Source organism: Cornus florida, unplaced genomic scaffold (assembly GCF_030987335.1).
Source record: "Cornus florida cultivar Cherokee Brave unplaced genomic scaffold, ASM3098733v1 CherokeeBrave_3.0.0_Hap2_Chr10, whole genome shotgun sequence".
Lineage (NCBI taxonomy): Eukaryota > Viridiplantae > Streptophyta > Magnoliopsida > Cornales > Cornaceae > Cornus > Cornus florida.
In genome coordinates this window covers 52,812,733-52,956,911 of record NW_026775580.1, presented here as the reverse complement: position 1 = coordinate 52,956,911, position 144,179 = coordinate 52,812,733, and the positions used below count along the sequence as shown (strand labels likewise).

General features: G+C 35.6%; 1 protein-coding gene, 1 long non-coding RNA gene and 2 pseudogenes across 4 annotated transcripts; 1 reads left to right on the top strand and 3 right to left on the bottom strand.

Moving 5' to 3' along the window:
- Positions 1-42,427: 42,427 nt before the first annotated feature.
- LOC132278898 (uncharacterized) lies at positions 42,428-45,557 on the bottom strand. 3 transcript variants are annotated; one of them, XR_009471166.1, is made up of 6 exons: positions 45,238-45,554; positions 45,021-45,073; positions 44,850-44,901; positions 42,932-43,223; positions 42,772-42,846; positions 42,428-42,687 (listed from the first exon to the last, which is right to left on the bottom strand). It is a non-coding gene; the product is annotated as an uncharacterized LOC132278898 (long non-coding RNA). The 3 variants fall into 3 exon arrangements; XR_009471165.1 differs by having other exon boundaries at positions 42,778-42,846; positions 44,850-45,073; positions 45,238-45,557; XR_009471164.1 differs by having other exon boundaries at positions 44,850-45,073; positions 45,238-45,556.
- Positions 45,558-46,503: 946 nt separating this feature from the next.
- LOC132278957 (agamous-like MADS-box protein AGL104) lies at positions 46,504-50,713 on the top strand. The gene is made up of 11 exons (XM_059780867.1): positions 46,504-46,688; positions 46,795-46,848; positions 46,979-46,994; positions 47,087-47,148; positions 47,351-47,378; positions 47,496-47,557; positions 48,198-48,297; positions 48,388-48,438; positions 48,674-48,792; positions 48,948-49,135; positions 50,029-50,713. Exons 1-11 carry the CDS (start codon positions 46,504-46,506, stop codon positions 50,103-50,105), a joined length of 942 nt encoding a protein of 313 aa, XP_059636850.1. The 3' UTR covers positions 50,106-50,713.
- Positions 50,714-51,698: 985 nt separating this feature from the next.
- LOC132279018 (cytochrome P450 81Q32-like) lies at positions 51,699-60,583 on the bottom strand (annotated as a pseudogene).
- A 28,913-nt stretch (positions 60,584-89,496) lies between these two features.
- Positions 89,497-92,651, bottom strand: LOC132279017 (cytochrome P450 81Q32-like; annotated as a pseudogene).
- Between the last annotated feature and the right edge of the window lie 51,528 nt (positions 92,652-144,179).

Below are 144,179 nucleotides of genomic sequence, written 5' to 3'. Positions count from 1 at the left end.
GAGGGAGATAGAAGAAAATGAAAATGAACTATTTGCAAATGGCAGCCCAAGGGGGTATTTATAGAAATAGAAATGTCTTTCCGGATTGGATGCGTCTCTTTATCATTAGACACAACCATTTATATGTGTCTCTTCATCATTGGGCACAACCATTTCATCATTAGACACAACCGTTGCAATAGGTTGCAATGGTTCACATTAAATATGTTATGTCTGTTGGTTATAAGTTACATCTTTTCATCCCACAACTAACCAGTGATCACACATATTCAGTCAAAGGCATCTATTGATTACTAATGAAACAATTTTCATTCAAAAATTCTAATAATCCCCCACATAAATGGAAATTGGCTGCTTAAATAGAAAAGATCATCATGCAGACACTAGAAAGAGTATAGTCGGAAAGTTACTGCATTGGGATAGGTAACTTTTGGCTTTCAACCTTCCTTAGTGTATTGCTATAGGATTTACTGGCTAACTAGTGAACGTGATGTCTTAAACTATTCAACCGTTTGTGTAAACTAAGACAATAACAAACACACAGTACACTTCCTCACAGAGTTGGTTCTCATTGTTGTGTTCATTTTGGCCTAAATAATTCCTGGTATTCATGAGTGCTCTAGAAAATTTAGCCTATATAGTTCTCATAGAAGCGGCCCCACTTCACACTCATATAGGTGACTTCTTATTAAGAGTATCCTACCATATCCCACTTGAAATTTCAAGGTATAAGAGTCATTAAAAGCATAGCCTATCCTAATCCTCGCTGTAGGTAGCACTATCTCATCATAAAAATGGGCAGAACATTTATATCTTCCCAGTGCTTCTGGTGAGTCACTCATAATTTATGTTGTCCTTTTGAACCTAGATCTTGGGATCTCCATTCAGCTAGGTTGGGTTTCTATTAAGATGACTCGTTAGCTTTCGGCTTTAAAACCCATTCCCTTGATAATCTGTGCAATTGCTCTCTAATACAACCCTCAATTTTATATGTGGCCACAAGGTTGTGTTTAAAAATATTACTCTTTGCAAAGATTTCTTCCGGTGAGAGCAACTGTATACTTTATGCCCTAAAATTGCTTATTGTTAGCAATATCATTTTCTTTAGTGGCACAAGTGTAGACTTACTGTGAAATGTCCTCTAGGTGAAGTCTATTGACTTTCCTATTCAAAGTTTGTAACTTTAAGTTATATTAAGAACATATAACTACACGTTTAATATAAAAGACATATCCACTCTTGGATTTGAAGTCTTTAATATCACACATTCAGATTGTATTACTGTTACACCTCCAATTTAGTTAGATACCTCGATCTATGCAATATTGGACTTAGGGTGCATCTCAACTACCCAATTTATTATTTTTCAGTGATCTAATCCTGGATTGGAAATGTGTAATTAAACACAATTATTAAGATGCCTTGCAATCCCAACTAATGATATTCTTTAACTAATATTTATATTTAAGATTTTCATTTACAAAAGTTAGCTAGGCTTTTGTTATCATAACTAGTATTATCTCAATCTCACTATATTGAAAATATACTATGTTATCAGATGTTAAATCTTTCATATCAAATATATGAATTAGTATATTGATCGGTTGGTCAATTAAACATCAACCTTCGCAATAGCACGAATCATTGTAAAATAGGGCTATTGGTCGGGTAAGTCGAACCACTGGGACTGCGCTAGTTTAAGGCAACCTAAGCGTCTAGAATCGTTTTAGAATGATAAGGGGGAATAGGGTGTTTGCTTGGTTTGTCACTAAAGCTATGAAATTAAGATGCATAAAACAATAAATTGCAAGGAAATTAAAGGAGTGAGATACAAGTAGAAAAGACTAGGGAGATGAATCCACACTACACCCTAAGTACATGCTAGATTAAGGCTAAATTGGGGAAGTACAATGTATAAAATGGCCACGGAATATATAGCAACACTAGATTACCATATACCCTTAGAGAAGTTCATTAAATCATTAAACAAGAATAATCCCTCAAAAATTAATACATTTGAGCTACCTAAACTAAAGTGTAGCCTTCAACATACTCACTCAAGCAAGAACTATCAAGTTTGTAATCAAATGATAAAGCACATGAGGTAGGAAACTAGCATAACCCATCAAAGGAAGTTCCTAAGCAATGGACTATCCATTTTCTCTATCAACAAGCCTTGAAAATTATTCATAATCCTATCTCCATTGTCACCATGAAGAAGCAAGCATTATGATTACTACAAGAAACCATCTAAGACAAGATAAATCACTTACAACAATCATTTATAAACATTAGAATTCATTACAAGAAGTAATATGCTCTAGATTATGAAAAGACCAAAAATGATACATCTTAATCCCCAAAATAGATCCTAATCTAGAACATAAGCAAAAGGGGAGGCTTCATCACCTCCCTAGATGAGGTTTAGTTACCCATGAGTGAGCCTAGATGAAGGAAGAAGCAAGGCTTTCCCCTCCATTTTCGAGCTTCCTCCTTGAAGCTTCAAGAACTCCTTCCTTTGCTCTCTTCTCTCTCTTCTAATCTTGTAGAATATGCGATAATGATATGTGTGGCCTTCCTTGCCTTATCTCCTTCAACAAAGCTCTCTCTCTCCTCCAAAAAACATTCCCAACCACCTCATAAAGAAGTAAGTAGAAAATGAGGAAACCAATGCACAAGTGGCTGCCAAAATGAGAATTCCCGAAGGCAATTTTGCCCCAAATTCGAGCACTCTAAGCAAGGCCTCGAGCGCTCGAATTTAGTGTAAAAATGCCCATGCTTCACTTGCTCTGCCCAGACCTACTTTGGTTAAATAGCCATAACTTTGCGCTCCGAACTCCGAATGATGAACCGTTTAAAGATTTGGAGAGCTCATTCAGAGATTTAAAAACTTCATGTTTTGATGAAGACCCAAATCTCAAGTCTGGTTGGTCGAAAATGGGGAGAAAGGCAGTACTTCAGTGCTGCCAGGCAGTTCTGCGCACCTCTGGTAACAAGGCCATAACTCTCTGCTCCGAGCTCCGAATGATGAACCGTTTGAAGATTTAGAAAGCTAATTCAGAGCTCTAAATCTTTCATGTTATGATGGAAGTCCAGTTCTCGAGATTTCTAGGTCAAAATGGCGAGCAAAGTCCTAACTCCACTGCTGATCTCGTGAAGCAATCTGCCCTAATTTCGAGCACTCGAAATTAGGCCTCGAGCACTCGAAAATTGGCCAGAATGCCCTATGCTTGGTTTGCTCATCCCGGACCTACTTTGGTAAAATGGCCATAACTTTGTGCTCTAAACTCCAAATGATGAACCGTTTGAAGATTTGGAAAGCTAATTCAGAGCTCTAAAAACTTCATGTTTTGGTGGAGATCCAATTCTCAAGGATGATTGGTCGAAAATGAAGATCAAGGCAGAATTTCATTGCTGCCAGGCAGTTCTGCGCACCTCTGGTAACAAGGCCATAACTCTCTGGTCCGAGCTCCGAATGATGAACTGATTGAAGATTTGGAAAGCTGATTCAGAGCTCTAAATATGCCATTCTATAATGGAAGTCCAGTTCTCGAGTTTGCAAGGTCAAAATGGTGAGCAAAGTCCTGACTCCACTGCTGCCAGAAATTCAGAATTGTGCCTTTTGATGGCCAAAACTCCACAAAGCCTTGATTTTGCTCCTTTTTTGGCAAATGGACCTGAAAATGCATAAAAACATAGAAATGAAGATAATCTACATAAATTAACATACAACGGACTTTACTAATGCAATTTAGGGCGCTTGAATATAAAATATTCGGCGCTTATCACACCCCCAAACTTACATTTTGCTAGTCCCTTAGCAAAACTACAATGAAAAATTTAATGAAAAGACAACCATGGGCTTGCTACTGCAAAAATATCATCCATGGTAAAATAAGATATATACATTGCTCAAAAAATAACTTGAAATAGAAAAAGAGCTGGAGATGGGGTCATTGGGAAGACTACCTTGCATATATGAAGCGTTGATACAAAAATTGGCTAAATACATTTCCACATACATGCATCAACATCAAAGTCTATATAAATAACTCAATTATCATCTCTTGAATGGAAATTAACTCTAGCTTCAGTGAAAGTGAATTGGATTCTCAACATGCGGCTTTTACTTTCTTTTCCAATTCCAAAGCACAAGTTTTCAAATCATTGAATTCCCCTTTAAATGAGGTCCCTAAGGCATGATTTTATTTACAAGACAACTTTTATTGCTTGTTGACAATTTATTGGAACTCATAAGCGAAACATAGAATGGTTGTGCAATGCTGAAGTCCCTTAAGCTTTCTAACCAACCTATGTAGCAAGCGTTAGGCCAACAACTCCCAAACCAGATGGCTTTAGGGTGTTAAGTGTAGAGACACTCCATAGGGCTTAATAGCTCAAGTTGGAAAGGCTACGAACTCCAACGAACCATGTTTATTACCAGTTTATTTTTTTTTTGAATGACCGTGCAATGTTTAAGTCCTTTAAGCTTTCTAACCAACCCTTATAGCAAGCGTTAGGCCAACAACTCCCAAACCAGATGGCTTTAGGGTGTTAAGTGTAGAGACACTCCTAGGGCTTAATAGCTCGAGTTGGAAAGGCTACGAACGTCAACTGGTCATTATTTTCTTTCCTTTTCAGTTTTTTTTTTTTTTTTTTTTTTTTTTTTTAGATTCATGCCAAAAGTATTCATCCATTAGGTTCATCAAATCAGATTAACTAGGGCAAGGTCAAGGTCAATCAAGTTGCATGCCTCACAGTTAAGTTTCCAATGTGCATCTGTGCATTGTGAAGCTTAAAAGAGTGTCAAATCCAGCGAGAATTTAATTGAGACATTTATACAGACTAATTTGAATCTACATGATCATTTCAACTCAAATTTTCTTTATTTTCAAAAATATCAGCTGCTTCTATACACAAAGTTTTAAACATATGCTTTCATCTCCAACAGGTTTCAAATTCCATTATCATTGCTTAGCAAAAATGTAAAACCAAAAATACATAAATGCACCCCCAAACTTGAATGTCACATTGTCCTCAATGTGAGAAGACAAGTAAATCAAAATAAGCGCAAAGAGGGTAAAAGAACAATAATACCAAGTGGAGTGACGACGACGTAGATGTTCAGCCATGTGAGTGCGCAACGGCGTCCCCCAAACTTGGACATGAAGACCTATCAAAACAGAACTAATGTACACAGGTGAAAGCATAGGTCTCTTAAGAAAAATCAAAACAGAAAGAAAAATACTAACCTGAATGTGATTGCAAGGTAAAAATCCATACAAAATACAAATTGGCACACATGAGTCATAAGTGTAAAATGGAAAACAAAATAATGCCAAAAGCCGTGCATTTAGAGAGATAAAGTTGGCTTAGGCAATTCGTCAAACACGTGGTGTGCAAGACAAAAAGGAAGAGGGCCAAAGGTTGATTAGAGATGAGAAAATCCAAAAATTTGGCCCTGCAAATGCAATACACAACTCCCAAACAATCACAACTCCTAGCCTCCATGGATCAAAAATTAAAAGAAAAAGAGGGTAGACACTTACCCAACAATGGAGAACACAAGGCCCATTAGTTGTGGTTAATGGAAGATGTGGATGAGAGATTGATAGATGGGTGGGTAAGCATGCATGGGGAGTGGAAGGAAATGGATAAGCATGTATGGAGAGGTGCATGCATGAGGTGATGGGTTTGGATAGTTGGGTTGGATTTTAAGGGTGCCGAGAGGTTGAGTTTGGAGGATGGTGTGCATGGTTGCCGAGAGAGGTGTAGTGGATTTGGGAGAGGGTTGTGAGGTGATGTTGATGAGGGGAAGTTGGCCGGAGCTGGGAATGGGTTGCATGGTTGGAAGAGATAGAAGTGAGAATGGGTTTGGTGGTAGCCGAGAGTTAAAGAGTGGATAAGGAAGAGAGATGAAGAATGATGGATAGAGGAAGGGGGTTGCTGCTGGGGTTGTTTTTCGAGCACTCTAAGCATTGAAGTAGAGTGCTCGAAGATAGGACAGTAGGCTCGGGGTTGAGTGAGGAGAGAGTGGGGTGTAATTCGAGCACTCAACATGGGGTCTTCGAGTGCTCGAATTAGAAGCAGTAGCCGCGGAACTGAGGTAGGCAACTGCAAGCACTCGAAGCTTGGTCTTCGAGTGCTCGAAATTAGGACAGTGGTGCAAGCAAGATTGGAGGCAGCAGCGAGCACTCGACAGGGAAGGTAGATTGCTCGAAATCACAGCAGTAGCCTCAGGATGTTTGGTTTCGAGCACTCAACTGGACATCTTCATTGTGGGTTGACAATGGGCACTAGTGCATGCATTGGATGCATTTTCATGCATAGTGTGCTAGCAGTATTCTTATGCATTGCATGAATGCATGCTATGGAATCATTAAACTGGACTGCAACATTGAGATGGAAATTGTAAACCTCGCATGGCATTAGAAAGTGGCAACTTCATTCCCATTAAGGTATGCATTTTGAAAATGTGGCAACATTTTTCCATGAATGCAACCTTCCCATGCATGGAAAAAATTTTGAAATTTTTTGCATGTCATTCCATGTAATGCATGGGGAAAGTTTTAAACTTTGCATGCGGCAACCTAAATTCAAGCTATGCATAGAAAAATTTTGAAGCTTTGCATGGCATTCCCATGCATAGAAGAAATTTTTGAACTTTTGCATCGCAACATCATTCCAATTTTAATGTAGGGAAAATTTTTGAAGCCTTGCAAGAGAATTCCAATCCAATGCATGGATGGAAAATTTTTGAAACTTAGCACTTTATCTCTAAAGCATGGAAAAAAATTTAAAATTTGCAAATTCAGTCCATTCCACTGCATGGATGGAAAATTTTTGGAAAAATTGTCAAATTGCTCAACATTTCTAATGCCTAGATGAAAAATTGTCAAACTTTGCATTTCATCTCCAATGCATGGAAAATTTTGGGGAACCATGATCCAATAATGCATTGAAGATGAGAGGATATGCATGTGAGTGCCATGTCGAAAGTCCGAGAAAATTGTCTGATAGAGCCGGAAACTTGCGGGAATGAAAACAGGAGTTGAGAAGGTCTAATAAGCCGGTCTAAAATTGTGAAACACAATTGAAGAGCATGCCAGAAAAATCACATTTTTGGCTCTTCGAAACCATTTCCCGGAAAATTTCAAGGCTCATGCAATTAAAAGAAGGGAAGCTTGGAAATTGAAAGAATTGCTTCCCATGAGTGCTAAATTTAACGTCGATAGCTAGACGCACCGAGATCAGGTTAGTCCTCATCACCCTATACCATGTCTCTCAAGAGATTCAAGCTTCCCGAAGTAAGATAATTCTTTTAAAAGCGAAGGAGGAAGAGCTTGAAGACAAAAGTGGAAAAGAGGTAGCGGAAAGACCTCAACCCACTCTTCATCCTCAATGAAGAACTTTGGATTATGGGGCTTATTTGGATTATGGGAAGATGGATTAGGTGAAGGTGCACCAAGCAACGACTTATGAAGGGTCATATTGAGCACGGGAATGCTCAACAAGTTATCCTTCAGACTTTCAGCATCCTCCTCACACTTATCCGGGGGTTCGGGCTCAATAGCTTGAGATAACTCAGGAGAAGGAATGAGAGGAAGTGCAAGCTCCCAAGAGAGGGATACATTTGATGTTGACAAAGGAAGAGAATGAATAGGAGGAATATCAAGCAAAGAATTGACCTCGCAAACAGAATTGGCAACATCAAAATCCTCATAATTAAAATGAGCTAAGCAAGCTTTTAGAGGATCCTCCATTAAAGGAGGTGCATCAAGCAAAGGATTATGTAGGGGCTGTTTTGGAGTAGGGTAGACAATCTCTACATCATTATTTTTCCCATTTTGAGCCACAATTGCTTCATTTTGATGTGGGGCAACAATTTGATCTTCAACCACCATTTCATCATTTTCACATGTAAAAACCACTTGATCATTCTCATGATGAAAGTTACTAGGAGTAATCTCATCATTCATAGAATTTTCTTTTGGATTGGCCATAAATTCAAATGAAAATGTTTCCTCCTCTTCATGATTTTTAGTATTAATCCTTTGTTGAATTTGAGATATTTGGTCATCTATCATTGCACTAACTTGGGACTGGTGATATGGTACCACTTGATTGATAGACTCTACTGTGGATTGCATGCTAGCAAGGGAGGCCAATAGTTGATTGTTGGAGTCCATCATTTGCGTGTGCATAGACTCCATCATTTGTTTGTTAGCAACAATTAGCTCATCCAATGGAGACGGTGGAGAAGGAGAAGAGGGCGGGAAATAATGATCATTGGGTTGAAAAGGTTGTATATGAGATTGTGGGGTTGAATTTCCTATGTCATGCCACAAGAAGTTTTGTTGGTCTCCCCAACCCGAGTTGTAACCATTGAAGTATGGATCACTACCCGGTTCAAAGAAATTTTCATTTGGTTGCTCTAGATAAAAATCCGAGAATTGTCTCGTTGGAAGACAATCTCTTGTATGATGTGAATTACTAGAGCAAAAAGCACAAAACGCATGTGGTGCGTAGAATTGAGTTGGGAGATAATTATTCTCCATCTAGGAGTTAAACATCAACAATACACAACATAATCAACACAACAATTCTTTATCATCAACTCCACATACAATGATCCCTTTCTCCTCAATTATCAACAAGATAGGAAATAAATGGCCACGACAAGGACCGATGCTTTGCAATATAGTAAAACAAAAATAGCCTCGACAAGGGCTTCACAAATAAATTAACTACTTCTAAGCTTAACACATGCACAATATCCACAATTCGAAACTAGAAGTCACGAGACTTACCTGGGGTCCTCTAGACTCACAATTTGCTAGCATTCCCACGGCGAGCTTCGAGTCCCTAGGATCTCACTTACAACACAAAGATGGTTAAAACACACAAGAAATATTCACAAAACACAATATGCACAATCAAGCTACATTAACCCTAGAACTTTGGTCGCTAAACCGTTTGCAGTCCCCGGCAACGGCGCCAAAAATTGATCGGTTGGTCAATTAAACATCAACCTTCGCAATAGCACGAATCATTGTAAAATAGGGCTATTGGTCGGGTAAGTCGAACCACTGGGACTGCGCTAGTTTAAGGCAACCTAAGCGTCTAGAATCGTTTTAGAATGATAAGGGGGAATAGGGTGTTTGCTTGGTTTGTCACTAAAGCTATGAAATTAAGATGCATAAAACAATAAATTGCAAGGAAATTAAAGGAGTGAGATACAAGTAGAAAAGACTAGGGAGATGAATCCACACTACACCCTAAGTACATGCTAGATTAAGGCTAAATTGGGGAAGTACAATGTATAAAATGGCCACGGAATATATAGCAACACTAGATTACCATATACCCTTAGAGAAGTTCATTAAATCATTAAACAAGAATAATCCCTCAAAAATTAATACATTTGAGCTACCTAAACTAAAGTGTAGCCTTCAACATACTCACTCAAGCAAGAACTATCAAGTTTGTAATCAAATGATAAAGCACATGAGGTAGGAAACTAGCATAACCCATCAAAGGAAGTTCCTAAGCAATGGACTATCCATTTTCTCTATCAACATGCCTTGAAAATTATTCATAATCCTATCTCCATTGTCACCATGAAGAAGCAAGCATTATGATTACTACAAGAAACCATCTAAGACAAGATAAATCACTTACAACAATCATTTATAAACATTAGAATTCATTACAAGAAGTAATATGCTCTAGATTATGAAAAGACCAAAAATGATACATCTTAATCCCCAAAATAGATCCTAATCTAGAACATAAGCAAAAGGGGAGGCTTCATCACCTCCCTAGATGAGGTTTAGTTACCCATGAGTGAGCCTAGATGAAGGAAGAAGCAAGGCTTTCCCCTCCATTTTCGAGCTTCCTCCTTGAAGCTTCAAGAACTCCTTCCTTTGCTCTCTTCTCTCTCTTCTAATCTTGTAGAATATGCGATAATGATATGTGTGGCCTTCCTTGCTTTATCTCCTTCAACAAAGCTCTCTCTCTCCTCCAAAAAACATCCCCAACCACCTCATAAAGAAGTAAGTAGAAAATGAGGAAACCAATGCACAAGTGGCTGCCAAAATGAGAATTCCCGAAGGCAATTTTGCCCCAAATTCGAGCACTCTAAGCAAGGCCTCGAGCGCTCGAATTTAGTGTAAAAATGCCCATGCTTCACTTGCTCCGCCCAGACCTACTTTGGTTAAATAGCCATAACTTTGCGCTCCGAACTCCGAATGATGAACCGTTTAAAGATTTAGAGAGCTCATTCAGAGATTTAAAAACTTCATGTTTTGATGAAGACCCAAATCTCAAGTCTGGTTGGTCGAAAATGGGGAGAAAGGCAGTACTTCAGTGCTGCCAGGCAGTTCTGCGCACCTCTGGTAACAAGGTCATAACTCTCTGCTCCGAGCTCCGAATGATGAACCGTTTGAAGATTTAGAAAGCTAATTCAGAGCTCTAAATCTTTCATGTTATGATGGAAGTCCAGTTCTCGAGCTTTCTGGGTCAAAATGGTGAGCAAAGTCCTAACTCCACTGCTGATCTCGTGAAGCAATCTGCCCTAATTTCGAGCACTCGAAATTAGGCCTCGAGCACTCGAAAATTGGCCAGAATGCCCTATGCTTGGTTTGCTCATCCCGGACCTACTTTGGTAAAACGGCCATAACTTTGTGCTCTAAACTCCAAATGATGAACCGTTTAAAGATTTGGAAAGCTAATTCAGAGCTCTAAAAACTTCATGTTTTGGTGGAGATCCAATTCTCAAGTAGGATTGGTCGAAAATGAAGATCAAGGCAGAATTTCATTGCTGCCAGGCAGTTCTGCGCACCTCTGGTAACAAGGCCATAACTCTCTGGTCCGAGCTCCGAATGACGAACTGATTGAAGATTTGGAAAGCTGATTCAGAGCTCTAAATATGCTATTTTATAATGGAAGTCCAGTTCTCGAGTTTGCAAGGTCAAAATGGTGAGCAAAGTCCTGACTCCACTGCTGCCAGAAATTCAGAATTGTGCCTTTTGATGGCCAAAACTCCACAAAGCCTTGATTTTGCTCCTTTTTTGGCAAATGGACCTGAAAATGCATAAAAACATAGAAATGAAGATAATCTACATAAATTAACATACAACGGACTTTACTAATGCAATTTAGGGCACTTGAATATATAATATTCGGCGCTTATCATATATCATCCATTTTTTAAGGCATATAATGACTTATGCATCACATTTATGTCATTGTCTCTGTAGTAGCTTTAATCCATTCCAGGACTTATAAGCTTGCACAATTGACTTTTCAACTGGAACAAATAACTTAGCACTTCAACTAGAAAAAGAACTATTCTAGTTGTTCCATATTATTTTCCTTGTAGGAAATAACATGCACTATTGTTATAATACTATAAATGATTTTTGGTTCTACCCTAAAATTCTTAGGACTTGGATCCCCCCACATTTATAAGAATTTCTCTTAAGATGAGCTGACTCGTAGCAAATTTCATTTATGGATAATATCTCCCCATAACTTTGGGATAATATTGAAATTTTATCTCTGATGTATTTATTATGATTTTCCAACTCTTGAAATACCATATATTAAATACTTTACCTCATCTACCTTTTCAAGGTTCCATATTCGATTCTTAACAAGCATGTATAACAGTCTCTAGTGCATATGTACTCACTTTATCACTTTATCTCTGATGAGCGCTGAAAAGTGCACAAATTAAACCCCTTAAGCTTAGGTATTCTAGGACCTTTATCTATCTTACTTTCCCGTTTTAGACTAATTTAATGTTATTGCCCTTTTAAGGTACTTATCCCAAAAATAAGATAATTCAGCCAAATAAGAGCATTAAAGAAGTTATCTCAAACTAAATGAAAAAAAGGAGCAAAATGAAGCAAAGTGTGGAAAATCAGCAAGTTCGATCGATCTCAACATTCCTTCAATCGATCAGAGCAGCAATGATCTGGACACTTCAAGATGGATCCAAGCCTTTGTCCTTATCCAAAAGATTCCACCATGTTCGATCGATCGAAATTATTCGATCTTATCCACACCTACCACCCCACCTACCATTTTTGCCTCTTTCTCAAAATATCCCAAATAGCTCAGAGATTTGCCTTTATTGAAAATGGCACCGCCAAGGATGATCGATCTCTGCAGCACTCGATGGATCTCACCAATGTTCGATCGATCTCAACATAGTTCGATCGATCGAACCTCCTCAAGTCCGAATTAAAACAAAGTCTAGGTTATTAAAAGTTAGCTCATGGTGCAATTATTGCAAAGACCCTAGTGCACGAATCTAGACCATTGGGTGTGACACTTGAGCCTCCTATATAAGGATTTTGAGCCATTTATATCAAAGGATTGAAAGGTGATTGAACATATCTTCAATACACATAGTATATCTAAAATCTTAGAGAGGAGGCTAGAGACTAGAGAGCTTTTTACACATCTTTGGGAGTTCTTCCATTCTTCTAGGCTTTCCATCAAGAAGGAGGTCATGTCTACCATGGAGATAGCCCTTGAGGGTTGGATGACTACTTCAATGAGTGGCTAGACATCTACTTGGGGCTAGAGTAGCCCTTAAGTTTGCTTTAGTGCTCTGTATATTTTTGGGGATTTGCTTGTAATAAATGTTTTCATCTTGAATTTATATATATATATCTTGTGGTTTATACTTGATGTGTATAGATTTTAGTGCTTTCAATTAATTCTCTATCTCTAACCATATGTCTATGTATGCTAGAATGGATGATTCATCTGTTTTTCTCTAGATTTAGTGGAGTTTATGCATGTCTATGTGTATGGATGAAGTTAATCTAGAGATGGTTAAAACATAGTGCTTAATTGAATACTCTTGTAATTTATTTGATGGTTCACAATTGTTTCTTGATGGATTGTGCCACCACTTTAGCTTACTTAGTTTAATTTCCATGTCTTTAGTGTAGTTATATTGTAGTTGCCCTAGATTCATAGATAGGTGGACAATCTATTCTTGTTCCTTGGTGTTCCATACTTATGAATACAAATGGTGTATGCTTCTAGATAATTGTGTGTGCATAAATTGTGGTTTCATTGATTGGATTTTGGTCTCATTTTATAGGTTGTGCTTTCCATTTGAATTGGCTAGACAATCTATACTTATTTGTCATCCATGCCTAATTTCAATTAATGACACACACACACACACAAGTTACAATTCAATTTTCCCATTGATATACAATTGCTAGTGTCTAGTGAAGTCAAGCTTAGTGGTGAGCTTTAGTACCCCAAGTCCTCTCCTCTATATCCTTTTCCCTACATTCTAAATTGTTACATTTTATTTGCTTTAATTTCAATTGCGTTGTAGCTTAATCAAACAAACAAATCATATTTTGATCACTTGACCTACTAACCCTATACATTGTTTCCATTGCAAGTATGCCTACAATCCCTTGGGACGCTCCCTACTCACCCTAGCTATATTTTTAGTTAGAGGTAGTAGTGGCTTTTATAAATTTAAAACTTGGCCACATTGTGTACTCACACTCTTAGTGCATCTTTAAACGTTAGTACCCGCGATAACCACCAAGTTTTTAACTCCTTTGCCGGGGATTGAATTAGCAACGCCATGTTTAGGAAACAAATAGGAATTAGTACTCTTTTGATCGTGTCTTTACTTTATTTTCTCTTTTGTTACTCATTGTGTTTTTTCTTAATTGGTTAGGTGCATTAAGCTAAGAAAGTCAAGTAAATGGAATTAAATAGCAGAGGAACAAGGAAGCCAAGTGAAGCTAAGTAAAAGCATGAAGAGCTAAAATCTAAAAAATTGCAAAGCCTAGCAAGACTTAAAACTTGAAAGTTAAATTGATGTTGCTTAAGGACCCTTTGTCAGATCTTTCTAACTCAATCTCTAGTTAAATCGTCGGCCCGCGTGGTGGCAAGTTTTTCATTTCATAAATAGATCGTGAGCCCACGTGGAGGCAATTTAATTTTCTTTGCATATTGTTCAAGTATGGGAGTATGGGATCAATGTATGTGAAGGATGTTTGTTGATTGTTTGTTGCAGGGGTGAAATGTTTACTTAGTTAATTTCATTATTGTGTTACTTGATCTTTGTGCGGTCATAATCAACCCTTCATCATTCTAATGGAAAATCTAGAGGGTCATCTTGGTTGTTTAGACCCGAATTTCATGGAACACCCACCTTTCAACCAATTTCCTCCCGGAGCTCAAGCTCCAATTCCTCCAATGATCCTTCATGATCATTACAATCTTTATGAATATCATTCACCATCTTACATCTTGCTTCCTAATTTTGGGGCAAATCATTATGAAATTAAGCCCGAGACAATTCAAATGTGTCCACTTTTTTATGGCTTAAATGATGAGGAACCTTACAAACATCTTGATGAATTTCTTAAGATATGTTCCACCGTGAAATACATGAATGTCCTAGAGGAAGTTCTTAGGTTACTTCTCTTCCCTTTCACTCTAAAAAATAAGGCTAAACATTGGTTCAACAACTTAGGGGCAAATTCAATAACTTCTTAGGTACAAATGCAAAATGAATTTTTAAAGAAATTTTACCCCGTAAGTTTGACCAATGTTATGCGGACTTCTATTCATGAATTTTCTCAAGGGGAATGAGAACTTTTACATGAGGCTTGGGAAAGATTGAATGACATGCTACGGAAATGTCTACACCATGGCATTCCTAAATGGCAAGTTGTTCAATATTTCTATGAAAGTCTATCTGACATCCATAAGGACATTGTTGATACCTCATGTGGAGGATCATATTTCAGAAAACATAAAGATGATGTTTGACACCTTTTTGAGAAAATGGTTGAAAATTCATTGCATAAGTCTCACACTTTTCAGTTGAGTCATGATTCTAATAACAAAAAGAGAATTGTGAAAGTATGTCAAATTGAGAGTCCAATGGAGATTGTTGCCGAGGTCAAAACTCTCACTCAAAAACTTGATCAATTTCTATTGAGTCAAAAACCGGTAACTCAATCATCTCCTCTTCTTAATTATATTCATCATTCTTGTAAGCCACGCATGACTTGTTCAAGTGTGTTGCATACTACTTCCAATTGTCCCCATGGATATGTACTTGATGAGCACTATGAACAAGTTAATCCTGCATTTGCTCATCCTCTTCAAAATACTTACGTACCGATATGGAATGAACATTCAAATCATTTTCAAGTTAAAAATTTTCAAAACCGATATATTCCTCCTCATCAAAGAAATAGAGGTTCAAAAGGGTTTGTTTCATCTTCTTCCTCTTATCATCAAAGAATGAATCATTTCTCTTATCCTCAAGCTTATAATTCTCAAAATAGCTTTAATCATTATCATGAACTTTCTAGTAGCTCCACCTTTGAAGATAAGGTCTCAGTGGCTTTGGGTAGTTTGAAAATGAACACAAATTTGTTGCATTCTCATTCTCAATTAATATCAAAGCTTGAATCCCAAATCGGGATGATAGCTAATGCATTGAATACGAGAGAAATGGGTAAATTGCCTAGTCATCTCGAAAGGAACCCAAAAGCCCAACATTTTATGGAAGCGAACTCTACATTGAGGTGTTCTTCCCAAGAGCAAATGCAAGCAACTACCACTGAGAAGTGGTAGGCAAGTTAACAATAGGGTTGAACAACCAAGTGAAGTTAGTGAACCGGTTCAACCCAAAGTTGACACTCGTCCCGTGCCCAATTCTATTCCTACTTCCTTGGATGAAAATGCTCCAACTAGGAATTTTCAACCCTCTTCATCATCTCCTCAAGTTGCTAGGTCTCATGAGCCAAAAGCTCCATTTCCATATGCATTGAGAGAAACTTCGCCTTTTGGGAGGCAAGAAGGAAAAATCCATGATATGATGAAAGTCTTCAAGCAAGTTAATATAAATATTCCTCTCTTGGATACAATTAGGCAAATTTCGTCTTATGCAAAATTTTTGAAAGATCTTTGCACACAAAAGAAGAAAAGCAAGGGAGAAGACCCTAAAAAAGTGTTTCTCACGGAGCAAGTGAGCTCCATCATTCAACATAACACTCCACCTAAGTTCAAAGATCTCGATGTTCCGACCATCTCATGTGTAATTGGAACCAATGAAGTTCGTAGAGCCCTTCTTGACTTAGGGGCGAGTGTCAATTTGATTCCTTACTCCGTGTATGTCTAACTAGGTTTGAATGAGTTAATGCCAACCTCGGTGGTGCTTTAATTGGCTGATAGATCCCTACAAACCCCTAGGGGCATGGTTGAGGACATTCTCATCAAGGTTGACAAGTTTTACTTCCCGGTTGATTTTGTGTTCCTGGATACCGAACCAGTTGCTAATCCTACTAATCACATTCCAATCATCTTGGGAAGGCCATTTCTTGCTACCATAAATGCAACTATCAATTATAGATCCGGGGTTATGGACCTTTCTTTTGGTAACATGATGGTTAAGTTTAATGTATTCAATACAAGTCGACATCCCATTAATTAAGACGAGTGTTGCCTCATAGATGTCTTAGATGAGATTGTAGAAGAGTCTATTCCTTCCATGATTATAAAAAAACCAACCGAGGACAATCTTTCATCTCTTTTAGCCGAGAATCCTCTTGCATCTTGTCTTCTTCAAATGTATGAAAGTTATGGGTTTGATGACGAATGATCAATGAGCGAGGTTAATGATCTACTGGAATTCGTTGCAAGTTTGGATTTTTCACCTTGGAAAGCTCCAAAAGAACCTCTTCCTCCACTCTCTAGCACTCCACCGATCCCATCTTTGGTATCTCCACCCACTCTTGAGCTTAAAACTCTCCCTCCCGATCTTAAGTATGCCTTTCTAGGCCCGAAAGAGACTCTTTCAGTCATCATCTCTTCAAATCTTGAAAAAGATCAAGAGAGTTCTTTTTTGGATGTACTTAAAGAAAATAAGGAAGCTATTGGATGGAGTGTGGCGGATCTAAAGGGAATTGACCCTTCCATTTGTATGCATCGCATTCTTATGGAAGAGGATGCAAAACCCTTTAGAGACGCCCAAAGGAGATTGAATCCCAACATGAAAGAAGTGGTTAAAAAGGAAGTTGTTAAGCTCTTAGATGCCAGTAGCATTTATCCAATCTCTGATAGCAAATGGATGAGCCCAACTCAAGTAGTTCCTAAGAAATCGGGGATTACTGTGGTTGAAAATGCAAAAGATGAGGCAATTTCTAAGCGTACCGCCAATGTATGCATTGATTACCGCAAATTAAATGCCACCACTAGAAAAGATCATTTCCATTTGCCATTTATTGATCAAATTCTGGAGAGATTGGTTGGACAACAATATTATTACTTCCTTGATGGCTATTCAGGTTATAATCAAGTAGCCCTTGATCCCTTAGACCAAGAGAAAACCACATTTACTTGTCATTTTGGCACATTTGCTTATAGACGGATGCCTTCGGTTTGTGCAATGTTCCCGCAACATTCCAAAGGTGTATGATGTCAATTTTCTTGGACATGGTAGAAGAGTATCTTGAGGTCTTTATGGATGATTTTTCTGTCTTTGGGTCTTTATTTGATGTATGCCTTAAAAATCTAAATTTGGTGCTTAAAAGATGTCGTGAAACAAACCTTGTTCTTAGTTGGGAAAAGAGCCATTTTATGGTTCAAGAAGGTATTGTTTTGGCTCATGTCATCTCAAAAATGGGAATTGAGGTTGATAAAGTAAAAGTTGAGCTTATTTCTGAATTGCCTCCACCTTCAACAGTGAGAGAGGTTCGCTCCTTTTTAGGTCATACCGGCTTTTATCCCCGTTTCATCAAAGACTTTAGCAAGATTGTTAGACACTTGTGCAATCTTCTTGCCAAGGAAACACCATTTGTCTTTGATTAAGCATGCCTGGATGTTTTTCATAAATTGCGTGACTTATTATCATCTACTCCTATTATGCAACCTCCTAATTGGTTATTACCGTTTAAAATAATGTGCGATGCTTCTGACTATGCCATAGGAGCGGTTTTAGGGCAAAGGGTAGGAAAACTTCAATGTGCCGTATACTATGCAAGCAAGACTCTCTCGGGAGCTCAATTGAATTACTCTACCACCGAGAAAGAATTATTTGTCGTAGTGTACGCTCTTGATAAATTTTGGTCTTAACTCTTAGGGTCAAAAGTCATTGTCTATTCTGATCATGCTGCTTTGAGGCATCTTTTGACCAAGAAAGAAATAAAGCCTCATTTGATAAGATGGATTTTGCTTCTTTAGGAATTTGATTTTGAAATCAAAGATAAGAAAGGCATGAAAAATGTGGTTGCCGATTATCTTTCAAGATTAGTGGTAGAATCTTCCTCGAGCCCACCAATTCATGATTCATTTTCGGATGAACAATTATTCCAAGTTTCTAATGGACAAATGCCTTGGTTTGCCGACATGGTGAATTTTCTGCTAATTGGCAAACTTTCGACCAATTGGTCAAAGCAAGAGAAGAAGCGTTTCTTTGCTAACATCCAGAATTACTATTGGGAAGATCCAGTTTTGTTTCGATATTGTCCAGATCAAATTGTGAGAAGATGCATTCCCGAGAGTGAAATTCCAAGTGTGCTTGTGTTTTGCCATACCGTTGCATGTGGTGGGCATTTTAGTGCGAAGAAGACCGCCTTGAAGGTGCTTCAAAGTGGGTAATTTTGGCCCACCATCCATACAGATGCTTACAATTTTTGCAAGGAGTGTGAGAAAAGACAAAAAAATGGGTTCAATGTCGAGAAGAGATATGATGCCCTTGACAAATATTCTCGTTGTTGAAATCTTTGATATTTGGGGTATTGATTTTATAGGTCTTTTCCCTATGTCTTATGAATATCAATACATTTTGCTTACCGTTGACTATGTTTCTAAGTGGGTGGAGGCTTGTGCTACCAAAACTAATGACCACTCTGTGGTTGTCCAATTCATCAAATCCAATATCTTTACTCTTTTTGGTATACAAAGAGCAATGATTAGTGATGGAGGTAAGCATTTTTGCAATCAATTCTTAAGGACATTATTTCTTAAGTACTCCGTTACTTAAAAAGTCACCACTCCCTACCATCCTCAAACAAGTGGGCAAGTGGAAGTGTCAAACCGGGAAATTAAACATATTATTGAGAAAACAGTTAACACAACCCGGAAGGATTGGTCACGCAAATTGAATAACGCTTTGTGTGCTTATCAAACAACATATAAGACTCCTATTGGCATGTCGCCTTATAGACTTGTGTATGGAAAGCCTTGCCATCTCCCGGTTGAGCTAGAACATAAAGCTATGTGGGCAATTAAAAAACTCAATCTTGACCTTGACAAAGCCGGAGAGAGGCGATTACTCCAATTGAATGAGTTGGAAGAGTTGAGACATAATGCCTATGATAATGCCAAACTCTACAAAGAGAGAACTAAAGCTTTTCATGACAAACACATTGTGAAGAAATCTTTTGAGCCGGGTTAAAAAGCTTGGCTTTTCAACTCTAGGTTAAAACTCTTTCCTGGAAAATTGCAAACCAAATGGGAAAGCCCTTATGAGATCATCTCTATTGTGCCGCATGGGGCGGTTAAAATTCAAAGCTTAAAGAATGGCAACAAATTCAAGGGAAATGGGCAAAGGTTGAAACCCAACATTGAGGGACAAATTTTTTAAAGGCATATGGAAGCTGCCCTTTTGGTATATCCAATCTATGAAGAGATTTAGTAATGTATTCAATGTTTTCAATAAGATAGTCAAATTATTCCTTAATTGTTCCTGTTCGATCGATCTTGGAATAGGTTTGATCGATCGAACATCATCTCTGCATCCAATCATCCCTCAGTCCCATCGATCGAGAATTTCTTGCATATTTCAGTTCTCTGTGTATCGATCGAACTTCATTTCAGATCAATCTGAGTCTTCCGAGATCGATCGAACTTTCTCTTCGATCGATCACAGTTCCATACTTAGAAAATTTTTGGATCTCTGCATATTTCAGCCCTCTATGTATCGATCGAACTTATCTGCAGGATTTCACCTTTTCGATCGATCGAAGTTGAGATCGATCTGAGTTCAGATTGATCTGAAGCTACTTGAGAAAAAAAAAATAATAATAAATAAATAAAAATCTCTTGATCTTTTAAAGCAGCATTCCGTTTAGCTAGAGACATTAAACTTAAAAATCATTATTCATATTTTCTTGCATTTTGTTTAATCTTGCTTTCATTAAAAAAAAAAAAAATTTCATTTTTACCATTATGCCTTTGTGTGTATTCATGCTTTCATGTTTAGTGTCGAGCTTGATCTCATATTTCTTTTATCTCGTACCATATTGCCTTAGAATGCATGATTTGATTATTCTTATCCCATTTGATATTTGATGTGGGTTTGCTAGTGTGGTTATTCAAATAGCTTGTTGATTCCAAGTTTGTGGGAGACCCTTTTCATAGTGGATCATTGCCGGGCTTTATGTGTTCGCCACCACGGTATACTCTTTCCATTTTTTCCATTATTCTCATTGCACATTGAGGACAATGTGCGGTTTAAGTTTGGGGGTAAGGTGTCTTTGTTGCATTTGGCTTACGTTTGAGATTTAAATGCATGATTAAGTTTGAGATCTAATCTAGCTATGACTTTGATCTTTTGAGAACTATATAGCTTAAAATTTAAAAATTGCTTGACTTGAGAGTCCAATACTCCTTATATGCCTTGTGGATGCCATTTAGGAGTAAATTTTTTGAAAAATTGATATCTTGCTTGCACTTGTGGCCCACATCATCCTGATTTTGTGATTGTTTTGAGATTCACTCTAGGATTCTACACTAGCACAGGCGCACAATAGCATTCATTTATGGGGTACATACTTTGTTTATTATTGAATTGGTTATATCCCAATTGGGCTAGTAGTGTATTGAAAGCTTTCATTCTTAATAAAGGTGGATAACAAACCCTTTTCATTAAGTAGCCGGGATTCTAGCATCATCAAGCACTGAATTTCTCACGCCGAAAGGTGGAGGGCCCAAACTCTAGGTTAATAACTTATGAAAAAATAAAAAATAAAAAATAAATAAATTGTTGCAAAAGCAAATTAAAAAAAAAAAAAAGTGATGACTTCTCCCAAAAGGTGAGAAGTGGGAAATGATTAGATGGAGATTATTTTGATTTGTAGCCTAGTTGATTTGAGCTTGTAAGTCCTTAGGGGTGTTTAAACACCTAATGCCCTAAAGTTGTCTGGTTTGGGAGTCATTGACCTAACGCTCGACCTCATGGATCGCTAGAAAGTTTTATAGATCAACACATTGCACCATGCTTCCATCTTTGATCCTCTAGGTTAGTAAAAAAAAATCGAGTGAAAAGAATAAGCGCATCTAGATCAATAAAGTTTTAATAAAATGTCCACTTTTTATCTTGATGATCGGTACTAGATTTGTGTGCTAGTTTGAGGGTAAGGATGTGATCATTTCTTTAGTTGGCTGAGATAGTAACATATTTGATGCCAGTCTACTCAAAAAGGATTCTAGAGTTGTTTTGATTTACGTGATCATTTTCTTGATGTGTGGATGGCCATACTTACTTGCTTGATGTTGAAATTTTGGGAGATTGTTTGGAAATGATTGAAAAATTGCATACTTGAGGTAGTTTTCTCCCAATACTTGTTTACAATAATAGTGCCTCTTTTGTGAGAATGAGCTTAATGTTTATGGGTATCATTTTTGGAAACCCTCACGAGACTTCACTCATCCACTGGGGGTAACCTAGGGGTTTAAAAAGCTTGTTGCATGCGCTAAATGTAATCGTGTTCCCTACGAAAGTGGCGTTATCCATTTCTTGCTTTCTAATTCATAGTTGTATAGTTGTTCATTTCATTCCTTTACTTCATAGTTCATTGTTAGGGACTAGCAATATTTAAGTTTGGGGGTGTGATGAGCGCTGAAAAGTGCACAATTAAACCCCTTAAGCTTAGGTATTCTAGGACCTTTATCTATCTTACTTTCCCGTTTTAGACTAATTTCATGTTATTGTCCTTTTCAGGTGTTTATCCCAAAAATAAATTAATTCAGCCAAATAAAAGCATTAAAGAAGTTATCTTAAACTGAATGGAAGAAATGAGCAAAATGAAGGAAAGTGTGGAAAATCAGCAAGTTCGATCGATCTCAACATTCCTTCGATCGATCAGAGCAACATCGATCTGGACACTTCAAGATGGATCCAAGCCTTTGTCCTTATTCAAAAGATTCCACCATGTTCAATCGATCTAACTTATCTTCGATCGATCGAAATTATTCGATCTTATCCACACCTACCACTCCACCTACCACTTTTGTCTCTTTCCCAAAATATCTCAGAGATTTGTATTTATTCAAAAAGGCACTGCCAAGGATAATTGATCTCTGAAGCATTCGATGGATCTCCCCAATGTTCGATCGATCTCAACACAGTTCAATCGATCAAACCTCCTCAAGTCCAAATTAAAACAAAGTCCAGCTCATTAAAAGTTGGCTTATGGTGCAATTATTGCAAAGACCCTAGTGCACGAATCCAGACCATTGGGTGTGACACTTAAGCCTCCTATGTAAGGATTTTGAGCCATTCAAATCAAAGGATTGAAAGGGAATTGAACATATCTTCAATACACATATCATATCTCATATCTTGGAGAGGAGGCTAGAGACTATAGAGCTTTTTACACATCTTTGGGAGTTTTCCATTCTTCTAGGGTTTTCATCAAGAAGGAGGTCATGCCTACCATGGAATAGCCCTTGAGGGTTGAATGACTACTTCAATGAGTGGCTGGACAACTATTTGGGGCTAGAGTAGCCCCTAAGTTTGCTTCCTGGACTAAGTGCTTTATATATTTTTAGGGATTTGCTTGTAATAAATGTTTTGATCTTGAATTTATATATATATATCTTGTGGTTTCTAGTTGATGTGTATAGATTTTAATGCTTTCAATTGACTCTCTATCTCTAACCATATGTCTATGTATACTAAAATGGATGATTCAAGTGCTTTTCTCTAGATTTAGTGGAGTTTATACATGTCTATGTGTATGAATGAAGTTAATCTAGAGATGGTCATAACATAGTGCTTAATTGAACACTCTTGTAATTTATTTAATGGTTCACACTTGTTTCTTAATGAATTGTACCACACCTTTAGCTTACTTAATTTAATTTCCATGTCTTTAGTGTAGTTGACTTACATTCATAGATAGGTGGACAATCTATTGTTGTTCCTTATTGTTCCATACTTATGAATGCAAATGGTGTATGCTTCTAGATAATTGTGTGTGCATAAATTGTGATTTTATTGAATGAATTTTGGTCTCATTTGATAGGTTGTGCTTTCCATTTGAATTGGCTAGACAGTCTATACTTATTTGCCATCCATGCCTAGTTTCAATTAATGACACACACACACACACACAAGTTACAATTCAATTTCCCCATTGATATACAATTGCTAATGTCTAGTAAAGTCAAGCTTAGTGGTGAGCTCTAGTACCTCAAGTCCTCTCTTCTACATCTTTTTCCCTACATTCTAAATTGTTACCTTTTACTTGTTTTAATTTCAATTGCATTGTAGCTTAATCAACCAAACAAACCATCTTTTGATCACTTAACCTACTAACCCTATACATTGTTTCCACTGCAAGCACGCCTACAATCCCTTGGGACGATCCCTACTCACCCTAGCTATATTTTTAGTTAGAGGTAGTAGTGGCTTTTATAAATTTAAAACTTGGCCACATTGCACACTCACACTCTTAGTGCATCTTTAAACGTTGGTGCCCGCGATAACCACCAATCTCTAACTTATTATTATAATAATTCACTAACATTACTGTGATTTAATGCTAAAGATATTAATTAGATTGGGCTCAAATTAATATTTGCTCTACATTTCTCATATTTATGACCTGAGTTATTTATATTTAGGTTTATGTTAAGTCAGTCATATTAATATGTCATAACCTTTCATGTGTCACACACATCACATAACTCAATAATTTAAGCAAATAATTCTCTAGTTATTTAAGCTTTGAATACAATACAGAGTGAGCACTCACTGCTCAGCTATAGTTCCTAGTTAAAAGTGAGTTCATAGCTATCATTACTAGCTTAGAGTAAGTACACTCTTCTCATATCTCACTACTAGGTTATAATGAGCACCCACTTCTCAGCTATTACCGCTAACTTGAAGTTAAGTTTGTTTAGCTATCAATTCTAGTAGCTCATAGTTTTAGTACACACTTACTAAGTAGTCTATCTTGATAGTAGAGTAATTTGTTTTGAAGAATATTCTTTAAATACTACTACCTTACAAGTATTATTATTCCCTCTTACATGAGCAGATATGATGTCTAGCTCAAATAGCTTATGGCTAAAATAACTACTCATCACCCTCATATTTTTTACTACCAAGTTGAGAGCTAGAACCAACTAACTGATTTTCATTTTCCTCTTAAATTCTGTACACCTCATTAATCATTTTAGCTTATAACTAAGCTAACTAGTTTGCAACTCAGTAACATTTTAGTTTTAAGCTAAATTGTACATTAGAACTAACTAACTTAATTTAGCTTGTCTCGGTGTACTTGCTTAGTCTATCCATAATATTTTTCCATTAAAATCTTTAGAGCTATCGGAAATCTCTCTCTTATTTAGCCCATTCACAGCTATACGTGTCTTAAACACTAGTATAGATCTTTTTCCCTTAACTATTGGGAGACTAAACATAGCTAGACTAGTCAATTTTTGTCTATTGTATTAAATACACAAACCAGTTATGAACTCATACATAATTAATAATATCACACATTAAATAAACTATATTGTAAAATTGAATTACTATGCACACTAAGTAATTCAACTATATAGTTCAATATTATAATCTCAAATAAAAGTAAGCACTTATATAAATAATATTGAACTCACATAAATACTATTATATCACATGATTAATTATATCACATAACTAATCTAAGAAATAATAATATCCAAGAGAAAACTTTGCTTCTTTAAAGCTTTGTGACTCATTCTCCAATGAACATGCTAGAAAATCATAACCAAAAAATGTAGACGTTTTTGTCTTCTGGCTATGTCTAAACTCATCCTTATTTTCTTTGTAATATTTATGCACAAGAAACTGATATGCACTAATATTATGAGTATAACCTATCAAATGTTTTATATAACGATTCACTTCACCACATGGTATAATATTATCCGCTTTGAGCCCGAGCCTACATGGTTTTGTTCTCGAGTTTTATCCCAAAATGTCACATACCAATTAGAAATAACATCATCACATAAAATTACTTTACCTTTAACTAGACACCCCTACATTTTAAAAAATTTATAGGAAGGTTTTCGACCTTTCTATAATTCATATGGTATCACATTAGTTTTTCTTTTCTAAAGCAAAGCTTCCCCCCACAAATTATAAGTTAAACAAGAACTTATCAACATAGCATTCATCATTTCTTTTAAAGTACGGTTTTTGCATTTAGCAACACCGTTCCATTGAAGTGAATAAGGAGCGATAGTTTGGTGAATAATACCATGTTTTGAATAAATGTCAACGAATGGTGCTTCGTATTCACTACCTTTATCACTTCTTAATAACTTGATCTTTTTGCCAAGTTGATTCTCAAGCTCATTTTTGTAATGTTTAAACATTTCTAAGATTTCATCTTTGCTTCATAGGAAATATACACAACAGTATCTCATGCAATCATTGATAAAAGTAACGAAATACCTTTTTTCACCTCTAGTCGGCACAAATTTAAGATAATATAATATATTACATAATATCATATTACAAAATTAAAATAATTCAACCAATATTGAATTATATAAATAATTCAATATTCTACTTATATAACATGCTTCAATTTCATATAATATTGAACGCATCAATATTTAGCATATTATCATATAATAATGTATATAACATTATTTTATTATATCTCAATTATTAATATAATCTCTACTTATTTATATCTTAAATAGAAACATATAATAAAATCTACACAAGGAATGAATCTGTCTTAAGATTGTTGGTAAAATATATGCTTCATGTAACATTTAAGATATAACAACCCTTATACTAATATGAAATGAGATAATTAACAATATACTAAGAAATGATTAATTAAATATGCAACTATATATTTAATTAATATGCAAAATAAAGTAATAAATTAATAAATAAAGAAGCTGGACCGAGGTTAGTATTGAATATTATGTTCTTAAGACAAATTCGCCCCGTTATGGTGCTAATGGACACAGTGGCGTCTATTTTCCAGGATACAACGGTTTACATCCACTAGTAGCAGCACTATAAACTCATGAATACGGTGAACCTCCTCCGTGCAATACTCTCTCAGACTCAAAAATGCATCTATATTATATAAATACTGAATTTGGTGCAATCCGAACCAAATGGTTCGGACCAATCTTAATATGGCTCGATGAAATTAGATTAGGGTGTAAGTGGCTTGGACCACTTAACCTATGGTTTGAACCCACTTCGACTGGGTTTAAGTCTAGAGAGGGAGATAAAAGAAAATGAAAAAATGAACTTTTTGCAAATGGCAGCCCAATGGGGTATTTATAGAAATAGAAATGTCTTTCTGGATTAGGTGCGTCTCTTTATTATTAGATACAACCATTCATATGTATCTCTTCATCACTGGACATAACCATTGTAATAGGTTGTAATGGTTCACATTAAATATGTCATATATGTTAGTTATGAGTTGCATTTTTTCATCCCCGACCAATAAATGATCAGACCTATTCAGTGAAAGCATCTATTGATTACTAATGAAACAATTTTCGTTTAAAAATTCTAACAATTAATACATAGAAATGACACCCCAACGGTTTGAGCATGAACTTTGCCGAAGTGGATGACAATGCGCCATTTTAGTTACTGTAGATGGTCGTCGGAAATTGTGGCTTGCTGGAGTTGATTACTGAAACTATCTGGTCGCCGATATGGTCACTGAAAATAAACGTAACAAATAGCAAGAATAAGCATAGCATTTGTCGGAATACAGCTAAGAGAGTGGTTTTCTACTTCACCGAAGCTCTCTATAGCAGAGTCTCTTTCCGAGCAGAGAAAAGACCAACCACCACCACCATCGTCGACACCATTTCCGATGAACTCACGCTGTCATACAAAGCTCTCAACGAAGCTTGTCCGTACTCCAAATTCGCCCATTTGACGGCGAACCAAGCAATCTTTGAAGCCACTAAGAGAGCAACGAAGATTCATATTGTGGATATTTTGGGATCGTTCAAGGCATTCAGTGGGCGTCTCTTCTACAAGCTCTGGCGACTCGACCCACCAGAAAACCCACCAAAATCCTAATCTCCGGGATCCCAGCTCCAGCACTGGGTACTTCTCTGGCGTCGGCGTTGTGCGCCATTGGCAATCGGCTCCACGAATTCACAAAGCTTCTGGGTTTGGATTTCGAGTTCGTTCTGGTTTTTACACCTATTGAGGAGCTAAACGGGTCGAGTTTTCGAGTCGAACCCGATGAGGTATTGGCCGTGAATTTCATGCCAATAGAGAAAGGGAAACAGAGAGGAGAGAAGATGTAGTTGTGGTGGTGGCTGCCCGTGGAAAAGGTAATTTTGGAATTTTCATAAAACTTGAGCTTTGATTGATAGACTTTTGTACGTTTGGATTTTGATTTTGATTATTTATTTATTATTTTGCTTTAATCCTTGCCTTTACGTTATTTAAAAACTCCTCTTTAATTGGCAAGAATACAATATATAAAAGGAGCTATCCAATTTTTAATATTCATTATGTATACATTTTGAGAGAAAGACTCTAATGTTTGAAAGATAACAGTATGAAATTATACCGTCAAAAATTTGTATTGAAATACGTTTAAAATACATTAATTACTGTAATATATATATATACACACACACATACATATTATTCATTTCTTTTGACAATATGGTTTAAATACTAAAAGTGTGAGAATAACCTTATGCAATTTTTCATATTCAAAACATGTCAATTTTAAAGAGAGTTAATAAAAGTTTCTATTAATGAAAGAGTTTTTTTTTCACCTCTTGTGATAAGGTATTAATGAAAGCAACTCATTAAAATTTGGACAGTTACATAAATGTTATTAAGGAAACAAAGTGTTAGCAAAATAATAATACTTAAATTTTAGAGTAATTAATTACATAATTTTTTACTTTTTATTAATTACATAATTTTTTACTTAAATTTTAGAGTAATTAAGGTGAAAATAAAAATACTTAAATTTTAAAGTAATTTTGGAGTGATAATATCTAAAGTGGAGATTCTGATTCGGAATTACTTCCTCATCAGGATATAGGAATCATTTTAATTTATATGGATGGGACAAGCCATGTAAAGGTTGCGATGATGATGACGACGGACGTATACTTTCTTCTTGTATTTTTGAAATTGAATGACTTTTGCACTCAGTTTAACTCTACAAGCACGTGACTCGCTCGCGGCCCGTTCTGTGCACTTTCCAACGATAATATTGAATCTTGTACTTACTTTAACTCTATGTGTGTGACGTAGGCTCGTAGCTCAGCATCCGTTCTTTTCATTCTCTAGCAATGAATGACGTGTACTCATTTCCTTATTTTATTTCATTATTTTCACGGTATACTGATGAGCACTGAAAAGTGCGTATTTAAATCACTTAAGCTTAAGCATTCTAGTACCTTTATCTATCTTACTTTACCGTTTTAGATTGATTTCGTATTATTTCCATTTTCAGGCACTTATCCCGAAAATAAACTAACTCAGCCAAATAAGAGCAAAAATGAAGCAATTCTGGGATGAATCAAATAAATGAGCCAAATGGAAGCAAAAAGAAGAAAAAGGTGGAAATCAACATCTTCGATCGATCTCAGATCAAAGCTCGATTGATTCAACATGATCGATCTCAGCACTTCAAAATGGATCAGAGCCATGATGACATTTTCAGAGATTTCAAAAGTTCGATCGATCCAACATCATTCTTCGATCGATCGAACTACCTTGTCCTTATCCAAATGATTGATCTTATCCAGTTGTACCACCCTACCAACCACTTTTGTCCTTTTTCCAAAAATATCTTCAAAATATCTCAGATTTGTTTTTATCCAAAAAGTACTGCTTGATCGGTTGAGAATTCGATCTATAATAAATCAACCTTCGCAATAGCACGAATCATTGTAAAATAGGGCTATTGGTCGGGTAAGTCGAACCACTGGGACTGCGCTAATCTATGGCAACCTAAGTGTCTAGAGTCTTTTTAGAATGATACGGGGTGTTCATAGAGGATTTGTTGGTTGTCACTTAAACTATGAAAGTAAGGTGCGTAAAATAAAAGTTTGCAAGAGTTTAAAAGAGATGAAATACAAGTAAAGAAGACTAGAGAAGTGAATCCGCCTCCATCCCTATACACATGCTAGATTAGAGCTAAATTGGGGGAAAAAACAATATATATATGATCAAGAAATATATAGCAACACATAGTTGCCATATAATCAACAAGATGCACATTAAATCTCAAGCAAGCACGATCCATCAAAGGTTAACATGTTTAGACTACCTAACTAAGGTGTAGCTTAACCACATTTACTTGAATGAAAAATTATCAAGCCCTAGATATAATGATGAAGCACATGAAGGTAAGAAATAAGCATAAACCATCAAAGGCTTCACCTAAGCAATGATCTATCAAAGTACTTATCAACATGCCATTAAACCATTTCATAACCTTGTCTCCATTCTCACCATGAAAACTCAAGCAATATGATTAGTATAAGACATCATCTAAAACAAGATAATCAACTTACAGAAATCATCCATACATATATCAACATTCATTACAACAAATGAAGTGCTCTTGGTTATGAAAAGACCATATAATGTACATTGTAATCCCCAAAATATAGCCTAAATTAGAACATGCTTACAAGGGAGGGACCTCATCACCTCCCTAGATGGAGGTTTAGTTACCCATGGGAGCCTTAGAAGAAGGAAGAAGCTTGGAAGATCCCTCCATTTTCGAGCTCCTTTGTTGTAGCTTCAAGAACTTAATATTTTCCTCCTCCTTCTCTCTCTAGAAATCTTGCAAGATGAGATATATATGATATGTGTGGTTCCCCTCACCTTGTAGCCATTATCCTACCAAACCCCCACCAAATGAGGCTCTACTCCTACCAAAAGACATCTCCAACTAACCCATAAAGATGGAAATCAGAAATGAGGAAATCAAGGTGCAAGTGGGCTGAAATGATGGTTCCCGGAGAGCATTCTGCCCAATTTTCAAGCGCTCAAAATAAGCCCTTCGAGCGCTCGAAGTCAACTTGTTCAGCTCTGAGCTACTTTGGTAAAATGGCCATAACTTTCTGCTCCGAACTCCAAATGATGAACCGTTTAAAGATTTGGAAAGCTAATTCAAAGCTCTAAGTACACCATGTTTTAATGGAAGTCCAATTCTCAAGTTTGGTAGGTCTAAAATGAAGAGAAAAGTCAAACTTCACTGCTGCCAGGCTGTTCTACGCACCTTTGGTAAAAATGACATAACTCTTTGCTCCGAACTCCAAATGAGGCAAACTTTATGTCTATAGAAAGCTAACTCATAGCCCTTCATATTTTATGTTTTACTAAAGACCAAATTCACACATACAAAGGGTCAGAATAGGAGGCCAAAGTCTGATGGAAAATGAACCGGCGCCCGCGCTGTTACAGCCTTGCACCAATTTGCTACTTGCAACCTGAAATGATTTGGCTCGGCCCGAAGATGCGGCAATTCTTCCTAGAAATTTTTTCATAGAGCGTCATGAGTCCCATGGATCATTAATCTTGGCCAAAATGAAGGTCCCTGGCAACGGCGTGCTTTGATTCTTTAAGAACTCGTCAAAGCATCTCTTTTAACTCTCTTTGGGGAACCAACCTGAAAATAAACAAAAGCATGCAAGTGAAGCTAGAATATGCAATATGATAAAATAATGGACTTAAATAATGCAAATAAGGGCGCTTGAATATGTAATATTCGGCGCCTATCACACCCCCAAACTTACATTTTGCTAGTCCCTTAGCAAAACAAAACTGAACACACAATGGAATAACAAAATGACTCTTCTTTCGTGAGAGTGACGGTTGCATTTAGCATATGCAACAAGCCTTTTAAACCCCTAGGCATTCCTAGAGGACGAGTGAAGTCTCGTGAGGGTTTAACAGAAATGTTACCCACAAACATCAAATATGGTGCATAAAGTTGCACAAAGCTCATCTTCAAACTTGGAACATAGAGAACATTGGAGATGGAATCATTATGAAAACTACCGTGTGTATATGAGGCATTGATATACAAAATGGAAAGACATCTTTCAATTCTCATGCATCAACATCATGGTCCATATAAATACTTCAATTGCCATATCTATAATAGAAATCAACTCTAGCTTCAGTGAAAGTGAACCGGATTCCCAACATGTGGCTTTTACATTCTTTTTCCAATTTCATAACACAAGTCTTCAAATCATTAAATTTCCCTTTTTAATGAGGTCTCTAAGATATGAATTTATTCACCATACAACTTTTTGTTGCTTTTCTGACAATTTATTATAACTCAAAAATGATACATAAAATGGTTGTGCAATGCTGAAATCCTTTAAGCTTTCTAACCAACCCATGTAGCAAGCGTTAGACCAACAACTCCCAAACCAGATGGCTTTAGGGTGCTGAGTGTAGAGACACTCATATGGCTTAATAGCTCGAATTGACAAGGCTACGAACTCCAACGAACCATGTTTATTACAATATATATACATATTTTTTTGAATGACCGTGCAATGTCTAAGTCTTTTAAGCTTTCTAACCAACCCATATAGCAAGCGTTAGGTCAACAACTCCCAAACTAGATGGCTTTAGGGTGCTGAGTGTAGAGACACTCCTAGGGCTTAATAACTCAAGTTGGAAAGGCTACAAACTCAAACTGGTCATTATTTTCTTCTTCTTCTTCTTCTTCTTCTTCTTCTTCTTTTTTTTTTTTTTTTTTGTCAACGTAGAAAAATCATGCCAAAGGAATCCATCCACTAGGTTCATCAACTCAGATCAACTAGGTCAAGGTCAAGGTCAATCAAGTTGCATGCCTCACAGTTAAGTTTCCGATGTGCATCTGTGCATTGTGAAGCATAAAAGAGTATAAAATACAGCGAGAATCTAATTGAGACATTTATACAGACTAATTTGAATCCACATGATCATTTTAAATTCACATTTTTCTTTATTTTCAAAAATTCACAATTGCTTCTATATACAAGGTATTAAATATATTCTTCATCTCCGACAAGTTTCAAATTATACTATCATTGCTTAGCAAAAATGTGGAACCAAAAATACAATATTGCACCCCCAAACTTGAATGACACATTGTCCTCAATGTTTAAAGACAAAGATGTATAAATAAAGAGCATATGGGGTAAAAGGAACAATAATACCAAGTGAGTGAGGCAACTCTGGCATTGGAGCCGCATGCAATCCCATGAAGAGATGCCAAAATGATCTTCCCCTAAACTTGGACATGAAGACCTATCAAAACACAACTAATATACACATGTAAAAGCATAGGTCTCTTAAGAAAAACCAAAACAGAGATACTAACATGAATTTTATTGAAAGATAAAAATCCATACAAAACACAAATATGCACACATTAGCCACAAGTTTAAAACGGATAACAAAATAATGCCAAAAGTGGTGCAATTTAGAGAGATGAAGTTGGTTCAGGAATTTTGTCGAGCAGGTGGTGTGCACTTTGCAAAAATTAGAGGCAAAGACAGTGAATGGTTCTTGAAAACCCAAAAATTTTACCTACAATTGACAATATACAAGCCCCAAACACATACTACACCTCTACACAATCAATCCCATCCTCCATTTATACAAAAAAATGTGAAAGAGAAAGAGAAAGAAGAAACTCACCCAAAAATGGAGAACCAAAGGCCCCTTGTGCTTGGTGGTAAGTGGTGGTGATGGGGATGAGAGTGATGGAGATGGGAGAAGGTTGGAGATGAAGAAGTGAGGAAGAGGAAGGGGTGGAGAAGTTACGAGAGGATGCATGCATGGGGGGTCGTGGGGATGAAGGGAGTGAATGAGGTAACTGAAACAAATGGGAGAGGGAAAGACAGGTTTCAAAGGGAAGGGGGTGAGTTGAGCGCTTGAAGAAGACTCTTCAAGCGCTCGAAGAGTCGGCAGAAAGTTGGTGGAAGGCAGCTTCGAGGTTCGAGCACTCGAAGGTTGGCTTCGAGCGCTCGAAAAATGGACAGTGGGCTTTTTGGAACTTTCGAGCGCTCGAAGGTGAGGCTTCGAGCGCTCGAAGACCTGGCAGTGAGCAATTTGGCTCCTTCAAGCCCTCGAACTGCAGTGCAAAATTTTTCTAAGTCCTATGAGCACTTGGATTTCAATCTTTGCTAAACGGTAATGACAACAAGGTCAGAGAGTGTGCCAATGTAGGACTTAAATGCTCGGATGGACTTGGGAAACCATGATCAACCAGTGCATTGAAAATAGGAGTGCATGCATAAGAGTGCCATGTTGAAAGTTCGATGAAATTGCTGGATAGAGCTGAAAACTTCCAAGAATGAAGACAAGGGTTGAGAAGGTCTAAGAAAACCAGTCTGAATTGCGGGAACACAATTTAAGATAGTTCCAGATAAGGTTAAAGTTTTGGCTTTTCTTAACCATTTCCCAGAAAATTTCAAGGCTCGGGCAATTGGAAATTAGGGAAGCATGGAGATAGAAAGAATTTCTTCCCTTGAGTGCTAAATTTAACGTCAATAGCTAGACGTACCAAGATCAGGTTAGTCCTCATTACCCTATACCATGTCTCTCAAGAGAGTCATACTTTCCCAAAAAAGAAAGTTCCTTTAAAAGCGGAGGGAAAAGAGCTTGAAGAAATAAATTAAAAAGGGGTAAAAGAAAGACCTCAACCCACTCTTATTCCTCAATGAAGAACTTTGGATTATTTAGGGGCTGTTTTGGATGATGGAAAGGTGGATTAAGTGAGAGCACATCTAGCAAAGGCTTGTGAAGGATTACAATTGGCGCGGGAATGTCCGAAAAAATATCCTTCACACTTTCAACATCCTCCTCACACTTATCTGGTGGTTCGGGCTCAACAGCTTGAGATAACTCAAGTGAAGGAATGAGAGGAGGTGCAAGCTCCCAATAGAGGGATACATTTGATGTTGCCCAAGGAAGAGAATGAATGGGTGGAGGAATATCAAGCAATGAATTTACCTCCCAAATAGAATTGTCAACATCAAAATATTCACAATTGAAATGAGCCAAGCAAGCTTTTAGAGGATCCTCCATTGAAGGAGGCGTATCAAGCGAAGGATTCTTAAGGGGCTGTTTTGAATTTTTAAAGGAGACAATCTCTTCGTCATTATTTTCCTCATTTTGAACAACAAATTCTTCATTTTTTTGTGTGGCAACAATTTGATCTTCAACCACAATTTCTTCATTTTCACATGTGGTAACCATTTGATCATTCTCATAATGAAAGTTACTAGGAGTAATCTCATCATTCATAGAATTTTCTTTTGGATTGGCCACAAGTTCAATGGGAAATTCTTCTTCCTTTTCATGATTCAGAGCATTAACCATTTGTTGAATTTGGGCAATTTGGTCATGTAACTCAACTCTAGATTGGGAATGAGAATAGGTGGTGGATTGCATGCTAACAATATCATCCAACATTTGCTTGTTGGAATCCATCATTTGCTTGTTGATAGACTCGATCATTTGTTTGTTTGCAGCAATGAACTCATCCAATTGAGATGGTGGAAAAAGAGAAGAGGGCTGGAAATAATGATCATTGGGTTAAAAGTTGGAGTGAAAATGTTGCCAATGAGATTGTGGGGCTGAATTTCCCTTGTCATGCCATAAGAAGTTTTGATAATCTCCCCAACCCGAGTCATAACCATTGAAGTATGGATCATTACCCGGTTCAAAGAAATTTGCATTGGGTTGCTCTAGATAAAAATCTGAAAATTGTCCCAGTGGAGGACAATCTCTTGTATGATGTGTATGACTAGAGCAAAATGCACAAAACTCATGTGGTGTGTAGAATTGAGTTGGAAGATAATGACCCTCCATCTAGGACTAATTCAGCCACTTGTTTAGATACATTAAGATAAATTCACACAAAATATATACAACACAAACAAGATACACAACAACCCTTCACAAAAACATCCACATGCAATGATCCCTTTCTCCACAATTATCAAGACAGAATTTAAATGGCCATGACAAGGACCGATGCTTGTACACAAAATTTAAACAAGATAATAGCCTCAACAAGGGCTTCAAAACTAAATTATCACTAAATTTGACACATGCACAATATTCACAATGTCGAAACTAGAAGGTCAAGAGACTTACCTGGGGTCCTCTAGACTAACAAATTAGCTAGCTTTCCCTCGACGAGCTTTGAGTCCCTAGAATCTCACTTACAACACAAGATGGTCAAACTACACAAGAGATATTCACAATTCATGATATTAACAATCACACTAAAATTAACCCTAAAACTTCGGTTGCTAAACTGTTTGCAATCCCCGGCAACGGCGCCAAATATTGATCGGTTGAGAATTCGATCTATAATAAATCAACTTTCGCAATAGCACGAATCATTGTAAAATAGGGCTATTAGTTGGGTAAGTCGAACCACTGCGACTGCGTTAATCTATGGCAATCTAAGTGTCTAGAGTCTTTTTAGAATGATACGGGGTGTTCACAGAGGATTTGTTGGTTGTCACTTAAACTATGAAAGTAAGGTGCATAAAATAAAAGTTTGCAAGAGTTTAAAGGAGATGAAATACAAGTAAAGAAGACTAGAGAAGTGAATCCGCCTCCATCCCTATACACATGCTAGATTAGAGCTAAATTGGGGGAAAAAACAATATATATATGGTCAAGAAATATATAGCAACACATAGTTGCCATATAATCAACAAGATGCACATTAAATCTCAAGCAAGCACGATCCATCAAAGGTTAACATGTTTAGACTACCTAACTAAGGTGTAGCTTAACCACATTTACTTGAATGAAAGATTATCAAGCCCTAGATAAAATGATGAAGCACATGAAGGTAAGAAATAAGCATAAACCATCAAAGGCTTCACCTAAGCAATGATCTATCAAAGTACTTATCAACATGCCATTAAACCATTTCATAACCTTGTCTCCATTCTCACCATGAAAACTCAAGCAATATGATTAATATAAGACATCATCTAAAACAAGATAATCAACTTACAGAAATCATCCATACATATATCAACATTCATTACAACAAATGAAGTGCTCTTGGTTATGAAAAGACCATAGAATGTACATTGTAATCCCAAAAATATAGCCTAAATTAGAACATGCTTACAAGGGAGGGGCCTCATCACCTCCCTAGATGGAGGTTTAGTTACCCATGGGAGCCTTAGAAGAAGGAAGAAGCTTGGAAGATCCCTCCATTTTCGAGCTCCTTTGTTGTAGCTTCAAGAACTCAATATTTTCCTCCTCCTTCTCTCTCTAGAAATCTTGCAAGATGAGATATATATGATATGTGTGGTTCCCTTCACCTTATAGCCATTATCCTACCAAACCCCCACCAAATGAAGCTCTACTCCCACCAACAGACATCTCCAACCAACCCATAAAGATGGAAATCAGAAATGAGGAAATCAAGGTGCAAGTGGGCTGAAATGATGGTTCCCGGAGAGCATTCTGCCCAATTTTCGAGCACTCGAAATAAGCCCTTCGAGCGCTCGAAGTCAACTTGTTCAGCTCTGAGCTACTTTGGTAAAATGGCCATAACTTTCTGCTCTGAACTCCAAATGACAAACTGTTTGAATATTTGGAAAGCTAATTCAAAGCTCTAAGTAGGCTATGTTTTAATGGAAGTCCAATTCTCGAGTTTGGTGGGTCTAAAATGAAGAGCAAAGTTAAACTTCACTGCTACCAGGCTGTTCTGCGCACCTTTGGTAAAAATGACATAACTCTTTGCTCCGAACTCCAAATGAGTCAAACTTTATGTCTATGGAAAGCTAACTCATAGCCCTTCATATTTTATGTTTTACTAAAGACCAAATTCATACATACAAAGGGTCAAAATAGGAGGCCAAAGTCTGATGGAAAATGAACCGGCGCCCGTGCTGTTACAGCCTTGCACCAATTTGCTACTTGCAACCTGAAATGATTTGGCTCGGCCCGAAGATGCGGCAATTCTTCCTAGAAATTTTTTCATAGAGCGTCATGAGTCCCATGGATCATTAATCTTGGCCAAAATGAAGGTCCCTGGCAACGGCGTGCTTTGATTCTTTAAGAACTCGTCAAAGCATCTCTTTTAACTCTCTTTGGGGAACCAACCTGAAAATAAACAAAAGCATGCAAGTGAAGCTAGAATATGCAATATGATAAAATAATGGACTTAAATAATGCAAATAAGGGCGCTTGAATATGCAATATTCGGCGCTTATCACCGCCATTAAGGATCGATCCAGCCTAAGTTCGATAGATCTCAGCCATGTTCGATCGATCCAAGTCCAAGGTTCGATCGATCGAACTTCCTCCACTGCAAAAAAGTTAAATTTCCAGCTCACAAAAAGTTGTCCTTTATCCAATCATTGGGGAATAGTTGTTGTACGACCCCAGCTTATTTTGGGTGTCATTTGACCTACCTATATAAGGATAAGGATTACTTTTTACATCATATCAAATCATATCATATCATATCATATCATACCTTGTAAGAACTCTTGGAGAGGAAGCTTAAAGAATGAGGAGGCTAGAGACACCATTGGAGACTCTTCATCAACCAAGGAGCAAATCTCTACCATGGAGTTAGCCCTTGAGGGTTGGAGAAGCACTACCATGAGTGGCTAGACATCCTCTTGGGGCTAGAGTTAGCCCCAAGCATGCTTTCTACATCTTGATTTTGTGTATTATTGAGGGATTAGTGTTGTAATACATGTTTTGACACTTTTATATATATAGATCTTGTTTATTCAATTATTTATGTGGTTTAATGCTTCTAATTGATCATTTCATTCTATCCATATATCAATGTATGCTAGAATAGACGTTTATGTGTTTGTCTCTATTTCTTGTGTTATTGATGCATGTCTATGTGTATTAATGCCATAGATCTAGAGATTGTCAAAACATAGTGCTTAATGGAATGCTCTTGTAATTTTCTAGATGGTTCATGCTCATTTCTTGATGGATTGTGCCTCTCCCTTAGCTTAATTAGTTTAATTGCATGTCATTAGCTTAATTGTAGTGGTAGCATAGTTGTTAGATGGGAGGACAATCAATGCTTGTTGTTTGATATTCCATACTTTTGAATGCAAGTAGCACATATCTCTAACTTTGTGGTGTATTTGGCTTGTGAGCTTAATGAAATGATTAATGACTTGCTAGATATATTGTGCTTTTCACATGCTATTTAGACAATATATACTTAATTGTTAGATATATTGTGCTTTTCACATGTTGCTTAGACAATATATACTTAATTGGTCACCATTGCTAATTGAATCAACCAACACACACACACACATCAATATTGCAACACACATTTCCCTCTTTAGTCACTTGTTAAGGGTGTAGAAAAGCATTGTTTGGTGGTGACCTCTAAACCCCAAGAACTCTCTCTCTTACTTACTCTTTGTTGCATTCAATTATTTAGTTTAATTTATTCTCTAGTTTAATCAACCAACCAACTATTTGTTTGATCACTCGACCTACTAACCTTAATAGTGATTCCACAACCAAATTTGACTCCAATCCCTTGGGACGATCCCTACTCACCCTAACTATATTTTTAGTGAAGGTAGTAGTGGCTTCTATAAATGTAAAACTTGGCCCTCGCCTTAATGCACACTCTCTAAGCTTGTGGTGCGGCAACAAACCATCATGTACTGATGTCTTTTTTTATTTCTTTTATTCCACGTGTAGTCACTTCCTTATTTTATTCCATTTTTTCCACCCTCTAACAATGAACTATGTGTACTCAATCACTTCCTTATTTTATTCCAAATTCAGTTAATCTCGTCATTCTTTCCACTCTTGAGCTATGGATGATGTGTACTCATTTCATTATTTTATTATATTTCTTCTACTTTTTGGAGGCGGGGCATTGCCCTTCTTTTTGGACCCAAGGCTCGCCTTGGTGGGCCAATCCGATCGAAAGACATAATCATGTGGGGAGTTTTGTTGAGCGGCACATCTGTTAAAATATAATGCATGTGTCCTATGATGAGCTCAACAAGAACAGAAATCTCATGTGAAACAGAAGGGTAAAAGCTCGTTTGATTCTAATTTCCAATACAAATACGGACCGTGCGTGACAATGTTTTTCGCTCGTATGGGCCCGCCAAGGCGAGCGTTAGGTCCAAAAAAAGGGGCATTGTCCTGCCTCCAATTCATAGAATAAGTAAAATAATGTGAAAAGTAGAGGTATTTCACTTTCGTCGTTTTCGGTTCCCACTTATCTTATACCTCTCAAGTCATTTCACAAAGTCGGACTAGAGTCAAGCTCAATCGGGTCTTTTTTCCTTGCTGATTTGGTAATATAGTCACTTCCTTGTTTTATTACAAACTAAATAAATCTTGCACTCAATTAAATTCAAACTCAACACAGAATTAACAGATTTGAGTTGACATTAGTCGTGTTCATGTCATAATCATATCAATTCAATTAATCCATTTAATCGACCTTTGTAGATCTAAAGCAGAAGGCGAGATTGGTTTTAAGAATGTTGAAACTTTCGCCAAGTTAGCTTGGAGGAAGGAAGTTAGGGATAATTCCATGTTATTCAGGTCTTTCAAAAAGAAATATTTCAAAAATTGTAGTTTTGTGGACTCCCCAAGCCGTTCAAATGCGTCGTGGGTTTGGAAAGTATTCTATCCGCTAGGGATGTTATTAAAAAAGGGATGAAGTGGCGTATAGGGGATGGAGTTTTGGTTAATTGCTGGAAAGATAATTGGTTGTCTGACATCTTAAACCTCTCTGTTACCTCTAAACAGTATGGGGCGAATTTTTCAATAGTTGCTGATCTTATTATTCCATCTTTACAAGTATGGAATACAATAGTGGGTAATTTTTTCAATCAGAAGGATCGAGAGCTAAAGCTTCAAATTCCCCTCAGCTTGTTGAGAAGGGCTGATTCCAAGGTGTGGGGTGCCTCGAAAGATGGAGGTTTTATAGTAAAAATTGCTTATTATGTTGCCCTTTCATTTCTTAATAAAGTGCAGGGTGTTCGTCCTGAAGAGGAATGTAGTTTTGCTGCCGATTTTGGTAGTTTGTGGAGAAACCAAGCCTATTGAAAAATTCAACTATTTTTATCGCAGAGTTTTCACAATTGAATCCTAGTGAATTCATTGCTTTGCCTTCGGGGGGTTGTTGCGATCCCTGATTGTCCTTTTTGTGAGAGTTCGGCTAAGACGGTAGACAATCTTCTCTGCTTTTACCTTTTGCTTGTCTTATATGGAAACTTAGTGTCCAACCGCATTCATTCTGGAAAAAAATGATGGGTTGATTTATGCGAGCGTTGGCAGTCGTCTACTGTTTCTGATGAATGTATATGTATGACATCCTTTATTTGTTGGACTTCATTGAAATGTCGAAATGATCTTGTTTTCAAGAAGAAGAGGTGGGATCCATTCGAAGCTGCTTAGAAAGCTCTCATGAACTTTCAGGAATTCCGAGAGGTTTTTCATCAGAATAGTCTCCTTTCTTTTTCCCCTTCTCCGTCTCCTTCTCCATCGAAAAGGTGGTTGGCGTCGGTGGTTAGTGGTTTTAAACTCAATTTTGATGCAGCATACAATTCTGCCAGAAGGATTTGTAGTGGGGGCTTGATTCTAAGAAATCATCTTGGCCATCCCATTAAGCTTTCCTCGGTGTTCTTTGATCATGTTTGCTCTCAGAAATTCTTTAGTCCTCCTTAAAAGTTGGGCGAGGGGACAGTAAGTCGGTCATAAAGCTGAAGGCCCCGATGGAAGCTCAAATTGTGGTGTTTAATGATGTCCTTTCTCTTCTGAAGCGTTGCACATGATCTTCAGTAGCTTGGGTTCCTCGTAGAGGAAATGTTGTGGCTCATATATTGAGCAAAAAGGCTCTTAAAGCTGAATGTGATGATTTGGAGTGAAACATATGGCCCCCGTGGTTTTTAAATGCTCTCCTCCCTGACTATGTTTCATTTCCATTTCTATGATATTGTTTGTTTGTTTGTTAAAAAAAATAATAATAATCCATTTAATTAGTTGTAATTAATTCATTTAATTAATCGTGCAAGATTCAGGATTGCGGACTCAAATTATTTAATCGAATTTACTTGTTTAATTAGTCATGTTAACTCAACTCATTTCAATTTATAAGTATCTCCATGTCTATCTCTTAGCATCCCAACTTTATATCGAATGACAAAAATACTTTTCATTTTATATACCATCCATAATGAAAAATCAATATTTGTACTGTAACCATAGAAGATTGTTAGAGATTTTATTTTGGATTTGAGCATTAATGCAATGTACTACATATACATGTTTGATTTTTCATTATGGATGTGAGCCATTAATGTAATGTAATACATATACATGTTCGATATTAATGGTTTGTGTAACACGTAAGAAAACACAACCCATTTATAATGTAATAATTTGTTTAATTTTTGTAATTATAATGTACAAAATCTCTAGCAATCTTCTACGTACAGTTAGGGTACAAATATTGATTTTTCATCATGGATTGTATATAAAATGAAGGGTGTTTCATTGTGGATGTGAGCATTAATGCAATGTAATACATAGACATGTTTGATTTTTCATTATGGATATAAGAATTAATGCAATGTACCCTATAACAGTTTTGGTTTTTACCAGCGCTCAAAAGCGCTGGTAAAAGCCTTAAAAAAAAAGCGCTAGTAATTCAACTACCGGCGCTTCTTCAAAAGCGCTGGTAAATCCAGTGTCGGTAAGCCTTTACCAGCACTTTTGAAGAAACACTGGTAAAGTAAAGACCTTATACCAGCACTTCTCCAAAAAGCGCTGGTAAAGGGTTATTTGATTTTTTTTTTTTATATATATATTTTTTTCCCCTTATTGCCAGCGTTTTTCCAAAAAGCGCTGGTAAAGGGTTATTTGAAATTTTTTTTTTTTTTTTTAATATTTTTTTTCCCTATGCCAGCGCTTCTTAAAAATGCATTGGTAAAATTATTTACATTTTTTTTTCCCATTATTGTTTTTGGAAAAAAATTTCTTCGCGGCTACTAAATGCATCCTAACACAAGTTAATATAAAAATACCATTCAAATTGTTTTTACAAACAACCACAAGTTAACCCTGCCAATATAAAAAATACCATCGAAATTGACTACTAATACCACCACAAGTTAAGCTAGTAAAAAATGTATACTAATACAACCACAAGTTAACCTGCCAATATGAAAATACCATCCAAATTGTCTAGATAAAGGTACTAAATGTCACACAAAAAGAATTAAGAATTTTTAACAAATGTAGTACAAATTTTTCAAAAAGAACCCATCTAAGGCGAAGGAAATTCAAAAAGCACAGCCACGACCCCATCTTCAACAACAAGTCTTCTTGCCCATTTGATTTGAATTACCCTACATTTTTTATAAATTCATTAAACGCACATTATAATAAATGAAAATTTAACATATATATAAGAGAAATTAAAAGTTCGTAACCTTAACTGAATTGGCATCACGACTAGAAAATGAATTTGGGAATACTCTAGGAGGAGCATTTAAAGAATCAGAATCCTTCAAAATAAGAAAACAAAATACATGAAATCTTGGCATAAGTAAACATATATTTAATAAAGAGTAAAACAAATAATAAATATACCTGTCCACTATAATTTTGTTATTGCATCTGCATTAGCATAGCCACCTGTTGTTGTAAGAAATCGTCTCCTGCAACTCTACACGTGTAGCACGTGCCTCCTCTTGAGATTTTTTAGCATTATTAATCAGTTCAGCTTTACTAGGAGAGGGCCCCCAAACATCGCTTGGTGTAGGCCCGAAGCCAAGCATCCGCACACGACCAGTTCTCTCTTCTCCCCTCACAATGGAGAACAAATCATTGGAGCTACCAATAGGCGAGTCAGAGTAACTTTTTTGAAGTTCTCTTATGTTTTCTGACCAAAAAAAAAAAAGTTTGAACTACCATGACATACTACTATGAAACATCCAGAACTGAAAACCCTAAATTATGAATAAAGCACAAAAGAACTGAAATCCCAACAAGCTATGAACATGTAATGTTTAAATATACATGTGCATGTATAATATATATATATATATATATATATATATATATACACACACACCTAAGCTTTCATGACAAAAACAAAAGGATTTAAATGAAGTAAATAGAGAAAAAAAAAAAAATCAATTTTTTATCAACTTAGTAATTCTTTTAATACGTTGTGCTAAAGTATACACTTAATAAAAAATGTAATCGAGTCGTTATAGAAGAGGAAAAATTAAATTAGTAGTCTTTTGAGGTACCAGACATTGTGCTAAAGTATACAATATGATTAAAGAAATTGCCAACTTATGAGTACTGTTGTTTATGTCTAAATTTGAATGTCCCATCTAATTGAAGAATCTTATATAGGTAATTGGACAAAAATAACACCATGTGTGAACCCCTGGTCCCTATGAATATATCATGTGATTGTGTTTTAATCCGTTTGTTGATTTATTTAATCTGCTTATACATGATTATCTAAATCAAATAAGAACTAAAATGAAATATCACAAGCATTAGATACCAAGTAATTCTTGGAAGAAAACTTGAACCATTATTTTCAAGGGAAGCTATGCCCTCTTTCCCTCCTTTTTATTCCTCCTAATGACTAAGATATACTAGTTGAGTTATTGGTATTATCACCTGCAAACTGATATTTTGCAGGTTAAATTTCCTTGCTTGGAGGAATTGCTTATGAAGAAATTAGACAACTTGGAAGAGATATGGCACATCACAATTTCAGCCGACTCTGTTTCCAAACTAATATTGGAAACAGAGTATAATGTATTTAACCTCCTTGGGATTGTTCAAGTTTGGAAGAGATATGGCACATCACAATATCCATAAGACCTATTCTTTATTTTTTTTTATTTTTTTTTTTTATTTTGGTATATACTAATATTGTGGCCGAAAATCAGAGCAAATTATTTGCTGTCTTTAAATGGTGGTCCTATTAAAATTTTACGTTAATGTATCTAAAGGATATAAGATATTGTTGAGCCTAATATTCATTTTGAAAATAATTTCTTTTATAGTTAAAGTATAATTAATGAATTTGGAGTGCAATGGACTTGGGAAGTTGGAGATCAATTCAGGGTAAGTAGAATCCATTTTATCTGTGGTTATACTCCCATTAATCGATCTTCATCCTTTTATACTCCCATTTATCAATCTTCATCCTTTCTCTCTTGCACAAAAATATTCAATTTCTTAATGAATTGAGATATTTTCCTATACAAAGTTTTGTAGAAAAGTAATGACACAAAAAGTGATCCACTTTTGTTGTAATTTTAGTGAATAGCATATAATAAGGACTCTTTGTGGATAAATATAATATAATGAATAAGTATAACCCAGAAAAGCACGAAACTTCAGCATATATTCATCAACGCATGTCTGAAGAGGGGAAAAAATTTTATACACAGAATATAAAGTTAATAAACCCTAAAAAAAATTTGCATGTATATATATATGGAGGCGAATTACAAATAGATATGAATAAATTTTGAACCTTTTTTGAATTCAGCGGTTGAAATCAAAGATCCAAATCGTCCAACCTCGACCTGGATTCCTCAGTCAAAATTTTATTGACGAAACTAAGAACAATAATTTTCCCGGCAACACAAAACAACTAAAATCTGGAATCCCAATTTGAAAAAGCTACGAAAATAGATAGATCTACCTGAAATGTGAAATGATCGCAATCGAGGCTTTGAAGTCAATGGATATAATAGACTGAAAAAAATATTTCAATCAGAACCATAATAAGAATCATAAACCAAAAATCAGAAAAACATAAAGATTATTTTAGTTATGGAGATTTCCCTAAATATATATATATATATATATATATATATATATATAATATCGACAAAGAGAAAGCTTCAAGAGGTACTTACCACCAAGAGAGAGAGGATGAGTAGGATCCGTGAGGGGAAGAGAGAGAATCTGAAATTGAGGCTATAATGGAGACCGAGCGTGAGAGATCGAGACGGAGCAGATCGAGATAGCAGAGAGGAAGAGAAGGCTGAGGGACGAACCAAAAGGGGAGATGGATAAATTAGGGCTAAATCAAATTGAAATGGGAAAGTGGAATATAGTGTTTTAACGGAACAAAAGAAAACGACGCAGTTTAGACATGTAATATTCTACATACATAAATAAGCGGAGGGAAAAAAGTGGAGGGAAGAGCAAAATTGGAGGGAAGGAGAAAAAATTGGAGGGAATGGAAGGGTCCTCTACCAACTCTTTTTCTTAAAGTGCCGGTACTGTAACACCAATACTAGTACTTTTTCTTAAAGCCTCCCTCAATAGAAGCACTGGTACTGTAACACCAATCTCAGCGCTTTTCGTTAAAGCACTGGTACTGTAACACCTACACCAGCGCTGAAGCGCTGGTGCTGTAACACTAATACCAATATTTTTCCTTAAAGTGCTGGTACTGTAACACCTATACCAGCGCTTCAGTAGAAGCGCTGGTACTATATCACCTATACTAGCACTCTCGGGAAGAGCATTGGTAAAAGATTAATATGTTGTAATGGTAATACAGATACATGTTTGATATTAATGGTTTGTGTAACCCGTAAGAAAACACGACCCATTTATATGGTAAAATCTGTTTAATTCTTTTAATTTTAAGATTCAAAAATTCTAAATTATATATCAAATAAAAATTTAAGAAGCTAATGAATTTAATTTAATTTAATTTTAATAAATTACACAATGGACTGATTTCAAAATATTATTGAACAAGGAGATTTTTGTAATTTTATGAAGAGATTTGTCGGTTAAAGTTAATCAGGAAGTTCCAAGAATGACCCTGCATGCAAAATCCCTAACTAACCAGGCAACACAACACCTCTCTCTATCGTCATCTTGTGTGAATGGCCTGATACTGACAAAATCCATTGTCTAATGCAGTTACTTCAATGCCAGCTTTCCTCCTCGTCTTACTGTTTAACTTGGTTGATTTTAATCATTCCAACCATAAACATTTATTATTTACTCAATTATATATATGTGTGTGTGTGTGTGTGTCGGTTCTATAAAATATATATAGATCTTCAGGTTTAGCGCTGAGAGAGAGATTAGGTCCTGTCTATACAGTAGTTTTCTTCCTAGGATCTAAACCAAAGAAAGAGAATATATTTTGAAGAAGAGAGATGGGGAGAGTAAAAGTTCCAATCAAGAAGATTGAGAACACAACAAATAGGCAGGTCACTTTCTCAAAAAGACGAAATGGGCTTACCAAGAAAGCTTATGAACTTTCAGTTCTATGTGATGTTGATGTAGCTCTCATCTTGTTTTCACCTTCCGGAAAAGTCACTACCTTCTCTGGAAACAGAAGGTGCTCCAAATTGCTCACAACATCATTTTCACTTCTTTTTTTCTTTTTCTTTTTTTATTTTATTTTATTTATATTGATCCATAAAGTATAATTTAATTTGTGACAGCGTCGAAGAGATTATGATACGGTATCTGAATCTTCCAGATCATGAACGAGGACGGTAAGAAGATTTTTGGTTCTAGCATGAAGTTCTAAAACAATTCTCACCTTTTGTTGGTTTTGATGGTTTTTTTCTCTTAATTTCCTTTTTGATATTGATTTGGGTATGTCTTCATGCAATCATATCAAAGGATGAACAATCAAGAGGTAATTAACACTCCCTAAATTGTTTTTTATGGGCTCACTATAGATTTAAAACTGTAGTGGATTTAATTAAAGTTAAATTATGAATTTTGCAGTATCTTCAAAGAGCTCTTGGTAAGTTGAAGAATAAAGCCAATCCAAGCCATCAAGAGGAAAGGTTTGGTTTCTTCCCCTTTTCACTACCCTTTATTGTCTATATCATCAATACTAATGATTGATTTTTGTTTCCTACTTGTGATTTTTTCTTACTGATACTTAATTCAATAACATATATAGCTTCTCGTTTCTTTTCTTTTCTTTTTTTTTATTTATTTTTTTTTAAATACTTTTATTGTCTTCTTTGCTGTTATGTGAAGCAGCCCAGCAAGTGCTGATTCTCAGATTGAGGTATTTAATTTATGCACAATATATTTTGGGATTTTCATGAAGTAAATTGCTTAGTTTCCAGAGCTTTTTTTATGTACTAGTAAGTAAAATAAAACAATTTTATTACATGGATTACAGTGCATTCAGCAAGAAATCCTTAGATGCAAGTTTCAGATGGAGGATATGGAAAGACGACTAAGGTATCTATTAATTGTAAATATATGCATCTATACACACTACAAATTAACTCTGAATAATGATTCTCAAACTTAAAACTCTAACCCATTCCAGGGTGATCTCCTTTGGATGCATTAGCGCGCATTATGTGTGAGAGTTTTAGGTCCGAATTGCAAATTTTTTTTTGGATGGTGTCTACACGAAGTTAGTTGGTACCCTAAGAATACCAATAATATAGTAGTGCCTTCAATCAATAGAAAGTGACTATTTTGAATGATGGAGGAAAATTGTGAGTATCTATTGAATGAGATGCGTACATACCAAGGGCTGTATCACATCCGTACAGCATGTACCTCCTCTCCTTTCAAAGAGAAAGGTCAGGTTTAAATCCCCATAGAGACATGGGTGTATGATTTTTGCCGGGATAAAAAAAAATAAAAAAATAAAAAAACAAAACAAAACAAAACAAAAAGTGGGACGCTATGTTATTGAGTACTCGATCCCTGAGGTGCCCAATAATTCTTGGATGTTCAAGTGAGATTACTCCATTTGAATAAATGCAACCATCCAAAGTTACATGCATTTTTTCTAAAAAAAATAAAAAGTTATCAAGAAAGAAATTAATTAATCACTATAATCTATTTCTTTTTAAATTTATTATAGGATTTTTGAAGGTGATCCTATTGAAATCACAACTTTGTGTGAGGCACAGTACCGAGAGCATATACTTGAGCAGACTCTTAAACGTGTCCGTGTGCGCAAGGTAAGATAAATCTCTTATAGTTAGTTCCTTTCTTTATTTCCAGATAAGATTAATTGCACTCAATAACACAGCAAATTATTGTTTCAACAGCTAGTTATGGAGGAAAGTTATGACTCTAACAAGTCACAGTCAACTTCACAGGTATGTAAAAGTCATCCTTCTAAACTTACAAAATCCTACTGAATTGGTTGTTGGCAATTTTATGAGAACTTGGTTTAAAAAATTTTCTTTTCAAAACTGTATTTTATTATTCTCTCAGAAACGGTTATTTGAGAACATGTCTTCTGACCACCCAAATAAGCTCAAAAGTTTTTTTTTCAATAATTCTACGAATATATACCCATATATAATTTCGTTGGTTATTTTATAAATATAGATGCATCCGCCTGCAACTTTTACAAGGAATCCAAACAGTATGTTGGATTGGCTTCCACAGAGAGACCCACAAATACAAATCCTCAACTTTTTGGGTTCCAATGGCCTTCTTCCCCTAAGGTGCATTTATTGAAATTGGAAAAATATATCTGATACATAGACATATATATATATATATATATATATATATATATATATATATATATACACACGTACAAAAGAATAGTTCAAATCATCATCTAACTAATAGAAACTTGGTATGGTGGTTTTTGTAGAAATCAGCCTCAGCTTGCGGACAACATATTGCCACCAACCTTGACCCTCCTCCATGGACAAAACATGCATGTTGATGATCACATGAGCCCAAGCAGTGTGATAGAGGATGATAATAACGTTCGCCAACCAGAGTTTGGGCAAGGCAACGATGTCAACCTTTCCCCGTGGTCTCATTTATATCCAACAGGTTCGTATATCTCTATATATATATATACACACACACACACTGTTTTTTTATCGTTCCATTAAAGAATTTATAAGTCATCTTCCCCCTAGCTTACAATCAAATCAAAACTCAATTCTCTGTGCATACATACAAGTTGGGGAGTGTGGCTGTAAGGAGCAGCTAGAAATCTTCAAGCATTTTTATATATATATATATATATATATATATATGAGACATTTGCAAAATTTATACTCATGAGACAAATGAATTGGCTTAGAGATTTGACCAAAGAGCTATGAAGAAATTATTAGATAGTTTAGGCCACCCACTTGGTTCAATCCAACCAAAACTATCAAATTAAGTCATGATTTTTGTGAAGTTGTGGTCCGAATTTTGTTGGGATTCGTAATGACCGAAAGAGGAAATATTTTTGTTTTTTTTTTTTATCCTTTTTGTCTTGTTGGTTATGGTTCCATGCACGTTCTAGGTGGCTCTCTTGTAATCCAAGAGATAAGGATGCTAGGGTTTGCGATGTGGGAAGAGAGAACACTAAAAGGGTTTTAGAGGGTAAGAGAGAGACAAAGGGTTGGGGGGTTTTAGAACTTGTAATATATTGCTTTTTTGGGATAGTGAAATCTTCCGAATAGACATAGGTTATATGCTGAATCACGTATATCTTTTTGTGTCGGTGCATAACTTATTTTTCCGTCATTTTCTTTCTTGATTGTATTCTTGGTTTTATGGTTTTTGTTATAAGAATTTATAATTGCCTACGTATTTTTATAGACAAAATAACTATATATGTGAGGTATCATGCATCACTCCTATTGATTATAATATTTTACAGAATAATTTAAGTAATTTTAAAAAAAATTATAAAATAATTGTGATCGACAATGAGAATATATTGGCAGGTAGTGGACCTTTTCCGGCTGCACAACAGAGAGAAGGAGCGTTGCTAGAACTGTTTCTGCCTCAGTTTACGCCCTAAATATGTATTTTTGTCCAGTTTAGAGCTTGGAGTTAATATATTTTTGTTTTCTTTTTGCATTTACGATGCCCATATAACATGTTGAATGGTGGTCTTTTTTTCTTAGTTAGGTCTAGAATTCCTCATACTGCTTGTTAACTAGTTAATACATTAAAAGGTCATGAATTATAAGTAGAATTTCTGTAATTTAGTGCTGGTTTAAAGTTCCAATTATATTACTAAGTTTAAAAAAAGAACTTATGATGTATTGTAGAACGTGGAAATGTTGTATTTGATATTTATTGTAATCGTTAGTTGTACAAATCTAAAAATTTGATATTATTTTCAAAAGGAATTCAAAGGTCTCAAAGTTTGGCATAAGACATAAAACTTGGCCACAATTGTGTAGCCTGTAGTGTCACGACTCACAGTGTTATAGAAAGACCTCTTCTTTTTTTCTTTTTTCTTTTTTTTCTTTTTTTTTTTTGAAAGGTAAATTCTAAGAAGCACATATACTTCTTGGAAGGCATCATGACAATATTGGACACGTGTCCGGTCCAAATACGCCTAAGATATGCCCAGACATGTGTCTGATACTCCGGAGAAGTATCCAATTTTTAATTTTAAAAAAAAAAATTCTAGTTTTCGGATATCACTGGGGTACATTAAGGATACTTTTTGGATATTATTGGGATACGCCGATAATACTTTTCAAAAGGTTTTTTAATTAAAAAAATTGATGCAAATCAGCAGTTAGTTTTATTTAATTATTTTTCTTCTTCTTCTTCTTCTGTAATGAATGATTTAAGGCTTCAAGTTTATTTGATGTTTAATTTGTTAGTGAAATGAAATCTTATGTTTAATTTACTCCCCCTCAAGCAGATGTTGCAACCAGAGCATCACTCCTCTGAGATATAATGGGTGTGAGTTGTATTTGTGTTTGAAGCTCATTGGGCTTATGCTTTGGGCACGTTTTGTGTGGGTTGGGCTCATTTCCGTTGGGCCACTTTATATATTCTTCCTTTTTCATCTAATAAATTTGTTTTAACTTCAAAAAAAAATAATAATAATAAACAAAAAAAATAAACAAAATTTAAGCTATTACAAACTTAAAATATATTACAACAACGACACGTACGATGCAGTAATTGGTTAAAAACGGTATGGTGCATATTTAAGCTATTACAAACTTAAAATATATTACAAAAAGAACGATATTTGCCTATTTATAGGTGAATAGAAACATTATGCTTATTACTCATGTGGCTCAATAATATAGTGACAAGTGTCCCTCTAATAAAATAAAATAAAATAAAATAAGATTTGAAAATTTATTTAGCTTAAAATAAAATCTAAATCAAATCCTAATTTGACTATTCTCTTTATCATAAAATCCAAATCAAATCCAAAAAAATCCTAATTATATATATATATAATCCATATATTAGTTCACACAATTTTATCACCTACAATAAAAAATCCTAATCCATTTCCTTCCATGGATTTGATTTGAGCAAGCTACTTGTAGTTGTGATTCCTTATGGCTTAGGGATTAGGGCAATAGAGTAGCATAAGAAAAAGATAGTCAGATATGGGTTTGATTTGGATCATAAACTTCTTAAATCTTTTATTATTATTATTATTGTTATTTTACATTGTAAGACACTTGTCATTTTATTGTTGCGCCACATTGATAGTAAGCATGAACTTCCTGCTCACTAGTGAGTAGGCAAGTATTGTATTTAGGAAATTTGCTCAAACAATCATCATGTTGCTTCAGAAACAACTACCTTCTTCATGATGTCACGTGCTTTACACATGCACTCTAATGTCTCAACTTTGGGCATTGTAACCCCTTTTCCTTCGGTCATATCAACATGCTTCTCACTTACTCTCTCCCACTCAAAGCACTAAATCAACGACCCCAAAGTCAAGCCCACCACACGTTGGGCCAGCCCAGCACCAGGACATGACCTCCTACCCATCCCGAATGGCATTAGCTTGTGCGCCTCAACTTCCCCACCTTCAAACCTTTCAGGCTTAAAGCTTGTAGGATCATCCCAAACCTTAGGGTCCCTGTGGATGGCCCATGCATTCACCAACAATATTGTGCCATGTGGCACGTCGTATCCACCAACGGTACAATCATCCGAGGCCATGTGTGGTACTAAAAGTGGTGCGGCCGGGTACAATCGAAAGTTTTCTAAAATGATATTGTGAAGGTAATTCAATTTTGAGAAATCTGATTCGTCGATTAAGCGATCTTAGCCCACATGAGAGTCCAACTCAACTCTTGCCTTCTTCAATACCTCGGGATGGTTAAGTAAATTTGACATAGCCCATTCTATTGTCAGTGAAGATGTGTCTGTACCCGCAAGTAACATCACCTGCACATTATAAGTTTATAAATTATGCTCTCAGTCAGGTGCAATAATGTGGATTTGTGTGCGTTTGTTTGAAACATTCAGAAAAAATAAAATGAAGAAGAAAAAAATTCTAAGATAATTTTTAATGCAATATATAAGGTTTCTTTTTTAAGTTTGTTAATATAATAGCAAATTACATTATTAAGACTAATATATTTCTTTCTACTCATATATCCATGAAAAATGATAGTAAGGCATATTTTTTGAAACGAAAATAATTAAGGTCATTAATAATATATCACAATTTTTTTTAGGTTTTGTTTGGTTAGAAAAAAATTAATATTGAAAAGTAAAAATAAAAATAAAAAAATAAAATGACGATGGTGATTTACTTAGCATATATAGTTATATACTCTCTCTCTTATAATGTGATTGCTCATGTGGCAGTCAGTACACATCAGCCAAGGTGTACAAAATTTATGTAACTTGTTTTTTTTTTGTTAGAAGCTATTCGTTGAAGAACTTGTCATCCCTAGTTAGACAGTATATATTACTTAGTTTGTACACTATTTTTTATAATTTATTAAATATTTGTGTCAAGAAATTTTAACACTAACCCGACTTGTTTATTAAACGTATTTCACGTGTAATCCGTTTAAGATCTATTTACTAAATAAAACATTATATTACTTAAGTGATTAATAATACTCAATTAAATAATAAATATTAAAAATAATAATAATAATAATAAATATTAAAAAAAATATGGCTTTCAATCCAACCAAATTATTGAATAGTAAATTATAAGACACAAGTTTAAGTAATTATTTTGAAATTTAAGTATAAATTTATTTATAACAAATATAGTTAATTAAGTATAAACAGATTGAACTTCTCAATTCAAATACAATATGATTAACTAAACAAATTAATAATATTGACCCGTTTATAACCAGAATTCATTTAAACCTAAACCTGCTCAACTTCAGTCACTCGTGTACAAAATTTATGTAACTTGTTTTTTAGTTAAAACCTATGCTCGTTGCAGAACTTATCATGCCTAGTTAGAATTCAACGGGACGAAGGCAATCGTTTGTCTCTCCAATTGGATTCACTATAATCCAAGTTTAAATAGAATATGGCTCTGAAAAGATTGAACTCTTAACCTAGATCTATTTAATTCCAATGGACATCCAAGTCCAAATTCATTATATATATGTGTGTGTGTATATATATATATATACCAGGAAAAGGTACGTGCGATGCACGTGATGAATATTTTGTAACTTATAAAATTTTTGTCTTCATATTGATTAATAAAAATTTATTTTATATTAATAAATAAATACTGAAATATTTTGAAATTGGTGATAGAGTTTAAGTTTCGTAAATTAATAATTTTTTTTATGTTTTTATATTAATACTGACATATGTATATTTTATTTTTTATTAAATAATAATTTTTTATTTAAATAGTGAAATATTTGAGTTTTGCAAAGTAACAAATTTGTTTAGGTATTTGAATTTTATTAGGTAATTTGAATTTTATTAGGTAATTTGTAATTTGAATTTTATTAGATAGTTTGAAATTTAGTATAATTTTTAATTTACAATAGAAATTCAATTATACTAATTATACATTAGATTGAAATTGATATAAAAATTTATTATATGGAGTTTGTGATTTTTGGAAGACCCTAGTTATATTTTATTTTCTTTAAATATGTAATTTGTGTTAGAATATTATAGAAATTATTTTATTTTATTTAGATATATCTTTGTAAAATTAGATTTTCTTTTATTAAAAAACTCATAAAAAATAGATAAATACAAGGGTTATATACTTATATGTGATAGAGTTCTCTTTTTGTATTAATTAATAAATATTTTTTATATTAAAAAATAAATACTGAAATGTTCAAATTCTTTAACATTTATATTTTATTTATATGTATTATTATATTATTATATATTTTCTTTAAATATATCCTTGTCTAATGTGATAGAGTTATAGAAATTATTTTATTTTGTTTAAATATATCCTTATTTAATTAGATATTATTTTATTAGAAAATTCATAATAAATAGATAAATACAGATTATATTTGATAAAGTTTTAAAGAAAATAAAATACTTAATTTGTGGTAAAGTTTTGGTAATTTGTGTTAGAGTTTATAAAAACTATTTAAATATATCCTTATCTAATGTGATAGAGTTTCATTGCAAATAAAATAGTTAATTTGTGGTAGAATTTTATATAAATTATTTATTTTCTTTAAATATATATATATCATTGTCTAATTAGATTTTTTTTATTATTAAAAAACTCATAATAAAAGATAATTTGTGTTAGAGTTTTAGAAAAATTATTTTATTTTTTATACCAATTATTAAATATTTTTATATTAATAATTTTTGTCTAGTTATATTATATTTTATTAAAAAATTCATAATAAATACATAAATAGGTAATTTTTATTAAAATTTTATATAAACTCTTTTAAAAAAATATTTTATTTTCTTTAAATATATAATTGTCTAATTAGATTTCCTTCATAAAAAAACTCACAATAAATAAATAAAAACAAGTTATATGTGATGGAATTTTAAAGAAAATAAAATAGATAATTTGTGGTAGTGTTTTATAGAAATTATTATATTTTCTGGAAATCAATTTATAATAAATAAATAAATAGGTAATTTGTGTTACAGTTTAATAGAAATTCTTTAAAAAAACACTTTTTATATCAATTAATAAATATTTTTTTATATTAATAATTCTTGTCTAATTAGATTTCCTTTTATTAAAAAATTCATAATAAATAGATAAATAGGTAATTTGTGTTAGAGTTTTATAGAAACTCTTTTCAAACCTCTTTTTATATTAATTAATAAATATTTTTTATCTTAATAATGCTTGTCTAATTTGATTTTCTTTTATAAAAAAAACTTATAATAAATAGGTAATTTGTGATATAGTTTTATAGAAACTCTTTTTAGATCAATTAATAAATAATTATTTATATTAATAATACTTGTCTAATTAGATATCATTTTATTAAAAAAATAGTTAATAAATATATAAATAGAAAATTTGAGTTAAAATTTTATAGAAACTCTTTAAATATTATATCTTTGTCTATGGTGATAGAGTTTTATTGAAAATAAAATTTATGATTTGTGATACAGTTTTATAAAAATTATTTTATTTTCTTTAAATATATCCTTCTTCCTTTTAGCAGTATAGTGTACCTCATAATCCAGCATTTTATTAAAAAAAAACTCATAATAAAAGTTAATTTGTGGTACAGTTTTAGAAAAATTATTTTATTTTATATATCAATTAATAAATATTTTTTATATTAATAATTCTAGTCTAATTAAATTTTCTTTTATTAAAAAATTCATATTAATAAATAGATAAATAGACTAACTTAAATTTTATTAGATAGATTTTAGAGTTTGATAGACATTTTTATTTTATTTTATTTTTTTTAAAAAAAAAAAAACTCTTGGCATATCAATTAATAAATATATATATATATATTTATAAAAATAGATAGTTAAATACTGAAACTCTTTGCACATGTAATAATATTATAGATAAAAACTTTTTTTTATATCAATTAATAAATATTTTTTTATATAAATAAATAAATACTTAAATACCTTGGCACAACTTCTATATTTTACTCAGAAAATTAGGCTTTCTTTTATTAAAAAATTCATAATAATAAATAGGTTAATTTGAATTTTATTAGGTAGATTTTAGAGTTTTATAGAAGTTTTTTTCTATAAAAACTCTTTTCATATCAATTAATAAATATTTTTTTATATAAATAAATAAATACTGAAATACTGAAACTCTTTCCACATTTAATAAATATTTTTTAAATAAATAAATAAATACTGAAACTTTAGATTTACTTTTATTAAAAAATTCAAAATAATAAATAGATAAATAGGTTAATTTGAATTTTATTAGGTAGATTTTAGAGTTTTATAGAGTTTTTTTTTTCTTTTATTTATTTATTTTTTTTATAAAAACTTTTTTCATATCAGTTAATAAATATTTTTTATATAAATAAATAAATACTGAAATACTGAAATTCTTTGCACATTTAATATTTTATTTTCTTTAAATATATCCTTGTCTAATTAAATTTAATTTTATTAAGAAACTCATAATAAAAGTTAATTTGTGGTAGAGTTTTAGAAAATTTATTTTATTTTATATATCAATTAATAAGTATTTTTTTATATTAATAATTCTTGTCTAATTAAATTTTCTTTTATTAAAAAAATTCATAATAATAAATAGATAAATAGGTTAATTTAAATTTTATTAGATAAATTTTGGAGTTTAATAGAGTTTTTTTTTTTTTTTTTAAAAAAATACTTTTCATACCAATTAATAAATATATTTTTTTATAAATAGATACTTAAATACTGAAACTCTTTGTACATTTAACAGTAGTATAGATAAAATCTTTTTTTATATTAATTAATAAATATTTTATTATATAATTAAATAATACTGAAACACTTTGGTAGATCTTCTGTATTTTACTCTGAAAATTAGATTTTCTTTTATTAAAAAATTGTAATTTGTAATACGTGTTAGAGTATTATAGAAAATATTTTAAAACTCTTTTTACATGAATTAATAAATATTTTTATATTTTAGTAATTTCTATCTAATTAGATTAGCTTTTATTAAAAGAAAACTCGTAATAAAAGGTAATTTGTGGTAGAAATTTAGAAAATTTATTTTATTTTTTATATCAATTAAAAATATTTTTTATATTAATAATTTTTGTCTACTTAGATTTTCTTTGATTAAAAAACTTATAATAAATAAATAGGTAGTTAGTGCTAGAGTTTAATATAAACTCTTTTAAAAACTCTTTTATATCAATTAATAAATATTTTTTATTTTAATAATTATTGTCTAATTACATTGAGTTTCATTAAAAAACTAATAATAAATAGATAAATATGTAATTTGTGTAGAGTTTTTTAAAAACTCTTTTAAAACCTCTTTTTGTATCAGTTAATAAATAATTTTTTATATTAATAATACTTGTTTAATTAGGTTTCTTTTTATTAAAAAAACTCATAATAAATAGATAAACAGGTAATTTGTGTTAGAGTTTTATAGAAACACTGTTGATAGAGTTTTATGGAAAATAAAATAGGTAATTTGTAATAGAGATTTATAGAAATTATTTTATTTTCTTTAAATATATACTTGTCTAATTAGATTTAATTTTATTAAGAAACTCATAGTAGAGTTATATAAAAATTATTTTCTTTTATATATCAATTAATTAATATTTTTTATATTAATAATTCTTGTCTAATTAGATTTATTTTATTAAAAAATTGAGAATAATAAATAGATAAATAGGTTAATTTAAATTTTATTAGGTAGATTTTAGTGTTTTATTATATTATTTAATAAATATTTTTTTTACATACATAAATAAATATTGAAACTCTTTACACATCTAATATTAGTATAGATAAAAACTCTTTTTATATGAATTAATAAATATTTTTTTATATAAATAAATAAATATTGAAATACTCAAACTTTTTGATAGAGTTTCTGTATTTTAATTTGGTTCAACTCTTTTTATATCAATTAATAAATATTTTTTAACATAAATAAATAAATACTGAAACTCTTTCGCAGAACTTTTGTATTTTACTCTGAAATTCTAGATTTATAGAATTCTCAATTTCTGTACCCCTTCTTCCTTTCTCCATGCCTCTATTTATAGGCTTCTTGGATGAATAGGATAATGACATGTGTCCTTTTCTGATAATGACATAATCATAATTGGGCCGGGCCGGTTATATTGTGATAATTATTCACAAAAAATAACAAAAAAATAAGAGTTTTATATAGAATATGATTGATTTTATTAGATAATTTTTAGATTTTTATAAAAACTATAATTATTCATAAAAAAAAACTAAAAATAAGAGTTTTATACCGAATATGATTGATTTTATTACATAATTTTTAGATTTTTATAAAAATTATAATTATCCATAAAAAAAAAACTAAAAATAAGAGTTTTATATAGAATATGATTGATTTTATTACAAAATTTTTAGATTTTTATAAAAACTATAATTATCCATAAAAAAAAAACTAAAAATAAGAGTTTTATATAGAATGTGATTGGTTTTATTAGGTAAATTAGATTTTATTTAATTAAAAAATTTGTAATAAATAAATAAATAGGTAATTTGTGTTAAAGTTTAATATAAACTCTTTTAAAAACTCTTTTTATATTAATTAATAAATATTTTTTTATTTTAATAATTCTTGTCTAATTAGATTTACTTTTAGTGAAAAAACTCAAAATAAATAGATAAATAAGTAATTTGTGTTTTAAAAACTCTTTAAAAACCCTCCTTTTATATCCGTTAATAAATAATTTTTTATATTAATAATACTTGTCTAATTAGATTTTCTTTTATTAAAAATAGATAATAATAAATAGATAAATAGGTTAATTTAAATTTTATTATGTCGATTTTACTGTTTTATAGTTTTTTTTTTTTTTTTTTCGTTTTAGTAAAAACTCTTTTCATATCATTTAATAAATATTTTTTTATTTAAATAAATAATGAAAACTCTTGACAGAGTTTTTGTATTTTACTCTGAAATTCAACTCAATTAATAAATATTTTTGCAGAACTTTTGTATTTTACTCTGGTATTTTGGATTTTTAGAATTCTCAATTTCTATACCCCTTCCTCCTTCTTCCATGCCTCTATTTATAGGCTTCTTGGATAAATAGAATGATAACATGGGTCCCTTTCTGATAATGATATAATCATAATTGGGCCGGACCGGTTATATTGTGATAATTATCTATAAAAAATAACTAAAAATAAGTTTTTTATATAGAATGTGATTGATTTTATTAGGTAATTTTTAAAATTTTATAGAAACTATAATTATCCATAAAAAATAACTAAAAATAAGATTTTTATATAGAATGTGATTGATTTTATTAAGTAATTTTTAAAGTTTTACGGAAACTATTTTTACAAAAACTATTTTTATATCAATTAATAAATATTTTTTATATAAATAAATAAATACTGAATACTGAAACATATTTAATAATATATATATATAGTATAGATATAGATATATAGATATATATATATATATATATATATATATATATATATATATATTATAAAAATGAAGTATAGACTAACCAATATAAGCCCTTTGATAATGTTATCCGTGTAGTATTCTGGCTGCGTTTCTTGCAAGGAAAGCAAGTGATCGAACATGGTAGTCTTATTCTTCCTGCATCGATGCTCATCAATCAGACCTTGCAAAAACGCATCTATCTTCTTACTGAGTCCCATCAAATTATTTTCCAAGTTCTGATAACCAATCCATCGTAGAACCGGCAAGAAATCTACTGAATTCGATACACCACCGTACCGGGTCACCTCTTTTATCAGCTCCCGGAACTCCTTCGCCTCCTCGAAGTCGGCCGGCACGTCTTGGCCATAATAACGCTTCCCTGCAATCATCCTCATCATGATATTAAAACTCAGCTCCGTAAGCTTTGATTTCAGCTCAACTTTTGCAAATTCTCCGGATGAGTTTTGGTACAGTCCGAGTAAGAAAAGCCTGATTTCGTCCCTTCGAATGGATAGAAAGGAGTTTAGTCGAGTGGTTGAGAAGATCTCGAGAGCACTGAGGCGGCGGAGATTTCGCCAGTGGTCGCCGTAGGAGGATGTGAGGATGGTGGTGAAGTTGTAGCCTATGTACTTGCCTGTCAAAAAGGGCGGGCGGTTGGCGAGGACGATGTCGTTCTTGGTGAAACATTCCTCCACCGCAGACGGTGATGACACCAACACAATCCGGCGAGTCCCGAACTGAAGGGAGATGATGGGGCCGTATTTTTGTGACAAGCTGTGTAGGGTTCGGTGGAGAGGTGGTTTTAGTAGGTGGAGATGACCTATGACCGGAAAAGCCCGTGGGCCCGGTGGGAGGTTTCGATATCGGTTTCTTGTTTTTGACAAGAAGTTGAAAGCTAGAACAAGGAGGAGTACAGACAGACAAGTGTACATCCAAGAAAGTTCCATTCGTGAATATTGTATACTGTGTAGTAGCTAAATTGTTTGCTTGATTAGCATGCGAGATATGTATACGTTTAATAGAGTAGTACTCCGTATTTGGCAAACTTATTTTGACTTGTAAAATCAATGACGGTGTTGGTACTAGTTTGTCCAACAATTTGAATCACGCATGACGCAATTAACGGGAGTGGAGATAAAATAATGGGATCACGGTACTTGCCCACCGCCCCAAAGATAGATACACATTAATTGCGTCATGCGTGATTCAATTTGTTGGATAAACTAGTATAATAAGTTTGCTAGTCATTTCTTCGCCAAATACGGAGTACTACTCTATTAAACCCAGCCCAATTCAAATCCAATTCATAGATTTTAAAACTTGGGCATATAAATTCACAATTCGGACTTAAAACCCAACCTAATTCGCTTTGTTAAACATTTCATACCAACACAACCCAACTTAACAACAAATCTAAATCATCTAACCCACGATAAACACAAATCCTAACTTTCTCTCTCCTTATTCTTATCTTCTCTCTCTATATCGCCTTCTTATCAATGTTCCGTGAAAGTCGAAATGAGCAGCGAAGCTTGTAACCTACCCGCGACTCCCTCTATCTCACATTTCTCAACGACTCCCTCACCTCCACGCCCACTCCCTCGCCTCAAACGCCGATCTCGCCCTCCAACTGAACTCACCACTAGAATAGGTTTTCTTTAAATTCACACTCTTTCCCTATCTGGATCTTTGATTCTCAATGCAATTATCATTTTACACACATATAAGTTGTTCAATTTATGTGGATCTTTGAATTTTGAACACATTTTTTTTTTCTTTGGTTTATTTGATTTGGGCCTTTTCCTTTGTTCCAATACTAGGGGTTTTTTTTTTTATGTGTGTGTGTGTCACTGTGTGTGATGCCTATCTAGTGGGTTGAGGTAATAATTAACTTTTTTGATTTTTAAATTATGCTCATACTTAAAAAAGCCAAATTAATGATTTTTTTATATTTTATTTTTATATGAAGATACATACCACCATTATTGATGTTATTTGAAAAATATAGTAAGCAATTTGGTGACTTTTAAATGTTTTCCAAACTTAAGTCATTAACTCTATCTGGTATGTCACCTCATCTCCACATATTTTTGTTATCTGTGATCATCAAATTTTAGTAGCTATATAAACAATGAAGGCAAAAGAGTAAAGAAAAACTCCCTCAAACTATCTCATTAGTTGCATAATGCCCCCCGAACTATTTTTGAAAGCAAGTTATTCCCTTAAACTATCAAAAGTAAGCAAAATGTCCCCTTAAAGGTCATCGGAAACTGATTTCCGACCAACTGAAGAGTATAATTACTAATTTACCCTCACTTTTTAATTTATTATAAAAAATTAAAATATATGAAATTATGAAATGACCACTTTGCCTATATCTTCCTTCCCTTTTCAAATTTTTTTTTTTCCTTTCTTCTTCATATTGTTGACGAATAAGTAATACCACCGGCGTTCTGCGCAATCTCGCGGGGTTCTCGGATATCAAAGAGAATTTCATCGAAGAGAGTGCGATTTCAGTACTCATAACACTTTCAACATCATCAGGAACAACTTTAGCACAAGAAAATGCAATTGGGTGTTTGTGCAATTTGGTGACAGAGGATGAGAAACCCAAATCCCCTTTCATTTTTTTTTTCTCTGCGTTTTCTTTTCATCTCTCTACTCTCTCTCTCACTTCCTTCTGTCACCACCCACCATTGCCATCCAGATGTTAGCACATCATCATCTAGTTGCTATAGTCTGAAAACTGATCATATAAAAAACATCACAGTTTACTGTTCTGAGATTCTTTAAGATGTTGGAAACAAGAAGAAATGCAAAAGATAATTGAAAAGATCTTCACCTCAAATTCTAGTATAGATTCGTGATTTAAACATCTTTTCATGATGTCCAAAGTATGAAATTTTAAATAGTAAAGTGAGGCAAAAACTACAAGCCATTATTGACGCAAAAATTGAGTGCATCACAGAAATTACAACATCAAGGAAAGTGATCTTGTTTTTTATGTTTTTTTCCCGTCCCAGTGGACCACATCATTTCTGGGATGTGCCGGAGGAATCTCAGAATCGCAAATCGCTACCCTTCTTGCTACTGTTTGTTGTCGTCTTCTGCCACCGCTGCTTGACTGCCGAACACTTCATCGTCGTACGTTCAGACAGTGCTCGCCAATGTCATCTTTGCTTCCTTCAAAATGAATTGGGAAAGAAGATATGGGCAAAGTGGTCATTTCATAATAGCATATACTTTAATTTTTTATAACAAATTAAAAAGTGAGGGTAAATTAGTAATTATACTTCTCAGTTGGTCGGAAACCAATTTCTGTTGGCCTTTAAAGGGGTATTTTGCTTACTTTTGATAGTTCAAAGGGGCAACTTATTTCAAAAAATAGTTGAGGGGGACATTATGCAACCAATGGGATAGTTCGAGGGGCTTTTTTTGCTCTTTCGCCAACAATGAATGTAAAAGAAGTTGCAGTTTTCTATTCTCTAGTAAATTGTTCCCTTCATTTTTTCTTTTTTATTTTGTGTAATATATTTATTATTCAGGTTTGTTAGATGTATTATAAATTTTTAGAAATTCAAATCCTATGTATTGAAAACTTAATTTGTCCCCTTTCTTTTAGATGTCGTTAATGCACCGCTATCATACTAGTGCTTAATTATCGTTAATTTATTTGTTAGACACAGAAGTTTTAGAGAGATAGAGAGAGAGAACGTTCTGCCTAATATTTATTTTTTTGAACTATTTTTCTCTTGCTTGTTCTATTTCTGTTAGTTCTGTTTAGACTGTCTATATTTATTTTTGTGTTGGTCTCCTTATATTTGGTGCATTTTTGCTGTAGTGTTGCATTGTAAAGAAGATTAGATCAGAAACTGATATTGTGGATTGGAGATTTGGGTGAAAGTTGGTGTAGATTATTTTAGGTAGAAGTTGTTTTAAAGTAAATGAATAGATGGGAGAGAAGCTATTGGTTCATTAAAGCTATTGAATTCTCTTTTTGATGGGTTTTGATTGACAAAAAGCATACTAAAACCCTAAAGCACATTTTTCTAATTATCCTTTTTCTACTACACTGCTGATTTTGATGTTGCAGGTTGGTAATTCACAATGAGTATATATGTACAAGTAACTACTGCTAATTCTTGTATAATTACCCTTTTGCTTGTCCATATATGTATAATAGAAGAATCTTACGTACTTTTAATTTGCATTTTGTGGGAATTGCTGATGGTTTTGAAGGTCTAGCCATTCTATGAATAGTTGGCAATTGAAAAAAGAAGTTCAGCATTAGATATCTATCTTGCTCTATGTTGGGTTGGCTTGTGGTGTTTTAACGTTTTTCTTTATGAGATTATGTGGAGCTTGGGCAATAACATATGGTTATTTGGTTTATTGGAATGGTTAAATGCCAAATTTCTTTCTTTTGATAGCATCTTTAGAAATGAACATGAACAACCAAGTTTGCTGGACAATTTATGTGATGTTTGCATGTTGTTGTTGTTTTGGTTTGAATAATATTAGACGAAATTAAGCTTGCTAATGTTGTTGATTGTTGTTCGAAGAGTACTGTATCGTTGTTGTTCTTATAGTGATATTTGTGTGTGTGTGTGTGTGTATATATATGTGTGTATATTGAAAATATTCCACCATTGACTAATAGGGGTTTGAAATCTTCTATGGTCTTCTGAAAGGCTATGATTATGTTTGCTTCAGACTCATTCATAGAAAACTTGTGGAATATTCCTAGGAATTAGGTAGTCTTTCGAGGTTCAGTGATTGATTTTTCTAGGAAAAGTAAAATCTTTAGCAATTTTCTTTTACCCTATAGTGTTACTTTGTTGGGATTTATATGCCCTGGCATAGCAAATTCCTATTTGGATTAAAGTGACATATGTTCCTGACGTTTTTGAAATATTTATGTTTTATACAATTGGTGAATTCAATGTATTATATTTCGATTCATTATAGAATTGATAGTGTCCATTTGATTACAAGAGATATTTATATATATGTATGTGATGGCAATCAATGTATGATATATAAATAGTAATCATAAATGGTTCATAGTCGGTAATTATGGATGAACTCATAATTAATTAAGATTTGAACTGGATCCGCGTTAGGTTGAGATATATTGCGAGAGCCGTCGTATGCAATTGCTCCCTATCACTGTCATGGCATTTGACTCTTAAGCATGAGAAAATTATAAACTCTTTTATTAATTAATAATTACTTTGATTTGTTCGGCGGATTCTTCGGGATCCTTAGACCGACACTTTGGGTAGTTATGTAATTAATAGTTAGAGGGTTATATTTTCAATATTTGCATAATTGCTACTTGTATTTATTTTGTATTGATTATGGTTGATCACAAAATAAATTCGAAGGCCTTCGTGTGTTTTTAGATAAAATGATTTATTATATATTTATTTATTTAAGTTATTATTTTTATCGAGCAAATGTTTTATTGAGATCGAGTCAGAAATAATCAAAGGTACCAAAATAAATATATTAATTAAGTAGTCGGATTGATGGCTTTATTTATCCGATAACTAATTATGCATAGAAGGGTCAAAGTGCAATATTGATTTAGAGGTTATTTATTATTTAATTGGAGTTCAATTAATTTCTTTTAGTAGAGTAGAAATTAATTTATGAATTAATTGAATTGGGTCCATGGACCGGGCCAATTATTAATTCATTGTAGCCAATAAAATAATAGGCCCAATGGATTCTCACTCATTGCCCAACTTGATATTGGAATCATATTAGATTTGAGACATGTGAATTAGAGGTTGAGAAGGATTTGTTGTTTCCTTTTCTTTATCTTTATGTTGCCTATAAATATATATGATCTATGTATATTTGAGGAGTGATTTTTGGAAGAAGGAAAAAGGAAACTATTTTCTCTCTCTAGAAAATTAGGGTTTATGTTCTCATCTAATGTAAGCTCCCACAAGCCTATTTTTCCAAGGTCATTCATGGAGGCATATGAGTGATTCCTAAAGGCAAAACAATTATCAAATAGATAGAGATCCAAGGAGAAGGCATCTTGCTAAAGGATCTACAATAAGTGAGAACATTCACTTTAGAGGAAAGATTTAAAGGTTTACTCAGACCTTTGATGTAAGTATTCAATCCATTAATTGAATGATACATCATATTTTATTTTTGCATAAAACTTGTCTCTATGTGATGAATCAAGATCTGTGAAAGAAAATCCCTCGAAAAGTTTTTAAAACTAGCACGTTTCCCAACAGTGGTATCAGAGCATGGTTTGATTCATTGCTAGAGATCATGATTTTATGAAAATCATCATTCATGGATCCAAATTAATATATGCATATGTATATATTATTATATGATCATGATGTATGTATATTTGTGATTGGATGATGATGATGTATGTTTGGGCCATAGATGAAGCTTATAGGTTATTAAATGTAATTTTATCTTTGGATGAATGTAATTAAGGCTTTGATTTAGCCGTTTGAAAGTTCAATGATATAATTTAATTTTTTCATTGTATTTCAAATTATAAATATTTTTAAAGCCATGTAATCTTCGTCAAAGGATGCTATGAAGCTTCAAGAAGGTCCAAGATGGTTAAATTAGGCTTCAGGAATTTTCTAGAATTTTTTCGGAATTTTTCAGAATTTTTTAGGAATTTTTTGGGCTTAAATTTAATTTCTAAAAATTTTTATTAATTTTTTCTGGATTTATCGGCGATTTTCCGGCGACCGGAGCAATGCCGGCGGCGAGGGACAGTGCCGGAAGATGGACGGATAATCCGGTGTGGCGCAGTACACATGCGCGTGGACTACCTACCGTTGGATCAAAGATCGAGGGGATTATAATCCAGTGTAGCAGCGCTCATGGTGCACTGAAGAGGACAGCCAATGGAAAAGCGCGTGAAGTACACGCGCTGAAAAGGTCAGCATTCTGGCGCGTGAGATACACGCGCCAGACAAAGTCAACCATCCAGCGCGTGAGGAACACGTGCCGGACAAAGGAACCTCCCCACACGCGCTTGCCGGCGCGTGGCAGCGCGTGGCACCCCACACGCGCTTGCCGGCGCGTGGCAGCGCGTGGCACGCGCTGAATCATCTCTCCAGCGCGTGTAAGCGCGTGGCACGCGCTGGGATCCTCTAGAGGTGCGTGGGAGTGCGTAAATGACCTTCCAGGTGCGTTTCAAGCCTAGTTTTGCTTCTCCTAGCGCGTATCAACCTCCTGCGGGTGTTTTCATGCTGATGGAAGACCATCGTGCAGTTATTAGAGCAATTAAATATTAAAAGCTGTTTCCATTGGCCATTTAAATTGCTTCTGTCTGTTATTTATTTATTTATCTGATGCATAGAATAATTAATTGTTTATTATTATTATTCATGCATTGGATCCATAATATTTAATTAAATGACTTGATTTATATTAATTAAATTATGAAAATTAATTGAATTTAAATACTAATTAATTTGAGGGCACTTATTGGGAAACGAAAAATCATTTTTGTAAATTATTTTTAAAGTGTGCCTCAAATTAAATAATAGTGAATCGTTTAAAGTCTAAATATTTTCTAAATTTAATTGGATTAAAATCAAGACGTTTTGCATGCATTATATCATGTAAATGAATAAAATGAAAACCTTAATTATAAATGATTAAAAATTGAGTGGGAGCGGGGATTTTTATACATTGCCCCATGGCTTTTGTTATTAAAACCATTGTAATTAGATCTTCAAAAATAAGGTCCCACGCATGATTTGAAGAGTTTTAATATTACAAGAATGGTTGTCTCATGAAAATTAAAATATTAAATGTTCATTGTAATTAGATCTTTAAAAATAAGGCCCTACGCATGATTTAAAGAGTCTAGATTATAATGACAAGATATTTAATGTTTTTATTTTTCATTAGAGCTTTAATAACGTTATACACTCAATCTAAAATCAATAGTGTTAGCTCCCCAACGGAGTGGTCTACACTAAGTGATTTTAGAAAGGCTAAACATAATCGGGAATCGTTTCATATAGATAGACAAGGCATTGTCTTGAGAGATATGGGAATGATGGGATTTGCCCGCCAGTAACAATAATGAACTTCGCCAACCGAATAAGTTATTGGCGTATTGGTTATCTGATTTTTCATGCAGTGGTTAAGGGACCCACATATTATTATTTTAACGGAAGTGCTCACCTACTAGCAAATGAATCCCAACAATAGTAATAATGAACTCCTCCATCAGGATAAGTTATTGACATATTGATTGTATGATTTATGATGCTACGGAGTTGAGGGACCCGCATTAATTAAAAGGGATTGTTCACCAATAGTGATAATGATAATGAAATCTTATTAAATTGAGATTTATTGTATTATGTGGTTAACAAACTCATTTTAATTTTAAATATGCATGATAGTATTAATAATTCACCTTGCATATTGTATGAATGCATTTATATTCAGATTAATTATGTCTAATCCATTTTATCTGCTTGGTAACATATTCAATGTATGTGGATCTCATTTATATTGACTAGGAAAGGAACTTAGATATTTTATTCACAACGTAAGGGTACAAATGTATTTACTACTCCTAAACCTAATTCTTTTACTTTAAGATACCCAAGAGAACATTAATGCTTTAAATAAGTGAAATAAGACAAATGATATGTATTGGTGCAATATTCTAGAGTTTACCTCGAATACGCTCCAAAGCTAACATTTACATTATTTTATTTTCTTCAAGCATCATGTTAAATGTCAATAAGATGTTTTGGTGAGATTAGATAGAGAGTATGCCAAAGTCCTATGTCAAACTTGAATACCATCAAGATAGCCTAAGGAACTCCAGTATGAATCGAATTTTGGAAAATGATTGTTTATTATTTAAAAATTAGCTGGAGATCAATAGGGCTGACTTGGGTGGTAAGTTTCAAGTTGATATGATTATAGCCTTGTTACCAAACTCGTTCAACTCTGTTAGAGTGAACTAAATAAGGAATCAGTTTGAGTTCACACTCGCTAAAATTCTTATAGAATTGGTAACAGATGAAGGGATAATCAAGAGCATAAGCGTTCTTATTAATCTAACCTAATCTATACCATCTTCTTCTAGGCCCAAGTGGAAGGGCAAAGTAAAGAAGAAGGATGATAATAGGACTAGGCTAGCGCAAAATATGGGTATTTAAAAAGGTTAAAGGGAATAAGGCAGTGTATGTTGAGGGCAAAGAAAACTGTTTCTTTTGTCCCTAACTAAGACACTGAATGACGAACTGTCTAAGTAATGACGTGGCATAGGAAAATGTATATTTAATTATTGAGCTATGTTATGCGGTTGTATCTATTGATTCCTGATGAATAGATTCTGGAACCACTAAACATGTTTGCAATTCGTTGCAAGGATTTCAGGAATCCAGAAGTCTCGATGATGTGGATATATATTTATTTAACCTGATGCCAAGGTTGTAGCAAAGTCAGTGGAAGTATTACATCTGAAATAAGAGAGTATGATGATATTAGTATTAGAGAACTATCTTTATGGACAGAAGTTAGACGCTATCTAATTCTTGTTTCACTTGTGGTTTATAAAAACTGGATTGTTATTTTATAAAACTAGTTTTATAAAATTGAATAGATATGCGATTGCTTCTGGTGCATTGAAAGATGGTTAATATATTATAATCATAAGCTCTTAAGATTTGCAGGATGTAGAAACTAATGGTGTATCTTCTAGATTGAATGTTAAGAGAAAATTTGTTATTCTGACTCATTGTATTTTTAGTGTCTATTTTTGGGTTGTAATCAATCAAAATGAGATTCAAAGATTGGTTAAAGAAGGTTTATTACCTAGTGAGGCAAATGAGCCTAAACCAAACTTGTGAATCCTGTTTTGAAGGATAGATAACTCTAAGGGCTTAATCAACCAAATGAAATAGACATAAAGGATAATTGGAGTCGGTACACACAGACACATGTGGTCTTATGAACATCAAAGCAAGATTACTCACGTTTTGGATAAATTTATCTGGTGCGACACAAGTCTTAAATTTTTGGTATATTCCGAAAGTGTCAAGACTGACGTGGAGTACAGATTAGGTAAGCTTATCAAAACAATCCGATCTGATCGTAGAGATAAGTATTTCTTGGGATAGTGCAAAGACTATATGGTCAATGAGGGTGTGGTGTACCAGGTTTTCCGCAATTGATGCTAAATGGATTTAGGTGTCAAATAGGAATAACAGAATTCCGCTTAACATGGTTAGATCTATGATCTGTTATGCTACATTATCTCTTTCATTTAAGAGTTTAGCGTTAATGACATCGATGCGCATTATGAACTGTATTCCATCTTAGTCTGTCTCAAGGATACCGTTGAGCTGTGTTTTTGACTAAATCTTAGTTTGAATCACATGCACATATGGGGTAGTCTTGCACATGTGCGCTTGATATGGATAAGTAAGTTGGAAACAGGTCATACGCATGATAGATTTGATAGCTACTCTAAAAGTCACTAGGACGGATTATTTTATGATCTCAATGATAAAAGTTGATTGTTTACATTCACTGTTTATCTATAGGAGAATCATATTATGAATCACATACCTAGTAGCCTAATGTTAGAGAATATGGTATGAGTACCAGATGTACCACATATGAACACACTTAGTATAGAGATTTAGAATTATAGATCAATTCCCTATTGATGCGTCAGCATCATCTAGTACACAGATTCCTTCGTCGGTACATTAATGTAGTGGGAGGATAATTATCCAATCCGACAGAATCATATTTTTAGGTGAGACCGTTATGGACATCCCTGTTAAACATGAGTTGGACCCAGTAAGCTACACGGAAGTGTGAACTAATATGGATACAGATCGTTTTAGTGAGTTACTATGAAATCAGAGTTGGAATCTATGTATTCTAATAAATTCTGGGATCTTGTAGAACTTTCTAGTAGGGTGATACCTATGGAAGGCAAGTTAATCTACAAAAAGATACCAGAAGATTTCTTAGTGAATAAATCATGAGTGTACAAGGGAATGTCATTATTTTTCTGATTTCATTTAGAATGATGTGGAAGTTTTGTCATCAATAAAGAGGTAGTTGTTCAATTACTTTTAAATGAAGGATTTTCAAGATGTAAGCTATATTCCTAGGATCAAGCTTGAGCAAGATCAAGTTAAAAGGAAAATAGGCTTATCTTAATAATCCTACATTGATAAAGTTTTGACCAGGTTTGGTATGCATAACTCAAAGAATGAGTTTTTGCTTTATTGATATGGATTGCTCTCTCTAGTAAGTAGTTTTTCAAGACTAGCAGAGGAGATTGAGCAAATGAGACTGGAACTATATGCTTTGGCATATGGGAGTCTCATATACGCCATGGTCTATACCGAACAGGACATCCGCTACATTGTAGGGATAGTCAGATGATATCAGTCCAATCCTGGACTTGATAACTAGTCTGTTGTGAAAAATATCATTAAGTACCTAAGGAGAACCAATGATCTCATACTTATTTATGGATGTGATGATATGGTCTTAATCAGGTATGCTAGTTCTGATTTTCAATCAGAAGTAGATACTATGAGGTTCATGATTTAGTGTATGTTCACTTAATGAAAGGGAAATCAGTTGGTAGATTGTTAAGCAGATTTCAACAGCTGACTCAAACCTGCAGGTGGAATATATTGCAGCCTTAAAGGCGGCAAAGGAAGCCTATTGGTTTGATTTCTCTGATTTAGAGGTTGTGGAGTATACTAGCCTGCCTATTGAGCTATGTTGTGACAACAGTGCAGAAGTAGTCCAAACAAATGACCCAAGGTTCTATAGAGGAATAAGATACACTGAGAGGAAGTATCATGTCTATATGATATTGTCTAGCAATAAAATGTACTTGTAGCTAGAGCATTGCATTGGAACACAACTTTGTTGATCCATTATCAAAGGTGTCATTGATCAATAATTTTAATCATCATCTGGATAACATTGGAGTTATGTGCAATTTGAATTGGCTATGAGGGTAAGTGGGAGCTGTTGGGATTTATATGCCCTGGCATAGCAAATTCCTGTTTGGATTAAAATGACATATGTTCCTGACGTTTCTGAAATATTTATGTTTTATACAATTGGTGAATTCAATGTATTATATTTCGATTCATTATAGAATTGATAGTGTCCATTTGATTACAAGAGATATTTATATATATGTATGTGATGGCAATCAATGCATGATATATAAATAGTAATCATAAATGGCTCATAGTCGGTAATTATGGATGGACTCATAATTAATTAAGATTTAAACTGGATCCGCGTTAGGTTGAGATATATTGCGAGAGCTGTCGTATGCAATTGCTCCCTATCACCGTCATGGCATTTGACTCTTAAGCATCAGAAAATTATAGACTCTTTTATTAATTAATAATTACTTTGATTTGTTCGGCGGATTTTTCGGGATCCTTAGACCGACACTTTGGGTAGTTATGTAATTAATAGTTAGAGGGTTATATTTTCAATATTTGCATCATTGCTACTTGTATTTATTTTGTATTGAATATGGTTGATCACAAAGTAAATTCGAAGGTCTTTGTGTGTTTTTAGATAAAATGATTTATTATATATTTATTTATTTAAATTATTATTTTTGTCAAACAAATATTTTATTGAGATCGAGCCAGAAATAATCAAAGGTACCAAAATAAATATATTAATTAAGTAGTCAGATTGATGGCTTTATTTATCCGATAACTAATTATGCATAGAAGGGTCAAAGTGCAATATTGATTTAGAGGTTATTTATTATTTAATTGGAGTTCAATTAATTTCTTTTAGTGGAGTAGAAATTAATTTATGAATTAATTGAATTGGGTCCATGGACCGGGCCAATTATTAATTCATTGTAGCCAATAAAATAATAGACCCAATGGATTCTCACTCATAGCCCAACTTGATATTAGAATCATATTAGATTTGAGACATGTGAATTAAAGATTGAGAAGGATTTGTTATTTTTTTCTTTATCTTTATGTTGTCTATAAATATACATGGTCTATGTATATTTGAGGAGTGATTTTTGGAAGAAGGAAAAAGGAATCTATTTTCTCTCTCTAGAAAATTAGGGTTTATGTTCTCATCTAATGTAGGCTCCCACAAGCCTATTTTTCTAAGGTCATGCATGGAGGCATATGAGTGATTCCTAAAGGCAAAACAATTACCAAGGAGATGGAGATCCAAGGAGAAGGCATCTTGCTAAGGGATCTACAATAAGTGAGAACATTCACTTTAGAGGAAAGATTTAAAGGTTTACTCAGACCTTTGATGTAAGTATTCAATCTATTAATTGAATGATACATCATATTTTATTTTTGCATAAAACTTGTCTCTATGTGATGAATCAAGATCTGTGAAAGAAAATCCCTCGAAAAGTTTTTAAAACTAGCACATTTCCCAACAACTAGTTGGGATTTCAAGCCCTGTGAAGGTGGTTTCCACTTAGCTTTCAATAAGACAAAACCCATACATACAAGTTGGCAGTTGCAGAGAGAGAGAGAGAGAGGGGCAAGCTTGAGAGTTAAGAGACAGCAGCTGAAGCTTGCGAACCCGAACTGGAACAGCGGGCGAAGGAAACTGAAATATATGGGTTTTGAGAAATGATACGCCGATATGGGTTTTGAACTTTTGATTCTTGTATACAGATAGATAAACTGAAATATATGGGTTTTGAGAAATGATATGCCGATATGGGTTTTGAACTTTTGATTCTTCCAAACAGATAGATAAATTGAAATATATGGGTTTTGAACTTCTGATTCTTGTAGATTTTGTAGTTTGCAATTGCAGAGAGAGAGAGAGAGAGAGAGAGAGGGGGGAGGGGGGCAAGTTTGCAATTGAAAAATATATTATTTTTTGGTTTAGAGTTACTAAAAATATAATCAAATATAATATATATATATATATATATATTTAAAAAAAATAATAAAAAATAAAAATATCTCGACCTGTGAACCCGACCCAACCGAAAATATTCAGGCTAGGTTATGACCATAACTCATGTTGGGTACAATTCAGGTTGTCCCAACCCAACCTAATTCAGGTTGAGGTTGGGTTGGGACTGGGCTATGCTAGGCAAGCCCAACTTGCAGCCCTATCGAATACAATAAGCATGGCTGTTCTAGAATACGACATCGAGGCTTGGGTGGTGTTGATTTGGGACGTCTTTATGAATGCGACATTTAAAGTTGTACATTTTTTAATTTTCTTCAAGTATATACCCCAAGGACTACTATTTAAATAAAATTATATTATAATTAATTTATAAAATTTTAGTAACTTAGTACAAACTTAGGTCATTTTGCCTAAATTTTTTGGCTTAGCCCCTAAATATAAAGGAGTGGAAGATGAATAGATGAGAAAAAAATATATACCGTGGGGGACAATGCTTGTGTCCAACTTAGGTTGGCCAAAAAATTTAAAACAAGTGTCCAAAAATAAAAGTTAGAATTAAGTTGGGTATTGCCCAACTATTCGGGTTTAACCCATTTATGTTACTCTATAATCAAGCGGCGTAAATAGATCTTGTAAACCTCCATTAACTCCGGCGCCAAGTTTCAAACAGGTGATAGTTCAAAACTTTAGCAACTCAGGCCGACGAATGAGCAAAGCTTCAACTAACGAAACCCAGTTTGAAAACTATGTGAATGGAATCCGGTGGTGGTGAAGAACTGAACTGCGGCAGATCTGCGGTCGGCAAATTTGAACTAGCAAGAATGGATAATTAAACGGAACGACGGACGGTGGGCATAAACCAGCGATGAAGAGGTAAGCAAAGATGGTCGGCAATGGCGATGCGGCGGCGGTGTTGAACAGAACCGGTGAGAAGTAAGGTTGGTTTTACCAGTGTGCAAGAATGACGCGATGAACTCGGCAAGGACAGTGGGCGACTGTGGATTGAGCTTGGTGATGATGAACTCAAAGTTAGGCTGGTGAGCTCGAATGATGAAGGTGAAGAAACGGAGGTGAACATTATAGATGGTCTTTCTTGGACAGAGAAAAAGAGGAGAGAGAGAGAAAGACAAAAAAAAAAAAAAAAAAAAAAAAAAAAAAAGAAGCAAATCTCACAGCAATGGGTTAAACCCGAATAATTGGGCAATACCCAACTGAATCCTAACTTCTGCTTTTGAACACTTGTTTTAAATCCATTAGGCCATGTCAACTGTTCATCCAACATGGGTTGGACACAAGCATTGTCCATCCATGGGTATGAAGGGTCGATATTTTATTAATGTAGTATTTCTTGTGAATGATAAGTAATTAGAAGTACGGTGAGTCTATGATAAGTGTCTTGAAAATTATAAAAGAACAATATAATAATAAAGGGTGATATTATTATTTTTTATGATATTTACTTAAAATAAATTCTTTTCAATTATATAAAAATAAATAAATTACAGACAAAGTATCTTTTTATTTTATTCTTCTTCTTTATATTTATTATTGCACTTTATAAACTTGTTGCTTGTATTTTATGTATCTGGATTTTTTTGCACTATATATATATATATATATATATATATATATATATATATATATATATATATATTTTGTGTGTGTGTGTGTGTGTGTGAATAATAACGTACTAGTCATTTGAATCATAATTATTGCACTTTATTTTTAGATTTATATGCTACACTACTAATTATGTACCATAATAATAATATTACTTGGATTCTGTAGTTGAAAATTTAGAACCATTAGTTGTTCTACTTTTCATTTATCTTTATATTACTCCTTTTGTCCCAAAATAAGTGTCTGCTTTGGAAAATATGATAGCGGATACTTATTTTGGGACTGAAGAAGTATATGTTAGATAAAGCATAGATATAGCCTTGGCAGTTAGACTACTGAATTATTTATATACCATAGTTTAGCTTACTGTAGCATAGATATAGCTCACTGTTGAATGTGAGATGTAAAATTATTATTGACATATTTCGGTTATCAAAACAAGTTCAGATCGAGTTGTAATGTTTGTTTATCATCGAGCCTCGATTTCGGAAGCAGAAATTCAAGTGAAGCTACTCACGACATTCTTGGTTCGACAATGAACAACTAATAGTCATGGTAAATGTGTGAGGATCACTTAGATTAGGGTTACCAGTTCGATTTTCATTTTTAGGGTTTACTTCAATCTTGAACAACTTTTTTTTTTCTGTGCAAAAATATATATCAAGAAAAATCGAACCGGTTCCAAAGTAAATTTGAACCGGTTTCATTCTCTTGAACTAAAAATGATAGTTTGTGTTTTTACCAATTTCTATTACCTTTTGAGTCTAACTTTTAGGAATATTCTAGCCCGAAATTTGGTGTATTTTCTAACCTTATTAGGACTATCTTCTTGTCTATATAAACTCATATTCACACACATTAACATACGGCTTTTGTATTAAAATATTAATAACCATATATATGCCTTTCTGTATAAGTTTTTGAGAGTTTATTATTTTTGAGACCACACAATTATACACAGAGTGTTTTAGGTTATTTATTCATTGTTTGATCGGGATTAGCGTGATTAAATATTTCATATCTACCGATCATAAAGCAGAATTTCTTGTAAACTTAAAAAAAAAAAAAAATCAGTTTTTGAATAAAATGATAAGAATATCACATTTGAAGGGATCTAGACACTCATGGAGTGTTGGTTGATTTACCAGCGATCCTTCCATGAAGATCAAGAGTAAGCCTAAGATCGAGAGCTGTTAAATGGGGGAGTCGCGCAAAGTCAGGGATCATCAGCAATTGGTTTTTGGTAGAGTGATAAAGTGTGAGCCTGATTCGGAGTTGATTGTACTTTGCATTATACATAGTGGATCTTTTTGCTTTAGCGGCTTAATCCACAAGGTTTTTCCCATAACTATTAGTCTCTTCTGCCAATCGAGGTTTTCTCACTAAAAATTCGATGTCACCATAAATTCATTCCTTACTTTACTTGTAATTTATATTTATCTTGTGGGTGAGTAATTTAAGTTTATTTTGGTAAATTTAAATTAATAAAAAAAATCGGGCAAATGAGCAGTTGAACCTATTCACCCCCCTTCTAGGTTACTTATCTATACTATATTCCACAACCATTTCACATTATACAACTCACAATTGGTATCAGAGCCATCTTCTACACATTGAGTTGTTCGTTGTGGAATATATATATATATATCAAAATTTAGTTTTTGTTCTTCATAAATTTGTTATGGATAACACTCTTAAGGAAGGTGGATCGATTCAACGTAACCCTTTATTTGATGGAAATAACTATGCTTTTTGAAAATGTAACATATGCGGTGTAACCATTGATATTAATGATGAGTCCGAATGGACACAAGCTAAAAATCATGCCGATGAAGGAAACACAAAAGCCTTGTTTTCAATATGCAAAGTTGTAGTTCAATTTGAGTTAGCTCGTATTGCTCATTGTAAAACTGAAAAGAAAGCATAAGATATACTTCAGCTTTCCTATGAGGGTACAACTGAAGTCAATTTGAAACTAAAAAGGAAGTATGAGATATACTTCAGCTTACCCATGAGATGCTTGTGTTTCAATTTGAAAACCTTAAGATGGAGTAGATGAGACCTTTCAGAGTTTTACATGAACGTACTCAACAACATTGTGTCTGGGCTTAGAAACTTAGGGAAGAATGTGACAAATAAGAAAATTAACAAGAAAATCCTTAGGACTTTGCCTAAATGGTTTAACATCAAAGTTAAAATTTTGCAAGCAACTCAAAACATTAGTACCCTGTAAGTTGACGAGGTTATAGGTCATATTAAGAACTATGAGATGAAATATTATTATGGAAATTCCCAAAAACCTAAAGACCTAGCTCTAAAAGCTTCGAAGTCTAAATCATCCAAGTCTGAGGTTAAGTATGATAGTAAGCCTGATGAAGAGATTGTTTTCATCATTAGGAGGTTCAAAATTTTGATCAAGCGTGAAAAGATCAATGCACTAAAAAAAGGAAGCAACCAATGAGAATTATGAAAAAATTTCAATGAACTTTATCAGAAGACTAAGGATGCCGAAAACGGCGTGGGCCGGGTACGACCCATGTGGCGAGAAACGGACCGGGTAAGTTATCTTGGACAAAACCAAGTTCTCCTAGGACAGGCCCAGGATTGAAGAATCGAGCCGAATGCCTACTGGAAGTAATAAACCCATGACTAGAGAAGCCTTATGAATGAGCCCAACACAAGGAGTTAGTTAGAAAATATCTAGAAGGTCTGTAATAGTCTATAAATAGGCTATAAATAAGGAAAAAAAGAAAGGAAGGAAAAATACTTAAAGTGTAAAGATATTCTGTCAAAATAGAGAGAGGAATTTCTTGCATCTTCAATGGCGCCATCCGTGGGAATCAATAAAGATTGAATTGATCAAGATTGATTCAATCAAAACTAGTTCGTGAAAAAAAAGCTTGATCTCGGATGGTTGAATCCAGATCGGTGCGATCGGAATTAATCTCGCAGAGTTTCGATTATGGCAGGTGGTGAGAGATTCGCGTTGGATCTATGCAGTTGTGATTTGGTTAATAAGGCTAGATCTGGCAAGTTCAAGGTAGGAGAGATTCAGATCTGGCCAAAGGAGATTAGAATTCGGCTGGTTCAAGTCTAGATTTAGTACATTCGCATCAGCGAAACTCAGATCTGATCCGGAGCTTGCAGTTAATGACTTTGCTTAGATCGGGAATGATGATAGGCGGGGAGAGCTCAAATCCGTTGGAAAATGGCTAGTAGTCGAAGCTTGATGAACTAATGAGCATGATTGAGGTCCTGAGAAGAGAAAATACAGAATTGTGAGTTGGAATGAAGCATCGAGAAGCTCCGGTCATTCCATGACCACCTCTAGTAGGGGAGAGAGTTGTGCAGTCCAATGTTGCTCATCAAAATGATCAGGAAGGAGACAATCATATGGATCTTCATCATGAGGATATCGTGCTAGGTGGTTTATCGCCAAATGTCTATCAAATGGAAGATCGAGAGGGATCTATCCACTTAGATCCGCAACGTGAGCGGATCATGCGAGAAGAAGCCGCAGCGTTTGATCCTAATAAAAAAAGTTTGAGGTGTGAGGAAGCCATAGAGTTTGGTCATCATAGAGCTACATCACCGTGGCAGAGGGAATTCACAGAAGAAAGATCGCTTGATCCACCTTACCGGCCTTTAATGGCTACATATGATTGCAGGAGTTCAAAGAGGAGATCTGAAGATCAGAGGATTCCCTCACGATTCTCAAGGGAAAATGAAGCCCTCCATTCATCAGCACGAACGGTTGCCTCTCCATTCACTGACGAGATTTTGAATGCTCCGAATCCGAGGAAATTTTCCATGCCGGTATTCATTTTGTTCGACGGAACGACTGATCCGATCAATCACATTTACCATATCCAGTTGAAAATGGCTCTGAACACGGAGAATGATCCTTTGATGTGCAAATGCTTCCCTACAAGTTTGGCCGGACCAGTGCTCAATTGGTTCAAGAATTTGGCTCAAGGCTCAATTGCTAGCTTCCAAGAATTGTGCAACAAGTTCATAAGCTAATATTATGGGAATAAATGCTTGGCTAAAGATGTTTCAAGCCTTTTTACAATAAAGCAGCACGAGGATGAGAAGCTCCAAGCTTTCCTCACCTGCTTCAATCTTGTCAAGAGCATGGTAATGGAATGTCATCCGTCCATGGCGAGTCAAGCATTCAAGTTGGCCATGAACCGAGGGACACCGTTCCACACAAGCCTGGTGGTGAATACGCCAAAGACCATGGATGAGCTGAATGAAAGAGCTGATGGATTCGTGCGTCTGGAAGAAGAGGAGGCAGCTAATTTGAGAAAGACATCAATTATATCAACAGAGGAGAAGTCTAAAGCTAAGATCCGGCAGAAACAAGCTTTGCTGCAACGTCAAACCTCTTGGAAGGCAGAAAAGAGGCCGAGAGAAGAAGAACTGATCACTCCACTCAAGGTCACCTTGGCTAGGTTTTTCCAAGAAAACAAAGATAAGTTTCGCTCTCCCCTACCAATTAGACAACCTCTCGAACAGAGGGATCAATCCAAACACTACGCTTTTCATAGTGATTTTGGTTATCTAACTAATGAATACAGGAACCTAAAGAGACAAGTAGAGATGCTGATATTCAGTGGAGAGTTCGCGGGATATGTCCAGGGGCCACCAATGGAGCAGAGTTGACCGGCTGAACAGGTTAAAATAAATCAGAAGCCGAGCCACCATAGCACCCAACCCATTCGGATTATAAACGCAATTTATGGCCGACCTAAACAAACCAAAGAGTCAAAAGAGTTACTCCGAATGCGTCTCTGTCAAGCACAGATGAAGAGGAGAATAGGCAGTGTAAACGCTCTGCACCAATAGAATGCCACAACACAAATAAAGTTTGACAGACCAAACTTGTTGCAAGTTCAGATTCCTCATGAAGATCCTTTGGTCATTAGCTTGACGGTGGCAGATTGCCTAGTGCGAAAGGTGCTAATTGATCCAGGGAGCAGTGTGAACGTCATGCCAAGGTTCATGTTCGATCGGCTCAAGGTCAAGTGTAATACCCCTAATTTTAAAGGGATATTTCTGGTATTTTATTTTTGATTTAATTGTCTTTTTATTTGATTAATTGGTTCCTTGTTTGTTGTGTTGCTTATATTGCATGTATTTTGTTTAATTTTTAATTATTTGCTTAATTGTAAATTGTTTTAAATTAAATAAGGTTATTTTGTTTTAAATTAATTTAATTGATATTTGATTAAATATGTAATTGTTATTTGTTTATTTAGTATTTAATTTCAACTTGTTTTATTTAATTATGGTTATTTTAATTGAGTTATTTGTAATTGATTTAATTAGTTAAATGCGTGAGTTAGGATTAGGGTTTTAGGTTTCATGGTAGCCGACTTGGTATATGTAGGTTTCCTTCTTGTATTGCAACTAGAATTAGGGTTGTGTATTACAAATACCTATAAATACATGTACGAGTTCTACCTAGGGTTTTAAAAACAAAACCCATACACGTAGAGAAAATACAAAGAGCAATAGTTGTGGTTTTGAGAGAAGTAGAGAGGAGAACTTGAGAGAGTTACAGAGAGGGAGGAAGCTAGGATTGTGGGTTTCAACTAAGACTAAACCAAGAGTGACGGCGGTGGAACAGCAGTCGGAAACCTCGTCGGACAATTCAGGAAATGGCAGTTCAGAGTTTCAAATCTGAAACTCAAAGGCACTATTCTTCTCCTTCCCTTTAATTCGTATTCTGTGCATTCCTAGTAGACTCCAGGGATTTACCAAGCATTAAAACAGATTAGATTGAAGGTAATATTAAGCTTGAAAGCATGTTTGTATCAGTGGTTTAAACGTTGCATAAATCTATTTTGGTAGGAAGTTACTTTGTAAATTGTTCCTGTTATTGTTTACGTATAGGCTGTGTTTAATAGGGATTAATAGTGGATTGGGTGTCTGGTAACTAATCTAAAACTGAGTTTGGCCCTAGAACAAGTTCTTAGATCAGTTTCTGTTTTCACTAAATTAATTAGTATAAATCTGTTGGAAGTTGCTTAATAATTTTCTAACGGAGGTTCTGTGATCGTGGCTTAAGAACTTGTGTTCTTCACATGTTGGGATTGGATTTTAGTGATTTAAATTTGTCTAGAACTAAGTTTGAACCTAGAATGAAGATTAAAAACATTACAGAGGCTTTGCGCTTCGCCGGAGACAGAGAAGTTGATCAGTTTTCGCGCAAACGGAGCACAGGGGAGTAGAGCCGGCTCACCACAAGGGTGGAGCCGCCTCTACAAGGGGTAGAGCCGGCTCCACTTGTGGTGGAGGCGGCTCCACCAAGGGGGGAGGCGGCTCCATTTTTTAGTGGAGGCGCCTCCTCTTTTGTATTTTTGATTTTTCCACGTTCTGACTTCTGTGTGGCCTGTAGGAAGGTTTCTGAGTGGTTCCAAGGGTTGTGGATGGTTTAACATGTTGGTATTAATTTTGAAGCATGAAATAACCTATAGTTAATTAATACACTGCATGTGGAAGGTTGAATTATACCTTGACATTGCTTACTGTTCCTATAAAGCACTTTGGGGTCTACCATATTTTAAACTGTTGTTCATGTTTCAACTGTTGTATAAGCATATATTTTCTGTTCTGGGAAAAAAATAGGTATACTTAAATGGAAATTAATTGATGTTTAACTATACTATTTATTGCATCAAGTTATGGTACTGTTTTAGAGGAGTTAGATGCTGTATTTTACTTTAACATTTTAAAGGACGAGAATGTGACTTCTAGATCATATACTGGATATATAATTTGATCATACACTTATTAGATTTGTATGTGTGCTTATTCTGGAATATAGTTGATTTGCATTTATCACTATTTGGTCAACCGTGTAAACTGGAGGATTGTATGTACCGGTATGGGACGGTGACATAATAGGTATGGACTGGATCAAACCCTAAGTCCTACCTAATTTGGATTAAGGTACGGATTAACCATATAGGTTAAGTCCATTACTTACTTGTGTCAGGTCAACAAATAATTGATTGACTTACAATGGGTTCAGGACGGATGATTATACCTATACCAGACCACTACACAGATGGATGGTATTTCGTATTAGAAGAAGTACGGACTTTATATATTTACTATATGGTACCATGGTATGAGCTTGAGTCTCAGGACCATAGTTAGGGCGCGTATATTGCCTAGGATGGATAACTGGACATAGGTGTTATTCCCTGGTAGGTCTAGGTACACATGACCACATCATGTGCGATTTGCATGGTATCTCTATTCAGGCTGAGATAGACCTACTGGACTAGCGAGCGTCCTATAGTGTGAACTATATACTTATATGGACTACTCTAGATATTGTTGAGTCTTCCTAGGATGTATCTGCGTATCGGATTACTATTTGGATTGTAGTAGAATAGGACTTGCATGTGGGCCTGACCCACTCTTTTATTTTTCAGGTGTTCATCAGTTCCAGGGTTAGAGCTTGGACATGCAAAACAGATACAGACATTCATTTCTCCGACTATGTAGGAATCTTTTCTATGTTTACCTTTAGTTTCTATTTCAGATATTTTATTTTCATTTGGGATTTTTAATAATAAGGGGTCCACTAGATGGATTCCCGAGTTCTAACTTATGGAGTTTTGGAGTTTGGATTTAACAGATTTCAATAAGTATATTTTGAGGATTTCAATTAGTATTCTTCCAGCTTATTATTATTATTTATTTATCTTGCATTTTGTGTTCGGTTACATATTAATTGTTTGATATCCCTCGGGTTTGGGCCTGGGCCTGATCAACCCGTGTCTCGGATCCGAGGGGTATCACAGTTGATATCAGAGCACTCCAGGTTCAAGTGTCTCTAGGATTCTTTCGTATAAGACTTCCGCGTAGCGTTCTCTATTGTTTAGGATTCATTGTATTCTTTACGGTTCGGTTTAATCGTGCTGATGTCTGTCATTCTGTGTTGACAGAATGGCTAACGCAAGAACAACGGAACAATCGGCAACGAAGGGAAGTGCCTCGTAGGCAGCATCAGGAGGATAAGGGTTAGTACTATGAGGGGCAGTACTATGAGGAGCAGGAGGAGGTTCAACAGGCTCGGGATCAGGTTAGGGATCCAGAAATTCCTCCACACCTCAATGACCTTGTTGCTCGGGCTATATAGGTGGTAATAGCTGCACTTTAAAATCAGCCTAAGGACAGCTGGCACCGTTACCAGCACCGATACCAGCACCGGTTGTTCAGGTTGATACTTGGGAGAAGGCCAGGAGTTCTTTTACAAAGGGGAGCCCACATGAGTTCACAGGCTCCACCGATGCGAGAGCAGCTCACCAGTGGAAACAGGACATCGAGCGATATCTTCGCTTGGTTCAGTGCACGGAGGTTTAAAAGTAGATGCTTGCTACATTTAAGCTAGTTAGGGATGCATTACAGTGGTAGGAGTCAGTTACCACCCCAGGGGAGAGGATGACATTGACTTATGATGAGTTCAGTGCACGCTTTGATAAAAAGTATTTTCCTTATGCAGTCAGGGCAGCTATGAAGACTGAATTTCTCAATCTTCAACAGGGAAACATGACAGTGGCAGAGTATAAGCAGCAGTTTATACGTTTGTCTCTTTTTGCACCGGATGAGGTGGATACAGAAGAGAAGAAGCGCAACAGTTTTGTCAAGGGACTGATGTGGTCTATTAAGAGAGCTATTATAGGTAGTCCAGTTTATACTACCTATGCTCAGGTGGTAGACGCCGCTCTACAGCAGTATCAGTTGACCGAGAACATCAGATAGGCTAAGGGTGAGAAGCGGGGTGACAGAGACTCTGCTAACCAGTTAGCTGAGAAAGGAAATGGGAATGGACACCGACAGAATGACAAGGGCAAGTTCCAGGGACAACAGCCTTGGAAGAAGCACAAGGGTGGTTCAGATGCTCCCAAGGATGTGGCACCTATTCAGCGTCAACAGAATGGGAGACCGCAAGCAGGACAGAGTCAGCCATAGGCTAACTGACAGAGGAGGCCATTTGGTACTTTCCAGGGTAGTTGTTATACTTGTGGAGAGTATGGTCACACTTCTAGGCAGTATCCTACAGTTAGACAGGGACAGGGATAGCATGTGCAGCAGGGGCAGAGGGCGCTAGTGCCTCTACCAGCACCACAGGTTCCTCGGATTCAGGGACATACTTATTCGGCATTACCGGCACCACCGCAACCTCAGGGACAGGCACCGCAGCAGTTATATTATGGCAGGGTGTACAACCCTAAGCCACAGGATATGCAGGCACCTCAGGCCGTTGAAGGTAAGTTTCCTATACATGGTTCTCATGGACATGTTTTATTTGATACGGGTGCTACACACTTATTTGTAGCTAGGACTTTTGTTATTTTATCTAGGATAAGGACGAGGGTATGCACTAGACCTTAGGGTATTTCTACACCATTGGGCAATACAGCTATTATACATGAGAGTGATGGGACTGTGACACTAGATATTGACAGACTCAGATTTCTAGCCAATTTATTGGTCAGAATGTCCCTTTCTTTCTCAACATTGTTCAACTGCACCATCAGTTCAGCATTCTTGGTGCTGATGATTTTATTCTCCTTGTTGGCCGTATCAAGCGCATTGGCAAGCCTATGCACTCGGGCTTTGGATGACTCGCACTCGGGCGTTGGATGACTCGACGTGCTTCTGCATCGTCATCATCCCAAATAAAGTTTGTAAACAAATACACGAGTACTAATTTAGCCAAGCGTATAGTTAAAGAGGTCAATGTATGAAGGCTTACTTAATCTTACCAGATGAGAGATTAAGAATTATCTCCATAGCGGCCAGAGGAAAACGGCTAAACGTTTCCTTCTGGGTCAACGCCTTTGCCACCTCAATGTCCTTGGGGGACCACAAGTTCTTGTAATAAGCCATGGTGATTGGGCCATCTTTGAACATGGTGTCATTTGTGTTGACAATCGACCCATCCGCTCGGATGAATCGGGGGTTCCAGGGAACTAGTTCAGGATGAGAAGTAGAAGCTCTGCCAGTTCCAAGAGCGTTAATAGCCATAGTCTGGGGAGTTGAGGATGCACTCACCCTAGAGGGTCGGATCCTTCTCGAGAGAGGGATGTCATCGTGGTCGGGTTTACTATCAGGCTGGTATCTCTTCCCTTGTTCCTTATTTTAGACAGGAGCGGTGACTCTTGAAGGGTTATTGTCCTTGGAGCAATGTTCGGATTGACATGTGAAACGTTGACAACTAGGCGGGTGGCAGCCACAATGCTCGGCGTGGCGCTGGAAGTAGTGGCAGCAGTGGATGCCGAGGCTGGAGAAGAAGCCAGGGCATGAGCGGTGACACTCCTAGAAGGGTCTTTCCTTCTGCTGAAAGAAGGGATCCGGAGTTAACTCATGGTAGTGCCGAGGAGTGAAATATCGCTGAGATTCTTGGACACAAGGAGTTTCGAGCAAAAAGGAACGTTGCTCAGAACGTATTCCTTCAAGTGGTTGATCCTATCCCTGTAAATATTGTAACTAAGTTTGTTATGAGGTATACCCAAAGAATTGCAAAGAAAAGAATAGAAGCGAGGAGTACAAATTTCACAAGGGCAATCGCTTTTGTGATTCTTGAATTTTTGGTAAGAAAAAATAGAGCATTCACCGAAGGCATTCGGGACGGGGTAATCCTTGGCAGCCGGAGCAAACCAAGCCCTCTGAAGCCCAATTATGTTCTTCTTCCACCCTATCTTAGAGTCGAGTTTGTCTGTACAGATGGATCTTTTTTCAATAGGGTAAAAATGGTAATACATGTCATTCAATCTGATCTTGCTGACTTTGTAACAGAGAAGAAGATCTATAATATGAAGATCTAAACCTCAGTTATGGTTCAGAAATAGCAGAACGGATAGCATCCTAAGAAAATTGGGGTTTACTTAAAGAGGAGAAAGTCTCAACTTATTAAAAACTTAACTGAAAAAAGGATGCAAAGGGAATCTAATAATGTTTAGGTGGAGGAGGGAAAACAAGATCTCACCAGGAAGAAGGCCGGCACCAGTTCTGATGTCTACATTCTGGGACACTTCCTAATATGGATGTTGTCAGGGAGTTGGAGTTTCATGCGAAGAATGTCTAAATCGATGGGCATGGTGAAGACGAACACGATCCCTAAGGGAGTATAAAGTTTTAAAAGAGAAAGGGAAACAAAACTAACCTCAAGAGGACTGAAGGTTGCAAAAGATGCTCCAAAGTAACCGAGAAGGAAGAATCTTTCGCAGGGATTCGCCGGGGAATATTTGATTTACTGGAAAGTATGAATAGTGAGTTGACTGACAACGAGATGTGATAGAGACAATAAAGAAGGTTGAGAATACGGATTGGGGGTTTATAAAGGAAAGGTGGACCCAATAACCAAGACGTCAAGAAGGTAAAGAGATTTCAAATTTCGAAAACGTTGATTCCTGAGCCAACCGCTCGTTCCCCCACGTAATCACTCCGAGCCGCCAAATCATGATTAGTTCCCATTTATAATCTCACCCTAATTAATTAGGGAAAGATTATGGGGACAGATGAGGATACCGAAAACAGCGCGGGCCGGGTACGGCCCATGAGGTGAGAAATGGGCCGGGTAAGTCATCTTGGACAAAACCAAGTTCTCACAGGACAGGCACAGGATTGAAGAATCGAGTCGAAGGCCTGCTGGAAGTGTTCAAGCCCATGACTAGAGAAGCCCTATAAATGAGCCCAACATAAGGAGTTAGTTAGAAAATATCTAGAAGGTCTGTAATAGCCTATAAATAAACTATGAATAGGGAAAAAAAGAAACGAAGGAAAAATACTTGAGGTGTAAAGATATTCTGTCAAAATAGAGAGAGGAATGTCTTGCATCTTCAAAGACCGTTCAAAATAGAAAGAACTTCTTAAAGCAAACTAAAAATTTGAAAGAAGTTGAAAGCCATCAAGAAGCTTTGAAGACAGGTTCATATAAATAAATAAATAAATATATATATATATATATATATACATACACACACACTTTCTTTTTTATCGTTCCATTAAAGAATTTATAAGTCAACTTCCCCATAGCTTAAAATCAAATCAAAACTCAATTCTCTGTGTATATATACAAGTGGGGTTGGGGAGTGTGGCTGTAAGGAGCAGCTAGAAATCTTCAAGCATTATATATATATATATATATATATATATATATATATATATATATATGAGACATTTGCAAAATTTATACTCATAAGACAAATGAATTGGCTTAGAGATTAACCAAAGAGATATGGATAAATTATTAGATAGTCTAGACCCGTGGTTCAATCCAACCGAAACTATCAAATTAAGAAAAGCAAATTCACAAAAGTTTAATAATTTGTCATTAATTAATAAGGGAAGAAAAATAATACCACAGATAATGTCAGTACCCAAGTTATATTCCAAGATGCAATTAAGTCATAATTTATGTGAAGTTGTCGTCCAAACTTTGTTGGGATTCGTAACGACCAGAAAAGGAATTTTTTTTTTTTATTTTTTTTTTTGACCCTTTTTGTCTTGTTGGTTATGGTTCCATGCACATTCTAGGTGGCTCTCTTGTAATTCAAGAAATAAGGATGCTACGGTTTATGATGTGGGAAGAGAGAACACTAAAAGCGTTTTAGAGAGTAAAAGAGAAAGACAGAGGGTTGGGGGGTTTTAGGACTTGTAATATCTTGCTTTTTTGGAATGTTGAAATCTTTTCAATAGACATAGGTTATATGTTAAATCAAGTATATCTTTTTGTATTGGTGTATGACTTATTTTTCCGTCATTTTCTTTTTTGATTGTATTCTTGGTTTTGTGGTTTTTGTAGTAAGAATTTTCAATTGCCTACGTATATTTTTATAGACAAAATAACCATATATGTGGGAGGTATCATGCATCACTCCAATTGATTATAATATTTTACTGAATAATTTAAGTAATTTTAAAAAATAATTATAAAATAATTGTGACAATGAGAATATATTGGCAGGGAGTGGACCTTTTCCGGCTGCACAACAGAGAGAGGGAGCATTGCTAGTACTGTTTCTGCCTCAGTTTACGCCCCACATATGCTATTTTTGTCCAGTTTAGAGCTTGGAGTTAATATATTTTTGTTTTCTTTTTGCATTTACGATTACCATATAGCATGTTGAATGGTCCTTTTTTCTTAATTAGGACTAGAATTCCTCATACAGCTTGTTAACTAGTTAATACATTAAAAGGTCATGAATTATAAGTAGAATTTCTGTATTTAATTTAGTGTTGGTTTAAAGTTCCAATTATATTACTCAGTCTAAAAAAAGAACTTTTGATGTATTGTAGAACCTGGAAATGTTGTATTAATTTGATATTTATTGTAATCGTTAGTTGTACAAATCTAAGATTTGATATTATTTTCAAAAGGAATTCGAAGTCCCAAAGTTTGGCATAAGACATAAAACTTGGCCACAATTGTGTAGCTTGTACTGTCACAGACTCACAGTGTTATAGAAAGACCTTTTTATTTTTTATTTTTTATTTTTTATTTTTATTTTTATTTTTTTTGAAAGGTAAATTTTAAGAAGCACAGATACTTCTCCGAAGGTGTCGTGGCGATATCAGACACGTGTTCAGTTCCGATACGCCTAGAATATGTCCGGACATGTGTTTGATACTCTAGAGAAGTATCCGATTTTTTTTAAAAAAAATTTTAATTTTCGGATACCGATGGGATATGCTAAGGATACGCGGGGATACTTTTTGGATATGGCTGGGATACGCCAATGATACTTTTCAAAGTTTTTTTTTTTAAAATAAAATTGATGCAAATCAACTGTTTATTTTTTTATTATTGAGTTTTTTTCTTTTCCTGTAATGAATGGTTTAAGGTTTTAAGTTTATTTGATGTTTAATTTGGCAGTGAAATGAAATCTAATGTTTTATTTACTTGCATTTATGAATATGTTAATTATTGCATTTAAATTCATAGAAAATTGATTTAAAATGTATTTTTTTAATGTAATATATATATATATATATATATTAAAAATTAGAATTATGCCCTCAAGCAGATGTTGAAATGTGGGTTTCACAGTATGCCCTCAAGCAGATATTATGGGGGTGAATTGTATTTGTGTTTGAAGCTCATTGGGCATATTCTTTGGGCTGATGAGCCTATTTGCTTACGTTTTGTGTGGGTTGGGCTCATTTCCTTTGGGCCACTTTGTATATTTTTCATTTTTCATCTAATAAATTTATTTTACCTTAAAAAAAAGAAAAAAACAAGAAAGACGGTACAACGCAGTATAAGTTTAAGAAACGGTAAACTGCATATTTAAGCAATTACAAACTTAAAATATATTACAAAAATGGCTCAAACAATCATCATGTTGCTTCAGAAACAACGACCTTCTTCATGATGTCACGTGCTTTACACATGCCCTCTAATGGCTCAACTTTGGGCATTGTAACTCCTTTTCCTTCGGTCATATCAACATGCTTCTCACTTACTCTCTCCCACTCAAAGTACTGAATCAACGACCCCAAAGTCAAGCCCACCACACGTTGGGCCAGCCCAGCACCAGGACATGACCTCCTACCCATCCCAAATGGCATTAGCTTGTGTGCCTCAACTTCCCCACCTTCAAACCTTTCAGGCTTAAAGCTTGCCGGATCATCCCAAACCTTAGGGTCCCCGTGGATGGCCCATGCATTGACCAACAATATTGTGCCACGTGGCACGTCGTATCCACCGACGGTACAGTCATCCGAGGACATGTGTGGTATTAAAAGTGGTGCGGCCGGGCACAATCGAAAGTTTTCTAAAATGATATTGTGAAGGTAATTCAATTTTGAGAAATCTGATTCGTCGATTAAGCTATCTTGACTCACATGAGAGTCCAACTCAACTCTTGCCTTCTTCAACACCTCGGGATGGTTAAGTAAATTTGACATAGCCCATTCTATTGTCACTGAAGATGTGTTTGTACCCGCAAGTAACATCACCTGCACATTATAAGTTAATAAATTATACTCTCTCTCGGGTGCAATAATGTGGATGTGTGCGCATTTGTTTGAAACCTTAAGAAAAAATAAAACAAAGTAGAAAAAAAAATTATTGTAATATATTTCTTTCTACTCATATATCTATGGAAAATGATAGTGAGGCATATTTGTCGAAGCGAAATAATTAACGTCATTAATAATATATCACAAATTCTTTTAGGCTCCGTTGGGTTAGATAAAAATTAATATTAAAAAGTAAAAATAAAAATAAAACAAAATAAAATGACAATGGTGATTTACTTAGTATATATACTCTATCTCTTATAATGTGATTGCTCAAGTGGCAGTCAGTACACATCAGCCAAGGTGTACAAAATTTATGCAACTTGTTTTTTTGTTAGAAGCTACTCCTTGAAGAACTTGTCATCCCTACTTAGAATTCAACGCAATCGTTTGTCTCTCCAATTGGATTCACTATAATACAAGTTGAACTTATCATCCCTGGTTAGAATTCATCAGCCTAGGTCAAGTTTTTTTCTTCCGGTCATTTCTTTTTTTCATTTTTAATCTTTCCTAAAAATCATTTGTCGGGCACCGGGGGTATGTACACTATCTCTTATAATTAGGAATGCCAATTCGTGTTCGTGGGTCATAATCGTATCACGTCGACTTAAGAGTATTTTACTAAATAGTAGTTCAACTCGAATACAACTTATTAAATATTCGTATCAGAGAGTCTCAATACTAACCCAACTCGTTTATTAAATATATTACACGTGTAACTCATTTAAAGACCTATTTACTAAATAAAATATTATATTATTTAAATGATTAATAATACTCCATTAAACAATAAATATTAAAAAATATAAATATTAATAAATATTAAAAAAATGTAAATTCCAATTCAATCAAATTATTAAATATAATCTCTACACTGCAAAAAAAGTAAATTATAAGACACAAGTTTAAATAGTTATTTTGGAATTTAAGTATAAATTTATTTATTATAAATATAGTTAAACGATATAAACAGGTTGAACTCGTGTACTCAAACACCATGTGATTAACTAAACGAATTAATCTAATTGATCCGTTTATGATCAGAATTCATAGGCAACTTAAACCTGCTTAACTTATTTGGCAGTCACTGGTGTACAAAATTTATGTAACTTGTTTTTCAGTAAAAACCTCTGCTCGTTGCAGAACTTATCTTCCCTAATTAGAATTCAACAGGACTAAGGCAATCGTTTGTCTCTCCAATTGGATTCACTATAATCCAAGTTGAATTAGAATATGGGTCTAAAAAGATTAAACTCTTAACCTAGCTCTGTTTAATTCCAATGGACATCCAAGTCCAAATTCATTATATATATGTGTATATATATATATTATATAAAAATGAAGTATAGACTAACCATTATAAGCCCTTTGATAATCTTATCCGTGTAGTATTCTGGCTGCGATTCTTGCAAGGAAAGTAAGTGATCGATCATGGTAGCCTTATTCTTCCCGCATCGATGCTCATCAATCAGACCTTGCAAAACGCATCTATCTTCTTACTGAGTCCCATCAAATTCTTTTCCAAGTTCTGATAATCAATCCATCGTAGAACCGGCAAGAAATCTCCTGAATTCGATACACCACCGTACCGGGTCACCTGTTTTATCAGCTCCCGGAACTCCTTCGCCTCCTCGAAGTCGGCCGGCACGTCTTGGCCATAATAACGCTTCCCTGCAATCATCCTCATCATGATATTAAAATTCAGCTCCGTAAGCTTTGATTTCAGCTCAACTTTTGCAAATTCTCCGGATGAGTTTTGGTACAGTCTGAGTAAGAAAAGCCTGATTTCGTCCCTTCGAATGGATAGAAAGGAGTTTAGTCGAGTGGTTGAGAAGATCTCAAGAGCACTGAGGCGGCGGAGATTTCGCCAGTGGTCGCCGTAGGGAGATGTGAGGATAGTGGTGAAGTTGTAGCCTATGTACTTGCCTGTCAAAAAGGGCGGGCGGTTGGCGAGGACGATGTCGTTCTTGGTGAAACATTCCTGCACGGCAGACGGTGATGACACCAACACAATCCGGCGAGTCCCGCACTGAAGGGAGATGATGGGGCCGTATTTTTGTGACAAGCTGTGTAGGGTTCGGTGGAGAGGTGGTTTTAGTAGGTGGAGATGACCTATGACCGGAAAAGCCGGTGGTCTCGGCGGGAGGTTTCGGTAACGGTTTCTTGTTTTTGACAAGAAGTTGAAAGCTAGAACAAGGAGGAGAACGGACAGACAAGTGTACAACCAAGAAAGTTCCATTCGTGAATATTGTATAGCTAGTGTGTAGTAGCTAAATTGTTTGCATGATTAAAATGCGAGATATATACACGTTTATTAGAGTAGTACTCCGTATTTGGCAAAGAAATGACTGGCAAACTTATTTTGACTTGTAAAATCAATGACGGTGTTGGTACAAGTTTATCTAACAATTTGAATCACGCATGACGCAATTAATGTGTATATCTATTATTGGGGTAGTGGGCGAGTGCGTTCTTGTGGATGTAATTAACGGCACTGGAGATAAAGTAAGGGATCACTGGAAAATAGCTACCCTGATCTTCTCGAATCCAACAATTATGTCTGTTCTAGAATACGACATCGACAGTGATACAAAGAGGCGTGGGTGCGGGTTGATTTGGGACGTGTTTATGATGCGACATTTAAAGTTGTGTTCATTTTTTAATTTTGTTCAAGTATAGCCCCAATGACTACTACTTAAACAAAATTATATTATAATTAATTTATAAAATTTTAGTTAGGTAGTACAAATTTTATCTAATTTTTTTAGAAAATGTTAAAGTCACCAAATAATTTTCCGAATAAGTTTCGAATCTGACTTTTTTTGTTTACCTCATCTACTTAAATAGTTTCTAAAAAAATAATTATTTAACATATAATAAATATAGCCAACCATGTCAAATCGGATATTTATTCGGAAATTCTTTTTTGGTTCCCTATCATTACTCAAATTTTTTTTTGGCTCAGCCCCTAAATATAAAGGAGTGGAAGAAGATGAATAGATGAGAAAAAATATATATCATGGGGGACAATGCTTGTGTCCAACCTAGGTTGGCCAATAGATTTAAAACAAGTGGTTAAAAACAAAAGTTAAGATTAAGTTGAGTATTGCCCAACTATTCTGGTTTAACCCATTTTTGTTACTCTATAATGAAGCGGCATGAACAGATCTTGCAAACCTCCATTAGCTCCGGCGCCAAGTTTCAAACAGGTGACAGTTCAAAACTCCAGCAACTCAGTCAGACGAACAAACGAAGTTTCAACTAACGAAACCTAGTTCAAAAACTATGTGAATGGAATTCGGTGGTGGTGAAGAACTGAACGGCGGTGGATCTGTGGTCGGCAAATTTGAACCAGTAATAATGGATGATTGAACTAAACGACAGATGGTGGGTATGAACCAGCGATGGAGAGGTAAGCAAAGACGGTCGGTAATGGTGATGCGACGGCAGTGTTGGCGTTGAATAGAACTAGCAAGAAGAAAGGTTGCTTTTGCCGGTGTGTAAGAATGACGCGATGAACTCGGCAAGGACGGTAGGCGACTGTGGATTGAGCTTGGTAATGATGAACTCGAAGTTAGGCTGGTGAGCTCGGATGATGGAGGTGAAAAAACGGAGGTGAACATTACAGATGGTCTTTCTTGGACAGAGAAAAAAGAGGAGAGAGAGAGAGAGAGAGAGAGAGAGAGAGAGAGAAAAAAAAGAAGGTAAATCTCACAGCAATGGGTTAAACCCGAATAATTAGGCAACACCCAACTTAATCCTAACTTTTCCTTTTGAACACTTGTTTTAAATCTATTGGGCCACGTCAACAGTTCATCCAACCTGGGTTGGACACAAGCATTGTCCCTTCGTAGGTATGTATGTAGGGTCGATATTGTATTAATATAGTATTTCTTGTGAATGGTTAGTAATTAGAAGTATGGTGAATCTATGATAAGTGTTTTGAAATTTATAAAAGAACAATATAATAAAAAGGGTGATGTTATTATTTTTTATGATACTTACTTAAAATAAATTATTTTTAATTATATAAAATAAATTAATTACAGACAAAGTAGCTTTTTATTTTCTTCTTCTTCTTTATATTTATTATTGCACTTTTATAAACTTGTTGCCTATATTTTATGAATCTGGATTTTTTTGCACTATAATTTTTTATTTTTATTTTTATTTTGGTGAATAATAACATAATAGTCATTTGAATCATAATTATTGCATTTTCTTTTTAGATTTATATGTTACACTGCTAATTATGTACTATAATATTAATATTACTTAGATTCTGTAGTTGAAAATTTAGAGCCACCAATTGTTCTACTTTTCATTTATCTTTTGTTGATGGTAGTTCTTTATAGGATGAGGAGATCGTTCTACGTAAGTTGAGAAAGCTGAGATCAGTATCCAAGTGGAGATCTAAGCTATACAAGGGACTCTCTAAGACCAAAGATTAAGAAAGGGAAGGTTGGCCTCGATACCCAGAGAACTCGAGCTCGGTAGTGATGGGTTGTTAAGGGTTGTTGTAATGTGTCTTCAAGGCTGATTAATACTCCTATTTATAGTGCTCACTCCCTCGGTCAATGCCCCTTGGTCTTTTGGGCGAGTCCACTCTTACCCGAGGGTTTGAGGGCCTTTTCCCCCAAACAGATGGGACATTAACAGATGGACCACTGCGTTTTTCCCTCTGGTCCGAAGAGGTAATGGCGCTCCTAAGTTAATGCGGCTTTTATCCAACTGCTCCTAAGGCAAAATGTGTAATGACCCGGTCATTTTTCTTCCTTTCCTTTTTCTCAGTTTTTTACGGATGAATTTTTTTCGTTGAAATTTCTAATCTGGTTCAATTTCTTGTCACTTAGTGTCATCTTAGGTACTTAGAAATGGTTTCTGAGACTTTTTCCTTTGGATTGACAACTTCTTTTAAGGATCGAGTCGTTTCCACATTTTTCGTTTTTCGTCCCGGTTTCCTTTTTCGTTGCATAACCTCACTTTTGCCCTCGGATTTGACTCTGGTTTTGCATGCATCCATGATATTTGATTTCCATGATATCTACATTTCCACTTTTATAGAAAAGCGTGTTGAATGTTTATTTTTCTTGTAAAGGGTATGGATCATAACTTTTTGGTAATTTTCTTAACTTGTGGGGTTTTAGTGTAATTATATAAGGTAATTATTTTTCATCTTAGGGACCATTATACAATTTAATTTAAAAGATATTTTCAAAAAGGACCTTTTTGCAATTTTTGAAAAATGTGACAAGTGTCACATTTTCATGGTGCCACTTGTTGGCATTGGGGTGGAGTGACTTAGATGCATCATTTTGTGACATTTGGAGGGTGGAGATTCACCCACTTGTTGGCCTAGGATTGGTGCACTAGTTGGATTAGATAGTTGACAAGTGTAGGATTGAATTAAGCCTATGAGGGAGCCATGGATGAGTGACAAGTGTATATTTCAAATTAAGTCTTACAATTATTTTTGGGTTACTTTGGAATTATGTTGTTAAAGAGGGGTTTTGTGCAATTGGCCATAGATGTGTGTGTTGACCATGGTGTAAGAACACATAGTGAGTGGAGGATTTCTATTTCCTCCACTCACACTTAATCATTTTTATTTCATTCTCTTCTTCACCACAAACCCTAGCCACCACTATAGAAGCTTGATGCATAGGCCTTGACCTTAATTTTTGAGGCCCTTCCACTCACCTTTGACCATGAAGTTAGGAATACTTTTTGTTCACCTCATCTTCCTCTACATAACCCTTGAAGGGTTTGCCATTTTATGTTGATTTGCCTTAAATTCTAGAAAGACAGTTCTATAGTAAGGTAAGGGGTGTAATAGTTTATTTTTCATGTGGTCTTACTTGCTTTTGTAATGAGTTATAAGTTCTATGCATGTCTTACGTTAATTTGAGAAATAAATGATTAAATGGTAACTTGCATGTAACTTACTTTAGACTTGATATATGGCATGGCCATGACTTGATCCTTGTTATATATTAAATTGGGATGATTTAAATGAGTTTTCAAATCTAGAGATTTAATGAATTTAATTTGATTTAAATTCTAGTTAATGGTGTTTTGCTTGTATTCCATTTTAGACTTGATATATGGTATGACCATGACTTAGTCATTGTTATATATTAATTTGGGATCATTTGAACAACTTTTGAAAATTAGAGATTTAATTAATTTAAATTAATTAAATTCTACATGATGATGTCTTGCTTATTTTGCTCCTTTGATTTGATATATGTAATGAGTATGCTATATTATTTAACATATAATAATTTGAGGTTATTTGAAATTGATTTGAAATCTAGAGAATTTAATTATCTTTGTTTAATTAAATTCTATCTAATGGCTCCATGGATCTAATTATATTTTAGAAGTTGTTTCTATATTCAAAGAATGGATTTGGACTTGTTGTATATTCACTTCATTATGCTTTGAGCATATGATAATATTGTTGTTATATTTATATTCATGAGAGAATATTTTCCTTATGGATTATATTGTTGCCTTGTGTAACGAGTTGCACACTTTGTTCTTGACATCTTTCATGCCATAGTAGTTGTGGACTTAGAGCATGTATTGTATATGTTTCCAAATTTGGTTGTGCGTGGTAGATAGTTGATTATCTTGTATATACATGTTGATATATACATTGTTACACAACTCGTTGATTTTGGAAACTTGGGGATGTCGTTGTTTGGCTACGGCTAGGACATGGTTCTAGTACAGGGGAATGTCCTCCTATAGTCTAGTGCGCACATAGGGCAGTTACCCGTGGGCTAGTAACCCTAAAGTAACCATGTTGTCGGTTTGATCCGGCGTGATGTCCGAGTATCCACCGTGTTTGATTTCACATTTCAATTCCAAGTTGATAACTAAATGATGTTGTAACTTCTTGTTCCTTATTTGATTTCCCATTTTAAGCTTCAAGATGTTAACTTTTAGAATTTGTGCTCTATGTGTTGTATTGGAAGTTCCAATGTTGGTTAAATTGCATCGAGATGGCGAATTGTGTTTTAAATGTTTAAGTGTAGCTTAGGAATGATCATATAGATTCATTTGGAATATAGACGTTTGGTGGCATGATCCACTTAAGTTGTTTTCGTGTTTTAGATTTCAAGTTAAGGATTTTGAGAATCTATATCTTGTTGCCTTGTTTAACATGCTTCTTATGTCGTTTGGAATTGTATACATGATGTGATTTATGCTAGAAATGTTTTAAGGTAGCTTAGGATGTTTCCTGAGTCTAACCTTTGACATAGATGTTAGGTGGCATGACCCTTTTGAATTGTTTCATTTTAACTTAAAATTTTGTAAGAAATCGAGTCGATGTATGCTCATTCCCTACGAGTAAACTTGTTTACTCACCCCGAAGTTACTGGGGTTTTGTTCAGGTACGAAGGCTTAGTTCGTGATGTTCATTATTTACTTGGATGATTGTAGACTTGAATGTTTTAATTCTTGTAAAAGTTGGCTTGAAATACCGTTTGTAGCCTTATTTGTCAAGATGTGTATATTTGATTCCATTTATGTAATGTGTACATAAGTACACTTTTTACAATGTATTTGACACGTATGAGATGAGTCTGGAGGCCAATGATCATTATTTTGTATCCTATGTAATTTTTGACTTCATGAAATATTATGAAAATGTTAAAAAATGTCAAGTTATTGCGTCACTATGTTTGCATCAGGTGTGAGAATTCCATTTTGATTCTTTCATAGGGTCTCATTAATCATGTATGAAGTGTGGCCAAGGGCCAAACGGTCATTTGAAGTCATTTGTTAATTTTGGATTTCAAAATTTTCATTTCAAGTTCATTTTTGCTTTTTTTGCCGTTGGGGGGTCGGATTTTGCATCGGTGGTATTTTTAAGCCATGGACCATTGTAGCACATCCTAATAGGTGAGTTACATTTGCATGCATGATCGTTTTCTAGAAAACCCTCATCCTTGGTGATTTGAGCTTCCTATGGACTCATTTTGTATTTTTATTGCATAATCTGGTTTAAGGTATTTTGGGTATTTCACTTGAAAAATAAAAACTTCTCTTAACATGGTCATATAGAAAACATGATTTTAGGGGGGGTTTCTTCTTTGTGTTTTTCCAAAAAACGCTGTCTCGGACATGAAAACCCTATTTCAAATTAAATTTCTGGTAAGAAATTTTTTGCTTGTTGTCACCCTCATCTAATGGATTAGATGAGCCATTTAATCGATTAGATGGTCTTCCATGGGATTTCCAACATTCTGTTTTGGCATCTAATCGGTTAGATGGATCATCTAATCGATTAGATGGTCCTGATTTTTATCTTTTGACCCTTTTCTTCATTTGATCATAACTTTGTCATCCGGACTCCAAATTGAGTGATTTTTTTTTTTGAACTTGACTAATTTTTCGTCGTCTATCCAACAGTGTGCTCGGTTGCACCCAGATATTCATAGATAATTACTAATTTACCCTTTTAGCCTTAAGTGCTCATTTTTTTTCATTTTGTCGTTTCTCCTTCTTCCGGACTTCGAATCATGCGATTCTTGAGGCCATCTTGATTAATTTTTCGTTGTCTTTCCAATGGTATGCTTGGTAGTACCCACTTTTGTGTTAGAAATGACCATTTTGCCCCTAGGTTCATTCTTGTCCGTTTTTGAAACGTCGCTTCCACATTTGTTTTCTTTGGGTTCCGTGACCTCATTGAGTGTCATTTTGGTGTCTTAGAGACGCGTTGTATCTCTAGAGATTGTTGTTTCATTTTTTTGCTTCCGCATTTGGATTCGTTATCGAATCTACGTTTGATTCATTATAGGATACACTAGCCTAAAAACAAGGGCCGTCACAGGTGGTATCAGAGCTCCTAGGTTCGAAAACCTTAGGACGACAGGTTTTGGGTGCATATCATGCTTGTGTTGCCATGTTTTATGTTTTTATATGCTTCATGATAACATGTTTTGGTTTGATAACATGTTTATGTGCTTACGTACTATATGTGACATGTCGATTATTTAGCATGATTTTATTCTAATGTAAAGAGCATGACATATGGTGTATGTTAAATTAGATTTGTATATGCATAACTGTGTTGCATATTTGGTATGACACGGGATTAGTCATTAAGGCACGAGTTAAGGTTGATGGTGATTGTAGTCACAGTTTCGTGGTAGTATAGGTTGTTATCGACCTAGCATTGGTTTGATGTAGGTGAGAGACACCTTTTGTTTAGGCTCTCATTAGGTGAGTCATTTGGCGTTGCCGTAATGATGGATTTGTTGGTTTTTGGCCATGATGAGGTTGTGGACCTCTTAGGATCCTTGGTTGTTCGGGATGATTCCTCTGGGATTGCGTTTTTCGTGGGCGGGTTCATTTGTGGGCGGGTGCATGGCATTGTCATGCTGCCATACAGGCTAGCTACGAGCGTAGTTCGGGTGGGATTAGCGTTGGTTTTGTTCCGATAGGCGTAATCCTTTTGGTCAATGATTGAGGGTTGTTTTAGGGACGATTCTTAAGATTGATTCAGTTGTCCGATTATATGGCTAGAGTAGCCATTTCGTTTGAGTTCTCCTTGCGTAATGACCTTTTTGTGGTCGAGTCGATTGATTGATGTTTTGGGTTGGTAAGAGCATTGCATAGTTAGTGTCACTCGTAGTCACCTTTAGATTCAGAAATGGATTGTTAGAGTTTTACCATTGTGGTAAGGGCTCACGTTTGTTTTGAGACAGGTTGTTGTCGCATTAATTTTTGGAGTCAGATTATGGCTAGGACTGGCCTTCCTTTTACCTAGATACTCTAGGATACGACGTAGGGTTCATTGTTGCATCATTTTATTTCTGCAGTTTCATTTACTGTTATGTTAGTAGTATGATTTACGATATTGTGATGCATGAGTAGGTGGAAGTGTATCCATATTTGTCTTCTTGTTGTGTGACATTAGCATGCCGTATTTACATGCTTAGGGATTCCATGTTGTTACTATGCTTTAATGACATGTTTTTGTGTTTACGTGGAGACGTGTTGCATGTACCCTTGATTTTATCTATGTGAGTAGATTTACTTACCTGATAGTTTCATTTTCTTATCATTTGCATGACTTCCATATTTGGTTTTCCCTTTCGTTTCCTTCGGTCGCACGTTTTTTGTGCGCCAGTTTCTGCGATGGTTTTGTTGTGAAATTCCTTATAGAAGAATTCTCCTCTTTTTCTTGGTTCGTGTTAGGAACTTCACAAGGAGTGAGTCTATTCTCTTCGTCACCTTGTGCATGATTTTGGGGTTGGTCGGTCCATGAGGATCACCATTGTTGTCTTGAGTCCTTGGTGAGGATTTGAAGGATTTTTGTCGACTTACTCCCATGTAGGGGGCGAAGTTTTTGACATTGTTGTTTTTCATTCCAGAGATGGAATCGTGGTGTTGTCCTTCTTAGGACTGGTGGTTCCTTTCCTTCGTGTTTTCCCTTGGGAAGTTTTTGCAGTGATTGTTGATGGAGTTGTGGTGCTTAGAGTGAGTTGATTGGTATGAGATCATTTTACAGGGACTTGTGTTCATTTGACTGAGGATTTGGTTAATTCGTTGTGTGAGTTTGACGCTATTTAATGATGTCTTTTGGAGGCTTGTTTCAATTTAGGAGACTTGGATGTGGTTGACTCTTAGGAGAAGTTTTGGAGGATAGCTGTGAGATATGGCTTATTTGTGGAGTTTTCTCGTCCTAGTTATGGCTAGGCGTAGTTTTGAGGAATTGTTGTTTCAATGATTGTTTATGGATCGATGGAAATTAAGGAATTTTGATTTAGCTTAGTGATGCCAAGAACGGTTTCGAGAGATTCATTTTGTGACCTTTGTTGTTGGGATTTTGATGTGTTTGCCACTTGGTGGACTTGTATTTCGAGGATCTAGTTATTTATGACAGGGATTTTGATCCGATGTTTGGTTACGGTGAGTAGTTTTATAGTTGATCTATTTTAGGATGATATCTGGGATTTTGGAGACTCTGTTTTGCTTATCAGGCTTTGGATTCATGATTGATGTTGTTGATAGTAGTGTTTTGAGACATTAAAGTTGTTGGTTTTGCTGTATTGAGGATTTAAGGCCTTAAGCATAGTGGTACCTATGGCATTGTTGTCAGAGTTTCGGGATTAGCCGAGATGGTCCGGTCGGACATCTTTGGACCATATCTCAACTCTCACAAAATGTGTGTCTCTGCAGTGCTTATGGTAATGATCATTTTTGACATTGATGTCATTCGTATCGAGAGGTTTCATGGGTAGACCTTGTGGGGACAGGTTATGAATTGGTGCCTTATACTGTCATGCTACCATACAAGTTGTGTACTATGGGCAGGTGCTAGTTGTCGTCGATGCTACCTTGCTGACGAGTAAGTATGGGCGGGCACTATGCACTATCATTGCTACCATACATTTGAGTACGTTATGGGCGGATTCTGGTGGTTATTCAGTACCTTGATTTGATTCATGGATATCTTGGAGTTCTTTTGGTGGTTGTTTTAGGATCCGTAAGATGGTTCGTCAGGAGGGATGCTTACAGTTGTGGTCTTCCATTCCTTTGTTTGTCCTTGGGTTCTGTGTGTGAGTTTCGACTTGTGGTGTGGCCGTATGGTCACTTTTCTTCTAAGGGGTTGTCCTGTCATGAGCACGTGGGTGCGAATGACATTAGTTTCTACGTTGTCTTTCAGTTTTGGGATTGTTTTCGTAGCATGTTGTGAGGGAAACCCCGAAGATGTACTCCATAGTTATCCTGGTTTCGCCTTTTGTTTTGTTGGAGCTGGATTTTGGGGACGAAATCCCTTTAAGGTAGGAAGATTGTAATGACCCGGTCATTTTTTTTCCTTTCCTTTTTTCTCAGATTTTTACGGATGAATTTTTTTCGTTGAAATTTCTTTTCTGGGTTCAATTTCTTGTCACTTAGTGTCGTCTCGGGTACTCGGAAATGGTTTCAGAGACTCTTTCTTTTGGATTTACGGACCGAGTCGTTTCCACATTTTTCGTTTTTCGTCACTATTCACTTTTATCTTTTCCTGGTTTCCTTTTTCATTGCATAACCTCACTTTTGCCCTCGGATTTGACTCCGGCTTTGCATGCATCTATGATATTTGATTTCCATGATATCTACATTTCCACTTTTGTAGAAAAGCGTATTGAATGTTTATTTTTCTTGTAAAGGGCATGGATGTATAACTTTTTAGTAATTTTCTTAACTTGTGGGGTTTTAGTGTAATTACATAAGGTAATTATTTTTCGTCTTAGGGATCATTTTGTAATTTAATTTAGAAGATATTTTCAAAAAGGACCTTTTTGTAATTTTTGGAAAATGTGACAAGTGTCACATTCTTATGGTGCCACTTGTTGCATTGGGGTGGAGTGACTTGGATGCATTATCTTGTGACATTTGGAGGGTGGAGATTCACCCACTTGTTGGCTTAGGAATGGTGTACTTGTTGGCTTAGATGGTTGACAAGTGTAGACTTGAGATTAAGCCTAGGAGGGAGCCATGGATGAGTGACAAGTGTATGCTTCAAATTAAATCTTACAATTATTTTTGAGTTACTTTGGAATTATGTTGTTAAAGAGGGGTTTTTGTGCAATGGACCAAAGATGTGCGTGTTGACCATGGTGTAAGAGCACATAGTGAGTGGATGATTTCTATTTCCTCCACTACATAGCCCTTGAAGGGTTTGCCATTTTATGTTGATTTGCCTTGGATTATAGAGAGACACTTCTCTAGTAAGGTAGAGGGTGTTATAGTTTATTTTTCATGTGGTCTTACTTGCTTTTGTAATGAGTTATAAGTTGTATACATGTCTTATGTTGATTTAAGAAATAAATGATTAAATGGTAACTTGCATGTAACTTACTTTAGACTTGATATATGGCATAGCCATGACTTGATCCTTGTTATCTATTAAATTGGGATGATTTAAATGAGTTTTCAAATATAGAGATTTAATGAATTTAATTTGATTTAAATTCTAGTTAATGGTGTTTTGCTTGTATTCCATTTTAGACTTGATATATAGTATCACCATGACTTAGTCCTTGTTATATATTAATTTGGGATCATTTGAACAACTTTTGAAAATCAGAGATTTAATTAATTTAATTTAATTAATTTATATTAATTAAATTCTACATGATAATGTCTTGCTTATTTTGCTCATTTGATTTGATATGTGTAATGAGCATGCTATATTGTTTAACATATAATAATTTAAGGTTATTTGAAATTGATTTGAAATCTATAGAATTTAATTATCTTTGTTTAAATAAATTCTATCTAATGGATCCATGGATCTAATTGTGTTTTAGAAGTTGTTTCTATATTCAAATCATGGATTTGGACTTGTTGTATATTCACTTGGTTATGTTTTAAGCATAGGATAACATTGTTGTTATATTTATATTTATGAGAGCATATTTTCCATATGGATTATATTGTTGCCTTGTAACGAGTTGCGCACTTTGTTCTTGACATCTTTTATGCCATAGTAGTTGTAGACTTAGGGCATGTATTGTATGTGTTTCCAAATTTGGTTGTACGAGGTAGATAGTTGATTATCTTGCATATACATGTTGATATATACGTTGTTGCGCAACTTATTAATTTTGAAAACTTGAGGATGTCGTTGTTTGGCTACGGCTAAGACATGGTTCTAGTATGGGGGAATGTCCTCCTATAGTCTAGTATGCACATAGGGCGGTTACCCGTGGGCTAGTAACCCTAAAGTAACCACGTTGTCGGTCTGATCCGGCGTGATGTCCGAGTATCCACCTTGTTTGATTTTGCATTTCAATTCCAAGTTGATAACTAGATGATGTTTAACTTCTTGTTCCTTATTTGATTTCCTATTTTAAGTTTCAAGATGTTAACTTTGAGAACTTGTGCTTTATGTGTTGTATTGGAAGTTCCAATGTTGGTTAAATTGCATCGATATGGTGAATTGTGTTTTGAATGTTTAAGTGTAACTTAAGAATGATCATATAGATTCATTTGGAATATAGACGTTTGGTGGCATGATCCACTTAAGTTGTTTTCGTGTTTTAGATTTCAAGTTGAGGACTTTGAGAATCTATATCTTGTTGCCTTGTTTAACATGCTTCTTATATCGTTTGGAATTGCATACATGATGTGATTTATGCTAGAAATATTCTAAGGTAGTTTAGGATGTTTCCTGAGTCTAACTTTTGACATAGACGTTAGATGGCATGACCCTTTTGAATTGTTTCATGTTAACATAAAAATCTGTAAGAAATCGAGTCGATGCATGCTCATTCCCTACGAATACACTTGTTTACTCACCCCGAAGTTACTGGGGTTTTGTTCAGGTACAAAGGCTTGGTTCGTGATGTTCATTATTTACTTGGATGATTGTAGACTTGAAGGTTTTAATTCTTATAAAAGTTGGCTTAAAATGCCACTTGTAGCCTTATTTGTCAAGATGTGTATATTTGATTCCATTTATGTAATGTGTACATGAGTACACTCTTTACAATGTATTTGACATATATGAGATGAGGCTGGAGGCCAATAATCATTATTTTGTATCCTATGTAATTTTTGACTTCATGAAATATTATGAAAATGTTGAAAAATGTCAAGTTATTGCGTCACTATGTTTGCATCGGGTGTGGGAATTCCATTTTGATTCTTTCATAGGGTCTCATTAATCATGTATGAAGTGTGACCAAGGGACAAACGGTCATTTGAAGTCATTTGTTAATTTTGGATTTCAAAATTTTCATTTCAAGTTCATTTTTCCCTTTTTTGCCGTTGGGGGGTCGGATTTTGCATCGGCAGTATTTTTAAATCATGGACCATTGTAGCATGTCCTAATAGGTGAGTTACGTTTGTGTGCATGATCATTTTCAAGAAAAACCTCATCCTTGGTGATTTGAGCTTCCTATGGACTCATTTTGTATTTTTATCGCATAATCCGGTTTAAGGGTATTTTGGGTATTTCACTTGAAAAATAAAAACTTCTCTTGACATGGTCATGTAGAAGACATGATTTTAAGGTGGGGTTCTTCTTTGTGTTTTTCCAAAAAAACGTCGTCTCGGACACGAAAACCCCATTTCAAATTAAATTTTCTGGTAAGAAAATTTTTGCTTGTTGTCAGCCTCATCTAATCGATTAGATAAGCCATCTAGTTGATTAGATGGTCTTCCGTGGGATTTCCAACATTCTGTTTTGGCATCGAATCGGTTAGATGGATCATCTAATCGATTAGATGGTCCTGATTTGTATCTTTTGACCATTTTCTTCATTTGATCATAACTTTGTCATCCGGACTCCAAATTGAGTGAATTTTTTTTTGAACTTGACAAATTTTTCATCGTCTATCCAATGGTGTGCTCGGTTGCACCCAGATATTCATGGATAATTACCATTTTACCCTTTTAGCCTTAAGTGCTCATTTTTCTTCGTCTTGTCGTTTCTCCTTCTTCCGGATTCCAAATCATGCGATTCTTGAGTCCATCTTGATTTATTTTCCATTGTTTTTCCAATGGTGTGCTCTGTAGCACCCACTTTCATGTTAGAAATGACCATTTTGCCCATAGGTTTATTGTTGTCCGTTTTTCAAACGCTGTTTCTGCATTTGTTTTCTTTGGGTTCCTTGACCTCATTGAGTATCATATTGGCGTCTTAGAGACGGGTTGTATGTCTAGAGACCGTTGTTTCATTTTTTTGCTTCCACATTTGGATTTATTATCGGATCTACGTTTGGTTCATCATATGACGCATTAGCCTAAAAACCAAGGCCGTCATAAAATGTCAATTTCATTTTGATGCGCGGTGGGCTGTTGAAGACAGATGTTTGAATATTATTAGGGATACGTGGGGTAAACCAATTCCTGGATCCCGTTAATTTTATTGGGCTGCAAAGTTGAAAGTGTGCAAAAAGGTCCTACTCAACCTAATTCTAAAATTTGAATTGGTCAAGTTGAATCTTATCTTCGCTCTCTAAAGGAAAGGAAGGTGCATTATAATCATATTATGGTCCTTCAGGCTGAAGCTGAGTTAAATCAATGCTGGTTGGAGGAGGATATTTATTGGAAACAAAAATCTCAAAATCAATGGTTACAGCTTGGTGATAAAAATACTAGATTTTTTCGTGTAGCGACACGCCGAAGAAGAGCTCGAAATCGTATTTCTTGGGTGATGGATGATCTAGGTGTCTGGTGTGACGATGAAGGCAAAATTCAAGATATTTTTCTAAGATATTTTCAGCAACTCTTTCAGTCCCAGAGTCTATCTACTGTTGATCAATTTTTGCACCATATTCCTTGTCGTATTTCTCTAGAGATGAATTAATTGCCACTGATGGAAGTGAAAATTAAACAAGCGGCGTTTGGAATGGAAGCGCTAAAAGCTCCTGGGCCTGATGGTATAACACCCCCTTTTTTTTAATGAAAAATACTGGGATGCGGTTAAATTAGATGTTGTGGCAGCTGTTTCCAGTTTTTTCCAATCCGAGTATATGCTTTCCTGTCTTAATCATACACATATTATTTTTATTTGCAAAACTGAGTCTCCTTCTTTAGTTTCTCATTACCGACCTATTTCCTTATGTAATGTGTCATATAGAATTATTGCTAAAGTGATGACTAGTCATTTGAAATGTGTTATAGATCATGTTATTAGCAACTCTCAATCTTGGTTTGTTGCAGGTCGCCATATAACTGATAATATTCTTATTTCTCATAAGATCCTCTATTTTTTTTTAAAATAAACGAAAGGGTCGAAAAGGTTTTTTGATGATTAAGCTTGATATGAGTATATGACCATATAGAATGGGTGTTCTTATTGAGTATGCTTCAAAAATTGTGGTTGAACTCTCATTGGATTCAAATAATTTCATCATGTCTATCCATTGTTTCATACTTTCTGGTTATCAATGGGACGTCAATGGGTTTTTTTCACTCGTTGAGAGGGTTGCGCCAAGGTGACCTTTTATCGCCGTATCTTTTTATTCTATATATATGCTGAGGCTCTTTCTATGGCTTTTCAGAGAGCTCAACAGGCGAAGGTTCTTACAGGAGTGCGAATTTGTAGGGGGCGCCATCTATTTCCCATTTATTTTTTGCTGATGATTCTATTATTTTTTGATAGGCGTCTATCACGGAAATTGACTCTTTAAAGAGGATCCTTCATGCTTATGAGATAGCATCGGGGCAAAAGGTGAATTTTGATAAATCTGCTATTTTCTTTTCTAAGAATGCTCCTATGCAATTACGGCGTACTTTGAGTCAGTTGTTGGGCTTGACAGAGGAAGGGTTTCAGAGTAAATATTTAAGGATGCCGGCAATAATTGGTCGATTGAAACTAATATCTTTCAATTTTTGCTTCGTCGCATGAAGGAACGTCTAGCGTCTTGGAGGTAACATACTCTATCGGAGGGAGGTAAGGAGGTTTTGATTAAGGCAATGTTGAATGCTCTTCCTACCTATATTATGTTTGTTTTTTTATTACCGCGTATGTTGTGTCTGGAGCTTCTGAAGCAGGTGCAGACATTTTGGTGGAGAAAGCATGGTAGGAGCAACTCAGTGCATTGGGCTTCCTGGAATTTGCTATGGCAGAGTAAAAGGATAGTGGATTAGGGTTTAGAAATATTGAAGCTTTGAACTCGGCTTTGCTAGCGAAGCATGCTTGGAATTTCCAACTGTCTAAAAATGGTGTGGCATTTCAGTTGTTCAAAGCGAAATATTTTTCCTCATATTCTTTTCTTGAAGTGCCTCTGGGATCAAATTCATCTTGGGTTTGGCGCAGTATTTGGTCATCTCAGGAATTGCTTCAAAGACGATTACGCTGGGTGGTGGGAGATGGGGCTTCCATCCATATTTGGAAAGATAAATAGATCCCTGGTATTTCCATGCCTTTAGGACCATGGGAGTGTGCGGATCATTTTGCTAGGGTGGCTGACTTAATGGATGGTAACTCCAGAAAGTGGAGAAAGGACATTTTGAGGCAGCTGTTTCATGCATCTGAGATTCATCATATCTCGCAAATCGTCTTACGACATGAATCCTTTCTGGATACCCAAATTTAGGAAGTTGAGTCTTCAGGAAAGTTCAGTATTAAGTCAGCCTATAGCTTGGCTTTGATGCTCTCTGAACCTTCGAATCAACGCAACCTGCCAAGGGCTAAATGCCAATTGAGTTCTTGTACGCGATGGAGTGCATTATGGAAACTTAATTTGCCTTCCAAAATAAAGCATTTTATTTGGAAATGCTATTACAGGATAATCCCAAAAGGGTTTGCTCTTGCTAGTCGAGGTTGTTTGGAAAGTCCGATCTGCCAACAATGTGGGATGGATGTGGAGGATGTTAACCATATTTTTTTTTTCATTGTTCTCATTCAATGCAAGTGTGGAAATTGTCCCCTTTTTGTTGGGATTTTCTCGTAAGCATCCCTTCCTCTTTTCTTGAATGGTGGGATGGAACTATGGGTGTCTTAGAGTATTCGCAGGAAGGGAAGTCTATTATGGTGGGTTTGGCTTCTTTCTCAAAGTTCTCTCATCTGGGAGGGGGTGGTGCGGTGTTTCGAGATTTCTTAGGCTCCGTTATTCAAGCGGTAATTTTTAAGCCTTTTGATTCCTTATCAGTGCTGGAGTCGGAGTCTTTTTTGCCTTTGTCAAACTGTTTTTTGGGCCAAAGAATTTAAGTTTCCAGCGGTTTCCTTTGAGTCGGATTCTAAACGGGTGATGGATGCTATTAACGGAGTTTGTTCTGGAGATGGCTCGATTGTGTCCTTAGTCTCTGAGATCAGAAGGGAGCTTCAATCTTTGTCTGGGTTTTCCATTTCGCATGTTTGAAGATAAAGAAATCGAGTAGCAAATGCTCTTGCTCGCAGATTGGTTTGACTAAGGATTTGATGCTCTAGTCTCTGTCGTTGCTGGTTTTTAAGCTTATAAAGATGGATATTGCAGTTGCTGCTTATTAGTTTTGTTGTTATTCTTGTGGGTTTGTGTTGCCAGGAAAAATAAAAAAAAAATAAAATAAAATAAGAAGCCAGTACAATAACCCTATTACGCATACATATAATTTTTTTCTTTTTTACTTTTTCCATAAGGTAAGTCTCATTTTAAGAGATTAAATCATGGGATACTTCAGTTTGTGAATTTATCTCATCCAGGCAACTTTTTGTGGGTTAGAAAGATAAATGCTTGTGATGATGAATCTTAGAAAATGGAAGAAAATTGGCTATTTGAACGTAATATGTATGAAGAATTTGACATGGTTCAATCATTTCAACCATCTATGATCTATTCTAATTAAACACTGCTGGAGGTGGTCATTAAAATATTTGAAGTCAGTTTCTGCACTAGAGCCTAGTGAAGATCATCATAATTCTTCTGAAACTACATCTTAATAATATATGTCCAACTTCTCTTCTAGTTTCAAGACTTGGATGTAGGAAAATTTCGTATTAAATTACTAATGGAATTGCATTTAAGTTCAATCCAATTTTTTAAGTGGGTTGGGCTGGGTTGATTTGTAAGTGGGTTGATCCGTAAGTGAGTTTTATTATTCCACAGAATAAGGGTGTGTTTGGATGGGTTGATTTGGAGGGATAGGGAGAGAAAAGAAAAGAAATGATAGGGTGTGAGTGTGTTTGGGTGGGTTAAGTAGAGAGAAAATAAAGGATAGGGAGAAATAGTTATCCCTCCCAATCCCTCATTTGGTTTCTCTCCCATTTTGAGAAGATAGGGAAAGAAAGCATAGTGAAGTAAGTAATATTTTGATAATACCAAAAATAACCTCCACAAATCAATATAAAAAAAATTATTCCCTTCAAGTCCCAATAAAAAAAAAAATTTGAAACTGCGATTTATGCAATCATCCATTATTGGAGTGTTGTCACTACTATGTTTAAGTTACCTGCTACTACTATCCATGCTATTAAAAAATTAATCAAAAATTTCTTTCGTGGCTGCTATATGAAATCCAAACAACTCCATTCGCTATAGTGGAATAGAATAGCTTGTCTAAAGCTGAGGGGGTTTTAGTATTAGGAGGGTGGTTGAGATGGACTGGGTTACGAAGCCTCTATTAGAAATGTTATCCAAAATTGAAGATCGTGTAAACCAAGGTTTAAGGATGAAGAAATAATTTGACATTTGGAATTTAGTTGTTAATATTCCTATTAAACAAGGTTCAGATTTGATCAACAACAAGCATGTGAATGCATCTTCCAGTCTTTCTAGAAGTGTTATAGAACTGAAGCTCCTAGAAAGTATTGGGTTAAGTTAATTTGAAAGGGTAGGAGAATAATTTGATCACTATCATTTATTTTCTTTTCTCTTATCTATCTTATTTAAATAGGAATAACTATCATTTCTTTTCTTTTCTCCCCTATCTATCCAAACATGAATATAAATTATTACTATCATTTCTTTTCTTGTTTTTTTCTCTCCTAACTAATATTATCATTTCTTTTCTTTTCTCCCGTGTATTCAAACACACCCTAATCATTTTGTTTTTTAGTAAACCTCCCATGACTGTATAGTAACTTGAAGGAAATAGAAGTCTTTAGAGTTGTACATAACCAAACTCCATGTTGCAAAAAGTTAGGATAAAAAAATAAGTCAATGAAAGGGGAAAGACCAAATAAATGATGGATGGTTGGTTAATTAGGTATTCATCATAGGAAGAAAAAAAAAATAATAATAAAAATAAAAAATAAAAATAAAAAAAAATAATTGGGTATTCATCATCACTTTGAATTTTCACTCTCATGGGTCCCAACTCCACTGTCTAAGAAATACAAACACACAAAACCCAATAACTTTTGTGTTTGTGTTGAGGGTAAACTGTATTAACACACATAGATGGATTCAACTTAGCTACTTTTTGGATAATAATACCTCTCAAGTTTGATAAATTGAACAATGACATCCTAAATCAAGATAAAAGTATATTATTGTCCTTTAACTTATGAATTGACTTATTTCAATTATTAATTTATCATTTTAACATTCTCAAAGCATTTTTATGGAATTGACTTTTTTTGAGTTGGGCACCGTTGATGAATAAAATAAAAAAATTAAAGATAAATATTTTAAAAATAAATATGAGAATTTAATTTTTTGTGGCTGGTCCGGCACGTGCTGGGCCTTGTCCAACTTGTATCAATATAATACTCAAAATTTTTGACCTTTTAACTATGTCCAACTAGAGAACTGATTTACTTTACTTTCTTTTTAACTAGAAATATCAATGAATGCTTGAATATATTGTGAGTATATTCAAAAATTGAGTGGGAATATAAGAGTGAGAGAGAGAATTGATTATCATAAATGTGGGGGGAGTAGAGAGTGAAAAAGAGAGATGGTTATCCTTTATATATATATATAGATAGGGGCAAGAATTTTAAGTGGGATATTTTTACAAATTGAGTGGGGGCTTTATTAAAATTTTAATAATAAATATAGTTAATAAGGTAAATAAAAAAAAATTCTAGTGGGGGCAGATGCCCCCATGGTCCTTGATTGGATATGTGCCTGGTTGTGGTGGGTGGTGGTGGTGGTGATGGTGGCGGATTCGTCGGTGGGTGGCCGGATATATATATATATATATATATATATATATATATATATATATATATATATATATTCTCTTTCTCTCTTAAATCAATGTTGTCCATTAAAATGCTTTAAGAATGTTAAAATGGTAAATTCATAATTTAAATAAGTCAATTCATAAGTCAAAGTGCAATAAGGTACTTTTACCTTGATTTGGGGTGTCATTATTCAATTTACCAAACTTGGGGGGTGTTATTGTCAAAAAAGTGCCTAAGTTATAACTATCTGTCTTTAATCCAAACCTAGGGAGGTGTGAGTGCAATTTACCCTTATGTTAAACTCTCTTTTTCAGTTGACGACAGAGTCTTCCACTTCACTAGTAGAAATAAATTAGTTTCCTGTCAAATTTCTTAGAACACTTGCATAATTTAAAGATAAACACGAGCAGTTCACCTATTCCACATGCACCTTACAATTACGAGAAAATTCCCTAGAGATGGCCCCAAATGAGGGATCAATTCTATTTCCACAATACAAACATAATGAAACATTGAAACTACCTAACGGCTAGTGGCCTAGCGGTATCAAGCCTTTACTTTCCAAAGGAAAGTCAGTGGTTCAAGCCTCAATGGAGGCATATGTGTGTGAGTACCAACTAAGAAAATGAAACATTAAAACGTAAGTCATATAAAACGGGAGCGGGAGCGAAAGCACATAAAATTAAATTTTTTTTTTATTTAGAGCAGGAGTGTCTGTACATTTACTTATATGTATTATTTCAGTTAATATATTATTATTTTTATTTATTAAATATCATTTTTCATTTTTTTTTTTTTTACTTTTTAATATAAGATTGTTAAAAAGTAATGAGATATTTATTTATAGTAGGTTCTATTAATTAAATTTATGAAATAGTAGGTATATATATTGGGTAAATTACACGGACTTCCCATATGATTTGCCACAACTACAGGGACCTACCGTATGGTTTGGAAAATTACTTGAACCACCCCTAAAAATGAAACGAACCTACACAGAACTCCTTTCCTACTGATAATCCGTCAATTGCACTAACAGATTGTCTAATTTACTGAAATACCCTTAACTTTCTATGATAAATGACTAAAGTACCCTAGTGTGTTTATATATATGTGTGTCTCACAGTCTATTGGCTGCTGACTTTTTTTTTTTTTTTTTTTACTTTCTCTTTCCTCTCTCTGCCTCTCCTCTCTCCTCGTTCTGTCTCTAACATATCGCCAAAACAACCAAACTTCCCACTTTCTCTCTCTAGAATTTCCTCATCTTTCTGCACATTCACAACACACACACACACGCACATGCATATGGTTTTTTGGGTTTGAATTAATTTTTTTGTGGGTTTGTGATATGGAGTTCAGATGGGGGGTCATCGGGAAACATGGGGGAGAGGAGCTTTGGCAGAGGTGGAGGAAGGGGCAATGGTGTTGTTTCAGAACTAAAATTCAAAAAATAAATGAATTTTTATCTCCAAAAAAAATTGACATATGTTGGTTTCCTTGATGGAGTCGCCACAACCAACAAAGCTTGAAGAGTTGTGTGAGAATTTAGGAGGTGGCCAAGTTTTACATTTATAGAAAGCCACTACTACCTTTCTCTATATAAAATATAGATAGGGCGAGTAGGGATCGTCCCAAGGGATTATACGTGTTGGAATTTCAACTTCGACTCTAGCGTGCCAAATGATTGCAAAAGAGAATTGGGTTGGTTGATTATACTAAATGAGCTAAACTATAATAAAGCAATGCAATAAGATAAAGAGTAAGTAAGAAAGAAAGGTCTTGGGGTGTAGAGATCACCACCAAACAATACTATTCCAAACTATAATCAAGTGACTAATGATGGAAATGAATGTGTTGCAACAATGTTGTGTGTGTAAAAGACATTCAGTTGGTAAGGGTGACTCAACAAGTGCAAATTGTCTCAATCAATATGTGTGAGGCCACAATACATCTATTGGTAGAGGAATATATTGTCTAAACATCATGTGAAGATAACAAAATAACAATTCAAGTCATTGAACCTTTCATTAAGCTCATAGTCCAAGCAATCCATAAGGATGATTTAGTTAAACATGCATTATCTAAACATCATGTGAGAGATACAAAATATCTATTGGGAGAGGAATAAATTGTCTAAACACATGTGAAAGATACATCATATCATAACTAGTCATTAATCCTTCATTAAGCTCAAAATCCACATACAACACAATATTAGAGGAATATGCCATTTGGACTCACAAGCATGGAACATCAAACATCAAGAGTAGATTGTCCTCCCATCTAACATTACACTACCACTACACTAAATCTACACTACTAGCATGAAAATAAAGCTATCTAGACTAAAGGAGAGGCACAAACCATCAAGAATAGGCATAAACCATCAAATGAACCAAAATAGCATTCATTAAGCATATCATCTTGATGATCTTTAGATCTATAGCATCAATACACATAGACATGCATAAAAAACACTAAATCTAGGGATAAGCACATGAATATCCTACTCTATCATACATAGACATATGGATAGAATAGAATAGAATAGTCAATTGGAAGCATTAAACCATACAAACCATGAAATAATCAAGATTTATATATACATGAATATCAAGATGTATCATACAACACAAATCCCTCAAAATTACACAAGATTAGGTTAAGAAAACATGTTTGGGGCTAACTCTAGCCCCAAAAGGATGTCTAGCCACTCATGGTAGTGATGATCCAACCCTCAAGGGCTAACTCCATGGCTGTTCCTTGTTGGTGAAGATCTCCTCCAATGGTTGCTCTAGTTTCCCTCCTTCCGCCTCTCCAAGAATAGCCTCCAAGATGATTTTCAATGTGTGACAAGAGACTTACTCAAAAAGTGTATCATATTCCTTATATAGGTAGGTCAAATACACCCCATGATGAGCTGTGGTCGTGCAAGGCATATTCTCCAATGATTGGATGAAGGACGGAATAAATGAGCTGGACTTTAACTTTTTCTCGCTGGAGGAAGTTCGATCGATCGAACCTTAACTTGGATCGATCGAAAATGGGTTCGATCGATCGAATTGTATCTTGGATCGATCGAAGTGGTCTGACTCCTCCGGATAATGACAAGGCTGGGATATTTTCAAGATATTTATGGGGAAAAAGACAAAAGTGGTTGGTAGGCGTACAGCTGTGGATAAGATCAATCATTTGAATAGGACAAAATATGGTTCGATCGATCGAAGGTGATGTTCGATTGATCGAACTTGGAATTTCAGCAAAGGCCAAGGTTGGATCTATCGAGAAGTATTGTGATCGATCATAGATGTTCGATCGATCGAACCTTAACTTGGATCGATCGAACTTTTCAGCTGCACAACTTGATTCCTTTTTGCTCCTTTCTTTCTCCACTTTGCTCCCTCCTTTGGTTTATCTCAGGATTGCTTCAATTAAGCTCTTATTTGGCTGAGTTAGCTCAATTTTGGGATTAGTGCCTGAAAATATAAATAACACATAATAAGTCTAAAACAGCAAAGTAAGATAGATAAAGGTACTAGAATGCTTAAGCTTAACGGGTTTAAATGTGCACTTTTCAGTGCTCATCAACATATCTAGGGATTCAAATCTTATTGATATCTTTTGATCTTCTTCTTAAAGTGGGTGTTCCAATAGTTCTTTATATAATTGTCTGTTCTTCGTGGGAGGTATTTAGCTATGGCTACCCATCTGCACCCACAAAAGTCAACATATATCACAAAAGACTTAATAAAGAACATAAAACAATTATTCTTAAATTTACAAACTGAGTGAAAATCAAAAAAGCATATATAAAAATGTAATGTCCAGGATTTTTTGGGATTTTTATTTTATTTATTTATTGTATCTCGTTTTATGCGCTATGTGGGACCCGAGGGCCGTTTCGGACATTTTTTGGGCTGAGGGTTTTAGAAATGTATTTTTAATTATTTTAAGTCAATTAGAGTTGACCTGATTATTTTTAGAATTTTTCAGAAGTCGGGAAGATTTTCGGGCTCGGGAACTTGTCCAGGTTATGCCATTTTCATTGAGGGGCATTGAGGACATTTCACACACATAGACATATATATGTAAGTATACATTGGGAAGATATTTATGGGATAAGGATGATATATCATTGATTGTGCAAGGGCATAATGGTAACTTGGGCATAAATTAGTAAACTGCAAATGGAAGACAAACCCATACCCCCTCATTCTTCTATTCTCGGCCAAGCTCTTCCTTTCTCTAGCTTTTTCCTTCTCTCTCTATATCTATTGTGACGACCCTAGATTTTTCAACCCAGTGTATCCTATGATGACCCAAAACGGATCCAAAATGCGGAAGCAAAAGATAGAACAATGGTCTCTAAAGATACAACACTCCCCTAAGACACCAATGTGACCCTCAATGAGGTCACGAAACCCAAAGGAAGAAAATGCAGAAGCAACGTTTCAAAAACGGATAAGAATGAAACTAGGGACAAAATGGTCATTCCACACTAAAATGGGGGCCACCGTGCACACCATTGGAAAGACAACAAAAAATTAATAAAGATAGACTTAAGAATCACTTGATTCGGAGTCCGGACGGCAAAGATATCAAGTTCTGAAGTTGAATGAAAGGAAAACCTATCCCGGTTCGAACCAAAAACAGACACTACCTTACAAAAACTTGAATATCTTGAGCTACAAGAATAATCTAAATCCGAAATTGATGCCATTGGAAAGCTCACTTCAACGCGGTCAATTTAGACTCAAGAATCACCTAATTCGGAGTTAAAACGAAGAAGATATGATAATTTGAAATCAGAGGTGCAGTGCTGAACCAAGACACACATACACCCGTGAACAGTACCTCGAGTGCTCGAACAAGGACTTCTAGCGCTCAAAAATTGCCCCGAGAATTCTGCCCAAAGTTAGAGCGCTCGAACCCCCTTTAGAGCGCTCGAACTGCCAAAAGCTTAGCAGAAATCTGAGTTTAAAATGTGATTTTGAGGACTTTCTGGACCTTTTTGAGAAAAACACAAAGAATAAACTACCCTCAAAATCATATTTTCTAGCCAACCATGCCAAAAGAAAACTTTTTTTTTCAAGTGAAAACCCCAAAATTCCCTTATGCTCAGTTTAGGCTCAAAACGGCGAAAATGCAACTTTGCACCAAGTATGCATTTGACCCCAAATGCATTTCTAGGCTGAAACGAATATGTACACAAATGTAATAAGTGATTTTGAGCGTGCGGGAATGGTCCGCAGCTCCCAGAAATGGTCGAGTTAAAATTCGACCCCCCAACGGCCAAAAAGGCAAAAATGAATTTGAAATGGATATTTTGAAAATCAAAATTAGCAAATGATTAGAAATTACCGTTTGGCCCTTGGCCACACTTCATGCATGATTAATGAGAACCTACGGAATAATCAAAACGGAATTCCCACACCCGATGCAAACATAGTGAGACAAGAACTTAACATTTTTCAATATTTTCATAATATTTCATGAAGTCAAAACTACATAGGATACAAATACATGTCATTGGCCTCCGGCCTCATCTCATACATGTCAAATACATTGAAAAGAGTGTACTCGTGTACACATTACATGTTTAAATGCAAATATATATATTTTGACATATAAGGCTACAAATGGCTTTTCAAGCTAACCTTTACAAGAAATGAAAATCTGCAAGTCCACCAATCATCCAAGCATGACGAGAATCGCAACCTTGGTTCTTGTACCTGAAATATGCCCTAGTATCGTAGGGGTGAGTAACATAAAACTACTCGTAGGAAATGAGCATGCATCGACCTACGTTTTACAAGTTTGCATGATTTAATTATTGTGGTTCATTCCACCTAACAACGTCTATGTCAAATGTGAGACTCAAGGAGCATCCTAGCTACCTAGGATCATTTCTAGCATTAATCACCTCATTCATGCAATTTTAGCAGCATAGGGTCATACTTACACAAAGCAACAACATAGGAGCATGTTTACACAAAGCAACAACATATAGATTCCCAAGGTAATCAACTTGAAGTCTAAAATGCAACATCAACTAAATATAAAAATTTAGCATAACTAGAATATCTAATACCACACATCAAGACATAGGTTCTCTAGGTTATCAATTAGAAATCTAAAAGTGTGTAATCAACTAAATATAGCAATTTAGTATGGATGTACTTAATAGCATCAAAATGATTCACAAAAATCATAAAACATAGATGTACTTAACAACATCAAAATCGCTAATAACCAAAACCACAAGTTACAATACAAACGTGATTGTTAACTTGGAATTGAATGCGAAAACAAATAGTGGAAGACTTGGACATCTAAGCTCGGAATTCTGCCGAGACCTCAATGGTTATTCCGGGCACTAACCCGCAGGGAAGACCACCCTAAGTGCGCACTATCTCAATGACTTAGAGGACTCACGTCCCCGTACTAGAGCCAAACCCTAACCATCTCAACTCAACAATGTTCCAAGATTCCAAAATTAAACCAAATAAGTTCACAACTTATACATAACTTATATAATGCATGAAAACACCTTCCATGCACAAGTAGGTTGAAATCACGCAATCCATGCCTTAGAGTTTCAATTCTAAAATGACATACATAATGTCAATTACAAAGTGTGCAATTCACTACACATGGTATCAATATATTCCATAAAGAAAACATGTTCTCATGAATATACATATAACAACAAGGTTGCCCAATGCTCAAAACACAACAAAGTGAATACAAAACAAGTTCAAGTCCATGATTTGAATATAGAAACAACTTCTGAAATACCAATAGATCCATGGAGCCATTAGATAAAACTTAATTAAACAAGATGATTAAATTCTCTAGATTTCAAATTAAATTCGGATAACCTCAAATTAATATATGTTAAACAACATCGCATGCTCATTACATATATCAAATCAAAAGTATCAAATGAGCAAGATAGCATCATATAGAATTTAATTAATTTAAATTAATCAAATCTCTAGATTTCAAAAGTTATTCAAATGATCCCTAATTAACATATATCAAGCACCAACTCATGGTCATACCATATCTCAAGTCCAAAATGGGATACAAGCAAAACACAATTTACTAGAATTTAAATCAAATTAAATTCTTTAAATCTCTAGATTTAAAAACTCATTTAATTCATCCCAATTTAATATACAACAAAGATCAAGTCATGGCCATGCCATATATCTAGTCCAAAATGAGTTATAAGAAAACTACCATTAATCATAATTTCTCAAATTAATACAATACATGCATACAAGTTGTATAAGCATTAAAAACATGCAAGATAACAAACATATAACCCTATAACATCCCCTACCTCACTAGAGAAGTGTCTCTCTAGAATCCAAGGCAAAATCAACACAAAATGGCAACCCTTCTAGGGTTATGAAGAGGAAGATGAGGGGAACAAAATGTATTCCCAAGTTAAAGCTTGGAAATCAATGGAAGGCTCTCAAAAATCAAGGTCAAAGCTTAAGGCTTTAGGCTCCATCCATGGAGGCTAGGGTTTTCTTTACAAGAGAGGGAGGAAATGAAAAATGATGAAGATGAAATGTGAGTGGAGGGGATAGAGATCCTCCACTCACTATGTGCTCTTACACTACCTCTCTCACACACACTAATGCAAGATCAAATTGTGAGCCTACACTTGTCACAAATCCAAGGCTCCATCCTAGGCTAAATCTCAAGCCTACACTTGTCAACCATCCAAGCCAACAAGTGCACCAATCCTAGGCCAACAAGTGGTTAAATCTCCAGCCTCCACATGTCCTCATCCAAGGCCTCAAAGTGTTTCCACACACATGTCAACAAGTGGACCAATGAGAGTGTGACACTTGTCACACTTTTCAAAAATTGTAAAAAGGTCCTTTTTGAAAATATCTCCCAAATTAAATTGCAAAATGGTCCCTAAGACGAAAAATAATTACGTTACAGTAATTACACAAAACCCCTAAAGTTTAGAAAATTACAAAAAGGTCATGCATCTATACCCTTTACAAGAAAAGTAAGCACTTAGCATGCTTTTCTACAAAAGTGAAAATACACATAGCGTGGAATTTAAAAATCGTAAATGCATGCAAAACCGGAATCAAATCCGAACACGAAAAGTGAGGTTATGTTAAAAAGTGACGACCGAGAAAAAGACGAAATGTGAATAGTGTCACAAAGTAAAAATGTGAAAATGACTCGGTCCTTAAAGGAAGTCGTCAATCCACGAAAAAGAGTCTCAAAAACCATTCCCGAGTACTCAAGATGACACTAAGTGACGAGAAATCGAACACAGAAAGGAAAAGATCAACGGAAAAAAAATATCCGTGAAAATCCGAGAAAAGGAAAGGAATGAAAATGACCGGGTCATTACATTTGTACTCACACACACAAAACTCCAAGCTTTTAGAATAGATTTGGAAGAATTGAGCGAAAATTTAAAGATAATCAAGAAGGAGATGTTAGAGAGCTTGAAGAGGGCTTTCATTTGGCACCAAAATTGCATAGGCTAGGAGGATTTCGAATTTGGCCTTTTGCCTTAGGGCTTGTTCGGCTTACTTCTTGAGGTAGAGGTCTTACTAATGCTCTATACATTACTTCGCATTGAATATATTACTTGTTTTTATAGAAAAATCCATGTTTTAGATGTTTGATTTTGGATTTGTTGTTAGACAAATGATAATGGTTTAATGTGATGTTTTAAGCATGCTTACATAAGATGAATGGGTGTTTTCCTATGCTATATGAAAGTTGCTAGCATGATTTAAATGATGATAGTTGTATGAAAAAGTATGCTTGTTGTTGAGTGAAGTAAAAATGCTATGATTATAATGAGTTGCTATAAATGCTATATTTGTGGGTAAATTATTCAAAATACCATGTTTAAAGCTTTTACGTTGTGGATGCCATACATGTTCTATCATTGCCATGTTATATGATATTAAAGTTATGTTGATGGGAAATGATGCATTTGCATTGCATGGTGGGGAAGGAAAATGAAAATGTGTTTGAAAAAAGAAGTTTTATAAAATAGACCGAATTTCGCGAGTCCGATGCTAATTCGACCTAGAGGGAGCGCGTGCCTGTGAGTACATGAAAAAGTTGATTACTAAGTCCCAAAATGGTTGCCGGATTTGGAACCAAATAGTATCAATATCACCTCGGTAAAGTCAGTTAGCAGTTTTATTGTTAAAAAATGAGAGTCAGGGCCGCTAAAGGCTAAGTTAGGGTCAGTTGAGACCAAGGTTCGAGAAAATATGGAACATTGAATTACATTCTATGCATACTTATATTGAAATTCCTAAACACCATTATTGAGGTTGATTTGTAAATTAATGTTACGAAATCCCCAAATATGATCCCGGTTTTCTTCTTATCCCTATTGTGTGCTATGTGGCTTAAGGGAGTCCAAAATGGGCGCCTTAGGCAACTTTTACTGAGCCTCTGTGCTCACCCCTTCCTTTAGTTTTTTTCAGGTTTAAGCAAAGAAGTGATTGACAATGGACCTACACAAGCGCAGTTAGGGTTGACAGAAGCGTTCTTTTGATTTTCTCGTAACTAAGGCTAGTCTGTGTATTTCCTTGTAAAGTATTGTAATTATGACCGTAAGGGTCTAAGCTTGTAATTGTAATCTCTTGGACTACCGTTGGAGTATGTAAAGGTTGAAAGTAATGACCATGTTCGTGTATTGAATATTTGAAGTGAAATGTAATTTAAATGATGCAATTCAAGGCCCTTTATTGATGCATTCATTTTATTATTTGTATCCATACATGCTTGTGAGTTGGGACATGGGCAAAGAGGTCAATTATGGGCAAAGGGGTGTTCGAGAACAAGATTGGGGTAGGAAGGGCAAAAAGACCATTTTTTGGGCAGGCTCGAGCGCTCGGACCAAGAGTCCGAGCGCTCAGCTGAGCAGGGCAGCGCGCGCGGTATGCTCTGCGTATGGGTGAAAGAGGAGGTCAAAGTGTACTCTGACCACTCGGAGGACACGGTCCAAGCGCTCGGTATTAGGTTTTAGGTACTAATTTTTTTTAACTTTTCCATTGGCTCCGAGTTTCAACGTAGGCCTCCCACAGGGTGTTTATGAAGTTTAGACCACCAAAATCGCATACGGATACGAGTAGGATGGCCCTAAATGCCATTTTATCCCCATATTGGGCGGCCTTGAACCAAATTGTTTTATTAAATTTCCAAATGATCCTAAGTGCACACATATGGCCTAGAAGACAGTTATAAGCTCCCCAATAAGTTGCACGATCCAAAAAGACAGATTTACCCTTATAACCCTAAGTGACCCAAAAAGTGACCGGGGTTGATTTCTTCATTAAAAAATGATTTAAAATGGTTAGAATTGATTTTTAAGATTTTATTTAGATTTCTAATACAGGGTACGGGTGACATAGATCATTTTACCCTTTCTGGTTAGCGATTTGAACTCCTAGGTTTGGGTCGTTATAGATTTGGTATCAGGGCGAAGGTTCGAAAACCTTTCGGACAACATGTAGAGGCTTACTTAGATGGGGTGAAGAGTTAACTTGCATTGACTACGTATTTCGTGCTAAGTGTTTACTATTTTGAGAATCATGCCTATTTGCTATGTGTTTAAGTGTTTAAATGATGAAAAATGTGCTAAATTGCCATGTAAATGAAATGCGTATGTGATTATTAGCATGTACATAAAATGCTTAATTGTGGAAGACCTATGTGATTAAAGGAAACATGTTCGATAGATGTGGATGGTTATTAAACTAATTATTAAAATGAAAGCATGTATTTGTCATAATATGACAAGTATGTTGTGCATGGTAATGTGATGGATAGTCGAGCATGGGTTATACAAGCATGGATTATATGGAAGAATGATGAAGATGAATAGAATGTTTAATTTTCACATAATAATTCAATGAGCACGTTATTTAAATTGATGTGATTGGACACGGTTGTGTCAAAATATATGTTATGATTATATATATGTATATATACGTATACGGTTAAACATGGTATAGTTGCTAGTACGGTAGAGTACTTGATACGATGTAGTTTACCATGTAGGCTATGACATAAGTAGGTAGGGAGCCAATTACTCCAAGGGTTGTTTGGGTACCAATTCTTATCGAATGAATGGCGTGAATTTCTAGCTCGTGGATTGAGCTATTTAGTGCCCGGTTGTTCCAGTCTTCTCATTATTTTTATAGTGTGGTACTTGGGGCATGACTTTAGAATGATTGCATATCGCATTGTGTGGTGTCTAAGGTGAGGCGTATGGGAATCATGTGTTAGTGTATGGGTTCTTGTTATCGTGGAGGTCAGACATAGGATGTGAGGTTTTCGTGCGAAATGTGTAACTTTATGAGGTTAGTGTTTATACCTTAGGTTATGATTTGGTACGACGGTTTTCTTCGAGCCAGTTTGTGGTCAGTATGATAGAGATTGGTAGAGTTGCAAGTATAGTATAGGGATGTATGTTTCGGGTACTTTAGTACGGTCTGACTGGACGTGTTGGCTATTGTTGGTAATAGGACTTGTATGTCCTAATAGGTATAGATTGACCTTAGTGTTGTATAGAGTCATGCCGGTGCTGGGTGATCAACTATTTGGTGCGACTCATTTAATGGTCTTGTAAGAGTCTGTTTTAGAAACTGGTTAGTTGAGAGGTGATTTCCAATTTGAAAACCTATAAAGGTATGTTATGGGTGTTTTGACTCTCGGTGAGTTGATTATATCGCATGATTGTCGAGTGAGTCTCGAGGTTAAGTATGGTAGTTAATTTTAGCTTGGATAATATAGAATTACATGATGCAGGCAGTTGTAGTCGTTGAGGTGTTCGGTTGTTCACGAATGGGGTAGTGGATAGTAGGTACCGTGTTACTTTATAGATCATATTTTAGAATTATGGAGCGAGGAACTGAACTTGTACTTGGAGCGTGCTTGGGGTAGGGTATCGGGAGTGATACTCATTGTCTGGGGATCCAGGAGGGTGAAGTGTTCATTGGAGTGATTTGAGCTGAGGATGATCTTGTAGGTTCGGTAGGTAGCCCCATTTGACTTTTCGTCGGGGCCAATGGTGTTCTAAGGAATGGTGAAGATGAGAGGTAATGATGTTGGCGCTAAGGCGTGAGGTTTCTTTGACTAGGACACGGAAGTTGCTTTGTGAGGGATGATTCAAATAGCCGGTTAAGTGTCTGGGACTGATGTTGATTTCATGGTTAGCCTTGATAGATTGTTGTGTTTTGAGCACTCGGGTTATATATAATGTTCATTCTCCCTTTTCGGGATTTAGTAGCATGGCACTGCCCATAAAGATTCTTTTTCCTTTTAACGGGTTAATGGTCGAGAGTGTTGGGAGTGATATATACTCTTGCACTGTGTTTATATCATCTTAGGGATGCTTAGGGGGAAGTTGACTAGTAGAAGCCTGTTATTTCAATGAGATGAGAGTTCGAGTTGTTACTTGGGATGAATGGTGATAAAAGTGTTAAGGCGTGATTATTGGTGTGATCCGAATGTGGATTAGAGAGTATGAATTGTTTGTCGTATGTTGTCAGATAAATGATGGGGTTATGCGTCAGTTGGGACGGTGGTAAACTGTTTCATTTTTTAGAGCCAGTGAGGGCAGTGTTGTTATTTAGGCACTTTATTTTTCTGATTAGTCGATTGGTTGCTATGACCGATGTCATATGTTTTATGTGCACGGTGTTTGAAATAGTGTTACCTAGAGAGGTGGAGATGGAATGGATGGCGAAGTGTTACTTTATGGCATAGAGGTCACCATTTGGGGATAATTGTTTTGGGTAGATTGGGATGTGGTGTCTGGTAAGCAGTGTTTAGTCCTAATGTTAGTGTGTTATGAGTTATAATGCTCTTGTACGGTAATATCATTATAGACAATGTTCTAGCACTTCGTGTGCAGGTGTTGCGTATTAGATTCAATTGTTTAACATTAAGTATGTGAGGTTTCAGTGACTGGTCGCCATAGGATTCCCTATGGGCAGTGGTAATGCGAGATAGTTAGTTAGTGGTGAGATCTCCTCGATTTAAGTCCATAGTTTCAGACGGGTTTCTTGTTTATTTCTCCCCCTTGTGTTTAAGGGTTCCGTTTCATCCCACATGAGAATCGATGTCAACAGTAGGACGATTGACAAGTAGCGTATGATGCGGTGTCAGGTACATTCAGGTACGGGTTGTTAGTCTCTTGTGAAAGCGGGGTTCGTTACCCTTTCCGTTTGTTCTAGTCTTGACAAGGACGTTGTTGGTTGTGAGTTTTATTTCTCCATATAGAAGTTGAGCGCGCCGCGGATGGGGAGATCTGTGTGCAGTTCTCTCTATAGTTAGAGGTCCCCGATAAAGGTTTGATTAGAGTGGTTGACTTATGCCCACAAAGGGATGTGAAATCTTCGATTTTACTGATGTTGTTCTGACGGTGTTCGTGATCGGTAGAGGATGTAACTTGAGTTGTTGACCAATGAGTATGTGTTCCAATTATCGAGTACTAGCGGTGATGGCTAGGATATGTGTCGTTATGGTAAGTTTGAGGATAATTAAGTGATGAGATGTGGGTCATATACCCGGATGCATTCATGGATGTTTAGTTTGGATAGTATTTTGAGGATAGGTGTCGGTATAGTCCTATGACTACATGATTGGAGATGAGAATGTGGGATTCGCTGAGGAATACTGGTAATGATTGACTCAGGTGTTGAGGTTACAGGAAAGAGATAGTCTTATGAGGTAAGTGTTGAATTGAATGATATTATGGAGTTTTTCTCTAGTACGATTTATATAATTGAGGTGTAGGACAATGTAGCTGTCGAGGTCTTGTAGGGCGACAAATGGATGATAGATAAACCTCATGGTTATCCTATGGACTGTGTGTGATACTGTATTTGAGGTTTGAACCTGAGGACGGGAACGACATCGGTGTTGAGACTAGATTGATAATGAGAATGGCCTGGCTAACCATTTCTCTTGAATCAATCCCCCTTTAGCACGATGCCTAGTCAAAGGTCAATGATCTTTTCAACTGATTAGTGATATTGAGAGCGTGGTGTTGTTGTAACGACTCGAACCCATAGGTCCGAACCGCTAACCGGGTCCTTACTCGAACCCAACATCACCTAAGTAAATACCTTCAATTTCAAGGTCAATACATCATTATTGCGTCATAATAATACTTCATGAGGACTCTTGACCAGACTCCAAGGCTCAGGGTTAATTAAAACAAAAGCAGGAAAAAAAGCGCACAAAACAGCAGCATTTCGGTCGGCCGAAATGAAGCTTCGGCCGGTCGAAATGGCTCCTGTACCGGTCAACCGAAATGGCCTCAACAGTGAATGCAACTACTGGAATGATCGATCGACCGAAATGCCCATTTTAGTCGACCGAAATAGCCCTGCGATCTGCAAAATTCTCAATGAACAGCTATGAACATGCATATGATCCAAAAATCCCACTATGGAACTTTAAAATTGATTCATTAGATGAAGTAATATCAATTTACAGTCCATAAAGCAAAAATTAAACTTATACAAAAAAACCATGGTTTACAACTTCAATAAGTGATACATAAACTTTACAATGGTAACATAGTCTATGACTCTATACAAAAGGCTACATAATACAAGTTTCAAATCCATTCTAGAGTAGTGGAGGGTTGTCGTCCGCCAATTCTTTTCCCGAACCTTAAAAATGTTAAATAATGGGGTAAGCTAAAAGCTCAGTAGGAAGTGTTTAAGACACACCTCTTATGACCCCGTGAATCCACATAAAGAATAAAAATCAAAGGAATAGGATCATACTATACCGGGGATGTAATCCATAACTGCAACGTCAAATATAATTACAAACGTCATCCAAGTCACAAATACACCATATATACCAATGAAGTGCATTGCCATGCTCATGTCGCTCCCCATTTCCGAAACATTTCCATTACAACTTCCAAACTGTTAGTGTAGTCCAACCCAAGGCCCGCCCAAGGCATCACGAAAGGAGGATTGGCTAACCATTTTTCACAAACACGTGTTAAGAACATTTTTCCCAAAATCAATTTCCTTTGCTTTTAAAACATTTTTCTTCTCTTTATTCCCAATGAATGCATGTATGAGTTCATGCTTCCACATGCCAACCTAACAATTCAATTTTACACATTCTAACAACATCATATTCACATTTTGAGAAGAATTTCTAAGCATTCATTTCCACAACTAATAATCACAAATTTATATAGCAATTGATAAACATTTAACATACAACATGTTAATATTAAGCATGGTTTCCATCACAACAAAAATTAATTAAGTACAGTCATCAGACCACCAAACATAACAACGTCCAAACCAAACCCATCATTCAATGGACACACTAAACTTCAGACAAGGAATCTCGTCCATCCCACAATTAAGCTTAATTCTAATCTACACATCCCTATCAAACTAAACACTCACTATCTAACACATAACTACACTATTACATAACGATACAAGTGACAACCAGCCGCACCATTCGGCAATCATTACACTTAACATTCTCAAAATGACTAACTAATGAATCTCTCAACGACCACATAATCACGAGTCACTAGAACAATAAAATAAATTACCCTATACCCAGGTCACAAATTCTCAAAACAAGATCTCTAATAATCACTGATCGTACCACAAACCCTTATCAGACACTTGGTCCTACCTAACTCACCTCGTCACCCGAGATAACTCCCTGAGTCCACACCACCACACCGACACACACCCAATACCATACTTTCACTATTCGTGACAACTCAAAACAATCATTGACCTTTGACCTAACATCGCGCTAAAGAAGGATTGATTCAGGAGTAATGGTTGGCCAAACCATTCTCATCCTCGATCCGATCTCAACATAGACGTCGTTCCTGTCCTCAGGTCCAAATCTCAAACATAGTCTCACATAGTCCACAAAACAAACATGAGATCCACTCACTATCTATCCATCGCTATACATAACCTCAACAACTATACAGTCATCTACCAGCTCTAAGAATCTCAATAATTCCTCAATCATACGACTCGTAACAAGCTAAGAACAACATGGCACCAAACGTCATAATCATTAACCAGTATAAAAGATCTTTAATTTCCTCATAACACCTATACCAGGTAAAGAACTCATAACATTACTCAATTCAAGTCTTACCTCGTTAAAACATACAATACGACTGTCTCATGCCTAAAACTTCAAAACCAAAGTCAATCATTCTTATTTTTCTTCAACGGAATCCCACCTTCACTTTCTCTAATCACGTAATTTTAAGGAAACATCAACACTAGTCTTTAAGACACTGCTCGAATCAAATGCCTATAAAAACATCTGAGTACAAAACTCACATTACATCACCTAATCATCCTCTAATTACCATTTACGACACATTCCCTAGCCATCACCACTAGTATTAAACACCGAAAACATACAATCTCCATTCGGCAACTTATGCCTCAGACTCCACCTCCCTCCGTGGAAGTGAGTCGACACATTCAACCAGGACCTCTACCAATAAACTCTAACAACATAACAAACCACACACAGGTCCGTCCACCCACGGATATGCACAACTCCTAAATAGAGAACAAGATTCACAATAAACGACGCCCTTGCTAGGACTAGAACAAATGGAAAGGGTAATGAATCCCGCTCTCACAAGAGACTGACTACACCCGACACCTTGTCACACACTACTCACCAATCGTCCAACCGTGGACATCCAATCTCACCTAAGATGGAATGAACTGCTTACACACAAGGAGAAGAACCAACTGGAAACATATACGGGACTACGAACACAAATCTAGGTGACCTTGCCACTAACGGACAGTCATACACTATAAACATCGGAACCTCACATATGCCATCGCGATACCCATGCTAACCAAAACCAATCAGATAAGAGCACCAACGCTCATGACACACTAACACTAGAAATAATTACAGCCTTTCGGATACCGCATCCCGTTCCATCTGGAACCCATCACTCCCAAATGACAATCTCTATACTATAAAATGACACTTTACCACCCATTCCACTTTTACCCTTCAAGGTGACACCCCCCACAAACACCGTGCACACAAGACTCGTGACCTCAGTCACAACAACTCACTATTCGTCAAAAGAAGAAGGTATCTAACTGGCAACATTGTCCTCACTGGCTCTAATGACTAAACCATCCATAATCGCCTCGACTGGCACACAATCCCATCACCTACATATCAGCACACCACAAGCAACTCTTAATTTCCAAACTATATTTGGATTATACCTTAACCGTTCTGCTTATCAGTACTAAACGTCACATCAGAACATCTCTATTGCTACTCATTCCAAACAACAATTCAAACCTATTATCCCATCAGACCATTAAACCACTACTAAAGGATTTTTCCTCAAATATCCTTAAGATATTACCACCATAACAAAAGAATAAACATTACTCTCGATACTCCCCATAATGACCACTACATACCACTAGAAAAAAAACCTTAATACGATAATGTCAAGCCTACAAATCCTCAAAACAAAATGAGCTCGAAACCTGGAATACTCAACACCCAATTGTCACCTCAAAACCATCAATGATGCAATCAATCATTAACGCTTAACCAGCTACTTAAACTATTATTCCTAAAGCAATTTACATGCCAAAACAAGAAAACTTCAGGCACTAGGTTCAACATCGTTACTTCTCATCATTCTCGTTTCTCAGAACACCCTTGGCCCCGACGAAAGTCAAATAGGGCTGTCAACTAAACCTACAAGATCAACATTGTCCCAATCATTCTTGTCATCAGTTTACCTTTTTGGATCCTCAAACAACAAGCACTACCTTCTCATATTCCAAACACAATTGAATATAACCCCAGTTCACATCCTTCAATTTCTAGAACATAATCTATTTGGTACGCAGCAACTACCATCAATCACCTCATCTGCAACAACCAAATATACTGATGACTACATAATACTTGCCTTATAGTGTAATCCTACTCTACACAACTAAAACTGACCACTATATACCACCTCGAGACCCTCTCAATAACCGTGCCAACTTAATCCTGTTCGCTAGCCGAGCCATGTAATTAACTCTCCGTGAGTCGATTACCCGCGACACACTCATGTAGCTTCCCAGAATGGGAATCACCTCTCAACCAATCATATCTAACACGCTTCCTTAGACTGTACTAGAATACTCAAAATACACATCTACAACCCATAGACCACATTTGTGACTCAAACAACCGTTATCACACCTACCACGACCGGTTCGAAAAGAACCTCCGTACCAAATCGTGACCCAAGTCACAAACACTAACCTCCTAAGGTTATACCTTTCTCCCACGAAACCCTCACTTGCACAATTAACCTCCACTATCACAGGAACCCATCCACCGATGCATGAAACTCACATACAACAACGACACCATGCCATGAAATATGAATCCATTTTAAAGTCGTGCCCTAAGCATCGCACAAAATCCAATAAGAAGATCAGGATGAATATACACTGAATAGCTCAATCCACGAGCTAAAAGTCCAAGCCACTGGTTCGATAAGAACCGTTACCCAAACTACCCTGGAGCAACCGAGCTCCTCGTCTACTTAGGTCAGAACTCACATAACCATTCATGCCATGACAAGTGTTCTACCGTACTAGTAACCATCCCAATGCTCAACCGCATAAACATATAAGAATAAGGATATATACATATGCAAAATGAATGAAACCCATAATACTATGTTCATTACTTGTCACTTGATAAAAGAAAATTGCACCAACCATGCCTACTGCTTGCCACCGTCATGTATCTCACACTTTCCACCTTATCATTTATGACATGCTTTCAATCATTATTACATAAACATTTTAGCCATGTAACACATATTTTAACATTTAAGCACATAAGCATGTCAACACTTAGCACATAATCACATAAGTAAGTAAGCAAGTAGGCATGTTTTTCAAACTTTTAAACACTTTAAAACGAAAGCACATAATCATGCAATTTTACTTCCCTATGCAAATCCTAGGTAGGCCTCTACCCATTGTCCTAATGGTATTCGAACCATTACTCTGATACCAATTTTGTAATGACCCAAACCCATAAGTCCAGATCGCTAACCGGGCCCTTACCCAAACTCGAGGTCACCTAAGTAAATACCTTCAATTCCAAGGTTAATACATCATTATTGCGTTATAATAATACTTCATGAGGACTCTAGACCAGACACTAAGGCTCAGGGTTAATTAAAACAAAAGTAGGAACAAAGTTCACAAAACAGCAGCATTTCGGTTGGCCGAAATAGAGCTTCAACAGGCCGAAATGGCCACTGTACTGGTTGACCGAAATGGTCATTCCGGTTGGTTGGTTGTGACCCCAACAATGAATAAAGCTACTGGAATGATCGGCCAATCGAAATGGCCCTATAATCTGTAAAATTCTCAATGAACAGCTATGAACATGTATATGAACCAAAAATCCCACTATGGAACTTTAAAACTGATTCATTACATAAATTAACAACAATAATCAAAATACTTGAAGTAATATCAATTTACAGTCCATAAAGCAAAAATCAAACTTATACAAAAGAACCATGGTTTACAACTTCAATAAGTGATACATAAACTTTACAATGGTAACATAGTCTATGACTCTATTCAAAAGGCTACATAATACAAGTTTCAAATCCATTCTAGAGTAGTGGAGGGTTGTCGTCCCCCAATTCTTTTCCCGAACCTGAAAAATGTTAAATAATGGAGTGAGCTAAAAGCTCAGTAGGAAGTGTCTAAGACACACCTCGTATGACCCCGTGAATCCACATAAAGAATAAAAATCAAGGGAACGGGATCATACTATACCAGGGATGTAATACATAACCGCAACGTCAAATATAATTACAAACGTCATCCAAGTCACAAATACACCATATATGCCAATGAAGTGCATTGTCATACCCACGTCGCTCCCTATTTCCAAAACATTTCCGTTTCAACTTCCAAATCGTTAGTGCAGTCCGACCACAAGGCACCTCCAAGGCGTCGTATCCGGCCTAGTTAGCTCAACCACACTAGGATCTCTCCCTAATCCCCTCTAGACCACACTAACACCACGGACCACTAGGCGCCTCCTAGGCGTCAGGTTTTCACAAACACCTTTCAAAAACATTTTTCCCAAAATTAATTTCCTTTACTTTTAAAACACTTTTCCTCTATTTTTTCCCAATGAATGCATGTATGAGTTCATGCTTCCACATGCCAACTCAACAATTCAATTCTACACATTCCAACAACATTATATTCACATTTTAAGAAGATTTTCTAAGCATTCATTTCCACAACTAACAATTACAAATTTATATAGCAATTGATAAACATTTAACATACAACATGTTAATATTAAGCATGCTTTCCATCACGACGAAAATTAATTAAGTACATAGGCTCAATTAACACACCACATCACTTATCATTATGAACACAACTAGATACAATTACCATATCCAAAATAACTAAACTAAGCATGCTAATAACCAAATTAAAAGAGGGAAATTCATAAAGAATCAAAGAAAATGTGAATTAGAACACTACCTCAAAATGATGAAAACTCCTAATTCCAAGCCCTAGATTTTGAAAATCCTATGGTTGGCCAAACGGTGAATTGCTTATATCAATGCGTAAACCTCAATGAGCTATTCAATTTGCCGCAAACAGCATCAACAAACTCCAAAAGGTTGGAGAGAAATCAAAGATTGAAGTTTGAAGCAAAAAAAAAGAAAAGAGGGAGAGAGATATGCAGCCGGGGAGAGAGAGGAAATGAGGCCAAAATGGCCTTTTGACCACTAAAAGGATAAGTGGTGGGTCCCACCACTAACATAAAATCTTTTTGCTCTTTAATTTCCACCACAAAAGTTATAGATGTGTATTAAATATGCGATAACCACATAAAACACATTAAATAAATAAAAAATTGAGATGTAAATGGATCCAAATAAAACCCCCGTACGTAACAATTCCGGTAGCAAGTCCCACATGGGACCTTCCGGCCCGAAAAACGAAAAAATACCGAAATTGCAACCGGTGCATTTCCAAGAGTCCTGAACTCAAGGAAATGTCTGAACCAGCTATTAGACATACCCGGTACACCTCACTGTGTCCGGCACGTAAAACAAGAAAAGACGAAAATACCTTCGAAAAATCAGAAAATTCCTTAAAATGAAAAATGGAGAAAAATAGAAATATCACAGTTATGTGTTGTGTCAATGTGATAGTGTGGATAAAGTCTGGGAAATACTTTTGTTTGGAATAATAGTATTTTGTGGATTTATGTAGTTTGTTTCGGATGACGAGTTGTGTTAGGTAAAGACTAAATGTCCGATGAAGATTTATGGTCTAATCATTTGATTATTGAAGATCTTGTTTTGGGGATTTGTATCCTGAGTACTTGATAGTACACTTTATGATTGAGTGACTCATGTTTATATAGTCGTTGGAAGATTTACAGTTTAACCATCTTGGGAGGTGTTAAGTGTGATGATTACCGAGTAATGTGGTTGGTAGTCGCTTGTACGGTTATGTGATGGTGTAGCTATGTATGAAGTAAAGAATGTGTGGTTTGTCGGGAATGTGTAGACTTGGATTTGAGACTGAGTATGCTGTGGTCGGGATTTTTCATCCCGAGTTTTGCATATCTTTCAAAGGATGAGTTAAGGTTAGATGTCGTTGGTCTACCGACCGTTTCTTTGTAATCTAGCGACCGTTTCTTTGTGGTCTAACGACTGTTTCTTTGTGGGCTTTAGAGCCTTATATAGATGTGTAGGGTGTGTTGGTGGTAGGGTATTGTGTGATGAGTACCCACATAGTATGGTGAGCATTTTGTTTCTAATAGCAGTGGTGTGTGATTGCCTATTGACATCCGGTGTCAAAGGCAATGAGGGTTTTGAGCTTATTGTCTTGCGGGTTTTGTGAGGTATTTCTCAAGAAAGTGTATGGTTATGAGCTTCCTTCTTAAAGAGGGTAGATTTCAAGGACGAAATCTCTTTAAGGTGGGTAGATTATAATGTCTCGGATATTTCTGAATGTTTTTGAATTTTTATTTTATTTATTTTTTGTGCCTCATTTTGCATGCCATGCGCGCCCAGAGGGCCGTTTCGGTCATTTTTTGAGCCGAGGGTTTTAGAAATATATTTTTAATTATTTTAAGTAAATTAGAGTTGACAGGATCAGTTTTAAAATTTTTCGGAAGTCGGGACGATTAACTTGTCCCGGTTTTGCTATTTTCATTGAGGGGCATTGAGGACATTTCACACACATGTACATATATATGTAAGTATACATGGGTGAGATATTTATGGGACAAGGATGATATATCATTGATAGTGCAAGGGTATAATGGTAACTTGGGCATAAATTAGAAAACCATAAATGGTTGACACTTGGCAACCCTTAGACCACATGACCAAATGGAAGACAAACCCATACCCCCCTCATTCTTCCATTCTCTGCCAAGCTCTTCCTCTCTCTAGCTTTCTCCTTCCCTCTATATATCTATACTTACAGTCACAAAACTCTATGCTTCTAGCATAAGATTTGGAAAAATTGAATGGGAATTTGAAGATGATCAAGAAGGGGATATTTGAGAGCTCAAAAAGGGCTTTCATTTGGCACCAAAATTGCATAGGCTAGGAGGATTTCAAATTTAGCCTTGGCCTTAGGGCTTGTTTTGTTTACTTCTTGAAGTAGGGGCCTTCCTAATACTCTATACTTTGCTTCTCATTGAGTATATTACTTGTTTCAATAGAAAATCCATGTTTTAGATGCTTGATTTTGAATTTGTTGCTAGACAAATGGTAATAGTTTAATATTATATTTTAAGCATGCTTACATAAGATGAATGGGTGTTTTCCTATGCTATATGAAAGTTGCTAGTGTAATTTAAATGGTAATAGTTGTATGTAAAAGTATGCTTGTTGTTGAGTGAAGTAGAAATGCCATAATTATAGTGAGTTGCTATAAATGCTATGCTTGTGGCTAGATTATTCAAAATGCCATGTTTAAAGCTTTTATGTTGTGGATGCCATGCAAGTTTTATCATTGCCATGTTAGATGATATCGAAGTTATATTGAAAAAGGAAATTTTATAAAATAGACCGGATTTCGCGAGTCTGATGTTAATTCGACCTAAAGGGAGTGTGTGCCGGTGAAGACATAAAAAAGTTAATTACTAGACCCCAAATGGTTGCCGGATTTGGAACCAGGGATAATATCAATCTCGCCTCGGTAAAGTCGGTTAGCAATTTTATTTTTTGAAAAATGTGAGTCAGGGTCAGTAAAGGCCAAGTTAGGGTCAGTTGAGACCAAGGTTGGGGAAAATATGGGACATTGCATTGCATTATATGCATACTTATATTGAAATTCCTAAACATCATTGTTGAGGTTGATTTGTAAATTAGATGTTACGAAATCACCAAATATGATCCTAGTTTTCTTTTTATGCCCATTGTGTGCTATGGGCTCAAGGGAGTCCAAAGTGGGCACATTAGGCAACTTTTACTGAACCTCCGTGCTCACCCCTTCCTTTAACATTTTTCTAGTTTTGGCAAAGACGTGCTTGACAATGGACCTACACAAGCGTAGTTAGGGTTGACGGAAGCATTCTTTTGATTTTCTTATAACTAAGGCTAGTCTATGCATTTCCTTGTAAAGTATTGTAATTGTGACCATAAGGGTCTAAGCTTGTAATAGTAATCATATGGACTACCGTTGGAGTATATAAAGGTTGAAAGTAATGACCATGCTCTTGTATTAAAGATTTGAAGTGAAATGTAATTTAAATGATGCAATTGAAGGCCTTTTATTAATGCATTCATTTCATTATTTGTATCCATACATGCTTGTGAGTTGGGACATGGGCAAAGAGGTCAAATATGGGCAAAGGGGTGTTCGGGAACAGGATTGGGGCAGGAAAGGGCAAAAAGCCCATTTTTTGGGCAGGCCTGAGCGCTCGGAGTAGGAGTCCAAGCGCTCAGCCGACAAGGGCTATACGCGAGCAAAGGGAGGTCAAAATGTCCTCCGACTGCTCGGATGACATGGTCCGAGCGCTCGGTATTAGGTTTTAGGTACTGATTTTTTTGACTTTTTCCATTGGCCCTGAGCTTCATCATAGGGGTCCCACAAGGTGTTTAAGAGGCTTAGACCACCACAGCCGCATTCAGATACGAGTAAGATGGCCCAAAATACCATTTTATCCCTTTTTAGTCCTATATCAGTTGGCTTTGAACCAAGTTATTTTCTTACATTTCCAAATGATCCTAAGTGCCCACATATGGCTTAGAAGACAATTATAAGCTCCTTAATGAATTGCACGGTCCAGAAAGACCGATCTACCCTTGTAACCTTAAGTGACCCGAAGAGTGACTGGGTTTATTTCCTCATTAAAAAACGATTCAAAAAGGTTAGAATTGACTTTTAAGGTTTCATTTAGACTTCTAATGCTGGGTACGGGTCACATAGACCATTTTACCCTTGGGTGTTTATGGGTCGGGTTGGGACCTTGTTAGCGATCCGGACCCCTGGCTTTGGGTCATTACAAAAAACACTTTGATCTTCAATATGAATATTAATTAATATAAAAGAGATGAATTTAAATTTATGAAAAATTACTTGTTACCCAATAAAGCTTGCAAGTGGATTATCAACCCTTCTTCATGAGGGGTGAAGTTGCCTCGCTTGATTCCGGGATGGAGATAGTTAGTCCATCTAAGTCTGCGCAACTCTTGTTGCACCTTAACACTCATTTTTCCAGCCAAAAAGAAGTTTAATTGAATCATTGGTACTCTATCTGATCAGATAAGTAGATCAAAGGTGAAATTAAGTCCAAAAAATAAAACTAAAAATTATTCTTCAACAAATAATACCTAAAAATTAGATAAGAATTTTATGGATAACTGATAAAACCTGAAATCATGGTAAAAGAGATGGTATAAAATTAGCCTATATTGGGGCATGTTACTTCATTTAGCTTATTATACAATGTTTAGGCACAACACCTTTAAACCAAATGCTTTTAAAGAGGTCCCACAGGTTTTGTCTAACTCGGAACTCTTCATAGGCATCCTTGACTGCAAAAGGTCTCCCCTCCCTGATGTGCACAAATGTGTACCACTTAAAAATACCACTTATAACAATAGCATATTCATCATTGCAGATTAATGTTAGAGTAGGGGGTTATCAAACCACAAGAATTGCTAGTTTATGGCAAACAGATTTACAAAACTACTTCCTCTATTTGATAAAAGAAATGATAAATCGATAAGTGTGTCACTTAACCTACGAATTTAACTTTAAGAAAACAATAAATAATGTAAAAAGGATGGACCGAACTTAAAAAGAAAAAACTAGGGAATTGACTTCACCTCAACCTTATAAACATGTAGAACTTGCACTCAACTTGGGGATTAACACTTATATATATAAAATGATGTGTAGGAGCATAAAACTACCACAACATCATCAAGAAGATCATACATTCAGGACTAAACATAACCCATCTTTGGTTAGCATGGTTCATCCACCTAAACTAGATTGTGGTATGCACCATCTTCCCTAGGCATGGCCTATCAAGGTTCTTCAATAATATGTTGCAGCACATGAAATCAATTAAATATCATAAACTATCTTCAGTTGGTATGGACCATCTACCTAACTACATTAATCTAAGGGTATAGTATAGTCCATCTTTCTTAGGTATAACCTATATAAATGCTTAACGCTTAACTTCATGCCAATATAACCATTCCATAAATTATTTCCCATTATCACTACAGGAAATCAAGTGTAATACTTGTATCAATCTAATTTCTAAGACAAGATAACAAATCAACACAAATATATATTCATATGATAAACACATGCATCAATTGAATGTAAAGAACATCAAGTCAATGTGAATACTTCTAATTTATAAAACTAATATATACAGTAAGAATCCCCAAATTGAAATACAAATCAAACCATGTTTACTTGGCCTAGGTTACATCAACTCCCTAGAAAAGGGATTTAGCCTCTCATGAAAATGGCTACACCTTCCAGGATTGAAGAAGAAAATAGAATTCCCTCTCCCACCATCTTTGCAAGCCTCCTCCAAGAACCCTAAAAATCCTTCTCTTTCTCTGTATCTTTTCCAAAACCAAAAACGAGATGTCTTCCTTTAGCCTTTTCCCCCTCTTTATCCTCCCGTAAGTTCAAAATACCAAATCTCCCATTTAAAATTCGAAAATATATCTCAAGATAGGCAAAATCGAACTTAAAAAAGATGAGGGCCTGTGGTCTTGCGTCTGGACGCGAGGACTGGCGTCTGAACGCGAGGCCCTGAAGGTTTTGGCGTCCGGACACCAAAATGGGGGTCCAAACGCGAGCTTGGGAAATGGTGTCCGGACGCCAGGCATCCTACTCTGACACCAACTTCTCTCTTCAGCTCCGGTTACATCCATCGCCTCTTCATGTCATTTCTCTTTGATGATTACTTGAAATGTAGGCCTGATATGACTTGTACTTCGAAACCCTTTAAAACTTTATTCTTATTCCTTTTTAGCAATAAGACCTGTAAAAACACAAAAACATAAAAATGTAATTAATCTATATAAACAGATCAAATAATGGGATTAACTAATGCAATTAAGGGCGCTTAAATATGAAATATTTGACGTTTATTACTCCCCCAAAACCTCCTTGAAAATGTATGGATAAAACTGTGAAATGATGAATCATCCGGGCTAGACCTAGGATGTAACGACCCAAACCCGTGGGTCCGAACAGTTAACCGGGTCCTTACCCAAACCCGAGGTCAACTTAGTCAACACCGTCCATTCCTATGTTAATATCTAACACACGAGTCAGTCCGGGGTCCAAAATACTCTAAAAGCACAACCTTACAAAGATGGTCAATTGTGGAAGTCAAAGGGAAGGGATTAGTTGACTGATGGCCCTTGGTCGGCCGGCTGACAGGGCAGGTTCGGTGGCTGACCTACATGATTAGTTGAAACGGTTAAAAAGATTACATGCTCTCGGGACTTTGCCACTGTGGGTGCATCGGTCGACTAAAGAAAGGGTTCAGTCGACCAAACCTAGGTTTTGGTCGACTAATGGTAAGGTTCAGCTGGCCAAAACAAAGGCTCTACCAACTGAATTCTTTGGAATGGTCTCGAATGGCTCTGTCTGATTTTCCTTATCAACCGGCCGACAAGCCCTGGATAGCTGCTATCTGCAGCTTGAAAACCTCCACAACTGGGCTTGTTGTGAACCAACCCTGTACTAGACCTATTATGCACATAAACTCGAATTCACGACAATGAAACATGACATTATGCAATTAAAAAGGGTAACCATAATAACTCAAAATATGACTACATTTCCTATTCATTTCTACATGATTACATGGTTCCAATTATACAACAAGTGTATTCATGAGTTTATAGTTACATTATAAAACAATTACACTTCTAGATTATAGCTTTACAAAAGAATGGGCTAAGATACAAAAGGTAGCAAAAATATGGAAACTCTAACCCTCTTCAAGCTTGTGGAGGATTATCATCCGCCACCTCCTTGCCGAGATCTGAAAAAATGATAATAATAAAGGGGTGAGCACAATGGCTTAGTAGGAGGTGCCTAAGACACACCTCTTATGACCCCGTGAACCCAAACAATGAATAGAGATAAGGGATGGGGATCACGCTACATCGGGGTAAAAATAGCAACAATATCAACAGTCCAAGTCATAGATAATTTATGCAGTGAAATGGGATGCAATGTCGTTCCCCATTTTCAAAACCTTCTTCCATCATCATCATTTCTAAACCGTTAGTGAAACTCATCCCATGGCAACTCCATGGCGGCACGAAAAGAGGATTGGTTAATTGTCTCTAACCCATGGCAACTCCATGGTGTCATTTGGGGCCAGGTAACTTAACCACGCTAAGGCAATCTCCCTAATCCCCTCTAGGCCACACTGATGCCACGGTCCCTAGGCAAACCAATTGGCGGCAGGGTTTTCGCAAACCCTTTCAAAACGTTTTCTCAAAACCCCTTTTTATTTCTTTCAAAAGCCACATTCCCATTTCTTTCCCAATGGATGCATGAATGTATCATGTCTTTCTACGCCACACCAATAAATAATTTCATGCTCCATAAACCAAGAATTGGCGATTAATTATGAATTGTGATAAATGTCTAGAAAATTTTTATCATGCTTCCATATCACATAAATATAGAAATTTAAGCACCATAGACATGATTTATCAACACTTTAGCATGCTTATTTATAATACCTCAACCAATAAGTAGCCATACACCACATATACAACATATAGCAAGGTTTGCATGCAATATACACAAATTAATCAAGTAATAATACAATTTAATAAGAAATCGACTCACAAAAATCCAAGAGGTTGTGGATTAGAAACCCATACCTCTAGATTGATGAAAAGCCCCAATTTTTTTCAAATCCAAACCCTAGAATTTTGAAACCCAAGGTGCACCAAATAGGGCTTGGCTCTTATCAAATCATAGATTTCGATGAGCTCTTCGATTTGCCGCAAATGGCACCAAAAATCTCTCAACGGTTTGAGAGAAATCAAGATTTGAAGCTTGAAGGAAAAAGAAAAAGAAAAAAGGAATTGAGGGAGAGAGAGACCCATAAAGAGAGAAAGAAGGTGAAGAAATGAGGTCAAAAATTGACCTCTTGGCCCTTTTTCTTAAATAAAATGGTGGGTCCCACCTTTTATAATAAAAATTTTCTTTTCCCTTTTATTCCTACCACAAAATATATATAGTCACATATTAAATCACAACCACATGTAACACATTAAATCAAAATGAATATAATGCAAATGAAAAATGGTAAAAATTGGAAACATCACAATCTATCCTCCTTAAAAGATTTTGTCCTCGAAATCTACCCTCCTTAAAGAAAGAGACTTACAGCCACGCATACCTTCCCAAGAAAACCTCATAAAACCCCACGACCATGAACTCACCAACATTATTACCTTTGACACCGAACGTCATCAAGCAATCACACACCACTGCCACTAAAACCTAGTACGGGTACCCATCTCTCACCTCATCATAACACAAGACCAACTAAACCTTATGTCTGACTCATAACGGACATCGGCTTACTCTACACAGCCACGAAAGGCTCCAAAGCCCGAGAAAAGAATGATCACCATACCACTGAACAAGACAATGCCCAACCTCAACTTATCCTTCAAAGGACACACAAGACCCCAAACGTGGAACCCCGTCCATCACACAATCAGGCTCAACTCAAATCTATACATCTCTGTCAAACGAAACACTAGTTATCTAACACGCAACTACACCATCACATAACCGCATCAATGATTACTAATCGCACTATACGACAATCATTACACTTAAAAACCTCAAGATGACTAAACGATGAATCTCTCAATGCTTGCATAAACATTAGTCATCAAATCAGTAAGGTGCATTATCCTGTATCCAAGACACAATTTCTCAAAATAAGATCTTTAATGATCAATGAATCGAACATTTGGTCCCACCTAACACATCTCATCAGCCGAGACAACTTCCTGAATCCACACCACCACACTAACACAACACCCAATACCATACCCTCACTATTCATGATAAGTCAAAACAATCATTGACCTTTGACCTGACATCGCACTTAAAAATAATTGATTCAGGAGAAATGGTTGGCCAAGCCATTCTCATCCTCGATCTGGTCTTAACACAGATGTTGTTCCTGTCCTCAGGTCCAAATCTCAAACACAGTCTTACACAGTCCTCAAAACAACCATGAAATCCACTCATTATCCATCCATCGCTATACATAACCTCAACGACTATAGAGTTACACACCAACTCTAAGAATCTCAATAATTCCTCAATCATACAACTTGTAACAAGCTAAAAAGAGCACAACACCAATTGTCACAATCATCAACTAGCATAAAAGATCTTTAATTTCTTCATAACACCCATACCAGGTAAACAACTCATAACATTATTCGATTCAATTCTGACCTCATCAAAACACACCATACGACCATCTCATGTCTGAAACCTCAAAGCCATAGTCAATCATCCCCATTATTCCTCAATCGAATCCCACATTCACTCTCTAGTTGCATAACATTCAAACAATACCAACACTTATCCTCAACACAACTTCCAAGTATACAACTCACATCACATCACCTAATCATCCTCAAACTACCGTTCACGACACATTCCCTAGCCATCACCGCTAGTGCCAAACACCAGAAACACAACCCCTATTTGGCAATCCGTGCCTCACATTCCACCAGTCGAACCACTCTCAGAACAAGCACCACAAAAACCAAAGACTTCACCTCCTTTCGTGGAAGTGAGTCGACCCCTTTCAACCAGGACCTCTATCGATGAGCTCTAACATCATAACAAACCACACACAGGTCCATCCACCCACGGACGCGTAGAACCCCTAAATAAAGAACAAGACTCACGACAAACAACGCTCTAGCCAGGACTAGAACAAATGGGAAGGGTAACGAACCCTGCTCCCACAAGAGACTAACGACCCGCACCTGAATGCACCCGACACCCTGTCATACGCTACTCACTAATCATCCAACCTTGGACACCTAATCACCTCTGAGATGAAATGAACTCCTTACCCACAACGAGAAAAACCAACTAGAAATACAAATGGGACTACAACCTCAATTTTAGGTAACTTAGCCACTAACAGGCCATCCTACACTATGAATACTGAAACCTCATACACGCTACATCGCGATACCCATGCTAACCAAAACCAATCGGATAAGAGCACAAATGCCTACAGTGTACCAACATTAGAAACGATCACAGTCCATCGGACACCGCATCCCGTTTTACCTAGAATCAGTCACTCCCAAACGATAACCTCTAAACCATAAAAGACACTTTACAAACCTTTCCAGGTGACACTCCCTCGACCACCACGCACAAGACTCATGAAGTCAGTCACATCAACCCCCTGACTCTTCAAAAGAAAAGGATGCCCGTATAGCAACACTGCTCTCACTAGCTCTATAAACTAAGCCAACTACAATTGTCTTAACTGGCGCACAATCCCATCACCTACCTGACAATGCATAACAACACTCACAATCCCTAAACCATATTCGGGTCATACCTCAAATCGCCCCTCAACACTAGACATCATACTATGACGTCTCGACTACCACCATCCTCGAATAACAACTCGAACCTCTCATCTTACCAGATCATCAAGCCACTACCAAATGATTCTTCCTTAATCAGCCTTAAAACAACACCATCAAGAAAATAACCATTATTTTCGAGACTCCCCACAACGATTACTAAAAGAATCTCCATACGGCAATGCCATGCCGACGAATCCTCAAAACAAAATGAGCACAAATCTCAAAATGCTCAACACTCAATTATCTCCTTAAAATCATCAATGATGAAATCAATCACTCACGCTTAACCAACTAGTTAAACCACTCTTTCTAAGGCGATCTACATGCCTAAACAAGGAAACTTCACGCACTAGGTTCAACATCATTAACTCTCCCCCACACTGTTGCTCAGAACACCAAGCACTACCTCCTCATACCCCAGTCGCAACATAAAATTCAACTCTAACTCACAGTTGTTAAATCTTAGAACACAGTCCATTTGATAATACAATGCCTACCATCAATCACTTCATTCACAAATGACCGAGCACTTCAAGACTAATCAACTAAAACTAATCACTATACACTACCCCAAGACTCTCTCAACAACCGTGACACCCTATAATCTCGCTCATCCACCGAGCCATCGACAACCAGTCTCTAAAATGGACTCTCACAATCCACGGACCAAATCACATCAAACAATCAATCACCCAATACTGGCATAACTCTAGTTAGTGCTTACGTCACCTTGGACCTACAGAGTCCAACAAGTCCCCTCAACAACTAAAACCAACACGCTTCCTTAGACTGTATTAGAATACTCAAAATACACATCTACAACCCATAGACTACATTCATGACTCAACTAACCTCTGTCACACCTACTACGACAGGTTCGAAAAGAACCTCCGCACCGAATTGTGACCCAAGTCGCAACATTAATCTCCTAAGGTCATACACACCTCACGAAAACCTCACATCTTGCACCTAATCTCCCCAGTCACAAAACCCGCGCACTGATGCATGAATCTCGTACACAACAAGGACACCATGCCATAAACTATGAACCCATTCCAAAATCGTGCTC

What these genes read in the sequence shown, in the direction of transcription:
- LOC132278957 (XM_059780867.1), top strand. Translation starts at nt 46,504, where the DNA reads ATGGGGAGAGTAAAAGTTCCAATCAAGAAGATTGAGAACACAACAAAT. An exon ending in ACCTTCTCTGGAAACAGAAG is followed by an intron (nt 46,689 to 46,794) that starts GTGCTCCAAATT and finishes AATTTGTGACAG; the next exon opens with CGTCGAAGAGATTATGATAC. An exon ending in GTGCTGATTCTCAGATTGAG is followed by an intron (nt 47,379 to 47,495) that starts GTATTTAATTTA and finishes CATGGATTACAG; the next exon opens with TGCATTCAGCAAGAAATCCT.